General features: G+C 35.1%; 7 pseudogenes; 5 read left to right on the top strand and 2 right to left on the bottom strand.

Annotated features, from left to right (window-relative positions):
* The first annotated feature begins 2212 nt into the window (after positions 1-2212).
* Positions 2213-3214, top strand: LOC125420264 (photosystem II protein D1-like; annotated as a pseudogene).
* Positions 3215-39642: 36428 nt separating this feature from the next.
* Positions 39643-46210, top strand: LOC125421070 (protein Ycf2-like; annotated as a pseudogene).
* A 10749-nt stretch (positions 46211-56959) lies between these two features.
* LOC132804424 (protein TIC 214-like) lies at positions 56960-57779 on the top strand (annotated as a pseudogene).
* A 19190-nt stretch (positions 57780-76969) lies between these two features.
* On the top strand, positions 76970-78059 carry LOC112492255 (protein TIC 214-like; annotated as a pseudogene).
* Positions 78060-81839: 3780 nt separating this feature from the next.
* LOC132804423 (photosystem II CP47 reaction center protein-like) lies at positions 81840-83246 on the bottom strand (annotated as a pseudogene).
* A 22680-nt stretch (positions 83247-105926) lies between these two features.
* LOC107423752 (ribulose bisphosphate carboxylase large chain-like) lies at positions 105927-107148 on the bottom strand (annotated as a pseudogene).
* Positions 107149-109373: 2225 nt separating this feature from the next.
* LOC125423886 (ATP synthase epsilon chain, chloroplastic-like) lies at positions 109374-109774 on the top strand (annotated as a pseudogene).
* Positions 109775-144179: the final 34405 nt, after the last annotated feature.

Here is a 144179-nt window from a genome sequence, read left to right as displayed (position 1 = left end):
ACTATGTATCATTTGATAACCCAATAAAACTCTTATCTTCAGTTCAAATCAAATTTGAAATGGAAGAATTTCAAGGATATTTCAAGCTAGACAGATCTCAGCAACACGATCTCCTATACCCACTTATCTTTTGGGAGTATATTTATGCATTTGCTCGTGATCATGGTTTAAATGGATCGAGTTTTCTGGAAAATGTAGGTTATGACAATAAATCTAGTGTACTAATTGTAAAATGTCTAATTACTTGAATGTATCACCTGAATCATTTGATTATTTCCGCTAATGATTTTGACTAAAATGAATGTTTTGGGTACAACAAGAATTTGTATTCTCAAATAATATCCGAGGGATTTGCAGTCATTGTGGAAATTTGATTTTCCTTACGATTCCTATGAATAGTATCTTCGAGGCTAGAAATCATAAAATATTCTAACTTACGATCAATTCATTCAATATTTCCATTTTTAGAGGACAAATTCCCACATTTAAATTATGTATCAGATGTACGAATACCCTACCCCATTCATCTAGAAATCTTGATTCAAACCCTTCGCTATTGGGTGAAAGATGCCCTTTCTTTGCATTTATTATGGCTTTTTCTTCACGAGTATTATAATTGGAATAGTTTTATTACTCCAAAAAAATCTATTTCTTCTTTTTTTGAAAAGTAATTCAAGATTTTTTTGTTCCTATATAATTCTCATGTTTATGAATGCGAATCCATCTTACTTTTTCTCCGTAGCCGATCTTCTCATTTATGATTAACATCTTCTGGGGTATTTTTGAGCGAATTTATTTCTATGGAAAAATAAAACATCTTGTACAAAAAGTATTTTCTAATGATTTTCCAGCGGTCTTATGGTTCTTCACGGAGCCTTTCAAGCATTATGTTAGATATTAAGGAAAATCGATTTCAGTTTCAAAAGATATGCCTCTTCTAATGAATAAATGGAAATATTTTCTTATCTTTTTATGGCAATGTCATTTTTATGTGTGGGCTCAACCAGGAAGGATCTATATAAACCAATTAGCCAACCATTCTTTTGGCTTTTTAGGCTATCTTTTAAGTGTGCAACTAAATCTTTCAATGGTATGGAGTCAAATGCTAGAAAATTCATTTATAATGGATAATGCTATAAAAAAGCTTGATACATTAGTTCCAATTAGCCCAATGATTGGATCATTTGCTAAAATGAAATTTTGTAATGCATTAGGACATCCTGTTAGTAAGTCGACCTAGGCCGATTTGTCAGATTTTGAGATTATCGATCGATTTGCCCATATATGTAGACATCTGTCTCATTATTTTAGCGGATCCTTAAAAAAAAGAAAAAAGAAAAAGAGTTTGTATCGAATAAAATATATACTTCAACTTTCTTGTCTTAAAACTTGGGCTTGTAAACAAAAAAGTACTGTATGGGTTTTTTTTTTAAGATTAGGTTTGGAATTATTGGAAGAGTTCTTTATGCAGGAAGAACGATTCTTTCTTTGATTTTTCCAAGAACTTATTCGACTTTTTGAAGGTTATATAGAGGCCGAATTTGGTATTTGGATATTGTTTGTATCAATGATCTGGTCAATCATGAATGATTTGCTGTTCGACCATGGAAATGGAAATTATCCTTAAATGCTGAAGAGATAACAAAAATTTTATTTAGTCGTCTATTATGAAATGTTCATGCAGTAAGAGTAAGGGTTGATCAACTGAATATTCAACTTTCTTAGAGGCTTGTCTAGGGAAGGAGCTGGATTTTAGATGTATGCATAGGGAAAGCCATGTGCAATGAAAAATGCAAGCATAGTTTGGGGAGAGAGTTTTACCTATTTTTTTATTTTCTAATTCTATGAAGTAAATTATCTACTCCATTCGACTAGTTCCGGGTTCGAGTCCCGGGCAACCCATTCTAATTATTCTATCGAAATCATATGTATTTAAATTAAATCCAAATTTTAATCCAAAATTTGTAACTTATTTTATTTTTATTTTATTTTTATTCAATTTATTTATTCAGTTTATTCAAAAGAAAAAAAAAAAAGATGAATCTAGATAGATAAAAACCTCAATATATCTATGGATGTTGAATATTGGTTGACATGGGTATATAAGTCATGTTATACTGTTGAATAACAAGCCCTCGATTATCTATTAATAGAAAATTCATGTACTTAGGATTCCATGATGATTAATAATTTAATAAACCAAGATTTTACCATGATTGAAATGTTAGAGAGATACGAAAGCGAAAGCCTATGGGGTCACTTCTATAACTGGATAACCAGCATTGAAAATCATCTTTACATTGGATGGTTTGGTGTTTTGATGATCCCTACCTTATTGACCACAACTTTTGTATTTATTATCGTTTTTATTGCTGCCCCTCCTGTAGATATTGATGGTATTTGTGAACCTGTTTCTGGATCTCTACTTTATGGAAACAATATTATATTTGGTGCCATTATTCCTACTTCTGCAGCGATAGGTTTGCATTTTTACCCGATATAGGAAGCAGCTTCCATTGATGAATGGTTATACAATGGTGGTCCTCATGATCTAATTGTTCTACACTTTTTACTTGGTGTAGCTTATTATATGGGTCGTGAGTGGGAACTTAGTTTCCGTCTAGGTATGTGCCCTTGGATTGCTGTTGCATATTTAGGCTCCTGTTGCAGCTGCTACTGCTGTTTTCTTGATCTATCCATGATTGTATTCCAAGCTGAGCACAACATCCTTATGCACCCATTTCACATGTTAAGCGTAGCTGCTGTATTCGGCGGCTCCCTATTCAGTGCTATGCATAGTTCCTTGGTAACTTCTAGTTTGATTAGGGAAACCACAGAAAATGAATCTGCTAATGAAAGTTACAGATTCGATCTAGAGGAAGAAACCTACAATATCATAGCTGCTCATGGTTATTTAGGATGATTGATCTTCCAATATGCTAGTTTCAACAACTCTTGCTCTTTACACTTCTTCCTAGCTACTTAGCCTGTAGTAGGAATTTGGTTCATTGCTTTACGTATTGGCACTATGGATTTTAACTTAAATGGTTTCAATTTTAACCAATTTGTAGTTAATAGTCAAGGTCATGTAATAAATATCTGGGCTGATATTATCAACCGTGCTAACTTGGGTATGGATGTTATGAATGAACGTAACGCTCATAACTTCTCCCTAGATCTAGCTGCGATTGAAGTTCCGTCTACAAACAGATAAGACTTCGGTATTAGTGTATCCTTAGTTATTGAACATAAAGGAGCAATAATCAATTTCTTGCTCTAGCAAGAAGTTTGGTATTGCTCCTTTAGGAGTTTTTTTACTTAAATTTTTTTCTTTACCGTAGTGCCCGGTTTGTCTTGATTTTCAATTTCTTAACAAGCAGGAAAATGGAACTATTGGATTTTTTTTTTACTTTCCTCAGATACGTGTCCTTTGGACCTTTTGCCCGGCCGCCACTAGTGGAAGCAAGCTAGCCCCCTATGGAGGGTAGACTGGTGTCTTGATCCGGTGTAATGCCCCCCTTTCGTCAAAGGGCATGGTTTCTCACCACCTAATGATGATCAAATCACTTGCATTGCATTACCATAATGAATCACAAGAGTTGTGATTCGAAATGAACCTTTCTCGATGGAGGAAAGGAATACCGATGGGTTTCTATGGAGCATCCAGGAACAAGAACATTCAATCGAACAATGAATTCTTACGTGGTCCAAGGAAATCAAAGGTCTGCTTCCACGATTCAATCTATATCGAATCTTAATACAAGAATAGCTTATATATTCATGATTCAATTCAGGTCCACTTACATTTGATTGATTAATGTAAGGAAAAGAAATAAGGATAGTCATCCATCGCTCTGAGCGGAGCCTGGTTTGGGATCGAGCCCTTCCTAAGGATCATGGGGCATGAGATTCGAATTAGTTCAAATCAAATACAGCTAGGCCCATATGTTTAGCATATGAAATTCTTAAAAAATCATATGCCTAGTGTGGGCTATTTTATAGAATAATCTTTCCTAAGCCCAGAGAATAGTAATTCGCAAAGAATTCTATCCCATTGGGTTTGAAGAGGACTAGTAGATTCGATGGCAATGTGTGAGGGAAACGGCCAAGCTGTATAAGAATACCCCCATCAAAGTACCAAGTTCCACAAGCAAGCTATTATTCTGGGGATCTCCATTTATGAGCGTCAAACCCTAATGAAAGATCTCTCCCTGTTAGCAACAGGTAATAAATTTCAAGCCACAAGAAGGATTCTCCTACTGAATGATAGGAAAGTGAGTTCTTCCAGTTCGCATTCATTAGGGTAGGAGCATCTGGTTGATCGCCCAACAAAATAGTTGTTTAGCGAATGACTCAACCTATGCATTCGGTATTTACACACTTCGAGGTGTAAATCACTTGAAAAGAGATGAAGGAATCTTATCTCACCATGTATCTTAGTGAAAGCACCTCCCCTTATCTTTATCCAGCTTTTCCATCCCCTGGTTCTATATTTTAGAGCTACTTCATACCTCGGACCATATAGAAATATGAGCTCAATTACATCGATCCTCTCCTTATAGTTAAATGTGTAGTTGGAGTCAAAGAAGCATCCAGTTAATGTGAGAGAAAGAAGCTTAACATGTTTTCCCCTTCAAATGTCTATGCTAGGGCTATCTCTACTTATGAGTAAGATACTATGTGATGTGATTCCGCCCGAGCCCGCTCCACCGATAACCCGCTGTGGTGCTGACTCGACACGGATGAAGACTAGGCCAATCACAAGAGCTCAAATTAATAGATTTAAGGACAACCTGGGAGTATTTATACAGGGGGTAATCAATCTCAACAGAGCTTGTCCATACTTGAAGATATAAAGCCTATTCTAAGCATCCAAGTGGTGGAAGCCGATACGGACCCGGGTGACGGTTTTGGTACATTTTTGGAGTCCGGGAAGATGAAATGGTTCCAATGCTTTATGGGTTCAATACATATGCCTAAGAGGTCATGGAATCAAGTTAAAGCAGCCTCAAATGCTGATACGAACCTAGGACGACCTGCTCCTAAACCCGTATTATATTAGCCCGGATCTTAATTAAGTTCAAGTTCTAATGGAATTGACCTCAACCCCTTACCAACCTGTGGTTAGAAACCTTGGTATAATGTAGACGCCACAATAGAGGATGGAAAACCGATTGATAAGTCAAGCTAAAACAACCAATTCTCTAATGGTGTTTTAGGTGTTCTCAAAGAACAAAGAGATAATTAATCTCACAAGTATTTTCTCAATCAAATCAAAGTTATTTTCTAACTGAAAAATAAGCCTTTAAATAGGCTTTGAAAGAAACAAAATAAATCCTAAAACCCTAGGAAAACTCGGCCACACACATAAGGAAACCTAGTTGGCCGCAACTATACTTCCTTTCCTAATCTAAGTTTGATTAATTAATTTCTTTATATTAAATTAGGAATTAATTAATTTACAATAAAATAAAAACCTTCCTAAAGTTATTTGTCCAGAAAATAAATAAATAAAAGCCAAAAAGTAATGGTAGTTTCCTAAAACAAAAAGTAAAAACAAATTAGGAAACTAAAAATGCTAGCATTTTGATCAAGCTGACTTTGATCAATCTTTGACCTCTTTGAGCTTCAAATCAGCTTCTAGATGCTTTTTAGGATGCCAAATAAGCTGAATATGAAGTCCCACATGTTGCCCATGCTTGGAAAATATAAGAAAAGGCTAATACAGTAAAATACAGTAAAGCCAGCAAGCAATACAGCAAATTCGGCCAAATTGTTGATGCTGTCCGTACAAGCCCTTTTTGATTGCATTTGAGGCTGCTTTAACTTGATTCCATGACCTCTTAGGCATATGTATTGAACCCATAAAGCATTGGAACCATTTCATGCTTCCCGGACTCCAAAAATGTTCCAAAATCGTCACCCGGGTCCGTATCGGCTTCCACCACTTGGATGCTTAGAATAGACTTTGTATCTTCAAGTATGGACAAGCTCTGTTGAGATTGATTACCCCCTGTATAAATACTCCCAGGTTGTCCTTAAATCTCTTAGTTTGAGCTATTGTAATTGGCCTAATCTTTATCCGTGTCGAGTCAGCACCGCAGAGGGTTATCGGTTGAGCAGGCTCGGGCGGAATCACATCAAATGCAATCAAAAAGGGCTTGTACGGACAGCATCAACAATTTGGCCGAATTTGCTGTATTGCTTGCTGGCTTTACTGTATTTTACTGTATTAGCCTTTTCTTATTTTTCCAAGCATGGGCAACGTGTGGGACTTCATATTCAGCTTATTTGGCATCCTAAAAATCATCTAGAAGCTGATTTGAAGCTCAAAGAGGTCAAAGATTGATCAAAGTCAACTTGATCAAAAAGGCTAGCATTTTTAGTTTCCTAATTTGTTTTTACTTTTTGTTTTAGGAAACTACCATTAGTTTTTGGCTTTTATTTATTTATTTTCTGGAAAAATAACTTTAGGAAGGTTTTTATTTTATTCTTTCTATTGTAAATTAATTAATTCCTAATTTAATATAAAGGAATTAATTAATCAAACTTAGATTAGGAAAGGAAGTATAGTTTCAGCCAACTAGGTTTCTTTATGTGTGGTGGCTGGTTTTCTTTATGTTCTAGGGTTTTATTTCGTGGCTTTGTAGCCTATTTAAAGGCTTAGTTATCAATAAGAAAACAACTTTGATTTGATTAAGAAAATACTTGTGAGATTAGTTATCTCTTTGTTCTTTGAGAACACCTAAAACACAATTAGAGAATTGGTTGTTTTAGCTTGACTTATCAATAGGTTTTCCATCCCCTATTACGGCGTCTACATTATACCAAGGTTTCTAACCACAGGTTGGTTAGGGGTTGAGGTCCATTCCATTAGAACTTGAACTTAATTAAGGATCCGGGCTAATATAATACGGGTTTAGGAGCAGGTCGTCCTAGGTTCGTATCATTTGGTATCAGAGCTAAATTTTGTTCAGGTTTGATCTATCTTTATTTGTTTTACTTATTTTTGGTATATTCTGCAATTTTAGCATTAGGTTAAGGTTACATCCATCCCCTACACGTTCTGCATCTTAAAAATAAAAAAAAATAAAAAACAAATTGATTCCTAGTTTTACCGTATTTTTTTGTTTCCTAGTTTGTTAGTTGTTTTTCATCATTGTTCTTGTTGATTTTGGTTTTTGTTGATTTTTCTTTGCTGTTTTAGTCCTAAATATTTGCATTCATCTATTAAAAAAAAAAAAAAAGAGTTTACGGCAACATTTAAAAAAAAAAAAAAAACTGCACATTTGTATTTATTTGGAGGTCACGGGTTTGGTGTTTGTTTTGGAGTTGGAATTGCAATTTTGGTAATTATTCTTGCTACTGCAGTTGTTTATGTTCTGTGAGTGTAAAAAAAAAAAAAAAAAAAAAAAAAAAGAAGAGGCAAAGCCGGATAAAAAAAAAAAGAAAAAAAAAATTTCGGCTTGTTGGAGTTTGATTTGTTTGCTGGGAATTTGTTGGAGCTGCTGGTTTTTTTTGTTTATTTATTCAATATTTGAATTGCTGGGAAATTATTTTTGCTGCTGGATATTTGGATTTTGGGTGCTTAAATTATTTGGATTAAAATCAGTTAAAGGATTTGATACAAAACTTGAATTACAAAGAATAACAACCAACAACTATTCTATATTTTTGTTCAATTTGATTCTTGTTCGTATTTGAATTTCTTTTCCTGGAATTTTATTCTTGAACTCATAATCTACTACCATCTGGTGCAGTTTTCAAAAATTCCAACGTTTTCCCATTATTTTGTGTTTTCTTGTCTAGAAAGCCGAAAAATTAGGATTTGTTGGATTCTTTCGGTATTGCCTACTTTTTGCTACTGTTTTGTTGATAAGTTTAATTAAAACATATTAGTGATCTAATTGCTGTTTTGTGGGTGTTTTAATTAGATCTTTGAGATAATTCATTGAGTGGGAAAGGGCAAGAGTGTGTGAGCTTGAAAGAGGGTAAAAGCCGAAACTAGTGTGCAAACACGAGTGTCGAGAACTTGTTTGAGTGAAACACGTGAGGGAGTGAATATTGTGAGGGTTTATTTTATTTTTTGCAGTATTTTACTAACATGGCAGATTCTAGAATAAGAAGAGGAGATCCATCCTTGAGGATCAATGAGGAAGAGTCCGTAGCATTCCATGGCGATGCCCGAGCTACCGGGAGTGGAGACCAAGTGGACATGAGAGCTGTTTTGGAGTCAATACAGCGGGTTAGTGCTCAAGTTGAGCATGTGAATCAAAGAATGGGAAGGCTAGAAGCCTCACAAGGAATGTCGAACACAAGAAATAGGCAAGACTTCCATGGTGGACGAGGCCGAGGACGAGGAGGTCGTGAGAGACCGAGAGAGGAATTTGATGAGGAGCCATTCGGTGGAGACTTTAAGGAAGGTATGGATGAAACTTTTGTTGTCCAAGAGACAGCTGGCCGTGGAAGGTATAGGAGGGAAGGAACAGATGACAATCTTAGCAATATCAAGATCAACATCCCACCATTCATGGGAAAAAGTGACCCCGAAGCATATTTGGAGTGGGAAGAAAAGATGGAGATGATATTTGACCGCGATAATTATTCGGAGGCTAAGAAGGTGAAATTGGCAGCAATGGAGTTTGGCCATTATGCACTCCAATGGTGGACCAATGAGAAAAACACCTGAAGGAGAGTTGGTGATGACTTGATTACTACATGGCGACAAATGAAAGGAGCCATGCGGAAGCGATTCGTACCATCACACTATCATAGGTTGCTGCATCAAAAACTTCAATCTTTATCTCAAGGACATGGATCCGTGGAGGATTATTACAAGGAGATGGAGATGCTTATGATGAGATTGAACTTGAATGAAGATAGGGAAGCAACCATGGCAAGGTTTCTTGGTGGTTTGAATCGTGAAATAGCCAATCAACTAGAATTGCAACAATATGTGGAATTGGAGGAGATGTTGCATGTGGCTATTAAATTAGAGCATCAATTCAAGAGGAGGGGTGTAAGATCATGGTTTGGAGGTGTTTCCAACAGTGGAAGGTCCAATTCAAGTGGCTGGAGGAACAATCCCATCTATGAAAGCAAGCTAAAGCCGAAAGTCAAAGAAGAAAGTTCAAACTGGCCAAGGAAGGAGACTAGAACCAAATCTATCCAAGCACCAAAGAATGAGGTAAAATTAGATCCTAAACCTTCTAGAACTCATGATGTTGTGTGTTTTAAGTGCCAGGGAGGAGGACACATTGCTAGCCAATGCCCGAATAGAAGAATCATGGTGTTAAAGGGCAACGACAAGCTAGAATCGGAAAGTGAAGAAAGTGAGGATGAAGCCAAGCAAGAGGAGGAGGACTTGGAGGATGAACCCGAAACCTTGCAAGCATCCAATGCTGAATTAAACTTGCTTTCTAGGAGAGTACTTGCTGCATACAAAGATGAGGATGAAATTCAAAGAGAGAACATCTTCCACACCCGATGTGAAATTCAAGGTAGGATTTGTAGTATGATTATTGATAGTAGAAGTTGTACAAATGTATTTAGTAACATTATAGTTGATAAATTAGGCTTAATAACTATTAAACATCCAGACCCTTATAGATTACAATGGCTTAATGATAGTGGTGAAATAAAAGTGAATAAATAAGCCAAAGTAAAATTTAATATAGGTAGATACGAGGATGTAATTTTATGTGATATTGTACCCATGATTGCTGGACATATACTATTAGGTAGGCCATGGCAATTTGATAAAGATGCTACTCATTTTGGTCGAGAAAATACTATTGTTTTCAGGTTTAAAGGGAAGAAGGTCAAGCTGGAACCATTATCTCCTAAAGAGGTTTACAAAGACCAATTACAAATGCAACAAAGGAGAGAAGCCGAAAAGCTCAAGGAAAAAGCAAGTATGGCCCCAGCGGCTTCACCACCCTTTCAATTAGGTAAGAATGAGGTTGCTAATCAAGGTAAGGTTTCTAAGACTCATATTGAGTGGAAAGATCAAGGAAACACTAAAAGAGAGGGGAAAGAAAGTGGCAAACCCGAGAGCTTGGAGAAGGAAGGGAAATCCGAAGGTTTGCGCCAATCCGAGGGGGAAAAAGAAAAAGAAATAAAAGAAAGCTCAAGTAGCAACTTTTATTTGAGTTTAGGGGATATTAATAAGGTTATTGAGTGTAAGAAACCTTTTCTGGTCATGATTTATAAGGAAAATTATTTTAATGATCAAAGTAACTTTGAAGAACTTGAATTGCCAAGTTCAATGATTTTTCTTTTGAAGGAATTTGGAGATGTCTTCCCAAATGAAATTCCAAGTGGACTACCATCCAATCAAGAGGGAAAAGGTGAGCTTGCTGTCCAAGGTAAGTCTTCTAATACTCAGGTTGTGTGGAAAAATTTTAATAAAACCAAGAGTGAGAAATTTGGTGTAAAAGCCGAGAGTGAGGAAGGTGAGATGGCCGTGAGTGAGAAAGGAAAAGGAAGACAAGAAAGGAAAAATATAAATTTTTATCTTAGCTTTGGTGATGTTAACAAAGTAATTATGAATAAGAAATCATTGCTGACCATGAATTTTAAGGATACTTATTTAAAGATGTCTTTATTGAGTAGAACTTTATCTGCATTGTTGAGAGCTTTACTTAGTGGCAATTTGAAAATTTGGGAAATATTGTTTGCTAACTTTAAAAAGTGTAATTTTTACCATAATGAGCATGTATTTCAAGATTTTGTTGTAATAGTGTTTGACCCAGGAAAATTGGTTTGGTTTCACTTACGAAAGGAAAGGTTTCCTAAACAAAGAAAGTCAGAGCTCATGCCACCTATGCATGGACCTTTTCAAGTTTTGGAGCCGAATAACAAGAATGCCTACAAGCTTGATTTACCGGGTGAGTATAACATGAGTGCTGCATTTTATGTTGCTGATTTAACTCCTTTTTCTGCAGGTGATGATCTTGATTTGAGGAAAAATCCTTTTCAAGAGGAGGGGAATGATGTGATTCCGCCCGAGCCCGCTCCACCGATAACCCGCTGTGGTGCTGACTCGACACGGATGAAGACTAGGCCAATCACAAGAGCTCAAATTAAGAGATTTAAGGACAACCTGGGAGTATTTATATAGGCGGTAATCAATCTCAATAGAGCTAGTCCATACTTGAAGATATAAAGCCTATTTTAAGCATCCAAGTGGTGGAAGCCGATACGGACCCGGGTGACGGTTTTGGTACATTTTTGGAGTCCGGGAAGATGAAATGGTTCCAATGCTTTATGGGTTCAATACATATGCCTAAGAGGTCATGGAATCAAGTTAAAGCAGCCTCAAATGCAATCAAAAAGGGCTTGTACGGACAGCCTCAACAATTTGGCCGAATTTGCTGTATTTCTTGCTGGCTTTACTGTATTTTACTGTATTAGCCTTTTCTTATTTTTCCAAGCATGGGCAACGTGTGGGACTTCATATTCAGCTTATTTGGCATCCTAAAAATCATCTAGAAGCTGATTTGAAGCTCAAAGAGGTCAAAGATTGATCAAAGTCAACTTGATAAAAAAGGCTAGCATTTTTAATTTCCTAATTTGTTTTTACTTTTTGTTTTAGGAAACTACCATTACTTTTTGGCTTTTATTTATTTATTTTCTGGAAAAATAACTTTAGGAAGGTTTTTATTTTATTCTTTCCATTGTAAATTAATTCATTCCTAATTTAATATAAAGGAATTAATTAATCAAACTTAGATTAGGAAAGGAAGTATAGTTTCAGCCAACTAGGTTTCTTTATGTGTGGTGGCTGGTTTTCTTTATGTTCTAGGGTTTTATTTCTTGGCTTTGTAGCCTATTTAAAGGCTTAGTTATCAATAAGAAAACAACTTTGATTTGATGAAGAAAATACTTGTGAGATTAATTATCTCTTTGTTCTTTGAAAACACCTAAAACACCATTAGAGAATTCGTTGTTTTAGCTTGACTTATCAATAGGTTGTCCATCCCCTATTGTGGCGTCTACATTATACCAAGGTTTTTAACCACAGGTTGGTTAGGGGTTGAGGTCCATTCCATTAGAACTTGAACTTAATTAAAGATCCGGGCTAATATAATACGGGTTTAGGAGCAGGTCGTCCTAGGTTTGTATCACTATGTCCTAACTAAGTTGTAGTCCTATAATGCTCATGAATCCGTTGCCCTTGCTATTGATTTCAATTTGACCTAAGAAGTTATTCTCACTTGTTGCTTTGAACAATACAAGAGAGCAATTGAGCGGACTACCAAGGATTGCTCCGGTATTACTTCAAGCAGTGGGATCTTTTACAAGCACACTACTTTTAGGAGTGAACGGGTGCTACTTTGGAGCTAAAGGCCTGAGCTTGCATTCAAAATGTAGCTAAAAAGCTGGTATTTCCTACCTTTCCTAACCTAACAAAATCTTACAGTTGTTGAGTTTAGTAGCTTAGTTGGCTAGGATCCTTGGGAAAGAGCCATAGGCAACAAGCGAGTTAAGGAGTTGAAGAAGTGAATGGTCAGTTTGTGTCACAATACCCCAGTCTTTGCTTCATTTTAGTAGTCCAAACGAGAGTCTATGTTTTATGATGTCAGCATCATCCCCCAATCCCAAACAAGTCAGTAAAAAGGACTTATAATTGTAGTCAATTCCTTTCATCTAGCCTACTTAATTGAAAGCTGGTCAGGGCGAATCCTTTCTAATACGAACCTAGGACAACCTATGCCTAAACCTGTATTATATTAGCCCAGATCTAATTATGTTCAAGGTCTAATGGTCATCTTAACCCCAAACCAACCTGTGATTAGAAACCTTGGTATAATGAAGATGCTATAATAGGTGATGGATCTCCGATTGATAAGTCAAACTAAAACACTTATTCATTAATGGTGTTTTAGGTGTTCAAAGAGAACAAAGAGAATTCAACCTCACACATAATTTTCTACATAGCATGTATTGATCATTATTGATAAAAACAACCCCTTAAATAAGCTCAAAAGTTACAAAATAAAACCCTAATTAACTAGGTAAAACCGGTTACCAAAGAATAGGAAACCTAGCTTGGCCAAAATTCACCCCTTCCCTAATCTAATTTGAATTAATTAATTCATTTATTTTTGAATTAGGAATTAATTAATTTACAATGAAAATAATAAAATAATAATTTTCCTAAGTTGATTTTTCCAGTAAATAAATAAATAGAAACCAAATAAAAGACTAATTTTCTAAAACAAAAAGTCAAAATCAAATTAGGAAACTAGTTGACTAGTTTGACTACTAAGGTATCTTTGACCAATCTCTAGCTTGTTTGGGCTCCAAATCAGCTTCTGTATACTATTTAAGATGCAAAATATGATTAATAATGATTCCCACACGTTGCCTCTTGATCATAATAAGTCAAAGAAGAAGAAAAGTCAAAGCCAGCGGCTAAACAGCACATTTTTGGCCAAATTGAATTGTTGTCCATACAAGTCCTTTTTAGATGCTTTTAATTCTGCCTTGGCTGGAGTACATGTCCTCTTAATGATATTCATTGAGTTCATGAAGTATTGGAACCATTCCTTGCTGGCCGGAGTCCAAATTTGCATGAAATAGCTACCCGTGTCTATGTTGGTCTCCACTAATTGGATGCTCAAAACGGGTCTTGTATCTTCAGGTATTGTCAAGCGCTTTTAAGAATTAATTACTCCCTGTATAAAAGCATCCAAGTTGTCCTTAAATCTCTTAGTTTAAGTCCTAGTGATTGGCTCGATCTTCATTTGTATCGGGTTAGCATCCCAGTGGGTTGTCGGTTCTGCAGGCACGGGTAGATTCTCATCATTCCCCTCCTCTGGAAGAGGATTTGCCCTCAAATCTAAATTATCACCTGTAGCAAACGGAAATATGCCAGCAAAAATAAATGTAGCACTCAAATTATACTCACCTTGTAAATCAAGTTTGTCAGCATTTTCATTGATCGGTTCCAAGATGTGAAAAAAGTTTATCCTCTAGTGGCATAGGTTTTGACTTTTGTTGTTGTGGGAACCTCTCCTTTCTTAAGTACAACCAAACCCAATCTCCTAGGTCAAACACTATCACCAAAAATCCTAAAAATACCAGCTCATTTCAACAAAAATCACATATTTTAAAGTTTGCGAATAATCCCTCCCAAATTTTCAAATTTCCACTAAGTAAAGCTCTCGACAATGCAGATAAAGTTCTATACAAGAAAAACATCTTTACATAGGCATCTTTATAAATCATAAACAGCAATGATTCATCTTTAAATAAGAATCTTTATAAATCATAAACAGCAATGATGTCATACTCAAAATTGCTTTATTAACATCACCAAAACTAAGATAATTTTTTTTTTATTTTTTTCTCTCTTTCCTTTCTTTTCCTTTTTTCCTCTCAGATTGTCCCTCGCTCTTGGTTTTTTCTAGCTTTCTTGCACTCTCGGGTTTCTGTTCCTCTCTCACTCCACTCTTGGCTTTTTCATGTCTTTTATCGCTATCGCCTTCTCTCTTTCTTTCCCCTCAAGTTTAGGTTTGGAACACTTACCTTGGACAACAAACTCTGACCTACCTTCTTGGATGGATGGTGAAGTCATGGGTGCCATGCTTACTTTCTCCTTGATCTTTTTGGCCTCCCTCTCATGTTGTATTTGTAGTTGATCTCTATACACCTCCTTGGGAGTTAATGGTTCCAGCTTGACTTTTATACTTTTAAAACTAAAAACAATACAATTCTCTCGACCATAATGAATAGCATCTTTATCAAATTGCCATGGCATATCTAATAGAATATGTCCCGCATGCATTGGCATAACATCACACAAAACAACATCCACATATTTATCTATGCTGGATTTTACTTTGGCTTGTCTATTTACTTTCATCTCACTACTATTATTAAGCCATTATAATCTATAAGGTTCGGGATGTTTAACCACAATGTTACTAATTATATTTGTACAACTTCCACTATCACTTATCATACTACAAATCTTACCTTGGATTTCACATCGGGTGTGGAAGATGTTTTCCCTTTGGACTTGATCATCATCCTCGTAAACAGCCAGCACTCTCCTAGAAACCAAATTTAATTCAGCAGTGGATGCATGTAAGGTCTCGGCTTCTGCCTCAAAGTCTTCTTCTCCTTGTTCGGTTTCATCTCCACTTTTCTCACCTTTCGATTCTAACTCACCATTACCCTTTGATACGAACCTAGGACGACCTGCTCCTAAACCCGTATTATATTAGCCCGGATCTTAATTAAGTTCAAGTTCTAATGGAATGGACCTCAACCCCTAACCAACCTGTGGTTAGAAACCTTGGTATAATGTAGACACCACAATAGGGGATGGAAAACCTATTGATAAGTCAAGCTAAACAACCGATTCTCTAATGGTGTTTTAGGTGTTCTCAAAGAACAAAGAGATAATTAATCTCACAAGTATTTTCTTAATCAAATCAAAGTTGTATTCATATTGAAAAATAAGCCTTTAAATAGGCTACAAAGCCACAAAATAAAACCCTAAAAATAAAGAAAACCAGCCACCACACATAAAGAAACCTAGTTGGCCGAAACTATACTTCCTTTCCTAATCTAAGTTTGATTAATTAATTCCTTTATATTAAATTAGGAATTAATTAATTTACAATGGAAAGAATAAAATAAAAACCTTACTAAAGTTATTTGTCCAGAAAATAAATAAATAAAAGCCAACAAGTAATGGTAGTTTCCTAAAACAAAAAGTAAAAACAAATTAGGAAACTAAAAATGCTAGCCTTTTGATCAAGTTGACTTTGATCAATCTTTGACCTCTTTGAGCTTCAAATCAGCTTCTAAATGCTTTTTAGGATTCCAAATAAGCTGAATATGAAGTCCCACACGTTGCCCATGCTTGGAAAAATAAGAAAAGGCTAATACAGTAAAATACAGTAAAGTTAGCAAGCAATACAGCAAATTCGGCCAAATTGTTGATGCTGTCCGTACAAGCCCTTTTTGATTGCATTTGAGGCTGCTTTAACTTGATTCCATGACCTCTTAGGCATATGAGCATTGGAACCATTTCATGCTTCCCGGACTCCAAAATGTACCAAAACCGCCACCCGGGCCCGTTTTGGCTTCTATTGCTTGTATGAGTAAAACAGGCCTTGGTTCTTTAGATATGGCCAACCCCTCTTGACTATGACTTATTCCTTGTATAAATACAGCAAGATTTTCCTTGAACTTCTTGGCTAGGGCTCTAGTGATCGGTCCCACCTTCATCCGTAACGGATCGGCACCCCAGCGGGTTATCGGTTGTATGGGTTCGGGCGGATTCGCATCATAGGAAGTATAGTTTTGGCCAACTAGGTTTCTTTATGTGTGGTGGCTTGTTTTCTTTATTTTTAGGGTTTTATTTCGTGGCTTTGTAGCCTATTTAAAGGCTTATTTTTCAATATGAATACAACTTTGATTTGATTAATAAAATACTTGTGAGATTAATTATCTCTTTGTTCTTAGAGAACACCTAAAACACCATTAGAGAATTGGTTGTTTTAGCTTGACTTATCAATAGGTTTTCCATCCCCTATTGTGGTGTCTACATTATACCAAGGTTTCTAACCACAGGTTGGTTAGGAGTTGAGGTCCATTCCATTAGAACTTGAACTTAATTAAGATTCGGGCTAATATAATACAGGTTTAGGAGCAGGTTGTCCTAGGTTCGTATCATTTGGTATCAGAGCTAAATTTTGTTCAGGTTTGATCTATCTTTATTTTCTTTATTTGTTTTTGTGTTATTTTGAAATTTTAACATTAGGTTAAGGTTGCATCCATCCCCTACACGTTTTGCATCTTAAAAAAAAAATTCCATTCTTAGTTGAATTAGGATTTCCTAGTTTTACCGTATTTTTGTTTCCTACTTTGTTGGTTGTTCTTCATCATTGTTCTTGATAATTTTGGTTTTTGTTGATTTTCCTTTGCTGTTTTAGTCTTAAATATTTGGATTCATATATTAAAAAAAAAAAAAGGAAAAAAAGAAGGGTTTGCAGCAACATATAAAAAAATAAAATAAAAAAAATCGTACAATTTGAATTTTTGATTGGAAGGTCACGGGTTTGGTGTTTGTTTTGGAGTTGGAATTGCAATTTTGGTAATTATTCTTGCTACTGCAGTTGTTTATGTTCTGTGAGTAAAAAAAAAAAAAAAGAAGAGGTAAAGACGAATAAAAAAAGAAAAAGAAAAATATTTCGGTTTGTTGGAGTTTGATTTGTTTGCTGGAAATTTGTTGGAGCTGCTGGTTTTTTTGATTATTTATTTAATAATTGAGTTGCTAGGGAATTAACTTTGCTGCTGGATATTTGGACTTTGGGTGCTTAAATTATTTGGATTAAAATTAGTTAAAGGATTTGATACAAAACTTGAATTACAAGAACAACAACCAACACTATTCCATATTTTTGTTCAATTTGATTCTTGTTCGTATTTGAATTTCTTTTTCTGGAATTTTATTCTTAAACTCATAATCTACTACCATCTGGTGCAGTTTTCAAAAATTCCAACGTTTTCCCATTATTTTGTGTTTTCTTGTCTAGAAAGCCGAAAAAAATTAGGATTTGTTGGATTCTTTCGGTATTGCCTACTTTTTGCTTCTGTTTTGTTGATAAGTTTAATTAAAACATACTAGTGATCTAATTGCTGTTTTGTGGGTGTTTTAATTAGAACTTTGAGATAATTCATTGAGTGGAAAAGGGCAAGAGTGTGTGAGCTTAAAAGAGGGTAAAAGTCGAAACTAGTGTGCAAACACGAGTGACGAGTCCTCATTTGAGTGAAATACCTACAGGAGTGAAATTGTAAGGTCCTATTTTATTTCTATTGCATTATTGTACTAACATGACAGAATCAAGAATGAGGAAAGGAGAGCCACCCTTGAGGATCAATGAGGAAGAGTCCGTAGCATTCCATGGCGATGCCCGAGCTACCGGAAGTGGAGACCAAGTGGACATGAGAGCTGTTTTGGAATCAATACAGCGGGTTAGTGCTCAAGTTGAGCATGTGAATCAAAGAATGGGAAGGCTAGAAGCCTCACAAGGAATGCCAAACACAAGAAATAGGCAAGAATTCCATGGAGGACGAGGAGGTCGCGAGAGACCGAGAGAGGAATTTGATGAGGAGCCATTCCATGGAGACTTTGAGGAAGGTATGGACGAAACTTTTGCTGTCCAAGATAGAGCTGGCCATGGAAGATATAGGAGGGAAGAAACAGATGACAATCTTAGCAATATCAAGATCAACATCCCACCATTCATGGGAAAAAGTGACCTCGAAGCATATTTGGAGTGGGAAGAAAAAATGGAGATGATATTTGACCGACATAATTATTCGGAGGCTAAGAAGGTGAAATTGGCAGCAATGGAGTTTGGCCATTATGCACTCCAATGGTGGACCAACGAGTAAAACAGCCGAAGGAGAGTTGGTGATGACTTGATTACTACATGGCGACAAATGAAAGGAGCCATGCGGAAGCGATTCGTACCATCACACTATCATAGGTTGCTACATCAAAGACTTCAATCTTTATCTCAAGGACATGGATCCATGGAGGATTATTACAAGGAGATGGAGATGCTTATGATGAGATTGAACTTGAAGGAAGATAGGGAAGCAACCATGGCAAGGTTACTTGGTGGTTTGAATCGTGAAATAGCCAATCAACTAGAATTGCAACAATATGTGAAATTGGAGGAGATGTTGCATGTGGCTATTAAATTAGAGCATCAATTCAAGAGGAGGGGTGTAAGATCATGGTTTGGAGGTGTTTCCAACAGTGGAAGGTCCAATTCAAGTGGCTGGAGGAGCAATCCCATCTATCAAAGCAAGCTAAAGCCGAAAGTCAAAGAAGAAAGTTCAAACTGGCCAAGGAAGGAGACTAGAACCAAATCTATCCAAGCAGCAAAGAATGAGATAAAATTAGATCCTAAACCTTCTAGAACTCATGATGTTGTGTGTTTTAAGTGCCAGGGAGGAGGACACATTGATAGCCAATGCCCGAATAGAAGAATCATGGTGTTAAAGGGCAATGACGAGCTAGAATCGGAAAGTGAAGAAAGTGAGGATGAAGCCAAGTAAGAGGAGGAGGACTTGGAGGATGAACCTGAAACCTTGCAAGCATCCAATGCTGAATTAAACTTGCTTTCTAGGAGAGTACTTGCTGCATAAAAAGATGAGGATGAAATTCAAAGAGAGAACATCTTCCACACCCGATGTGAAATTCAAGGTAAGATTTGTAGTATGATTATTGATAGTGAAAGTTGTACAAATGTAATTAGTAACATTGTAGTTGATAAATTAGGCTTAATAACTATTAAACATCCAGAACCTTATAGATTACAATGGCTTAATGATAGTGGTGAGATGAAAGTAAACAAACAAGCCAAAGTAAAATTTAATATAGGTAGATATGAGGATGTAGTTTTATGTGATATTGTACCCATGATTGCTGGACATATACTATTAGGTCGGCCATGGCAATTTGATAAAGATGCTACTCATTTTGGTCGAGAAAATAGTATTGTTTTCAGGTTTAAAGGGAAGAAGGTCAAGCTGGAACCATTATCTCCTAAAGAGGTTTACAAAGACCAATTACAAATGCAACAAAGGAGAGAAGCTGAAAAGCTCAAGGAAAAAGCAAATATGGCACCAACGGTTTCACTATCCTTTCAAGATGGTAAGAATGAGGTTGCTGATCAAGGTAAGGTTTCTAAGACTCATATTGATTGGAAAGATCAAGGAAAAACCGAAAGATAGGGGAAAGAAAGTGGCAAACCCAAGAGCTTGGAGAAGGAAGGGAAATCCGAAGGTTTGCGCCAATCCGAGAGAGAAAAAGAAAACGAAAGAAAAGAAAGGTCAAGCAGCAAATTTTATTTGAGTTTAGGGGATATTAATAAGGTTATTGAGTGTAAGAAACCTTTTCTGGTCATGATTTACAAAGAAAATTATTTTAATGATCAAACTAACTTTGAAGAACTTGAATTGCCAAGTTCAATGATTTCTCTTTTGAAGGAATTTGGAGATGTCTTCCCAAATGAAATTCCAAGTGGACTACCATCCAATCAAGAGGGAAAAGGTGAGCTTGCTGTCCAAGGTAAGTCTTCTAATACTCAGGTTGTGTGGAAAAATTTTATTAAAACCAAGAGTGAGAAATTTGGTGCAAAAGCCGAGAGTGAGGAAGGTGAGATGGCCGTGAGTGGGAAAGGAGAAGGAAGACAAGAAAGGAAAAATATACATTTTTATCTTAGCTTTGATGATGTTAATAAAGTAATTATGAATAAGAAATCATTGCTGACCATGAATTTTAAACATACTTATTTAAAGATGTCTTTATTGCATAGAACTTTATCTGCATTGTTGAGAGCTTTACTTAGTGGCAATTTGAAAATTTGGGAAATATTGTTTGCTAACTTTAAAAAGTGTAATTTTTACCATAATGAGCATGTATCTCTAGATTTTGTTGTAATAGTGTTTGACCCAGGAAAATTGGTTTGGTTGCACTTACAAAAGGAAAGGTTTCCTAAACAAAGAAAGTCAAAGCTCATGCCGCCTATGGATGGACTTTTTCAAGTTTTGGAGCGGATAAACGACAATGCCTACAAACTTGATCTACCGGGTGAGTATAATGTTAGTGCTACCTTAAATGTTGCTGATTTGTCTCCTTTTGCTGCAGGTGATGACTTCGATTTGAGGACAAATCCCTTTCAAGAGGAGGGGAATGATGCGAATCCGCACGAACCCATACAACCGACAACCCACTGGGGTGCCGATCCATTACGGATGAAGGTGGGACCGATCACTAGAGCCCTAGCCAAGAAGTTCAAGGACAATCTTGCTGTCTTTATACAAGGAATAAGTCATAGTCAAGAGGGGTTGGCCATATCTAAAGAACCAAGGCCTGTTTTACTCATACAAGCAATAGAAGCCAAAACGGGCCCGGGTGGCAGTTTTGGTACATTTTGGAGTCCGGGAAGCATGAAATGGTTCCAATGCTTTATGGGTTCAATACATATGCCTAATAGGTCATGGAATCAAGTTAAAGCAGCCTCAAATTCAATCAAAAAGGGCTTGTACGGATAGCATCAACAATTTGGCCGAATTTGCTGTATTGCTTGCTGGCTTTACTGTATTTTACTGTATTAGCCTTTTCTTATTTTTCCAAGCATGGGCAACTTGTGGGACTTCATATTCATCTTATTTGGCATCCTAAAAAGCATCTAGAAGCTGATTTGAAGCTCAAAGAGGTCAAAGATTGATCAAAGTCAACTTGATCAAAAGGCTAGCATTTTTAGTTTCCTAATTTGTTTTTACTTTTTGTTTTAGGAAACTACCATTACTTTTTGGCTTTTATTTATTTATTTTCTGGACAAATAACTTTAGTAAGGTTTTCATTTTATTCTTTCCATTGTAAATTAATTAATTGCTAATTTAATATAAAGGAATTAATTAATCAAACTTATATTAGGAAAGGAAGTATAGTTTCGGCCAACTAGGTTTCTTTATGTGTGGTGGCTGGTTTTCTTTATTTTTAGGGTTTTATTTCGTGGCTTTGTAGCCTATTTAAAGGTTTATTTTTCAATATGAATGCAACTTTGATTTGATTAAGAAAATACTTGTGAGATTAATTATCTCTTTGTTCTTTGAGAACACCTAAAACACCATTAGAGAATTGGTTGTTTTATCTTGACTTATCAATAGGTTTCCCATCCCCTATTGTGGCGTCTACATTATACCAAGGTTTCTAACCATAGGTTGGTTAGGGGTTGAGGTCCGTTCCATTAGAACTTGAACTTAATTAAGATCCGGGCTAATATAATACGGGTTTAGGAGCAGGTCGTCCTAGGTTCGTATCACCCTTTAACATCATGATTCTTCTATTTGGGCAGTGGCTAGCGATGTGTCCTTGTCTTTGGCACTTAAAACAAACAATTTCTCTAGATTTTGAAGGTTTAGGATCAAATTTTCCCTTATTCTTTGGTGCTTGGATAGATTCGGATTTTACATCCTTCCTTGGCCAATTGGAGCTCTCTTCACCTAGCTTCGATTTTTGTCTTACTTCAAAGGTGGGATCGCTTCTCCAAGCACTTGGATTTGATCTTCTGTTGTTGGAAACACCCCCAAACCGTGAGCTTACACCCTTCCTCTTGAATGCTCAAGTTTAATAGCCATGTGCAACATCTCCAATTTCAAAAATTGTTGCAATTCTAGTTGATTGGCTATCTCACGAGAAATTAAGAATTCAAGAATAAGAAGTTAGAAAAAGAAATTCAAACATGAACAAGAATCAATTTGGACAAAATTAAGGAATAGTTGTTGGTTGTTGCCCTTTGTAGTTCAACTTTTTGTATCAAATCCTTTAACTAATTTTAATCCAATATTTGTAGCACCCAAAATTCAAATATCCAGCAGCAAAAATAAATCTCTAGCAACTCTAAATATTGAATAAATAGTCAACAATTTAGCAGTTCAACGAAATTTCCAGCAAACACCAAATTCAACAAACCGATTTCCTTTTTTTTTTTATTTATTCCACATTTCTTCTTCTTCTTTTTTTTTTTTTTTAATACTCAGAGAATGTAAAACAACTCCATTAGCAAAGATCAACACCAAAAATCCACCAAACCCGTGACCTCCAACAACAAAATACAAATTTACAAATTTTTTTTTTCTTCGTAAATCTATATATGTTGTCGCAAACACACTTCTTTTTTTTTTTTTTCTTGAATATATGAATACAAATATTTAAGATCAAAACAGAAAATAAAATCAACAATAAACAAAATTACTAAGAACAATAGTGAAAAACAACCAACAAGCTAGGAAACAAAGAAATACGATGAAACTAGGAAAACCTAATTTAACTAAGAATGAGTTTCTTTTTTCTTTTTTTCTTATATGTATGCAGAATGTGTATGATGATAGAAGCAACCTTAAACTAATGCTAAAATTGTAGATTAACACAAAATAAATAAAGAAAATAAAGATAGATTAAACCTGAAAAAAAATTCAGCCCTGATAACAAATGATATGAACCTAGGACGACCTGCATCTAAACCCGTATTATATTAGTCCGGATCTAATTATTTTCAAGTTCTAATGGTCACCTTAACCTCTAACCAACCTATGATTAGAAACCTTAGTATAATGAAGATGCCACAATAGGTGATGGATCTCCTATTAATAAGTCAAACTAAAACACTCGTTCACTAATGATGTTTTAGGTGTTCAAAGAGAACAAAGAGAATTCAATCTCACAAATAATTTTCTGCATAAATATTGTACTAATTACTATTGATAAAATGAGCGCTTAAATAGCCTAAAAATTACAAAATAAAACCTTAACTAGCTAGATAAAACCAGGCACCAAAGAATAGGAAACCTAGTTTGGCCGACATTCACCCATTTCCTAATCTAATTTGGATTAATTAATTTCTTTATTTTTGAATTAAGAATTAATTAATTTACAATGAAAATAATAAAATAATAACTTTTCTAAGTTTATTTTTCAGGCAAATAAATAAATAGAAACCAAATAAAAGACTAATTTCCTAAAATAAAAAGTCAAAATCAAATTAGGAAACTAGTTGACTAGTCTGACTAAGGTATCTTTGACCAATCTGATACGAACCTAGGACGACCTGCTCCTAAACCCGTATTATATTAGCCCGGATCTAATTATGTTCAAGTTCTAATGGTCACCTTGACCCCTAACCAACCTGTGATTAGAAACCTTGGTATATAATGAAGACGTTACAATAGGTGATGGAAATCCTATTGATAAGTCAAAACTAAAACACTCATTCACTAATGGTGTTTTAGGTGTTCAAAAGAACAAAGAGAATTCAATCTCACAAATACTTTTCTGTATAAAATTCAAGCTTCCTTCTTATTGAAAAATAAGGCTTTAAATAGGCTACAAAGCCACGAAATAAAACCCTAAAAACAAAGGGAAAACTGGCCATACAAAGTAGTTTCCTATGGTGGCCGAAATTCTCACTCATTTCCTAATCTAATTTGGATTAATTAATTCCTTTATTTTGAATTAGGAATTAATTAATCTACAATGAAAATAATAAAATAATAACTTTCCTAAACTTATTGTTCCAGAAAATAAATAAATAAAAACTAAAAAGTAATGGTAATTTCCTAAAACAAAAAGTAGAATCAAATTAGGAAACTATAATACTAGCTTTTTGACTAAGTTGACTTTGACAAATCTTTGACCAATTTGAGCTCCAAATCAGCTTCAATATCCTTTTTAGGATGCCAGAAAAGCTGAATATGAAATCCGACACGTTGCCCATGCTTGGAAGAGGAAGCAAAAGCCAACTCAGCAAAATACAGAAAAGCTACCACAAAATACAGTAAAAAATAGGCCAAATTTGAAGCTGACCGTACAACCCCTTTTTGAATGCCTTTGAAGCTGGCTTGACTTGATTTCATATCCTCTTAGACATATGTATTGAATCCATAAAGAGTTGGAACCATTTCATGCTGCCCGTTGTCCATATTTACACCAAAACTGCTACCCGGGTCCGTATTGGCTTCCACCACTTGGATGCTTAGAATAGGCTTTGTATCTTCAAGTATGGACAAGCTCTGTTGAGATTGATTACCCCCTGTATAAATACTCCCAGGTTGTCCTTAAATCTCTTCATTTGAGCTCTTGTGATTGGCCTAGTCTTCATCCGTGTCGGGTCAGCACCCCAGCGGGTTATCAGTAGAGCTGGCTCGGGCGGAATCACATCACAATCTCCAGAGTTTTGAGGCTCCAAATCAGCTTCCATATTCCATTTAAGATAAATAAATAAAAGCCAAAAAGTAATGGTAGTTTCCTAAAATAAAAAGTAAAAACAAATTAGGAAACTAAAAAATGCTAGCCTTTTGATCAAGTTCACTTTGATCAATCTTTGACCTCTTTGAGCTTCAAATCAGCTTCTAGATTCTTTTTAGGATGCCAAATAAGCTGAATATGAAGTCCCACACGTTGCCCATGCTTGGAAAAATAAGAAAAGGCTAATACTATAAAATATAGTAAAGCCAGCAAGCAATACAGCAAATTCGGCCAAATTGTTGATGCTGTCCGTACAAGCCCTTTTTGATTGCATTTGAGGCTGATTTAACTTGATTCCATGACCTCTTAGGCATATGTATTGAACCCATAAAGCATTGGAACCATTTCATGCTTCCCGGACTCCAAAAATGTACCAAAATCGTCACCCGGGTCCGTATCGGCTTCCACCACTTGGATGCTTAGAATAGGCTTTGTATCTTCAAGTATGGACAAGCTCTGTTGAGATTGATTACCCCCTATATAAATACTCCCAGGTTGTCCTTAAATCTCTTCATTTGAGCTCTTGTGATTGGCCTAGTCTTCATCCGTGTCGGGTCAGCACCCCAGCGGGTTATCAGTAGAGCTGGCTCGGGTGGAATCACATCACAATCTCCAGAGTTTTGAGGCTCCAAATCAGCTTCCATATTCCATTTAAGATGCCAAATATGATTAATAATGATTCCCACACGTTGCCTCGTGATAGGAATAAGTCAAAAAAGAAGAAAAGTCAAAGTCAGTGGCTAAATAACACATTTTTTGCCAAATTGAGATGCTGTCTGTACAAGTCCTTTTTAGATGATTTTGATTCTTACTTGGCTGGATTCCATGTCCTTTTAATGATATTCATTGAGTTCATGAAGTGTTGGAACCATTCCTTGCTGCCCAGAGTCCAAATTTGCACGAAACAGCTACACGGGTACGTATCGATCTCCACCACTTGGATGCTTAAAAGAGTCTTGTATCTTCAGGTATTGTCAAGCCCTTTTGAGAATTAATTACTCCCTGTATCAAAGCATCCAGGTTGTCTTTAAATCTCTTAGTTTGAGTCCTAGTAATAGACTCGATCTTCATCTGTATCGGGTTAGCACCCCAGCGGGTTGTTGGTTATGCGAGCACGGGCAGATTTTCTTCACCTGCAGGCAATGAATGGCAAAAAATAAAAATTTGAAATACATTTTTTTTTATTTTTATTCAATAAGTATTGCATGACTGAATAATTCAAGGAGGGGCACACTGTAGGGAGGGTCCTTTTAAGTAGATGACTCATCGGGCCATCAGAGTGGGACTTCTTTGCCAAAAAGAACTTGAATAACTTGGTTTTTCTGAAGAAGTCATCATTTTGTATCAGGAACGCTATGTCATTTAAAACCCCATCGTATTTTGGATGCTTGAAGGCCTTACTGACCTGAAGTGATCTAGAAAGATTCTTCTTTATCGATGGTGATCGCTCATGGTATCCATAGCGTTGCTTCTTTTTCGGCCAAATGATACGAACCTAGGACGACCTGCTCCTAAACCCGTATTATATTAGCCCGGATCTTAATTAAGTTCAAGCTCTAATGGAATGGACCTCAACCCCTAACCAACCTATGGTTAGAAACCTCGGTATAATGTAGACGCCACAATAGGGGATGGAAAACCTATTGATAAGTCAAGCTAAAAAAACCAATTTTCTAATGGTGTTTTAGGTGTTCTCAAAGAACAAAGAGATAATTAATCTCACAAGTATTTTCTTAATCAAATCAAAGTTGTATTCATATTGAAAAATAAGCCTTTAAATAGGCTACAAAGCCACGAAATAAAACCCTAAAATTAAAGAAAACCAGCCACCACACATAAAGAAACCTAGTTGGCCGAAACTATACTTCCTTTCCTCATCTAAGTTTGATTAATTAATTCCTTCATATTAAATTAGGAATTAGTTAATTTACAATGGAAAGAATAAAATAAAAACCTTACTAAAGTTATTTGTCCAGAAAATAAATAAATAAATGCCAAAAAGTAATGGTAGTTTCCTAAAACAAAAAGTAAAAACAAATTAGGAAACTAAAAAATGCTAGCCTTTTGATCAAGTTCACTTTGATCAATCTTTGACCTCTTTGAGCTTCAAATCAGCTTCTAGATTCTTTTTAGGATGCCAAATAAGCTGAATATGAAGTCCCACACGTTGCCCATGCTTGGAAAAATAAGAAAAGGCTAATACAATAAAATATAGTAAAGCCAGCAAGCAATACAGCAAATTCGGCCAAATTGTTGATGCTGTCCGTACAAGCCCTTTTTGATTGCATTTGAGGCTGCTTTAACTTGATTCCATGACCTCTTAGGCATATGTATTGAACCCATAAAGCATTGGAACCATTTCATGCTTCCCGAACTCCAAAAATGTACCAAAATCGTCACCCGGGTCCGTATCGGCTTCCACCACTTGGATGCTTAGAATAGGCTTTGTATCTTCAAGTATGGACAAGCTCTGTTGAGATTGATTACCCCCTGTATAAATACTCCCAGTTTGTCCTTAAATCTCTTAATTTGAGCTCTTGTGATTGGCCTAGTCTTCATCCGTGTCGAGTCAGCACCACAGCGGGTTATCGGTGGAGCGGGCTCGGGCGGAATCACATCATTCCCCTCCTCTTGAAAAGGATTTGTCCTCAAATCAAGATTATCACCTGCAGAAAAAGGAGTTAAATCAGCAACATTAAATGCAGTACTCATGTTATACTCACCTGGTAAATCAGCCTTGTAGGCATTCTTGTTAGTCGGCTCCAAAACTTGAAAAGGTCCATCCATAGGCGGCATGAGCTTTGACTTTCTTTGATTAGGAAACCTTTCCTTTCATAAGTGCAACCAAACCAATTCTCCTGGGTCAAATACTATTACAACAAAATCTAGACATACATGCTCATTATGGTAAAAATTACACTTTTTAAAGTTAGCAAACAATATTTTCCCAATTTTCAAATTGCCACTAAGTAAAGCTCTCAACAATGCAGATAAAGTCCTATGCAATAAAGACATCTTTAAATAAGTATCTTTAAAATTCATGGTCAGCAATGATTTCTTATTCATAATTACTTTATGAACATCACCAAAGCTAAGATAAAAATTTATATTTTTCCTTTCTTGTCTTCCTTTTCCTTTCTCACTCACGACCATCTCACCTTCCTCACTCTCGGCTTTTGCACCAAATTTCGCACTCTTGGTTTTATTAAAATTTTTCCACACAACCTGAGTATTAGAAGACTTACCTTGGACAACAAGCTCACCTTTTCCCTCTTGATTGGATGGTAGTCCACTTGGAATTTCATTTGGGAAGACATCTCTAAATTCCTTCAAAAGAGAAATCAATGAACTTGGCAATTCAAGTTCTTCAATGTTAGTTTGATCATTAAAATAATTTTCTTTATAAATCATGACCAGTAAAGGTTTCTTACACTCAATAACCTTATTAAAATCCCCTAAACTCAAATAAAAATTGCTATTTAACCTTTCTTTTCTTTCTTTTTCTTTTTTTCCCTTGGATTGGCGCAAACCTTCGGATTTCTCTTCCTTCTCCAAGCTCTCGGGTTTGCCACTTTCGTTCCCCTCTCTTTCGGCTTTTCCTTGATCTTTCCACTCAATATGAGTCTTAGAAACCTTACCTTGATCAACAACCTCATTCTTACCTTCTTGAAAGGATGGTGAAGCCGTTGGTGCCATACTTGCTTTTTCCTTGAGCTTTTCGGCTTCTCTCCTTTATTGCATTTGTAATTGGTCTTTGTAAACCTCTTTAGGAGATAATGGTTCCAACTTGACCTTCTTCCCTTTAAACCTGAAAACAATACTATTTTCTCGACCAAAATGAGTAGCATCTTTATCAAATTGCCATGGTCTACCTAATAGTATATGTCCAGCAATCATGGGTACAATATCACATAAAACTACATCCTCATATCTACCTATATTAAATTTTACTTTGGCTTATTTATTCACTTTTATTTCACCACTATCATTAAGCCATTGTAATCTATAAGGTTCTGGATGTTTAATAGTTATTAAGCCCAATTTATCAACTACAAGATTACTAATTACATTTGTACAATTTCTACTATCAATAATCATACTACAAATCTTACCTTGAATTTCACATCGGGTGTGGAAGATGTTCTCTCTTTGAATTTCATCCTCATCTTTGTATGCAGCAAGTACTCTCCTCGAAAGCAAGTTTAATTCCGCATTGGATGCTTGCAAGGTTTCAGGTTCATCCTCCAAGTCCTCCTCCTCTTGCTTGGCTTCATTCTCACTTTCTTCACTTTCCGATTCTAGCTCGCCATTGTCGTTTAACACTATGATTCTTCTACTTGGGCATTGGCTAGCAATGTGTCCTCCTCCCTAGCACTTAAAACACACCACATCATGAGTTCTAGAAGGTTTAGGATCTAATTTTACCTCATTCTTTAGTGCTTGGACAGATTCGGTTCTAGTCTCCTTCCTTGGCCAATTTGAACTTTCTTCTTTGACTTTCGGCTTTGGCTTGCTTTCATAGATGGGATTGTTCCTCCAGCCACTTGAATTGGACCTTCCACTGTTGGAAACACCTCCAAACCATGATCTTACACCCCTCCTCTTGAATTGATGCTCCAAGCAATACAGCAAATTCGGCCAAATTGTTGATGCTGTCCGTACAAGCCCTTTTTGATTGCATTTGAGGCTGCTTTAACTTGATTCCATGACCTTTTAGGCATATGTATTGAACCCATAAAGCATTGGAACCATTTCATGCTTCCCGGGTTCCAAAAATGTACCAAAATCGTCACCCGGGTCCGTATCGGCTTCCACCACTTGGATGCTTAGAATAGGCTTTGTATCTTCAAGTATGGACAAGCTCTGTTGAGATTGATTACAGCCTGTATAAATACTCCCAGGTTTTCCTTAAATCTCTTAATTTGAACTCTTGTGATTGGCCTAGTCTTCATCTGTGTCGAGTCAGCACCACAGCGGATTATCGGTGGAGCGGGCTCGGGCGGAATCACATCACCAAATCTGAATTTCGTGAAATTTCTAGGAATGTACAGAGCTGAGACTTGTTGTTGTTGAGTGGAAACAAACGATGAAATTTCTAGGAATGTACAGAGCTGAGACTTGTTGTTGTTGAATGGAAACAAACGAGAAAGACATATAGTTTGATTTGATTTGAAAAACTATATGTATAAATATGAAAATAGAAAACTCTTTGAGATCACTCCACTATCTCTAGACAATGGATTTCTTCGACGTGTGTGTATCCTACTCTCATCTCAAAACCCAACCTCATAAAAATAGCTGGCTTTCCTTCCATTTGTTTTATGCCCTTTGATTGAGTCCTTTTAAAAGACCCAACAGAGCGCCTAAGGGGCATCTATAACTACCTCATAGATAGCATCCATAAGACACTGAATTAGCCTAGAAATGGATGCATCTTTTTGCTATCTCTCATGACCTTTTGGTCCCCAGTTTCACTGGAAAATTGGAAGGTCATAAACTGCCCTCTACAGTTGAAAATGTGAAATGGTGCTAAAGCTATTTTTTAGAGAAGGATCACAAGCTCGAGTCCAAAGCTAAACTGCATGTTTATTCATCTGCACCTAAAAGGGCTTCATGAGCAGGAGCTTGTTTTTATGCTTCTCCAAAAAAGCAATTATCTCTCCTCTAGCATCAAAGCCTATTCTCTACCAGCTTTTGAAAGAAGATCGGATTGGTGAACAGAGAATGCTTTCTCCCTTCATCTTTACTTCAACATACCCATACTTTCGTGATGTAGAAATTTTTGTTTTCGATATCCTCTTTTCAATTTTTTTTATTTTACATTTAAATTTAAAGGTTTCAATTCCATTTTTTCTTCTGTTAGTTTGAGAAACGAAAAAAAAAATGATAAATGGTGTAAATTGACCTATTTGTTTGTAATTTGTAATAGGGGCTGATGTAGCCAAGTGGATCAAGGCAGTGGATTGTGAATCCATCATGCGTGGGGTTCAATTCCCATCGTTCTCCCATATATATATATATATATATATATATGTATATATTTAAATGAAAAACAAAAAAATATTAAAAATATTAAAATAGTTAACTATATATACTATATATATTGACTAAATATACTATACATGTTAACTAAATAAAGAAAAATTTTAAAATTTAAGTTGAAGTATCAACTAAACGGGACCAAGTGACTATTATTTCTTTTTCTGATTTTATGTTAAGTGTATTTATTTTTCTTAATAAATGATTCACTACAAAAGTATTTATTTTTTTTTAGTGAATGTGTCACAATTAATTACTCCTTTTTTTTTTTATTTGTAAAGACGAACAAACAAATTCTATTTACTATGGCGATGAAGAATCAAATTATCACTATATTTATTCCTTTCTCTACTTCTTCTTCTAAGTGCAGGATAACCCCAAGGGGTTGCGGGTTTTTTCTACCAATTGGGGCCCTCCCTTCACCACTCCATGGGGATGGTCTACAGGGTTCATAACTACTCCTCTTACTACAGGATGCTTACCTGGCCAACATTTTGGCTGTACCCAAACTTTTCTTGTTCACCCTAACATTCCCCATTTGTCCATCAATTGTTGAGCAGTTTTTGGGTATCAAATAGACCTCCCCAGAAGGTAATTTTAATATGGCCGATTTGATACGAACCTAGGACGACCTGCTCCTAAACCCGTATTATATTAGCCCGGATCTTTAATTAAGTTCAAGTTCTAATGGAATGGACCTCAACCCCTAACCAACCTGTGGTTAGAAACCTTGGTATAATGTAGACGCCACAATAGGGGATGGAAAACCTATTGATAAGTCAAGCTAAAACAACCAATTCTCTAATGTTGTTTTAGGTGTTCTCAAAGAACAAAGAGATAATTAATCTCACAAGTATTTTCTTAATCAAATCAAAGTTGTATTCATATTGAAAAATAAGCCTTTAAATAGGCTTTGAAAGAAACAAAGTAAACCTTAAAAACCCTAGGTAAAACAGGCCACATAATAAAGAGTTCTATGGTGGCCGAAATTCTCACTCCTTTCCTAATCTAATTTGGATTAATTAATTCCTTTATTTTGAATTAGGAATTAATTAATTTACAATGAAAATAATAAAATAATAACTTTCCTAAACTTATTTTTCCAGAAAATAAATAAATAAAAACAAAAAAGTAATGGTAATTTCCTAAAACAAAAATTAGAATCAAATTAGGAAACTATAATACTAGCTTTTTGACTAAGTTGACTTTTACCAATCTTTGACCAAATTAAGCTCCAAATCAGCTTCTAGATGCTTTGTAGGATGCCAAATAAACTGAATATGAAGGCCCACACGTTGCCCATGCTTGGAAAAATAAGAAAAGGCTAATATAGTAAAATACAGTAAAGCCAGCAAGCAATACAGCAAATTCGGCCAAATTGTTGAAGCTGTCCGTACAAGCCCTTTTTGATTGCATTTAAGGCTGCTTCAACATGATTCCATGACCTCTTAGGCATATGTATTGAACCCATAAAGCATTGGAACCATTTCATACTTCCCGGACTCCAAAAATGTACCAAAGCCGTCACCCGGGTCCGTATCGGCTTCCACCACTTGGATGCTTAGAATAGGCTTTGTATCTTCAAGTATGGACAAGATCTGTTGAGATTGATTACCTCCTGTATAAATACTCCCAGTTTATCCTTAAATCTCTTAATTTGAGCTCTTGTGATTGGCCTAGTCTTCATCCGTGTCGAGTCAGCACCCCAGCGGGTTATCGGTTGAGCGGCCTCGGGCGGAATCACATCATTCCCCTCCTCTTGAAAAGGATTTGTCCTCAAATCAAGATCATCACCTGCAGAAAAAGGATTTAAATCAGCAACATTAAATGCAGCACTCATGTTATACTCACCCAGTAAATCAAGCTTGTAGGCATTCTTGTTATTCGGCTCCAAAACTTGAAAAAGTCCATCCATAGGCGACATGAGCTTTGACTTTCTTTGTTTAGGAAACCATTCCTTTTGTAAGTGCAACCAAACCAATTCTCCTGGGTCAAACACTATTACAAAAAAATCTAGAAATACATGCTCATTATGGTAAAAATTACATTTTTTAAAGTTAGCAAACAATATTTCCCAAATTTTCAAATTGCCACTAAGTAAAGCTCTCAACAATGCAGATAAAGTTCTATGCAATAAAGACATCTTTAAATAAGTATCTTTAAAATTCATGGTCAGCAATGATTTCTTATTCATAATTACTTTATTAACATCACCAAAGCTAAGATAAAAATTTATATTCTTCCTTTCTTGTCTTCCTTTTCCTTTCTCACTCAATGCCATCTCACCTTCCTCACTCTCAGCTTTTGCACCAAATTTTTCACTCTTGGTTTTATTAAAATTTTTCCACACACACTGAGTATTAGAAGACTTACCTTGGATAGTAAGCTCACCTTTTCCCTCTTGATTGGATGGTAGTCCACTTGGAACTTCATTTGGGAAGACATCTCCAAATTCCTTTAAAAGAGAAATCATTGAACTTGGCAATTCAAGTTCTTCAAAGTTACTTTGATCATTAAAATAATTTTCTTTGTAAATCATGACCAGCAAAGGTTTCTTATACTCAATAACCTTATTATTATCCCCTAAACTCAAATAAAAGTTGCTACTTGACCTTTCTTTTCTTTCTTTTCCTTTTCCCCCCTTGGATTGGTGCAAACCTTCGAATTTTTCTTCCTTCTCCAAGCTCTCGGGTTTGCCACTCTCTTTCCCCTCTCTTTTGATTTTTGCTTGATCTTTCCACTCAATATGAGTCTTAGAAACCTTAACTTGATCAACAACCTCATTCTTACCTTCTTGAAAGGATGGTGAAGTCGTTGGTGCCATACTTGCTTTTTCCTTGAGCTTTTCGGCTTCTCTCCTTTGTTGCATTTGTAATTGGTCTTTGTAAACTTCTTTAGGAGATAATGGTTCCAGCTTGACCTTCTTTCCTTTAAACCTGAAAACAATACTATTTTCTCGACCAAAATGAGTAGCATCTTTATCAAATTGCCATGGTTTACCTAATAGTATATGTCCAGCAATCATGGGTACAATATCACATAAAACTACATCCTCATATCTACCTATATTAAATTTTATTTTGGCTTGTTTATTTACTTTTATTTCACCACCATCATTAAGCCATTGTAATCTATAAGGTTCTGGATGTTTAAAAGTTATTAAGCCTAATTTATCAACTACAATGTTACTAATTATATTTGTACAACTTCCACTATCAATAATCATACTACAAATCTTACCTTGAATTTCACATCGGGTGTGGAAGATGTTCTCTCTTTGAATTTCATCCTCATCTTTGTATGCAGCAAGTACTCTCCTAGAAAGCAAGTTTAATTCAGCATTGGATGCTTGTAAGGTTTCGGGTTCATCCTCCAAGTCCTTCTTCTCTTGCTTGGCTTCATCCTCACTTTCTTCACTTTCCGATTCTAACTCGTCATTGCCCTTTAACACCATGATTCTTCTATTCGAGCATTGGCTAGCGATGTGTCCTCCTCCCTGACACTTAAAACACACAACATCATGAGTTCTAGAAGGTTTAGGATCTAATTTTACCTCATTCTTTGGTGCTTGGACAGATTCGGTTCTAGTCTCCTTTCTTGGCCAATTTGAACTTTCTTCTTTGACTTTCGGCTTTGGCTTGCTTTCATAGATGGGATTGTTCCTCCAGCCACTTGAATTGGACCTTCCACTGTTGGAAACACCTCCAAACCATGATCTTACACCCCTCCTCTTGAATTGATGCTCTAATTTAATAGCCACATGCAACATCTCCTCCAATTCCACATATTGTTGCAATTCTAGTTGATTGGCTATTTCACGATTCAAACCACCAAGAAACCTTGCCATGGTTGCTTCCGTATCTTCATTCAAGTTCAATCTCATCATAAGCATCTCCATCTCCTTATAATAATCCTCCACGGATCCATGTCCTTGAGATAAAGATTGAAGTCTTTGATGCAGCAACCTATGATAGTGTGATGGTACGAATCGCTTCCGCATGGCTCCTTTCATTTGTCACCATGTAGTAATCAAGTCATCACCAACTCTCCTTCGGATGTTTTGCTCATTGGTCCACCATTGGAGTGCATAATGTCCAAACTCCATTGCTGCCAATTTCACCTTCTTAGCCTCCGAATAATTATGGCGGTCAAATATCATCTCCATCTTTTCTTCCCACTCCAAATAAGCTTCGGGATCACTTTTACCCATAAAAGGTGGGATGTTAACCTTGATATTTCCCAAATCATCATCTGTATCTTCCCTCCTATATCTCTTATGGCCAGCTCTATCTTGGACAGCAAAAGTTTCATCCATACCTTCCTCAAAGTCTCCACCGAATGGCTCCTCATCAAATTCCTCTCTCGGTCTCTCGCGACCTTCTCGTCCTCGGCCTCGTCCTCCATGGAATTCTTGCCTATTTCTTGTGTTCGGCATTGCTTGGGAAACTTCTAGCCTTCCCATCCTTTGATTCACATGCTCAACTTGAGCACTAACCCGCTGGATTGACTCCAAAACAGCTCTCATGTCCACTTGGTCTCCGCTCCCGGTAGCTCGGACATTGCCATGGAATGCTACGGACTCTTCCTCATTGATCCTGAAGGGTGGATCTCCTCTTCTTATTCTAGAATCTGCCATGTTAGTAAAATACTGCAAAAATAAAATAAATCCTCACAATATTCACTCCCTCACGTGTTTCACTCAAACAAGGTCTCGACACTCGTGTTTGCACACTAGTTTCGGCTTTTACCCTCTTTTAAGCTCACACTCTTGCCTTTTTCCACTCAATGAATTATCTCAAAGTTCTAATTAAAACACCCACAAAACAGCAATTAGATCACTAGTATGTTTTAATTAAACTTATCAACAAAACAGTAGCAAAAAGTAGGCAATACCGAAAGAATCCAATAAATCCTAATTTTTCAGCTTTCTAGACAAGAAAACACAAAATAATGGGAAAACGTTGGAATTTTTGAAAACTGCACCAGATGGTAGTAGATTATGAGTTCAAGAATAAAATTCCAGAGAAATAAATTCAAATACGAACAAGAATCAAAGAGAACAAAATTATAGAAAAGTGTTGGTTGTTGTTCTTGTAATTCAAGTTTTGTATCAATTCCTTTATCTAATTTTAATCCAAATAATTTAAGCACCAAAATCCAAATATCCAGTAGCAAAAATAATTCTCCAGCAACTCAAATATTGAATAAATAATAAAAAACCAGCAGCTCCAACAAATTTCCAGCAAACTAATCAAACTCGAACAAACCGAAATATTTTTTTTCTTCTTTTTTTTTTTTTTTTTTTTATTCGGCTTTACCTTCTTTTTTTTTTTTCACTCACAGAACATAAACAACTGCAGTAGCAAGAATAATTACCAAAATTGCAATTCCAACTCCAAAACAAACAACAAACCCATGACCTCCAAATAAACAAAATGTGCAGTTTTTTTTTTTTTTTTTAATGTTGCCGCAAACTTTTTTTTTTCTCTTCTTTTTTTTTTTTTTTTTGAATATATGAATGCAAATATTTAAGACTAAAACAGCAAAGAAAAATCAACAAAAACCAAATTAACAAGAACAATGATAAAAGACAACCAACAAACTAGGAAACAAAAATACGATAAAACTAGGAAATCCTAAATCAACTAGGAATGAATTTTTTTTTTTTTTTTTTAAGATGCTGAACGTGTATAGGATGGATGCAACCTTAACCTAATGCTAAAATTGCAGAATAACACAAAAACAAATAAAGCAAATAATGATAGATCAAACCTGAACAAAATTTAGCTCTGATACCAAATGATACGAACCTAGGACGACCTGCTCCTAAACCCGTATTATATTAGCCCGGATCTTTAATTAAGTTCAAGTTCTAATGGAATGGACCTCAACCCCTAACCAACCTGTGGTTAGAAATCTTGGTATAATGTAGACGCCACAATAGGGGATGGAAAACCTATTGATAAGTCAAGCTAAAACAACCAATTCTCTAATGTTGTTTTAGGTGTTCTCAAAGAACAAAGAGATAATTAATCTCACAAGTATTTTCTTAATCAAATCAAAGTTGTATTCATATTGAAAAATAAGCCTTTAAATAGGCTTTGAAAGAAACAAAGTAAACCCTAAAAACCCTAGGTAAAACAGGCCACACAAGAAAGAGTTCTATGGTGGCCGAAATTCTCACTCCATTCCTAATCTAATTTGGATTAATTAATTCCTTTATTTTGAATTAGGAATTAATTAATTTACAATGAAAATAATAAAATAATAACTTTCCTAAACTTATTTTTCCAGAAAATAAATAAATAAAAACTAAAAAGTAATGGTAATTTCCTAAAACAAAAAGTAGAATCAAATTAGGAAACTATAATACTAGCTTTTTGACTAAGTTGACTTTGACCAATCTTTGACCAAATTAAGCTCCAAATCAGCTTCTATATGCTTTGTAGGATGCCAAATAAACTGAATATGAAGGCCCACACGTTGCCCATGCTTGGAAAAATAAGAAAAGTCTAATACAGTAAAATACAGTAAAGCCAGCAAGCAATACAGCAAATTCGGCCAAATTGTTGAAGCTGTCCGTACAAGCCCTTTTTGATTGCATTTGAGGCTGCTTTAACTTGATTCCATGACCTCTTAGGCATATGTATTGAACCCATAAAGCATTGGAACCATTTCATACTTCCCGGACTCCAAAAATGTACCAAAGCCGTCACCCGGGTCCGTATCGGCTTCCACCACTTGGATGCTTAGAATAGGCTTTGTATCTTCAAGTATGGACAAGATCTGTTGAGATTGATTACCCCCTGTATAAATACTCCCAGGTTGTCTTTAAATCTCTTAATTTGAGCTCTTGTGATTGGCCTAGTCTTCATCCGTGTCGAGTCAGCACCCCAACGGGTTATCGGTTGAGCAGCCTCGGGCGGAATCACATCACGATTTCCCCTCTTTCGCAATCAGTTTCACTATAGCACCTGCTACTCTAGCTAATTGTCCACCCTTTCCAAGTGTGACTTCTATGTTATGTATGGCCATGCCTAAAGGCATATCGATTAAAGTAGATTCTTCTTTTTGATCAATCAAAACCCCTTCCCAAATTGTACAAGCTTCTTCCAAAGCATACGGCTTTTTGGATGTAGATGATGATATCTATACAGATGGATCTTATATATATCATATAATTCTTATATATGTCATATGAAGAAGTACCACATGAGTCGATATATAGGAATAAAAATCTGCCGAATCACTCATGTTATGATCTTCTACATCCTAGGTCTTCCCGTTCCTTCATATGGCTTATGTTTTTCATGTAGCATTCAGACCGAATGACTCTATGAAATTTAAGTCGATACTTCCACATATTACAGGTAATGTAAGAGACATCTCTATTTTCACCCCGGGAATCCTTATAATTGCCATGCTTAGCTTTCAATTCGCCTCTGACCATTAAATGAAATGTGAATAACCCATCCTCCTTCCTTTGAAACAAGGGGTGCTTCTGGTTCTGACGGTGCTTGAAACAATTTTGTCTTCTCCATATTACTATATCTCTATAGTCAATAATTTTATATGAGGAACTACTGAACTCGATCGCTTGCTGCCGTTACTCTTTAGTTTTCTATTGAGGTATATCCTATAGAGGTACTCAAATTGGATCAGCAATCGATTTCTAGGTTTCATCGTAAACCTAATTGGTTACTTCCAATTACGTAAATCAATAGTTCAAACCACACTTAAAGGTAAGGCATTTCCCATTTTTATAGGAACTTCTATACCAGAAACAATGGTATCTCCAATTATAGCCCTCTAGATATAAAATATATATTTTCTCACCATTCGCATAGTGTATGAGACAAATGTATGCATTTCGATTAGGATCGTATTCTAGAGTTATGATTCCACCATATATGTCTTTTTCATTCCATCGAAAATCGATTTTATGGCATAGACGCTTATAATCTTCCCCTCTATGCTCTGTGGTAATGATTCCTCTGGCATTATGACCTTTACCACAATGATGCTGCCTACAGATCAAATTATTTCATGGATTGGATTTCACTTGACTATCTACAGCTCCTTTGCATGTGCTCAGGGTAGAAGTTTTGTATAAATGTATGGCCATGCTATTAAGTATTTTGATTTAAGTTCTTTTCTTTCCAACAGGTGGAATAGAATAACCCGGTTGAAGCGTAATGATCATATGTCTGTAATGCATTGTATGTCCCATAATAGGTCCCATTCTTCTACCCTTTCTTAAGAGTCGATGACTATTCATGTCTATTACCTTGACACCAAAGAAAAGTTCAACCTAATGATTTATTTCTATCCTAGTTAATCCTGATTCGGCGTTAGAAGTATATTGATTTTTCAACAATAATCGAATACTTTTATCTGTAAATACTGCATATTTGATTCCATCCATAAATCTATTTTCTTCCCTATGAGTTCTAGTCTCAATAAGAATGCGAGTTCTTACTGTTCATATGTTATGATATGAATATACCACATCAATTCGTTATGTATGGATGATGAGATTCCATTGATACAGAGCCAATTCCAATAGACTTATTTTATTGGAGTGTCCCATTGGCGTGCATCTAGTAGGAATTGAACCTATGAAGTCGCCAATTATAAGTGGGGCGCTTTAACTATTTAGCCCTGGATGCTTAGCGGGATCCTCATACATGGTGAATAACTAAATTCCAATTCAAATGAAATATTTAGGATAAAGCCATGCAATTTAGAAGGACTCAATGAAAAGACATCAATTCAAATCCGAGATTTTCAAATTAAGAGAGATATTGAGAGAGATAAAGAATTCTCATTATTTCTTAAATTCATGGACCCAATTCAATTCAGTGGGATCTTTCATTCACATTTTTTTTTCCCATCAAGTATGTTTTATAAAACTCTTAGACTCCCGAATTTAGAGTATCCTACTTTCACGCAATTCACATTTACAGGGTTTAACAAGCAATCGATATTTCACGATCAAGGGTGTAGTACTACTTGTAGTAGCGATCCTTATATATCGTATTAACAATCGAAAGATGGTCAAAAGAAAAAAATCTCTATTTAACAGGGCTTCTTCCTATACATATGAATTTCATTGGACCTAGAAATGATACATTGGAATAATCTTTTGGGTTTTCTAATATCAATGGATTGGTTGTTTCACTCCTGTATCTTGCAAAAGGAAAAAAGATCTCTGAGAGTTATTTCCTGGATCCGAAAGAGAGTACTTGGGTTCTCCCAAGAACTAAAAAGTGTATCATGCCTGAGTCTAACTGGGGTTCATAGTAGTGGAGGAAATGCATCGGAAAAAAAAGGGATTCTAGTTGTAAGATATCTAATGAAACCATCGCTGGAATTGAGATCTCATTCAAAGAGAAAGATATGAAATATCTAGAGTTTCTTTTTGTATATTCTATGGATGATCCGATCCATAAGGACCATGATTAGGAATTGTTTGATCATCTTTCTCTGAGGAAGAGGCGAAACATAATCAACTTGAATTCGAGACAGCTATTTGAAATCTTAGTGAAAGACTGGATTTGTTATCTCATGTTTGCTTTCCGTCAAAAATACCAATTAAAGGAGAAGGTTTCTTCAGATAACAAGGCGCTGGGTCAACTATTCAATAAAATGATATTGAGCATGTTTCCCATATCTTCTCGAGAAATAAGAGGCTATTTCTTTGCAAAATTGTGCTGAATTTCATATGTGACAATTCCGCCATGATCTCTTCTTTAGTTGGGGGAAGAATCTGCATGAATCGGGGTTTTTTGAGGAACATATCGAGAGAGAATTTATTTGGTTAGACAATGTGTGGTTGGTAACGAAAGATCGATTTTTTAGCAAGGTGCGGAATGTATAGTCAAATATTCAATATGATTCCACAAGATCCAGTTTTGTTCAAGTAATGGATTCTAGCCAATTGAAAGGATCTTCTAATCAATCCAGAGATCATTTTGATTCCATTAGTAATGAGGATTCAGAATATCACACATTGAACAATCAAAGAGAGATTCAACAACTAAAAGAAAGATCAATTCTTTGGGATCCTTCCTTTCTTCAAACAGAATAAACAAAGATAGAATTAGACCGATTCCTTAAATGCCTTTCTGGATATTCCTCAATGTCTTGGCTATTCATAGAACATTAGAAGCAAATGAATAATCATCTACTTCCGTAAGAAATCGAAGAATTTATTGGGAATCCTACAAGATCTATTTGTTCTTTTTTCTCTGACAGATGGTCAGAACTTCATCTGGTTCGAATCCTACTGAGAGGTCCACTAGAGATTAGAAATTGTTGAAGAAAGAACAAGATGTTTCTTTTGTCCTTTCCAGTTAATCGGAAAATAAAGAAATAGTTAATATATTCAAGATAATTACGTATTTATAAAATACCATCTCAATTCATCCTATTTCCTCAGATCCGGGATGTGATAAGGATGAACTTAATAGTTCCAATAAGATTTCATTCTTGAACAAAAATCCATTTTTTGGTTTATTTCATCTATTCCATGATCAGAATAGGGGGGGATACATGTTACACCATGATTTTGAATATGAAGTTCAAGAAATAGCATATCTCTTCACTTTATCAATAACCGAGCCATATATGATGTATATAAGGGATTTGCCTTTTCTATTGATTCCTACAGATTGGATTAAAAACAATTCTTGAACAAGGTATTCAACTTTAGGGATGAATTAAAAAAGAAATCTTTCTTGGTTCTACCTCCAAGTTTTTATGAAGAAAAAGAATCTTTTTATCGAAGGATCAGAAAAAAATGGCTCTGGACTTCCTGCGGGACTGATTTGGAAGATACAAAATTAAAATTAATGGTATTTGCTAGCAACAACATAATGGAGGCAGTCAATCAATATAGATTGATCCGAAATATGATTCAAATCCAATATAGCACCTATGGGTACATAAAAAATGTATTGAGAAATGTATTGAATCGATTCTTTTTAATGAATAGATCCGATCGCAACTTCGAATATAGAATTCAAAGGGATCAAATAGGAAATGATACTCTGAATCATAGAACTATAATGAAATATACGATCAACCAACATTTATCAAATTTGAAAAAGAGTTAGAAGAAATGGTTCGATCCTCTTATTTTTATTTCTCGAACCGAGAGATCCATGAATCGGGATCCTAATGCATGTAGATACAAATGGTCAAATGGGAGCAAGAATTTAAAGGAATATTTGGAGCGTTTCATTTCTGAGCAGGAGAGCCATTTTCATTTTCAAGTAGTGTTCGATCGATTACGTATTAATCAATATTCGATTGATTGGTTTGAGGTTATCTACAAAAAAGGTTTGTCTAAGTCACTTCCTTTCTTTTTGTCCAAGTTACTTCTTTTTTTGTCCAAGTTTCTTCTTTTTTTGTCTAATTCACTTCATTTTTCTTTGTGAGTTTCTAGAATATCCCCAATCATAGGTCCGAGATCCACATCTATGAATTGAAAGGTCTAATGCAATTATTTGTTAAAATCAATAGGTCTTTAAATCATTCATTTGAAAAAATGGAAACCCTTCTTATTGGATGATCATGATACTTCTCAAAAAGTGAAATTCTTGATCAATGGAGGAACAATATCACCATTTTTGTTCAATAAGATACCAAAGTGGATGATTGACTCATTCCATACTAGAAATAATCGCAGGAAATCTTTTGATAACACGGATTACTATTTTTCAATGATATCCCTCGATCAAGACAATTGTTTGAATCCAGTGAAACCATTTCATAGAAATTCATTGTTATCTTCTTTTTATAAAGCAAATCGACTTTGATTCTTGAATAATCCACATCACTTCTGCTTTTATTGTAACAAAGGATTCCCTTTTTATGTGGAAAAGTCCCGTATCAATAATTATGATTGTACTTATGGACAATTCCTTAATATCTTGTTCACTCGCAACAAAATATTTTCTTTGCACAGCGATAAAAAATAATATGCTTTTTTGGAGAGGATACTATTTCACCAATCGAGTTACAGGTGTCTAACATATTTCCACAAAATGGCGATGAAAAGTATAACTTGTACAAATCTTTCCACTTTCCAATTCGAGCCAATCCATTCGTTCGTAGAGCTATTTACTCGATGCAAACATTTTTGGAACATTTCTAATAGAAGGACAAATAGTCAATTTTGAAAGAACTTATTGTTAACCTCTTCCAGAGATGAATATGTCTGATTCATACCTGAAATTTCAGATAATCAGACCTATTGCGGATACTAAGTAGCAGCCAAAAATTTGTATCCATTTTTCATGATATTATGCGTGGATTAGATATATCAGGGAAAATTCTTTAGAAACAACTGTGCCTTCCATAATGGAATCTGAAAAGTGAGATTTCAAGTAAGTGTTTATATAATATTCTTCTATTCGAATAAATGATTCATCGAAATAATGAGTCACCATTGATATCGACACATCTGAGATCGCCAAATGTTCGGGAGTTCCTCTATTCAATCCTTTTCCTTCTTCTTGTTTCTAGATATCTTGTTTGGAAACATCTTCTTTTTGTTTCTCAAGCCTATAGTGAGTTACAAATAGAGTTTGAAAGGGTCAAATCTTTGATGATTCCATCATACATGATTGAGTTATGAAAACTTCTGGATAGGTATCCTACATCTGAACTGAATTTGTTATGGATAAAGAATCTCTTTCTAGTTGCTTTTAAACAATTAGGAGATTCTCTAGAAGAAATACGGGGTTTTGCTTCTAGCAGCAACATACTATGGGGTGGTGGTCCCACTTATGGGGTCAAATCAATACGTTCTAAGAAGAAATATTTGAATATCAATCTCATCGATATCGTCGATTTCATTAGTATCATACCAAATCCCATCAATCAAATTGGTTTTTTGAGAAATACGAGACATCTAAGTCATACAAGTAAGGAGATCTATTCATTGATAAGAAAAAGAAAAAACATGAATGGTGATTGGATTGATGATAAAATAGAACCCTAGGTCTCAAACAGTGATTCGATTAATGATAAAGAAAGAGAATTCTTGGTTTAGTTCTCCACCTTAACAACAGAAAAAAGGATTGATCAAATTCTATTGAGTCTAACTCATAGTGATCACTTATCAAAGAATAACTCTGGTTATCAAATGATTGAACAACCTGGAGCAATTTACTTACGATACTTAGTTGACATTCGTAAAAAGTATCTAATGAGTTATAAGTTCAATACATCCTGTTTAGCACAAAGAAGGATATTCTTTGCTCATTATCAGACAATCACTTATTCATAAACCTCCTATGGGGCTAATAGTTTTCATTCCCATCTCATGGAAAACCTTTTTCACTCCGCTTAGCTCTATCCCTCTTTAAGGCTATTTTACTGATAGGTTCTATAGGAACTGGACGATCCTGTTTGGTCAAATACCAAGTAACAAACTCCTATGTTCTTTTCATTATAGTATTTCTAACAAATTCCTAGATAAAAAGTGTTTTCTTAATGATGATAGTGACGACATTGATGATAGTAACGACATCGACCGTGACCTTGATATGGAGTTGGAGCTTCCAACTATGATGAATGCGCTAACTATGGATATAATGCCGGAAATAGATCGATTTTATATCACCCTTCAATTCGAATTAGCAAAAGCAATGTCTCCTTGCATAATATGGATTCCAAACATTCATGATCTGGATGTGAATGAGTCAAATTACTTATCCCTCGGTCTATTAGTGAACTATCTCTCCAGGGATTGTGAAAGATGTTCCACTAGAAATATTCTTGTTATTGCTTCGACTCATACTCCCTAAAAAGTGGATCCCGCTCTAATAGGTTTGAATAAATTAAATACATGCATTAAGATACAAAGGTTTCTTATTCCACAACAACAAAAGCACTTCTTCACTCTTTCATATACTAAGGGATTTTACTTGGAAAAGAAAATGTTCCATACTAATGGATTCTGGTCCATAACCATGGGTTCCAATGTACAAGATCTTGTAGCACTTATCAATGAGGCCTTATCGATTAGTATTACATAGAAGAAATTAATCTAGACATGGGATTTGCAATCCCAGGTAAGATCAGTTCAGGATCATGGGATCCTTTTCTGTCAGATAGGAAGGGCTGTTGCACAAAACGTACTTCTAAGTAGTTGCTCCATAGATCCTATATCTATCTATATGAAGAAGAAATCATGTAACAAAAGGGATTCTTATTTGTACAAATGGTACTTTAAACTTGGAAAGAGCATGAAGAAATTAACAATACTTCTTTATCTTTTGAGTTGTTCTGCCATATCGATCGCTCAAGACCTTTGGTCTCTACTTGGACTCGATGAAAAAAATGCGATCACTTGTTATGGACTCGTTGAGAATGATTCTGATCTAGTTCATGGCCTATTAGAAGTAGAAGGTGCTCTGATGGGATCCTCACGGATAGAAAAAGATTGTAGCCAGTTTGATAATGATCGAGTGACATTGCTCCTTCATCCTGAACCAAAGAATCTCTTAGATATGATGCAAAATGGATCTTGTTCTATCATTGATCAAAGATTTATCTATGAGCAATACGAATCGAAATTTGAAGAAAGGGAAGGAGAAGAAGTCATCGACCCGTAACAGATAGAGGAGGATTTATTCAATCACATAGTTTGGGCTCCTAGAATATGGCGCCCTTGGGGCTTTCTATTAGATTGTATCGAAAGGCCCAATGAATTGGGATTTCCCTATTGGGCCCGGTCATTTCGGGGTAAACAGATCATTTAAGAAGAAGAGGATAGGCATCAAGAGAACGATTTAGAGTTCTTGCAGAGTGGAACCATGCAGTACCAGACACGAGATAGATCTTCCAAAGAACAAGGCTTTTTTTGAATAAGCCAATTCATTTGGGACCCTGCAGATCCACTCTTTTTCCTATTCAAAGATTAACCCGTTGTCTTTGTGTTTTCACTTCAGAATTCTTTGTAGATGAAGAGATGTCAAAGGGATTTCTTACTTCCCAAACAGATCTTTCTGCATCTATATATATATGCTAGTTTATCAAGAATATGCAAGAAAAGTACTTTAAATTGTTGATTCATCACCAGAGATGCCTTAGAACCAATAGTTTATTATCTAATGGATTTTTTTGTTCTAATACTCCATTGAGAGTTATCAGTATTTATCAAAGCTGTTCCTATCTAATGAAATGCTATTGGATCAAATTACAAAGACATTGTTGAGAAAAAGATCGCTTTTGCCGGATGAAATGAAAATTGGATTCATGTAACAAGAGAAAGGTTTACCATTCCTTAGCCAGAAAGATATGTGGCCATGAAATAGGGATTAAGCATAACAGAATTGACCGAGTGGTAGAGTAGTAGAAACACCCATTTCTTCCATATTTTGAACCTCAGCTCCATGGAACAATATACTACTACTGAAACATGGAAGAATTGAAATCTTAGATCAAAACATTAGGGATGGATGGTATGAATTGCCTAAATAAGAATTCTTGAACAGCGAACAACTAAAGATATTACTCACTACATCAAAATTTTTCCATTAATGAAATATGTAAATACATTGGAAAATAAAAAATACGCATGTCGAATGAAATGGTTGTTGCTCTCTGCTACAATAATGAATCATTGGTTTAACTGAATAACTAAATAAAATAGATAGACAATTCTCTTCGTCTCAGGTCGATGGATCTTCTCAATTGACTTCTATAAGGATAATACACATTCCAGATGGATAATGCACATTCCAATTAACCGACTAACTCTAATTGTTTTGAAGCAATCGACAAAGCGGTTCGTTCTATTTAGATATTCATGACCAAGAAGTATTGGATTCTTTTTCGGATAGGCCCTGAAAGGAGAAGGAAAGCTGGAATGCCAACAGGTATCTGTTATTGAATTCACCCAAATGGATAGTACCCATTTTGGAAACGTCCAGTGCCAAGGTCACTGAATGGGTAAGTCGCCAATCCCTAAAATGGACTATGTAATTTACTTTATCTGCTGGGTTATGGGGGGGCATTTTATCAGAGGTTTCTATTGTATCAATCTACCATTGTGTGATTCCTATTGAAGCATATACTTGAAGGGTGGGGTGGATGCAAGATGGATGATTTCAAAGCAGACTCCCCATTCATTAGATAGAGAAGATCACCAAGATTTCATGATCCACTGCCGTACTTATTCCAATTCATTGAGCATTCTGAATATTCAATATTATGCCTTGAAGAGGACTCGAACCTAGACGCTCTTTAGCATGAGATTTTGAGTCTCATGTGTCTACCATTTCACCACCAAGGCATCTTGAAAGTGAATCGTATTCCATGAATATGATATCTCTCCAGTGTGATGTATGGAATATATGACAAAGGTAGAGTGTTCGAGTATTTCAATTGATCGATCAGGTCATATAGGCCCGAATCGGACATCCAATTACTTTGATTTGAATTATTCGGATGGTGCCTTATCTTATATTTATATATTATATAAAAAAGATGGACAGTCAAACCTATTTCTCGATTCAATAGAAGCCGAAAAAAGGTGAGGTGAACAGGGTCCTAAATAATGAGAGATATGTAAAATTTAGAATGTTCAAAAAATTTATAGATCCAATATCACATTCAGTAAAGATTTATGATACGTGTATAGGATGTACTCAATGTGTCTGAGTTTTTGAAATTAGCTTACCCTCGTGGGATCATTTGTCCTGGCCATTGTAGTACATAAGTAGAGGCTATCTATGTGATATCGTAACTAGGTGGTGGGTCCGAATAAGCAAAATAAGGTGTATAAACAGAAGTTCTGTTTATAGACCTTATTTTATTTTATTTGCTTATGCCATTTTGGGTGGAACAAATCTACTAATTCTTTGATTCTAGTTAGTAAGAGGGAACTAAGAAATAGATTCTAGAAGCTAAAAAAGGGTATCCTGAGCAATTTCAATAATCGGGTTCACTGATATTCCTGGTATAGTAGATGCTATCACACATATGAATCTCATGGAGAGTTCGATCTTGGCTCAGGATGAACACTGGCAGCATGCTTAACATATACAAGTCAGACGGGAAGTGGTGTTTCCAATGGTGGATGGGTGAATAACGCATAAGAACCTACCTTTGAGAGGGAACAATAGCTGGAAATAGCTGTTAATACCCTGTAGGCTGAGGAGCAAGAGGAGGAATCTACCTGAGGAAGGGCTCGCGTCTGATTAGCTAGTTGGTGAGGCAATAACTTACCAAGGTGATGATCAATAGCTGGTCCAAGAGGATGATCAGCCATAATAGGATTGAGACACGGCCCAGACTCCTATGGGAGGTAGCAGTGGGGAATTTTCTACAATGGGCAAAAGCCTGACGAAGCAATGCCACGTGGAGGTAGGAGGTCTATGGGTCGTGAACTTCTTTTCCCAGAGAAGAAACAATGACGGTATCTAAGGAATAAGCATCAGCTAACTCTGTGCCAGCAGTCATAGTAATACAGAGGATGCAAGCATTATCTAGAATGATTAGGCGTAAAGTGTCTGTATGTGGCTTTTTAAATTCGCCATCAAATCCTAGGGCTCAAACCTGGACAGGCGGTGGAGACTACCAAGCTGGAGTATGGTAGGGGCAAAGGGAATTTGCGGTGGAGCAATGAAATGCATAAAGATTGGAAAGAACACCAATGGAAAAAGCACTTTCCTGGGCCAACACTAACATCGAGAGATGAAAGCTATGGGAGCGAATGGGATTAGATACCCCAGTACTCCTAGCCAAAAACGATGGATACTAGGCACTATTCGCATCGACCCGTGCAGTCCAATAGCTAATGCATCGAGTATCCCACCTGGGGATTACGTTCACAAGAATGAAACTCAAAGGAATTAACTAGGGCCTGCACAAGTGGTGAAGCATGTGGTTTAATTCAATGCAAAGCGAAGAACCTTACCAGGGCTTGACATGTCGCGAATTCTTTTGAAAGATAGAGGTGCCTTTGGGAATGCGGACACAGATGGTGCATGGCTATAGTCAGCTCGTGCCGTAAGGTGTTGGGTTAAGTCCCACAATGAGTGCAACCCACATGTTTAGTTGCCACCGTTAAGTTTGGAACCCTGAGTAGATTGCCGGTGATAAGCCGGAGAAAGGTGAGGATGACGTCAAGTCATCATGCCCCTTATGCCCTCGATGACACAGTGCTACAATGGCCGAGACAAAGGGTTATGATCCTACGAGGGTGAGCTAACTCCAAAAACCCATCCTCAGTTTGGATTGTAGGTGGCAACTCGCCTACATGAAGCGAGAATAGCTAGTAATCGCTGGTTAGCCATACGGCGGTGAATTCATTCTCGACCCTTATACGCATCGCCCATCACACTATGAGAACTGGCCATGCTCTAAGTCCTTACCTTAACTACAAGGAGGGGGATGCCAAAGGCACAGCTAATGATTGGAGTGAAGTCGTAACAAGGTACTCATACTGGAAGGTTCAGCTAGATCACCTCATTTTTAGGGAGAGCTAATGCTTGTTGGGTATTTTGATTTGACACTGCTGCACACCAAAAAATAAGTGAGCTACGTCTGAGTGAAACTTGGAGATGGAAGTCTTCTTTTGTTTCTTGATGGTGAAGTAAGACTAAGCTCATGATCTTATTATGCTAGGTCAGAACAAGTTAATAGGATCCCTTTTTTAGGTCCCTATGTCCCTCTTGTGTGGAGGCATGGAGGCGTAAAAAAGGAAAGAGAAGGATGGGGTTTCTCTCGCTTTTGGCATAGCGGACTCCCCTAGGAAGTCCCGTACGATGGGCTATTAGCTCAGTGAAAGAGTGCACGCCTAATAATTATGTCGTTGTGCCTAGGCTATAAGGGCTCTCAGCCACATGGATAGTTCAATGTGCTCATTAGCGCTTAACCCTGAGATGTGGATCATCCAAGGCATATTAGCATGGCGTACTTCTCATGTTTGAATTGGGGTTTGAAACCAAACTTCTCCTCAGGAGGATAGATGGGATGATTCAGGTGAGATCCAATGCAGATCCAACTTTCTATTCACTTGTGGGATCCGGGCAGTCCGGGATGGACCACCATAGCTCCTTTCTTCTTGAGAATCCATACTTCCCTTATCAGTATATGGATAGCTATCTCTCGAGCACAGGTTTAGGTTCGGCTTCAATGGGAAAATAAAACAGAGCACATAACAACGTATCTTCATAGACCAAGAACTATGAGATCGCCCCTTTCATTTTAGGGTGACGGAGGGATCATAACATTCCAGCCTTTTTTTCATGCTTTTCTCGGAGGTTTGGAGAAAGCTACAATCAATAGGATTTTCCAAATCCTCCCTTCCCGAAGGGAAGAATGATAAATTTTTGTTTTCCTTTCCGTAGGGACTAGGAGATTGGATCTAGCCATAGGAAGAACACTTAGCTGATAAATAATTCACTTGTTCTTCAACCCCCTCAATCACTACAAATGCCTCAGATTAATGTAATGGGATGTGTCTATCTATCTATCTTTTGACTCAAAATGGGAGCAGGTTTGAAAAAGGATCTTAGAATGTCTAGGGTTGGTCTAGGAGGGTCTCTTAATGCTTTCTTTTTTTTTTCTCATTAGAGTTATTTCATAAAGACTTGCCATGATAAAGAAGAGCGGAGGAACAAGCACACTTGGAAAGCTCAGTACAATGAAGAGTTATATGCTGCATTCAGGAAGGAGGAATTGCTCCCGAAAAGGAATCTATTGATTCTCTCCCAATTGGTTGGACCCTAGTGAAATGATTTACTTCACGGGCAATGTCTCTGGTTCAAGTCCAGGATGGCCTAGCTGCACCAAGGAAAAGAATAAAAGAAGCATTTGACTCCTTCATGCACACTCCACTTGGCTCGGGGATATATAGCTCAGTTGGTAGAACTCCGCGTTTGCAATTGGGTCGTTGCGATTATAGGTTTGATGTCTAATTGTCCAGACGGTAATGATAGTATCTTGTACCTGAACCGGTGGCTCACTTTTTCTAAGTAATGGGGAAGAGGACCCAAACATGCCACTGAAAGACTCTACTGAGACAAAGATGGGCTGTCAAGAACGTAAAGGAGCTAGGATGGGCAGTTGGTCAGATCTAGTATGGATCGTACATGGACAGTAGTTGGAGTTGGTGGCTCTCTTAGGGTTCCCTCATCTAGGATCCCTGAGGAAGAGGATCAAGTTGGCCCTTGCGAACAGCTTAATGCACTATCTCCTTTCAACCCTTTAAGCGAAATGCGACAAAAGGAAGGAAAATCCATGGACCGATCCCATCATCTCCACCCTGTAGGAACTACGAGATCACCTTAAGGATGCCTTCAGCATCCAGGGGTCGCAGACCAATCATAGAACCCTGTTCAATAAATGGAATGCAGAAGCTGTTTGCTTTCAGATCGATAGTAAGGGTCGGAGAAGGCCAATCACTCATTCTTAAAACCAGCATTCTTAAGACCAAAGAGTCGGGTGGAAAAGGGGGGAAAGCTCTTTATTCCTGGTTCTCCTATAGCTAGATCCTCCGGAACCACAAGAATCCTTAGTTAGAATGGGATTCCAACTTAGCACCTTTTGAGATTTTAAGAATAGTTGCTATTTGGAGAGCACAGTACGATGAAAGTTGTAAGCTCTGTTTGAGGGGGAGTTATTGTCTATCGTTGTCCTCTATGATAGAATCAGTTGGGGGCCTAAGAGGCGGTGGTTTACCCTATGGCGGATGTCAGCGGTTCGAGTCCGCTTATCTCCAACTCGTGAACCTAGACGATACAAAGCTATATGATAGCACCCAATTTTTTTGATCCGGCAGTTCAATTTGTGATATGATATGGCATTCATGGACATTGATAAGATCATCCCATTTAGCAGCACGTTAGGGGTGGCATAGCCTTAAAGTTAAGGGTGAGGTTCAAACGAGGAAAGGCTTACAGTGGATACCTAGGCACCTAGAGACGAGGAAGGGCATAATAAACGATGAAATGCTTCAGGGAGTTAAAAATAAGTGTAGATCTAGAGATTCCTGAATAGTTCAACCTTTTGAATTGCTGCTGAATCCATGGGCAGGCAAGAGACAACCTAGTGAACTAAAACATCTTAGTAGCCAGAGGAAAAGAAAGCAAAAGCGATTCCCATAGTAGCGGCGAGCGAAATGAAAGCAGCTTAAATCGTGAAAATGGGGTTGTGAGAGAGCAATACAAGGGCCATGCTGGTAGGCGAAGCAATGGAGTACTGCACCCTAGATGGAGAGAATCCAGTAGCCGAAAGTATCACTAGCTTATGCTCTGACCCAAGTAGCATGGGACACATGGAATCCCGTTTGAATCAGCAAGGACCAACTTGCAAGGTTAAATACTCCTGGGTGACAGATAGTGAATTAGTACCGTGAGGGAAGGATGAAAAAAAACCCCCATCGGAGAGTGAAATAGATCATGAAACCGTAAGCTCCCAAGCAGTGGGAGGAGACCAAGGCTTTGACTGCATGCCTATTAAATAATGAGTCGGCGACTTATAAGCAATGGCTTGGTTAAAGGAAGCCACCAGAGCCGTAGTAAAAGCGAGTCTTCATAGGGCAATTGTCAATGCTTATGGACCCGAACCTAGGTGATCTATCCATGACTAGGATGAAGCTTGGGTGAAACTAAGTGGAGGTCCAAACTGACTGATGTTGAAGAATTAACAGATGAGTTGTGGTTAGGGGTGAAATGCCACTCGAACTTAGAGCTAGCTGGCTCTCCCCAAGATACATTCAGGCACAGCAGTTGACTGGACATCTAAGGGTAAAGCACTATTTTGGTGCGGGCCACAAGAGCGGTACCAAATCAAGGCAAACTCTGAATACTAGATATGACCTCAAAATAACAGGGGTCAAGGTTTGCCAGTGAGATAATGGGGGACAAGCTTCATCGTCGAAAGGGAAACAGCTCGAATCACCAGCTAAGGCCACTAAATGATCGCTCGGTGATAAAGGAGGTAAGGGTGTAGAGAGAGCCAGGAGGTTCGTCTAGAAGCACCCACCCTTGAAAGAGTGCATAATAGCTCACTGATCAGGCGCTCTTGCACCGAAGATGAATGGAGCGAAGCGATCTGCCGAAGCTATGGGATGTAAAAATGCATCAATTGAGGAATGTTCCATTTAGAGGGAAGCACCCACGCAAGCAGTGGTAGACGAAGCAGAAGCTAGAATGTCAACTTGAGTAACGCAAACATTGGTGAGAATCCAATGCCCCAAAAACCTAAGGGTTCCTTCGCAAAGTTCATCCACAGAGGGTGAGTCAGGGCCTAAGATCATGCCGAAAGGCACAGTGAATGGACAACAGGTGAATATTCCTGTACTACTGATGCGAATCCACTCAAGACTATTCGCCCGACAACCCGCTGGGGTGCTGACCCAATACAAATGAAGGTGGGACCGATCACTAGGGCCCAAGCCAAGAAGTTCAAGGACAATCTTGCTGTCTTCATACAAGGAATAAGTCATAGTCATGAGGGGTTGGCCATATCTAAAGAACCAAGGCCTGTTTCACTCATACAAGCAATAGAAGCCAAAATAGGGCCGGGTGACGTTTTTGGTGATCATAAGGAGGCCGGATTGTATGAATTGGAACCCCATTCTTATGGGTTCAATTCATATGGAGGATGAGTCATAGAAACCAGCCAAAGCAGCTTCAAAGCCGACCAACAAGGTGGTTTGCGCACAAGGGGAAGAAAAGGCCGAATTTGCTGTATTCCTTGCTGGCTTTACTGTATTTTACTGTATTAGCCTTTTCTCATACTTCCAAGCAAGGGCAACGTGAGGAACTTCACAATAAGCTTATTTGGCATCCCACAAAGAATATTGAAGCTGATTTGGAGTCCAATTGGATCAAAGAAGGGTCATTATCAACATAGCCGAAATTCACCATTTTTAGTTTCCTAATTTGTTCTTACTTTTTGTTTTAGGAAACTACCATTACTTTTAGGTTTTTATTTATATATTTTCTGGACAAATAAGTTTAGGAAAGTTATTAATTTATTATTTCCATTGTAAATTAATTAATTAATTCCTAACTCAAAATAAAGGAATTAATTAATCAAATTTAGTTTAGGAAACTTAGTTTAGGACATATTGGAATTCGGCCAAGTTTCCTAATTCCTATAGGAGTCCGGTTTTGAATTAATTTTTTAGGGTTTTTTTTCTTTGTAATCTTAGCCTATTTAAAGGCTTATCTTTCAATAATAAGATAACTTTGATTGGATTGAGAAAATACTTGTGAGATTAATTATCTCTTTGTTCTTTGAGAACACCTAAAACACCATTAGAGAATTTGTTGTTTTAGCTTGACTTATCAATAGGTTTTCCATCCCCTATTGTGGCGTCTACATTATACCAAGGTTTCTAACCATAGGTTGGTTAGGGGTTGAGGTCCATTCCATTAGAACTTGAACTTAATTAAGATCCGGGCTAATATAATACGGGTTTAGGAGCAGGTCGTCCTAGGTTCGTATCATTTGGTATCAGAGCTAAATTTTGTTCAGGTTTGATCTATCTTTATTTGTTTTATTTTTTTTTTTGTGTTATTCTGCAATTTTAGCATTAGGTTAAGGTTGCATCCATCCCATACACGTTCTGCATCTTTTAAAAAAAAAAAAAAAATTCATTCCTAGTTGAATTAGGTTTCCTAGTTTTATCGTATTTTTGTTTCCTAATTTGTTGGTTGTCTTTTATCATTATTCTTGATAATTTTGGTTTTTGTTGATTTTCCTTTGCTGTTTTAGTCTTAGAAATTTGCATTCATATATTCAAAAAAAAAAAAAAAAGGAGTTTGCGGCAACATTAAAAAAAAAAAAAAATTGCACATTTGTGTTTATTTGGAAGTCACGGGTTTGGTGTTTGTTTTGGAATTGGAATTGCAATTATGGTAATTATTCTTGCTACTGCATTTGTTTATGTTTTGTGAGTGAAAAAAAAAAAAAAGAGGTAAAGCCGAATATAAAAAAAAAAAAAAAAACAGAAAAATATTTCGGTTTGTTGGAGTTTGATTTGTTTGCTGGAAATTTGTTGGAGCTGCTGGTTTTTGATTATTTATTCAATATTTGAGTTGCTGGGAAATTATTTTTGCTGCTGGATGTTTGGATTTTGGGTGCTTAAATTTTTTGGATTAAAATTAGTTAAAGGAATTGATACAAAACTTGAATTACAAGAACAACAACCAACACTTTTCTATATTTTTGTTCTCTTTGATTCTTGTTCGTATTTGAATTTCTTTTTCTGGAATTTTATTCTTGAACTAATAATCTACTACCATCTGGTGCAGTTTTAAAAAATTCCAACGTTTTCCCATTATTTTGTGTTTTCTTGTCTAGAAAGCCGAAAAATTAGGATTTGTTGGATTCTTTCGGTATTGCCTACTTTTTGCTACTGTTTTGTTGATAAGTTTAATTAAAACATATTAGTGATCTAATTGCTGTTTTGTGGGTGTTTTAATTAGAACTTGTTCCTACATGACCTAATCAATTCAATCAGGCACTCTCCCTCTGTTTTCATTGTTTAACTCTTTGACAACATGAAGAAACCAAAAGCTCTGCCATGCCTCTCTAACTATCCAAGGGATGGAAGGACAGAGGCCTTTGGTGTCCCCTCTAGTCCAGAATTGGGCCTTACAATCACTAGCCAATATGCTTTTCTCTTATGCCTTTCATTCATGGTTCAATATTCTAGTGTCCTAGGTGTAGAGGAACCATACCAATCCATCTCGAACTTGGTGGTTTAACTCTACTACGGTGATGATATTGAAGGGGAGGTCCCGCAGAATAATAGCTCGATGCCAGGATGATAAAAAGCTTAACACCTCTCATTCTTATTACTTTATTTTTTCAATATGAAAAAAAAAATTGAAAAATCAAAAGGTCGTCTTATTCAAAACCCCAATTATGAAATCCCTTCTCTCCCACTTCACACCTCGAAATGCACCATTCTTATATAGAGAGAGGTGCTTTCACATCTTCTTAACCTGAAACAAATGGGGAGAGGATAGGTTCCTTTTTTTTACGGTACTCATGGGAACATATCCAGTGGAGACAAGGTGGGGCCTATAGCTCAGAGGATTAGAGCATGTGGCTACAAACCACGGTGTCAGGGGTTCGAATCTCTCCTCGCCCATAACCAGCTAAAAAGTGAAGGACCTTTCCCTTTGGGGGTCGGAAAATCATCATAGAGATTGTAGACCCTAAGCTATGGAATTTGGGCGTTTGTCTTTTGTCAAAATGCCCGGCCCGAAGCCCGAATCAGTATATTTTTTTATTTTATGCCCCATAATTCTTTCTCAACTAGTATGGGGCAGAATAACAGAGAAAGTACAAGTATTAGTAGAATAGCAAAAATGTGTTCCTCGTCATTAATATGTTTGCTCGCGGTAGTTGTCGCCTCCCGGTAGCAAAAATCTTCAATGCACTTGCTAGTACATTTGAGAATTCTTAATTGGATAGTTGTAAATAGCCCTAGACTGTAGAACAAGGGATTATCCTGGACCTACACCGAGGTATTGACGACGATTCTCAAATATAACAGAACAGAATGTGATATGATGAGAAAGAAAGAAATAGAAACAAAGACACAGGGAACGAGTTACCTACTCTTAAAGGTCAAAGTGAACCCTTTCATGTTCAATTCTTTAATTCGAAATGAATCAAATCTACTCAAGTAGGATTCGAACCTATGACCAGTCAATTAACAGTCGACTGCTCTATCACCGAGCTACTGAGGAACAACAAGAGATTAGATCTAATACAGTTCAATTCCTGTTCTTAACCCATGACCAATATGAGCTCGAAGTTTCCTTTGTAACTCCTGGAACTTCTGCGTAGTGGCTCCGTTCCATGCCTCATTTCATAGGGAACCCAAAAGTGGCTCTATTTCATTATATTCCATCCATATCCCAATTCCATTCATTTAATATCCCTTTGGTGTTATTGAGATAAGAGATATCATTTCTAGTCTATCTCTTTCTATTTCTATATATATATATATATATATGGAAAGTTTAAAAATCATCATATAATAATCTAGAAATTGCAATAGAAAAGAAAAAAGGGAGGTTTGTAATGATTTTTAAATCTTTTATACTAGGTAATCTAGTATCCTTATGCAAGAAGACAATCAATTCGGTCGTTGTAGTCAGACACTATTATGGATTTCTGACCACATTCTCCATATGGCCTTCTTGGCTCTTCCTTCTCTGAGCTCGTGTTATGGAAGAAGGAGAAGAAGGAACCGAGAAGAAAGTATCAGCAACAACCGGTTTTATTACGAGACAGCTCATGATGTTCATATCGATCTATTTTGTGCCTCTGCATCCAGCATTGGGTAGACCTTATACAATAACTGTCCTAGCTCTACCATATCTTTTGTTTCATTTCTTATGGAACAATCTTGAACTTTTTTTTTATTACGGATCTACTAATAGAAATTCAATGCGTAATCTTAGCATTCAATGTATATTCTTGAATAATCTCATTTTTCAATTATTCAACCATTTCATTTTACCAAGTTCAATTTTAGTCAGATTAGTCAACATTTATATGTTTCGATGCAACAACAAGATGTTATTTGTAACAAGTAGTTTTGTTGGTTGGTTAATTGGTCATATTTTATTCATGAAATGGGTTGGATTGGTATTCGTCTGGATATAGTGAAATAAGTCTATTAGATCTAATGTACTTATTAGACCCAATAAGTACCTTATGTCAGAATTGAGATTCTATGGCTCGAATCTTTAGTATTCTCTTATTTATTACCTGTGTCTACTATGTAGGTAGAATACCGTCACCCATTGTTACTAAAAAACTGAAAGAAATCTCAAAAACGGAAGAAAGGGGGGAAAGTGAGGAAGAAACAGATGTGGAAATAGAAACAACTTCATAAATGAGGGGGACTAAACATTAACAAAAGAGATCCACCGAAGAAGATCCTTCTCCCTCCCTTTTTTCGGAAGAAAAGGAGGATCTGGACAAAATCGATGAATTGGAAAAGATACGAGTGAATGGAAAGGAAAAAACAAAGGATGAATTTCACTTTAAAGAGACACACTATAAAAATAGACACGTTTATGAAACTTATTATATGGATGTGGATGAAAATAAAAAAAATTCGAAGTTAGAAATATTTATAGAAAAAAAGTTCTACTCTACGTTCGAAAACCTCTTGTTAATATTCTTTTTTACCATAAGTTTAATTTTAATCTATAAATTAAATAATTGATTGAGTTAACTTGGTTAACTTAAGTTGAGTTAAGTTTTTCTTTTTATTTTTTATAAATATAAAAAGAAAATGAAAAGTAAATCAATAAAAGATTAATTCATAAGATATATAGACTAAGAGATGGGAAGAAATTCGACCGCCCCCCACATATTTAGTACCTTCTCCTATGAAAAAACTTGCAATGCCGACACCATTCGTAATTCGATCAATTATTCGTTTATAAAAAAAATTAGTTAGTTGAGCCAATCCTCTTATACCTTTAGTTAAGCATATTGCATAAAAAAATCCATGTAACCACGATTATATGACCAATCATATATCCCATTTAATAGTTTTTCCACAAGAATTTTTCTTTTTTTTGGGAATACTTTTAACAAATGAATTAAGGAAATTCAAATTTTGTAAAGAGGCATAAACCAGCTTATATAAAAAAAGAAACTATAAGGATTCCAAAAAAAGCTATATTGAATGAAAAAATTGCATTTGAAATAAATTCATACAAATCCACAGAAGTATTTGAATTTGGATGTAAAAGGTTTATCACTGGGTTTAACAATTTTGATAATATATCCAAATCCACAGCTTCTTGATTGAATAGATTGAAGAAAGGAATTCCTATGAATCCAATGAACAAAGTATATAGTACTAATACAAGCATAGAAAATAGCATAGTATTGTCCAATTCCTATGGATATGAGAAAGTGTTCTTAGTTCCAAAATGACTAATAGTAATAAAAGGGCGCATCATGCTTCTTAGATTACTAATCAATTCGATATGGCTTTTTAGAAAAAAAGAGAAGCCCTTTCATTATTATTCATTGTTAATAAAGTTAATAAAGTAACATTTTTTTTAATAACTTTTTGCCCTTCTTTACCCCATAGAGACATTGAATAGAATGAGCTAGTTTTTTTCCACTGTAAGTTTGAAGCTGAAGGTTTAAATGTCCTTCAAAAGTAAGTAAATAGATGCGAAACATATAAAATGCAGTTAAGCCAGCTGTGGAACAAGCAATTATTGCAAAAATCAGTAAATATAACCAACTATCACTAAGAATTTCATGTTTGGACCAAAAACACGCAAGGGGTGGAATACCACACAGAGAAAGTGTACCTAATAAAAACGCAGTTTTTGTAATTGGTACATGTTTTCGTAAACCACCATAAGAACCATATTCTGGCTTTTATCTGGAGACTATCCAACAATTGTTTCCAAGGAATGAATAATTGATCTAGAACCTAAAAACAACAATGCTTTCTAATAAGCATGAGTAATCAAATGAAATAAAGCAGCTCAATAAGACCCCATACCTAGAGCCAGTATCATGTAACCCAATTGAGACATTGTAGAATAAGCTAAACCCCTCTTAATATCTTTTTGAGCAAGAGCTAAAGTAGCTCCTAAAAGTAATGTTATTATCCCAATAAAAGCTATTAGATTCATTATGAAAGGCCAAGCCAATACAAGAGGCATTGCGATGCAAAGAGCTTTGCTTGGAGAAATAGAAGGAACATGTATCACATGGGCAAAATTTGATAAAATACCACATGAATATTCTACCATAGTGCGTATTCAAGAATCTGTACATGAAATTTAAATGAATTTGAAAGAAATTTTATTGAGAAGTAATCTTTATGGAACTCGTGATGCATCTATTTATGTCAAAGGTCCCCGATATGTAACTGGTCAAGACATCATCTTACCACCTTTGGTGGAAATCATTGATAATACGCAGCTTATAGCGAACCTAACGGAACTAATTAATTTTTGTAGTGAATTACAACTCGAAAGGCATCGAGGGTATTGTATAAAAATGCCAAATAACTTTCAAGATGAAAGTTATCCTATATATGCTATATTCATTCCTATTCAAAATGCCAATTATAGTATTCATTCTTATGCGAATCGGAATGAAAAACAAGATATACTTTTTGATGTGATTCTGCCCGAGCCCACTCAACCGATAACCCGCTGGGGTGCCAATCCGTTACGGATGAGGGTGGGACCAATCACTAAAGCACAAGCCAAGAAGTTCAAGGATAACCATGCTGTTCTTATGCAAAGGATAAATCATAATTAAGAAGGAATGATCATGACCAAAGAACCAAGACCTGTTTTGTTGATACAAGCGTTGGAGACTGGTACGGACCCGGGTGACGGTTTTGGTACATTTTTGGAGTCCGAGAAGCATGAAATGGTTCCAATGCTTTATGGGTCCAATACATATGCCTAAGAGATCATGGAATCAAGTTAAAGCAGCCTCAAATGCAATCGAAAAGGGCTTCTACGGACAGCATCAACCATTTGGCCGAATTTGCTGTATTGCTTGCTGGCTTTACTGTATTTTATTGTATTAGCCTTTTCTTTTTTTTCCAAGCATGCGTAACTTGTAGGACTTCATATTCAGCTTATTTGGCATCCTAAAAAGCATCTAGAAGCTGATTTGGAGCTCAAAGAGCTCAAAGATTGGTCAAAGTCAACTTGATCAAAAGGCTAGCATTTTTAGTTTCCTAATTTGTTTTTACTTTTTATTTTAGGAAACTACCATTAATTTTTGGGTTTTTATTTATTTATTTTCTGGACAAATAACTTTAGGAAGGTTTTTATTTTATTCTTTCAATTGTAAATTAATTAATTCCTAATTTAATATAAAGGAATTAATTAATCAAACTTAGATTAGGAAAGGAAGTATAGTTTCGACCAACTAGGTTTCTTTATGTGTGGTGGCCGGTTTTCTTTATGTTCTAGGGTTTTTAAGTTGTCTTTTCAAAGCCTATTTAAAGGCTTAGTTATTAATAAGAATTAACTTTGATTTGATTAAGAAAATACTTGTGAGATGAATTATCTCTTTGTTCTTTGAGAACACCTAAAACACCATTAGAGAATTGGTTGTTTTAGCTTGACTTATCAATAGGTTTTCCATCCCCTATTGTGGCGTCTACATTATACCAAGATTTATAACCACAGGTTGTTAGGGGTTGAGGTCAATTCCATTATAACTTGAACTTAATTAAGATCCGGGCTAATATAATACGGGTTTAGCAGCAGGTCGTCCTAGGTTCGTATCATTTGGTATCAGAGCTAAATTTTGTTCAGGTTTGATCTATCTTTTTTTGCTTTATTTATTTTTGTGTTAATCTGCAATTTTAGCATTAGGCTAAGGTTGCTTCTATCATCATACACGTTCTGCATCATTAAAAAAAAAAAAAAAATTTCATTCCTAGTTGAATTAGGATTTCCTAGTTTTATCGTATTTTTGTTTCCTAGTTTGTTGGTTGTTTTTCATCATTGTTCTTGATAATTTTGGTTTTTGTTGATTTTCCTTTGCTGTTTTAGTCTTAAATATTTGAATTCATATATTTACAAAAAAAAAAAAAAAAAAAGAAGGGTTTGCAGCAACATATAAAAAAAAAAAAAAAAAAAACCCACAATTTGAATTTTTGATTGGGAGGTCATGGGTTTGGTGTTTGTTTTGGAGTTGGAATTGCAATTTTGGTAATTACTCTGGGTACTGCAGTTGTTTATGTTCTGTAAGTGAAAAAAAAAAGAAAAAAGAAAGAAGAGGTAAAGCCGAATAAAAAAAAAATAAAAAAAATGTTTCGGTTTGTTGGAGTTTGATTTGTTTGCTGGAAATTTGTTGGAGCTGCTGGTTTTTTGATTATTTATTCAATATTTGAGTTGCTGGGAAATTATTTTTGCTGCTGGATATTTGGATTTTGGGTGCTTAAATTATTTGGATTAAAATTAGTTAAAGGAATTGATACAAAACTTGAATTACAAAGAACAACAACGAACAACTTTTCTATATTTTTGTTCTCTTTGATTCTTGTTCATATTTGAATTTCTTTTTCTAGAATTTTATTCTTGAACTCATAATATATTACCATCTGGTCCAGTTCTTCAAAATTCCAAAGTTTTCTCATTAATTTGCTTATTTTGTCTAGAAAAACCGAAAATAGGTATTTTCATTCCGTTCGGTATTTGTTTATTTTTGCTTACTGTTTGGTTGATAAGTTTAATTAAAACATACTAGTGATCTAATTGCTGTTTTGTGGGTGTTTTAATTAGAACTTTGAAACAATTCATTGAGTGGAAAAAGGCAAGAGTGTGTGAGCTTAAAAGAGGGTAAAAGCCCAAACTAGTGTGCAAACACTAGTGTCGAAACCTTGTTTGAGTGAAACACGTGAGGGAGTGAATATTGTGAGGATTTATTTTATTTTTGGAGTATTTTACTAACATGGCAGATTCTAGAATATGAAGAGGAGATCCACCCTTGAGGATCAATGAGGAAGAGTCCGTAGCATTACATGGCGATGCCCGAGCTACCGGGAGTGGAGACCAAGTGGACATGAGAGCTGTTTTGGAGTCAATACAGCTGGTTAGTGCTCAAGTTGAGCATATGAATCAAAGAATGGGAAGGATAAAAGCCTCACAAGGAATGCCGAATACAAGAAATAGGCAAGAATTCCATGGAGGGCAAGGCCGAGGACTAGGAGGTCGCAAGAGACCGAGAGAGGAATTTGATGAGGAGCCATTTGGTGGAGACTTTGAGGAAGGTATGGACGAAACTTTTGCTGTCCAAGATAGAGCTGGCCATGGAAGATATAGGAGGGAAGATACAGATGATGATTTGGGAAATATCAAGGTTAACATCCCACCTTTTATGGGTAAAAGTGATCCCGAAGCTTATTTGGAGTGGGAAGAAAAAATGGAGATGATTTTTTACTGGCACAACTATTCGGAAGGTAATAAGGTGAAGTTGGCAGCAATGGAGTTTGGACATTATGCACTCCAATGGTGGACGAATGAGCAAAATACCCGAAGGAGAGTTGGTGATGATTTAATCTCGACATGGCGTCAAATGAAAGGAGCCATGAGGAAACGGTTTGTGCCATCCAATTACCATAGGTTGCTGCATCAAAGGCTTCAATCTTTGTCTCAAGGAAGTAGGTGATACAAACCTAGGACGACCTGCTCCTAAACCGGTATTATATTAGCCCGGATCTCAATTAAGTTCAAGTTCTAATGGAATGGACCTCAACCCCTAACCAACCTGTGGTTAGAAACCTTGGTATAATGTAGATGCCACAATAGGGGATGGAAAACCTATTGATAAGTCAAGCTAAAACAACCAATTCTCAAAGAGATAATCAATCTCATAAGTATTTTGTTAATAAAATCAAAGTTGTGTTCTTATTGAAAAATAAGCCTTTTAAATAGGCTTTGAAAGAAACAAAATAAACCCTAAAAACCCTAGGTAAAATCGGCCACACACATAAAGATACCTAGTTGGCCGAAACTATACTTCCTTTCCTAATCTAAGTTTGATTAATTAATTCCTTTATATTAAATTAGGAATTAATTAATTTACAATGGAAAGAATAAAATAAAAATCTTCCTAAAGTTATTTGTCCAGAAAATAAATAAATAAAAACTTAAAAAGAAAGAAAGTCAATCGCAAATTAGGTAACGAGTTGACTTTGACATCTAGGCTGAATTATGTCTTCAACCGAGCTAACTTATGTCTGCCTGATGTCTGAGCTAACTTATGGTCTTTCCGAGCTAACTGATGTCTGTCCGAGCTAACTGATGTCTGTCCGAGCTAATTTATGTTTGTCCGAGACAACTGATGTCTGTCTGAGCTAAGTTACGCCCGATATCTGAAGTTCAAGGTCAGATGTCCGAGACATGGGTGTCCGATATAAAATGTCCGATGTATGGGTGTCCGATGTATCAGCCTCCACCCCACTTGGATACTTAAAACAGATCTTTTATCTTTAGGTATGGACAAGCCCTTTTGGGAATGAATTACTTTCTGGATAAAGGCAGCAAGGTTGTCCTTAAATCTCTTAGCTTGAGCCCTAGTGATCGGTCCAGTCTTCATCCGTATCAGATCAGTACCCCAGTGAGTTGTCGGTTGTGCGAGCTCGGGCGGGTTCGCATCATTCCCCTCCTCTTGAAAAGGATTTGTCCTCAAATCAAACTCATCACCTGCAGCAAAAGGAGATAAATCAGCAACATTAAAGGTGGCACTAACACTATACTCACCCGATAAATCAAGTTTGTAGGCATTGTCATTTATCCTTTCCAAAACTTGAAAAGGTCCATCGCCCCTTGGCATGAGTTTGGATTTCCTTTGTTCAAGAAACCTTTCTTTCCTTAAATGCAGCCACACCCAATCTCCAGGTTCAAACACCATTGATTTTCGGCCTTGATTAGCCACCTTTGCATATTGCTTGGTCTTCCTTTCAATATTTGCTCGTGTCTTCTCATGAATCTGCTTTACAAAATCAGCTTTTTGTTTTCCATCTAGATTAGCACGCTCACTTAAAGGTAAAGGTGTTAAATCTAATGGAGTCAAAGGATTAAAACCATAAACAATTTCAAATGGAGTAAATTTAGTTGCTGAATGTAAAGACCTATTATATGCAAATTCAACATGTGGCAAACATTCTTCCCAAGTTCTTAAATTTCTACTAATTAATGCTCTCAACAATGCAGACAAGGTTCTATTTACTACTTCAGTTTGTCCATCAGTTTGTGGATGACAAGTAGTTGAAAATAAAAGCTTAATACCTAATTTAGCCCACAAAGTTTTCCAAAAATAGCTTAAGAACTTAGCATCCCTATCCGAAACAATAGTTCTTGGCATTCCATGCAATCTCACAATTTCCTTGAAAAATAAATTAGCAATATTGGATGCATCATCAGTTTTGTTACATGCAATAAAATGTGCCATATTAGAAAACCTATCTACTACAACAAATATTGAATCCTTACCTATCCTTGACCTAGGCAACCCAAGAATAAAATCCATAGACAAATCTACCCAAGGATAGGTAGGAATCGGCAAAGGCTTATACAATCCATGCGGCTTCAATGTTGATTTTGTTTTTCGACACTTCAAACATCTTTTACAAATTCTCTCAACATCTCTCCTCATGCTAGGCCAATAAAAATGTTCTTGTAGCAAGGATAAAGTTTTTAAAACACCAAAATGACCCATTAAACCACCCCCATGTCCTTCCCGAACCAATAATTCCCTAATGCTACAATTAGGCACACAAAGTTTGTTTTCCTTAAACAAATATCCCTAAAATATGTAAAATTTATTAAATCCATGTTTCACACAGGTTCTAAAAATTTCTCCAAAGTCACTATCATGCTCATTAAGTTCTTTCAATTGTTCAAATCCAAGCAATCTAGCATCTAAGGTAGAAAAGAGTACATACCTTCGGGATAATGCATCGGCAACCACATTTTCCTTACCTTTTTTGTAGCGGATCACATATGGAAAGGTTTCAATAAATTCAATCCACTTGGCATGCCTTCGGTTGAGCTTTCCTTGACCCTTAATATGCTTCAAAGACTCATGATCCGTATGAATTAGAAACTCCTTTGGCATGAGATAATGCTGCCACGTCTCCAAAGCCCTCACCAAAGCATACATCTCCTTGTCATAAGTCGGGTAGTTTAGGGCAGCTCCATTTAATTTTTCACTAAAGTAGGCTATGGGTCTTCCTTCTTGCATTAAGACAGCTCCAATACCTACACCCGAAGCATCACACTCAATTTCAAAAGTCTTAGAAAAATTTGGCAAAACTAACAAAGGTGCATTACACAATTTTTCTTTCAACAAATTAAAAGATTTTTCTTGTACTTCCCCCCATTTAAAGCCGACATTCTTCTTGACAACTTCATTCAATAGTGCTGCTATGGTACTAAAATCCTTGACAAATCTTATATAAAAGCTTGCCAAGCCATGAAAGCTCCTCATTTGGGTGATAGAAGTAGGAACCGGCCACTCTTGAATTGCTTTCACCTTAGCTTGGTCAACTTTGATTCCTGCAGCACTTACTACAAATCCTAGAAACACAAGCTCATCTTTGCAAAATTCACATTTTTTAATGTTAGTAAACAATCTTTCCTTTCTACGAACTTGCAAAACTTGCCTAAGTTGATCCGCATGGTCATCCAAATTTCGGCTATATATTAGAATGTCATCAAAATAAACAACCATAAATTTACCAATAAATGGACGCATTACATGATTCATAAGCCTCATGAAAGTACTAGGTGCATTGGATAATCCAAAAGGCATAACTAACCATTCATACAGCCCATATTTAGTTTTGAATGCGGTTTTCCATTCATCACCTTCTTTCATCCTAATTTGATGATAACCACTCCTAAGATCAATTTTTGTAAACATGCAAGCACCATGCAACTCATCAAGCATATCATCTAATCTAGGAATGGGATGTCTATATTTGATGGTAATGTTATTTTTAGCCCTACAATCAACACACATTCTCCATGTACCATTTTTTTTGGCATTAACAAAACAGGAACAGCACATGGACTTAAACTCTCACGAATGTATCCTTTATCAAGCAAATCACTTACCTGTTTTTGCAGCTCCTTCGTTTCTTCGGGATTGCCCCTATAATACTATTTTCTTGACCAAAAGGAGTAGCATCTTTATCAAATTGCCATGGTCTACCTAGTAGTATATGTCCAGCAATCATGGGTACAATATCACATAAAACTATATCCTCATATCTACCTATACTAAATTTTACTTTGGCTTGTTTGTTTACTTTAATCTCACCACTATCATTAAGCCATTTTAATCTATATGGTTCAGGATGTTTTATTGTTTTTAAGCCCAATTTATCTACTACAAGGTTACTTATTACATTAGTACAACTCCCACTATCTATAATCATGCTACAAATTTTACCTTGTATTTCACAACAAGTGTGGAAGATGTTCTCACACTGAATTTGTTCTTCATCCTTGTAAACAAAAACTACCATCCTTGAGACCAAATTTAGCTCAACATTTGATGTGTTCAATGGTTCGGCCTCATCATCAAGTCCTTCATCCTTTTGTTCGATTTTAGCCTCACTAGCCTCACTTTCGGATTCCACCTCTCCATTACCCCTAACTACCATTATCCTTCTATTCGGGCATTTGCTGGCTATATGACCTCTTCCTTGGCACTTGAAATAGATCATTTCTCTTGACTTTTGAGGTTTAGGTTCAAATTTTACCTCACCTTTAATGGCTTGGGCAGATTCGGCTTTAAATTCTCTTCTTGGCCGGTTGGTAGCTTATTCACCAAGTTTCGGCTTCAGCTTGCTTTCATAAGTGGAATTGTTTTTCCAGCCATTTGAACTGAATCTCCCACTGCTGGAAACACCTCCAAGCTGTGATCATACTCCCCTCCTCTTGAATTGGTGCTCAAGCTTAATGGCAACACGCAACATCTCCTCCAACTCCAAGTATTATTGCAATTCAAGCTGGTTGGCAATGTCACGGTTCAAACCACCAAGAAATCTCGCCATTGTTGCCTCCCTATCCTCATTCATATTCAGCCTCATCATGAGCATCTCCATCTCTTTGTAATAATCCTCCACGGACCTACTTCCTTGAGACAAAGATTGAAGCCTTTGATGCAGCAACCTATGGTAATGTGATGGCACAAACCCCTTTCTCATGGCTCCTTTCATTTGTCGCCATGTTGTAATCAAGTCATCACCAACTCTCCTCCGGGTGCCTTGCTCATTTGTCCACCATTGGAGTGCATAATGGCCAAACTCCATTGCTGCCAACTTCACCTTCTTACCCTCCGAATAATTATGGCAGTCGAATATCATCTCCATCTTTTCGTCCCACTCCAAATAAGCTTCGGGATCACTTTTACCCATAAAAGGTGGGATGTTAACCTTGATATTTCCCAAATCATCATCTGTATCTTCCCTCCTATATCTTCCATGCCCAGCTCTATCTTGGACAGCAAAAGTTTCATCCATACCTTCCTCAAAGTCTCCACCGAATGGCTCCTCATCAAATTCCTCTCTCGGTCTCTCGCGACCTCCTCGTCCTCAGCCTTGTCCTCCATGGAATTCTTGCCTATTTCTTGTGTACGGCATTCCTTATGAGGCTTCTATCCTTCCCATTCTTTGATTCATATGCTCAACTTGAGCACTAACCCGCTGTATTGACTCCAAAACAGCTTTCATGTCCACTTGGTCTCCACTCCCGGTAGCTCGGGCATCGCCATGGAATGCTACGGACTCTTCCTCATTGATCCTCAAGGGTGGATCTCCTCTTCTTATTCGAGAATCTTCCATGTTAGTAAAATACTGCAAAAATAAAATAAATCCTCACAATATTCACTCCCTCACGTGTTTCACTCAAACAAGGTCTCGACACTCGTGTTTGCACACTAGTTTCGGCTTTTACCCTCTTTTAAGCTCACACACTCTTTCCTTTTTCCACTCAATGAGTTATCTCAAAGTTCTAATTAAAACACCCACAAAACAGCAATTAGATCACTAGTATGTTTTAATTAAACTTATCAACAAAACAGTAAGCAAAAATAAACAAATACCGAACGGAATGAAAATACCTATTTTCTGTTTTTCTAGACAAAATAAAGCAAATTAATGAGAAAAATTTGGAATTTTGAAGAACTGGACCAGATGGTAATATATTATGAGTTCAAGAATAAAATTCTAGAAAAAAAGAAATTCAAATACGAACAAGAATCAAAGAGAACAAAATTATAGAAATGTGTTGGTTATTGTTCTTGTAATTCAAGTTTTGTATCAACTCCTTTAACTAATTTTAATTCAAATAATTTAGCGCTCAAACTCAATTATCCAGCAGCAAAAATAGCTCTCCAGAAACTGCAAATATGGAATAAATAATCAACACAGCAGCAGTTACAAGAAATTTCCAGCAACAAACTTCAACACCAATTTTCAACAAACCAATATATATATATTTTTTATATTCGGCTTTCTTCTTCTTTTTTTTTTTTCCTTTTTTTTTTTCACTCACTGAATATCAAACACAACTGCAGTAGCAAGAATAATTACCAAAATTGCAATTCCAACTACAAAACAAACACCAAACCCGTAATCTCCAAATAAACACAAATGAGCGGTTTTTTTTTTTTTTTAAATGTTGCTGCAAACTCTTTTTTTTTTTTTTTAATAGATGAATGCAGAGATTTAAGACTAAAACAGCAAAGAAAAATCAACAAAAACCAAAATTAACAAGAACAATGATGAAAAACAACCAACAAATTAGGAAACAAAAATACGATAAAACTAGGAAATCCTAATTCAACTAGGAATGAATTTTTTTTATTTTTATTTTTAAGATGCAGAACGTGTATGGGATGGATGCAACCTTAACCTAATGCTAAAATTGTAGAATAACACAAAAACAAATAAAGAAAAATAAGATAGATCAAACCTGAACAAAATTCGGCTCTTATACAAAATGATACGAACCTAGGACGACCTGCTCCTAAACCCGTATTATATTAGCCCGGATCTCAATTAAGTTCAAGTTCTAATGGAATGGACCTCAACCCCTAACCAACCTGTGGTTAGAAACCTTGGTATAATGTAGACACCACAATAGGTGATGGAAAACCTATTGATAAGTCAAGCTAAAACAACCAATTCTCTAATGGTGTTTTAGGTGTTCTTAAAGAACAAAGAGATAATTAATCTCACAAGTATTTTCTTAATCAAATCAAAGTTGTGTACTTATTGAAAAATAAGCCTTTTAAATAGGCTTTGAAAGAATTAAAAATAAACCCTAAAAATCCTAGGTAAAACCGGCCACACACATAAAGAAACCTAGTTGGCCGAAACTATACTTCCTTTCCTAATCTAAGTTTGATTAATTAATTCCTTTATATTAAATTAGGAATTAATTAATTTACATTGAAAAGAATAAAATAAAAACCTTCCTAAAGTTATTTGTCTAGAAAATAAATAAATAAAAACCCAAAAAGAAAGAAAGTCAATCGCAAATTAGGTAACGAGTTGACTTTGACATCTAGGCTAAATTATGTCTTCAACCGAGCTAACTTATGTCTGCATGATGTCCGAGCTAACTTATGGTCTTTCCGAGCTAACTGATGTCTGTCTGAGCTAACTTATGTCTATCTGAGACAACTGATGTCTATCCGAGCTAAGTTACGTCCGATGTCCGAAGTCCGAGATCAGATGTCCGAGACATGGGTGTCCGATATAAAATGTCCGATGTATGGGTGTCCGATGTATCAGCCTCCACCACTTGGATACTTAAAACAGGTCTTTTATCTTCAGGTATGGACAAGCCCTTTTGAGAATGAATTACTTTCTGGATAAAGACAGCAAGGTTGTCCTTAAACCTCTTAGCTTGAGCCCTAATGATCGGTCCAGTCTTCATCCGTATCGGATCAGTACCCCAGTGAGTTGTCGATTGTGCGAGCTCGGGCAGGTTCGCATCAGTAGATCCGTGGAGGATTATTACAAAGAGATGGAGATGCTCATGATGAGGCTGAATATGAATGAGGATAGGGAGGCAACAATGGCGAGATTTCTTGGTGGTTTGAACCGTGACATTGCCAACCAGCTTGAATTACAACAATACTTGGAATTAGAGGAGATGTTGCATGTAGCAATTAAGCTTGAGAACCAATTCAAGAGGAGGGGTGTTAGCACACGGTTTGCAGGAGTTTCTATCAGTGGAAGGACAAGTTCAAGTGGCTAGAAAAACAATTCCACTTATGAAAGCAAGCTGAAGTCGAAACTTGGTGAAGAAACTACCAATCGGCCAAGAAGAGAATTTAAAGCCGAATCTGCCCAAACCACTAAAGGTGAGGTAAAATCTGAACCTAAACCTCAAAAGTCAAGAGAAATTATTTGTTTCAAGTGCCAAGGTAGAGGACACATAGCCAGCCAATGCCCGAATAGAAGGATAATGGTAATTAAGGGTAATGGAGAGGTGGAATCCGAAAGTGAGGCTAGTGAGGCTGAAATCGAACAAGAAGATGAAGGACTTGATGATGAGGCCGAACCATTAAACACATCAAATGTTGAGCTAAATTTGGTCTCAAGGAGGGTACTTGCTGTTTACAAGGATGAAGAACAAATTTAACGCAAGAACATCTTCCACACTCGTTGTGAAATACAAGGTAAAATTTATAGCATGATTGTAGATAGTGGGAGTTGTACTAATGTAATAAGTAACCTTGTAGTTGATAAATTGGGCTTAAAAACAACAAAACATCCTGAACCATATAGATTACAATGGCTTAATGATAGTGGTGAGATGAAAGTAAACAAACAAGCCAAAGTAAAATTTAATATAGGTAGATATGAGGATGTAGTTTTATGTGATATTGTACCCATGATTGCTGGACATATACTATTAGGTAGACCATGGCAATTTGACAAAGATGCTACTCATTTTGGTCGAAAAAATAGTATTGTTTTTAGGTTTAAAGGGAAGAAGGTCAAGCTGGAACCATTATCTCCTAAAGAGGTTTACAAAGACCAATTACAAACGCAACAAAGGAGAGAAGCCGAAAAGCTCAAGGAAAAAGCAAGTATGGCACCAACGGCTTCACCATCCTTTCAAGAAGGTAAGAATGAGGTTGCTGATCAATGTAAGGTTTCTAAGGCTCATATTGAGTGGAAAGATCAAGGAAAAACCGAAAGAGAGGGGAAAGAAAGTGGCAAACCCGAGAGCTTGGAGAAGGAAGAAAAATCTGAAGGTTTGCGCCAATCCAAGGAAAAAAAAGAAAAAGAAAAAAAAAAAGAAAGGTTAAGTAGCAATTTTTATTTGAGTTTAAGGGATATTAATAAGGTTATTGAGTGTAAGAAACCTTTGCTGGTCATGATTTATAAAGGAAATTATTTTAATGATCAAACTAACTTTGAAGAACTTGAATTGCCAAGTTCAATGATTTCTCTTTTGAAGGAATTTGGAGATGTCTTCCCAAATGAAATTCCAAGTGGACTACCATCCATTCAAGAGGAAAAATGTGAGCTTGCTGTCCAAGTTAAGTCTTCTAAAACCCAGTTTGAGTGGAAAAATTATATTAAACCTGAAAGTGAGAAATTTGGTGCAAAAGCCAAGAGTGATGTAAAACCCATTGAATCCGTGAGTGTGAAAGAAAAAGAAAGGAAAAATATAAATTTTTATCTTAGCTTTGGTGATGTTAATAAAGTAATTATGAATAAGCAATCATTGCTGACCATGAATTTTAAAGATATTTATTTAAAGATGTCTTTATTGCATAGAACTTTATCTGCATTGTTGAGAGCTTCACTTAGTGGCAATTTGAAAATTTGGGAAATATTGTTTGCTAACTTTAAAAAGTGTAATTTTTACCATAATGAGCATGTATTTCTAGATTTTGTTGTAATAGTGTTTGACCCAGGAGAATTGGTTTGGTTGCACTTACAAAAGGAAAGGTTTCCTAAACAAAGAAAGTCAAAGCTCATGCCGCCTATGGATGGACTATTTCAAGTTTTGGAGCGGATTCACGAGAATACCTACAAACTTAATTTAATAGGTGAGTATAGTGTTAGTGCTCCATTTAATATTGCTGATTTAACTCCTTTTTCTGCAGGTGATGATCTCGATTTGATGACAAATCCTTTTCAAGAGGAGGGGAATGATATGATTCCGCCCGAGCCCGCTCAACCGATAACCCGCTGGGGTGCCAATCCGTTACGGATGAGGGTGGGACCAATCACTAGAGCACAAGCCAAGAAGTTCAAGGATAACCTTGCTGTGATTATTCAAAGGATAAATCATAATCAAGAAGGAATGATCATGAACAAAGAACCAAGACCTGTTTTGCTGATACAAGCGTTGGAGACTGGTACGGACCCAGGTGATGGTTTTGGTACATTTTTGGAGTCCGCAAAGCATGAAATGGTTCCAATGCTTTATGGGTCCAATACATATGCCTAAGAGGTCATGGAATCAAGTTAAAGCAGCCTCAAATGCAATCAAAAAGGGCTTGTACGGACAGCATCAATAATCTGGCCGAATTTGCTGTATTGCTTGCTGGCTTTACTGTATTTTACTGTATTAGCCTTTTCTTATTTTTCCAAGCATGGGTAACGTGTGGGACTTCATATTCAGCTTATTTGGCATCCTACAAAGCATCTAGAAGCTGATTTGGAGCTCAAAGATCTCAAAGATTGATCAAAGTCAACTTGATCAAAAGGCTAGCATTTTTAGTTTCCTAATTTGTTTTTACTTTTTGTTTTAGGAAACTACCATTACTTTTTGGGTTTTTATTTATTTATTTTCTGGAAAAATAACTTTAGGAAGGTTTTTATTTTATTCTTTCAATTGTAAATTAATTAATTCCTAATTTAATATAAAAGAATTAATTAATCAAACTTAGATTAGGAAAGGAAGTATAGTTTTGGCCAACTAGGTTTCTTTATGTGTGGTGGCCGGTTTTCTTTATTTTCTAGGGTTTTTAAGTTGTATTTTCAAAGCCTATTTAAAGGCTTAGTTATCAATAAGAATTAACTTTTATTTGATTAAGAAAATACTTGTGAGATTAATTATCTCTTTGTTCTTTGAGAACACCTAAAACACCATTAGAGAATTGGTTGTTTTAGCTTGACTTATCAATAGGTTTTCCATCCCCTATTGTGGCGTCTACATTATACCAAGGTTTCTAACCACAGGTTGGTTAGGGGTTGAGGTCAATTCCATTAGAACTTGAACTTAATTAAGATCCGGGCTAATATAATACGGGTTTAGGAGCAGGTCGTCCTAGGTTCGTATCACTTTTTTCTCAAAATATGGACAAATGGAAGTTTAACTCCTAAAGAAGCACTTCATGAGGCTTCTTGGAATTTAATTGATTTATTTATTCCCTTTTTACATGCAGAAGAAGAAAATTTCCATTTAGAAAAAAACCAACACAAAGTTACTTTACCCCTTTTTACTTTTCATGATAGATTGACTAAACCACGAAAAAATCAAAACGAAATAGCATTGAAATCTATTTTTATTGACCAATTAGAATTGCACCCTACGGTCTATAATTGCCTTAAAAGGTCCAATATACATGCATTATTAGACCTTTTGAATAATAGTGAAGAAGACCTTATGAAAATGAAACATTTTTGCATAGAAGATATAAAACATATACTGGATATTCTAGAAATAGAAAAGCATTTCGCATAAATTTTAATGGGTTATTTCTTTTTTTTTCTAAAAAAAAAGAAGATAAAAATGAGTTTTAAATCTTTAGCACATTCCATATACTTAGAATAGATCCAAAATTGAATTGAATGAATAAATGTATCCAGGGAGAATTCACTTTGAAATGACTATTCCATAGATACACACATCGTGTTTTTTTTTTTTTAATTTTACAATTGAATCAATTTAAAAAAGACCTAAAGTTGTGGATTTATCAATAGGTAATGTTGCTCCAATACCCAACCAAAGGGCTATGTGGCCCAAACTTCCATTTCTCCTAAAGTGGTTATTGTGTAATAAGTGCATAATGTGCACTGGAATGTCCATGTATTTTATCATCAACTTGATGAATTGATTTCAAGACATAGGGCTTTCCTATTATAACAGGTTGTTCAAAAGGATCCCCCATTCTTCCATCAAATATTCTACTTTTTCCCAGATACTCGGGTTCAAATACATATGGATTCGCTGTTTGCTTACTGGCTTCATATAATTCAAAAAAGACTAGTTTTCTCAAAGCCTCTTATTCATATCTCTCATCAAAAGGTGCTATTCGATAATGTCTATCTAGCAGACTTCTCGCCAAGCCGAGAGAGCATTCAAATATCTGGCCTACATTCATGCATGAGGGTACTCCTAATGGGTTGAAGACCATATGAACAGGTCTTCCATCTTGCAAATAAGGCATATCTTGTTTAGGTAAAATTTTTGAAATGAGAGCCTTATTTCCATCTCTTCCAGCTACTTTGCCCCCCATTTTAATTTCACACTTTTGTACAATATATACACGAATCATTTGTGGATTATAACTAGAACCCCTTTTTTTCTGGATCCATCTTACATCAATAACTCGACCTCTACCACCGATATGTAACTTTAGATAAGTTTCATTTGAAGTGGATGCCTGAATGCCAAGGATGGCTCATAATAATCTATCTTCCGGAGCATACGATGATTCTTTTGCCATCTGGGGCATTAATTTACCTACTAAAATATCACCTATCTCCACCTAAGACCCTAACATCACAATTCCTTTTTTGTGTAAATTTCGAAGTAAATGGGCTTCTAGATGCGGTATTTCATTAGTGATTCTTTCAAGACCGTGACTTGTTACATGAGTATGAATTTCATATTTTCGTATGTGAAAAGAAGTATAAATATCCTCATATACCAGATGCTCATTAATGAGTACCGCATCCTCAGAATTGTAACCTTCCCATGGCATATAAGCTACTAATACGTTTTTCCCCAAAGCGAGTTCGCCGCTAACGGTAGCAGCACCATCCGCTAAAAATTTTCCCCTTTTTAATACATTTACCTCGTACAACTTGGGTTTTTTTATGCATACAATTATTTTTGTTCGAACATTGATATATCACTAATGGAATGCGTAGAGTATCCCCTTGAACCTTGTTCCTACATGACCCGGTCAATTCGATTAGGCATTCGCCATCTATTTTCATTCTTCAACTCTTTGACAACACAAAAAAATCATTGTTCAACTCTTTGGCAACATGAAAAAACCAAAAGCTCTGCCCTCCCTCTCTATCTATCCAAGGGATGAAAGGGTAGAGGCCTTTGATGTCCCCTCTAGTCAAGAATTGGGGCCTCATAATCACTAGCCAATATGCTTCTCTCTCATGCCTTTCTTCATTCATGGTTCCATATTCTGGTGTCCTAGGTGTAGAGGAACCACACCAATCTATCTCGAACTTGGTGGTTAAACTCTACTGTGGTGACAATACTATAGGAGAGGTCCTGCGAAAAACTAGTTCAATGCCAGGATGATAAAAAGCTTAACACCTTTCATTCTTATTACTTTATTTTTTCAATATGAAAAAAAAAAAATGAAAAGGCCGTCTTATTCAAAACCCCAACTATGAAATCCTTTCTCTCCCAGTTCACACCTCGGAATGCACCATTCTTATATAGAGAGAGGCACTTTCACATCTTTTTAACCCGAAAGGACTAGGGAGAGGAAAGGTTCCTTTTTTTAAGGGTACTCTTGAGAACATATCCAGTGGAGACAGGGTGGGGCCTATAGCTCAGAGGATTAAAGCATGTGGCTATAAACCACGGTGTTGGGGGTTCGAATCCCTCCTCGGCCACAACCGGCCAACAAGACAAAGCCCTTTCCATTTGAGGGTAGGAAAATCATAATCGAGATTATGGACCCCAAGCTATGGAATTTGGGTGTGAGTCTCTTGTCGAAATGGAATGGCCTTACTCTTTCTTTTTTCTTTCTTTTTATTTATCATTAATGGTGGATAAATTAAATATACTATGCCCATATCGTAGAACAAAATGTGATACGATGAGATAGAATGCAATAGAAACAAAGACACAGGGAACGAGTTACCTACTCTTAATGGTCAAAGCAAACCCTTTCCTTCCGAATTCTTTAATTCGGAATGAATCAAATCTCCCTAAATAGGATTCGAAGCTACAACTAGTCAGCTAATAGTCGTCCACTCTGTCATTGAGCTACTGAGGAGCAACAGGAGATTAGATCTCATAGAGTTCAATTCCCGTTCTTAACCCATGACCAATATAAGCTCGAAGTTTCCTTTGTAACTCCTAGAACTTCTTCGTAGTGGCTCCGTTCCATGCCTCATTTCATAGGGAACCCAAAAGTGGTTCTATTTCATTATATTCCATCCATATCCCAATTCCATTCATTTAATATCCCTTTGGTGTCATTGAGATAAGAGATGTCATTTCTAGTCTATCTCTTTCTATTTCTATATATATATGGAAAGTTTAAAAGTCATCATATAATAATCCAGAAATTGCAATAGAAAAGAAAAAAAGGAGGTTTGTGATGATTTTTAAATCTTTTATACTAGGTAATCTAGTATCCTTATGCAAGAAGATAATCAATTCGGTCGTTGTGGTCAGACTTTATTATGGATTTCTGACCACATTCTCCATAGGGCCCTCCTATCCCTTCCTTCTCCAAGCTCGCATTATGGAATAAGGAGAAGAAGGAACCGAGAAGAAAGTATCAGCAACATTCGATTTTATTACGGGACAGCTCATGATGTTCATATCGATCTATTATGTGCCTCCACATACAATAATTGTCCTAGCTCTACCGTATCTTTTGTTTTATTTCTTATGGAACAATCACAAACACTTTTTTGATTATGGATCTACTAACAGAAATTCAATGTGTAATCTTAGAATTCAATATTTATTCCTGAATAATTTCTTTTTTCAATTATTTAACCTTTTCATTTTACCAAGTTCAGTGTTAGTCAGAGTAGTCAACATTTATATGTTTCGATACAACAACGAGATGTTATTTGTAACAAGTATTTTGTTGGTTGGTTAATTGGTCACATTTTATGCATGAAATGGGTTGGATTGGTTTTAGTCTGGATATAGCTGAATAATTCTATTAGATCTAATAAGTACCTTATGTCAGAATTGAGAAATTCTATGTCTCGAATCTTTAGTATCCTCTTATTTATTACCTATGTCTACTATTTAGGCAGAATATCGTCACCCATTATTACTAAGAAACTGAAAGAAACCTCAAAAATGGAAGAAAGGGGGGAAAGTGAGGAAGAACAGATGTAGACATAGAAACAATTTCAGAAACGAAGGGGACTAAATAGGAACAAGAGAGATCCACCGAAGAAGATCCTTCTTCTTCCCTTTTTTCGAAAGAAAAGGAGGATCTGGACCAAATCGATGAAATGGAAGAGATACGAGTGAATGGAAAGGAAAAAACAATGGATGAATTCCACTTTAAAGAGACACGCTATAAAAATAGACCTGTTTATGAAACTTATTATATGGATGTGGATGAAAATCAAGAAAATTCGAAGTTAGAAATATTTACAGAAAAAAAAGATCTACACTGGGTTGAAAAACCTTTTGTTAATATTCTTTTTTACTATAAATGATGGAATAGGCCATTCCAGTATATAGAAAACAATCAATTTGAAAATGCTATAAGAAAAGAAATGTCAAAATATTTTTTTTATATATGTCAAAGTGACGAAAAAGAAAGAATATCTTTTACACACCGCCCAGTTTGTCAACTTTTTTGGAAATGATACAAAGAAAGATGTTTCTGTTTATAGCAGATAAACCCTCTTCTACTGAATTATATAATAATTAGAGTTATAGCAATGAACAAAAGAGAAAAGACCTAAACAAAAAATTTATAAATAGAGTCAAAGCTCTAGACAAAACTTTGGATAGGATATTTTTTGCTTAGGATATATCGAAAAATAGACTAGATTTTGTAATGATAATCCTCAAAACCAATACTTACCTAAAATATATGATCCTTTCTTGAATGGCCCCTATTGGGGATGAATCACAAATTTTTTTTCAACTACAATCCTAAATGAAGCTTCCAAAAAAAATAACATTAACACAGAGGGTTTTTGGATAAATAAGATTCATAGTATCATTCTTATTTTTAATTACCCAAAATTCGAACAGATAAAAAATCCATTTGATAAAAAACCATTGACAACAAAAATTTTATATTTCTTGAACTTAATCAATGAACTTACTGAAAAACCACAATCAAGTTTATATTTTAAAGAGCTTTCTTTACTTCTCAAAGAAGAACAAATAAAAATTGATTCAGAAGATAACAAAAAATATTATAAATTTCTATTTGATGCAGTTATAAGAGACCCTGATGATAAAAAATTAGAAAAAAACCTATCGGAGTAAAAGAAATCAGTAAAAAAAAGTTCCTCAATGGTCGTACAAATTAATTAATGATTTGGAACAATAGGAGGGAGAAAGCGCAAAGGGGGTGGCGACGGAGTATGAGATTCGTTCACGAAAATCCAAATGTGTAGTGATTTTTACTAATAACCTACAAACTATGGATACTAATAATCCTAATGAAATAGAGGAAGTGGCTTTGATACATTATTCACAACAACTGAATTTTCATCGAGACATAAAAAAGGTTCTATGCGCACTCAAAGACATAAAATAGTTATTTGGAAACCCTTTCAAGCAAATGTACATTCACCCCTTTTTTTGGATCGAATCGAAAAAGACATTTTTTTTTTCTTTTGATATCTCTGAGCTGATGAAAACGTTTTTTAAAAATTGGATGTGGAAAAACACAAAATTAACAATTTCTGATTATATAGAAAAAAAAAAACCCAAAAGGCGCTGAGAAAAACAAGGAAAAAGACAAAATAGAAGAAGACAAAAGATGAGAAAAAGCGCGTATAGAAATAGTAAAAGCATGGGATAATATTATATTTGCTAAAATACTAAGAGGTCTTGTGTTAGTAACCCAGTCTATTTTTAGAAAAATTATTCTATTACCCTTCTTGATAATAGTTAAAAATATTATACGTATGCTACTGTTTCAATTTCCTAAATGGTCTGAGGATTTAAAGGATTGGAATAGAGAAATGCATATTAAATGTACTTATAATGGTGTCCAATTATCAGAAACAAAATTTATGAAAAACTGGCTAACAGACGGTACTCAAACTATTTCCTTTTCGTCTGAAACCTTGACACAAATCTAAGCTACAAAAAACTCATAACGATCCAATGAAAAAGAAAGGACAAGAAAATGATTTCTATTTTTTAACAGTTTGGAGAATGGAAACTGAACTATCTTTTGGCTCTCCCTAAAACCACCTTTCAGTTTTTGAACCTGCTTTTAAAGAACTCAACAAAAAAATTAGAAAATGGAAAAAGCAACATTTTCTAGTTTTAAGAATTTTACAAGAAAAAAAAAATTTCTATATTTTTCAAAAGACATAAAAAATCAGTTTAGTAAAACCATTATATTTCTAAAAGAAATAGTAAAAGAACTCAAAAAAATTAGCCCAACTCTATTATTTGGCATGAGAGAAATAGAAATATATCAATTAAGTGAAACTAAAAAAGAAAAAGATTCAATAAGAAATAATCAACTAATTCATGAATCGTTCAGTAAAATTCGACCTATAGATTGCATAAATTATCATTAACAAAAAAAAAAAATACAAAATTTGACTGATAGAACAAATACAATCATAAATCAAATAGAAAAAATAAAAAAAGAAAGCAAAAAAGAATTTATAATACAAAATATAAGTTCTAACAAAAACAAAATGAGTTATGATGATAAAAGATTAGAATCGCCAAAAAATATTGGGCAAGTATTAAAAAGAAGAAATGTTCGACTAATCCGTAAATCACATTATTTTATAAAGTTTTTTTTTCATTGAAAAGATATACATAGATATCTTTTTAGGTATCATTGATATTCAGAATATTAATGCACAATTTTTTCAAGAATCAACAAAAAAAATTCTTAATAAATATATTTACAATGATAAAGATATTTCTAATTCTAATAATGAAACAAATCAAAAAATAATTTATAGAAAAAATAAAAGTCTAATTCACTTTATTTCGACTATACAAAAGTCCCTTTCTACCATTTGTAATAAAAGTGCACAGACTCTTTTTGACTTATCTTCGTGTCACAAGCATATGTATTTTACAAATTATCACAACCCTCAGCCCTTAACTTATATGAGTTAAGATCCGTTTTTCAATATAATGGAACAGCTTTTTTTCGTAAGAATGAAATAAAGAATTATTTTGGTGGAACATAGAAACTATTTCATTGCAAATTAACACATAATTCTCTTCGAAATTCGGGAATGAATCAATGGAAAATTTGGTTAAAACGTCATGATCAATATGATTTATCTCTGATTAAATGGTCTAGCTTAGTACCACAAAAGTGGCAAAATAAAGTCAATCAACACTCTATATCTCAAACTAATCATTTAAAAAATTGCGATTCATATGAAAATGAAAAAAACTGATTAATTCAGTATGAAAAATAAAAGACTTTTAAAGCCGCCTCATTACAAAAGGAAACAGAGAATTTCAAAAAACACTGTAGGTATGATCTTTTAGCATATAAATTGATATCATCTAAATCTATTAATTATGAAGATCAGAAGAACTCATCTATTTATGGATTACCATTACAAGTAAATAATAACCAAAATTTTTTTTACTACTTTACCGTATTCTAAATTCAATGGTTTTAATAAACTCCCTACAGCAGTTCGTCTTGAACCAGATCTATGAATACTCTCAACGGTTTGCATAGCCGTAAATCATATTTTATATTCATTGAGATCTGTTGACTTTGTATACCATTTCGTTGTAAATAAATGATCTTATCATAGACCCATTGTAGTCTTGAAACTATATAATAATGGAAATAGCAACCCTAGTTGCCATCTTTATATTGGGTTTTTGTAAGTTTTATTGGGTATGCCTTATATACTGCTTTTGGGCAACCCTCTCAACAACTAAGGGATCCATTCAAGGAGCACGGAGACTAGTTGAAGTAATGAGCCTCTCAATATTGGGAGGCTCATTACTTTCAATTGAGATTATGAAAAATCATTTCACCTTTTTAGTTGGAACTTTAGGTGGTTCTCGAAAAAAGATAGCTAAAAAAATTATTCCTAAAGTTGAGACTAAGAGGAATGTATAAACCAATGCTTCCATAGATTCGATTGTGGTTTACATACAATTATAGCTTCCATACCTATTTATTTGGGATCATCTCCCATATAAAAAAAGAGCAAAAATCAAAGAAAAGGTACCAATTCAAATGAATATTTGCCTGGTACCCTACTCACAAAACTCAAAATGAAAAATAACAAAACAATATTATATCAGATTACTTGTCTTCTTGTAGTTGGATCTCTAAGTTTTTGGAATGCTCTAAATTCTACTTGACCATCCAAATCGAGGTCAATACCAACATAAACATCTCTGAACAAGGTTCTAGCACCATGCCAAATGTGTCCAAAGAAAAAGAGAAAAGCAAACAAAGCATGTTCAAAAGTAAACCAACCCCTCGGACTGCTACGAAAACACTATCGGGTTTCAAAGTAGCACGATTTAATTCAAAAATTTCACCCAATTGAGCACATCTAGAATATTTTTTTACAGTAACGGGATCGCTATAACTGACTCCATTGAGTTATAGAACTCAACAGTTACACCTACTTGTTTGACATTGTATTTCGATTCTGCCCTTCTAAAAGGAACATCGGCTCTAACAATTTCATCTCCCTCTACCAAAACAATCGAAGATGTTTCAAAAAAAGTAGGTATACGACATACAAAAATTTCACGACCCTTTTTATCTCTAATAATAGGGTGTCCTAACCACCCAACAGCAATTCCATCCCCATTGTCCATTGAGCCCGCTCTAAATAATCCCCCTTTGCTGGATTATTGCTAATGTAATCATAAAAAACTAATTTTCAGGAATTTTAGACCAAGCTTCGGATAAAATTTGATTCTTGTTGAAAGTATCCTTGATCCCATTGATAACGAGTGGGACCAAATAATGCTAGCGGGGTAGTTGCCAAACCATACCACATAGTTCCACGAACTACAAAATCTGCAAAAAAGACTGCAGTGATACTACTAGAATGGACGCTTTCAATATTTCCCATACATAATCCTTTGTATAGATGTTGGGGCAGATGGACACCAAGATGGAATAGACCCGCCAATATGCCTAAGGTCCCTGCTACAATATGATGAGAGGCTATTCCTTCCGGATTAAAAGGATCAAAACCTTCCACACCCCGCGTTGGATTTACAAATTGTACCCTTCTGATTAGTCCATAAGGATTGGATACCCATATTCACAGACCATACAATCCTGTTACATGAAATGCGCCAAAACCAAAGCAAGCCAGCCCTGAAAGAAATAAATGAATTCCAAAGATTTTGGGCAAATTCAAAGAGGGTTTTCCTGTACGTTCATCACAAAATATTTCTAGATCCCAATACACCAAGTGCCAGATTCGTCATAATCCTTCCTACGATTCTCCAACCGCCCCATGTGTTGGTTATTCCTAAATGAGTCATGAAGGGTATAACAAACATCTCTTGTCTCCACATTGGATCTAGAACAGGGTCAGAAGGATCAAAAACTGCTAATTCGTATAGAGCCATCGAACCGGCCCAACCAGCAACCAGAGTTGTATGCGTTATATGGACAGTAAACAAATGATGAGATCATTCAATACAACGGTATGAACATGATACGAGGGCAAACCCATGGAAATACCCCTCTATCAACAAAAAATAGACACTATGTAACTTTATTGCACTCGAAAAAAACTATACTATAGACCTTCCCTTTTGAGTGAATTATCTCGGGGAAACGATTAATATTTGTTCTATTCTTTTAGTAATAATGGAACAATTTTGTTTGTAGGAACAAAAGGAAGTAGATCTATTCTACACCCGATAAGTACCAATACGCAATGGTAACAGGTTGATACCTTTTTATATGAGTGACTGCATTTAATATTTTTTTTTTCATCATTCAAAGGACCCATTTGAAAGAATTTTCCTTTAGTATTTTTGTCTTCCTTTTTTATAAACTTATTAGATCTATGGCTAAAATAGGATAAAGAACAATATTATTAAGACAATAAATACGTTGTTACTCTTTCACATCAAAGTGAACTATAGTAATTAATTTTTATTTCATTTAATGCCTAATGGTGTTCTAAAAGTTGCTTTTCAAAACCCTAGAAAGGAAGATGCATCGTGGATTGACGCAGAGTGCGACTTGTCAGATATATTTGGTCATATGGTATTTCCCCATTCTCTTACCCTATCGAGATATCCTCTCTTTTGCCCAATAAAGGTTGATTGAATCATCAAAAATTTGGGGTGTGAAATACAATGAAGTGCAATTCAATCTATTTTTAGGGGGGTATACAGATTAATATTCTTAATTATAATAATTTATAATTTATGGTTGGCTTGGTTAGACCAAAAAAATGAAATATAATATTAATATACAGGCTCCGTTAATAAAAAAAAAACCAATTGGTAATATATCTATGATTACCACTTATATCATATTCTATTTATAAAGATTTTCCACTTATAATATAATGATAATATATAATAACAATCTCAAATTGTTAATCGATTGAGTAACGTGAAGAATGCATTGAATATTTACTATATGGAGGGAGACATGGAATAAAAAAAAAAAAAAAAAACAAGGAAGTCGTAGCAAAAGGACGTGGTATTGCGGCATTTGTCCTGTATGTGCAAATCCAAATCGAGCAGATCTTTACTTGGAGTAAAGCCTAACCCTAAAAAAAGTTGAAGAAGACCGTTCAGGAGCTAGAAAATTAGATCATGATTGGATTGGATCCCGATGAAACAATACATCAATGCGAAGTTAGTTCAATAAGTTTAGTGAATTTTTTTTATTTATAGCTTTTTAATTTATATATAAATTAAAACAGGCCAAAACTCATCTTTCTTGAAACATGAAAGAAAAAGCCCCTCTTTGTTAAAAGTTAAAAAGAGCCTGCAATGAATATAAAAAAAGAAAGAAAGCTAGAATCTACACATTGATTTTTTTTTTTCGCAATTTGTGTTGAACCGTATGCATCAAAAGGCGCATGTACAGTTCCACAATTTTATCCCAATCAATCGACTTTATTGAGAAAGATTACTCTTTTTAGGCCAACCGGTTGACAACGAGATCCCGAATCAACGTATTGGTCTTATGGTATATCTCAGTATAGAGGACGATACCAAAGATCTATATTTGTTTATAAACTCTCCTGGTAGTGGCTAATACCTGGAGTAGCTATTTATGGCACTATGCAATTTGTACGACCAGATATACAGACAATATGCATGGGATTAGCTGCTTCAATGGCATCTTTTATTCTGGTCGGAGGAGAAGTTACCAAACATCTAGAATTCCCTCATGCTTGGCGACGATGAGTTTTTTATTCGATTTGAGAGAAAAAATGAAGATATTGCCTTCACACTATAGGAAATATGAATATTAAGTAATAATAGCATGGCACTTTGAATTCGATATAAAAAGAAAAATTTTTCAAAATACTTACATTATGTATCGAGAGAGTAGTATGAGATAAAGAAAGGGTATTTCCAATTTTATCTTATCTATCAGGAGATCTATTTCAGCGTCACAAACTTTTTTATTTTTACACCGAAGATAACAATATTTATGTTATAAAAGAATACAGGAAAAAAAATAAAAAAGTAAAAAAAAAATCTTATTTATTTGTATTGAAAAAAAAAAAAAAACTTTGGGATTGCTAAATAACAAACGAAATAATAAAGCAACGGAGCCATCATAGTATTTTTTAACTATTCCAAAAGGAAGAGTGGTTAGTGGATTTACCTATGTGAATTTAACAGACTCCAAAAGATAATAAAATAAGGATATAATAAGGAGTCTATAATATAAGAGTCTATAGACTAATATATATATTTTTAATATATTTAATATATATTAAAAAAATATTTAATACATATTAAATAAAAAAATAAAATATTATAATTCTGTAAAGTATATAATAGACTAGAATATACTAAGTACGTATATAGTATAATTAATGTAAACCAAAAGTGTAAATATGTAAATAAAATAAGTAAATAGATGGGCTTGTTATCTTTCTACATGCAATATATGTATGATAATTCACTTTTTTATTATGTTCATTATTTATTTTCATTATTCTTCATTTTCGTTTTTCCCTTCGCGAAAAAATTTGTTATAATACAATCCGACAAAAGAGATCCTTAGTAAAATCGGGGATTCTTGAGGAATATAGAAAGATGCAAGACCCCCTTGCCCAATTTCATGGACGAAAGAAACAAAATTCGCTCTTTTTATTTTGTTTGATAAAGATTTCCTGACCTGATTAGTAATCAGGGCTGTCGATCAAAAAAAGTAGCCACATGATTCTTTTTCCAATTTAATCTTATGTTACCAAACAAAAATCCATTCTTCGAATTTTGACTTTGCTTCCTATAAACTCAATAACTACTTGGTTACCATAAAACAAGTAATAAATTTTTGAATTTATTAAATTAAATAATTTATTAAATATTAAATGAAGGATAAAATTAAGGATAAGGATATATGGCTCTCCTTAATTTTATTTTTGATTTCACTTTTCGATTCAAAGGAAAGAAAGCATGGAGCTGAAATAACTCACTCATAATGCCTTTTAAAGGATTACGTGGTACGATTGGATCGAATAAGACCTTATGGAATAAATAGTCAGCTACTTGTGCACCCTCGGGTACTGTCTTATTCAATGTTTGTTCAATTGCTCTTTTACCCACAAATGCAACGTAGGCATTTGGTTCGGCAATAATGATATCTCCCAACATACCAAAACTAGCTGTCACCCCACCCGTAGTAGGAGATGAAAGGAATGACACATAGAATAACTTATTATTTGATTGATAATAATATAATGCAGTAGATATTTTATCCATTTGCATCAAGCTCAAACTTCCTTCTTGCATACGTGCTCCTCTGGAAGCACACACTAGAATAAGAGGTAAAAAATTATTGGTAGCATGTTCGATGAAATGTGTGATTTTCTTGCCCACTACCGATCCCATACTGCCCCCATACCACTCCCCACAAATTTAAAATCCATAACCCCGATTGCTACAGGAATACCATTTAGTCTACCTATGCCTATTTGAACAGCATAAGTTAATCCTGTCATTCTTTCATTAAAATCAATACGATCTTCTAACTACCTAGATCAACCGAACTTTTGATTCTATCTAAACTAGTCATCTTCAAATGACGTTCACAATGTTCATAAATATTCATTTGAAATTTAAAAAAATTCTTATAATTTAATCCATAACAATTTTCACATTGCACCCACAAATATTTGTATTTTTTAGTTATCTCTAAATCATTTTTTGTGTCTCATATTTGTATTTGATTTAGAGAAAACGCTAAATCATTTTTTCTTTCTCTTATTTCAGCTAGAGCTTTCTTTAATTTGTTTTCTTTTAAAATTTTATTTAATTTTAATTTGTTTTCTTTTAGTTGAGTTAGAGTTCTCTCTAAATCCTTTTTTCTTTTTCTTATTTTAGTTAGAGCTCTCTTGAACTCTCTTTTTCTTAAAGTTTATGCACTATCATCCGTACTAGTTCGTATATTGGAACTCTCACTTTTACTACTCTTATCGCTTTCTCCACGAATGTAACTATCAGTGGAATTGACACCACTACTTAAAATATAACGATCAGTACTAATTTGAGAACGAAGATAACTGTCAATGCAACTAGTAATGTGATTATTCCAACTACATTTAGTATCATACATGTAACGATAATAGTGAGGATCGTCACTCTTAGATACACTATTCGGATAACTAGAATTTTGATAACTATAAAAAGAACTTTTTGGTGCACTTAGAAAAGAACGATCAATGTCAGTCTCAAAAATTCAATTTTCAATATCAAAATATATGGAGTAATGGTCTCTATTACTATCCTTAAAGAAAAAAGTTTAATTAGATATGAAATTTCAAATGTACCTCCTGACGCCGACTAAATGATCAACATTGATGGAATTTCGTGTAGGTTTATGTTGTTGTACCCTAGAGCACAATCATTCAAGGTGTTAGTCAAGAATGATTGTTGTTGGTTCTTGGTTCTTGATTTTGTTTTTTTTGGGTTTGTTAAGGTTTTGTTTCTGGTTTTAATGGAGGTTTAGGGTTCTTGGGAAGGTTGTTAGCTTTTGGGAAGAAGAAGAAACCAAAATGTAGTAGTTGAGAGAATGAGAGCCAAAAATGTTGTTTTTCAAAATCTGTTTTTTGAATATTTTCTTTCTCAACGTTTTTCATTACAATTTTCATACTTTTAAATACATAAAAAAGACAATAAGGCATGCTGCCATATTGATCAATAAATACAAAAGCATTAAAAGTAACCAACCAAGCCAAACTACCTCAACTAACTCTAATCAATGTGCTGGGCATGCAAGAAACCTTCTTTAATGGGCAGTTCAGCTTGTCTAAGGCATTTGAATTTGAAAACCAGCTCCATTTGACATGAAAATTGGAGGGAAGCCTTTTTGAATATTAAACTATGTTCTAGCCAAAAACCAGATAAAACAAAATCCATTTACCGATTCAAAAGTAATCAAACCCGAGGCAGTTTTGCCCAGTTTTCTGGGCAACAAAACTGCACAAGGGTCAGATTGTTTTGGGCTTAACTCAGCCTTCCCAGCTCCAAATTAGGCCATTCTTTTTGTTGCTGCTTCCCATACATATCTAGTTTATCATATCCAAAATTCAGATCCAAATCCCAAACCTACTTCAAACGGCATCCAAGGAAGTGGACTTATGTTGCTGGAAATACAACTCCAGCAACTAGACAAAAAAGGCCTTAAGCTAGATAATGAGCTTAGGGTATTACAAAAAGGATATTGTTCTTAAATATTACAAGATAAAATAAAATGCATAAACATAAATAATGTTTGGTCTTTGATGTTGCAAAACAAAGAGTGCAAGTGTAACTGAACTACCTTGCACATTGTGGCAAGATCACCACATTTCAACACTCCTCCTTGGTGTTCTTGCTTGAAATATTTAGAAGCTTCCTCAAGATCTCAAATCTTGCTTTTGGAAGTGGCTTGGTGAAGAAATCTGCAAGGTTATCTTCGGTCTTGATATATTCCAAGCTTACTTCTCCATTTTCTTCAAACTCCCTCAAAGAGTGATACTTCACCGGTATGTGTTTTGTCCTTCCATGTTGAACGGGGTTCTTGGCTATTGATATGGCTGAAGTGTTGTCATATTTGATGATGGTTGAACCCTCTTGAGGATAACCAAGGTCCTCCAATAATTTCCTAAGCCAAATGCATTGATTTGCACATGAAGAGCAAGCAATGTACTCGGCTTCGGCGGTGCTTTGAGCAGCTGTTGCTTGCTTCTTTGCATTCCATGAGAATGGTCCACTACCAAGTGACAAAAGATACCCCGAAGTGCTCTTCATATCATCTAAGCATCCAGCCCAATCACTATCCGAGTAGGCCATTAATCTCATTACATCTTGCCTACCATACCAAACTCCAAAGTCTTGTGTTCCTTTTAAGTATCTAAGAATTCTTTTGGCACCTACAACATGGTTTTGGGATGGTGCTTGCATATATCTAGACAAAACACATGCGACATGCATAATATCCGGTCTTGATGAACATACATAGAGCAAACTTCCTATCATGCTTCTATATAGGGTCGGGTTTACCTTTGGTGTGCCATCCTCCTTCTTGTATTTGTCTCCTTGGCTCATTGGTGTTGACATTGGCTTGCATTCATCAAGGTTGAACTTTTTCAAAAGATCTTTGATGTATTTCTCTTGAGATATGAAAATACCCCTAGAGCATTGCATCACTTCCACTCCAAGGAAGTAATTCATTTCACCAAGGCTTGACGTGTCAAACTCCTTTTCAAGTTCATTTTTTAAAACTTCCACATTCTTTTCATTTTCACCCGTGACCAACAAATCATCCACATAGAGTGAGATAACAATCATGCCTTCTTCATTCCTTATGTATAGTGTTGGCTCATTTGGACTCCTCCTAAAGCCTTGGTAGGTCAAGTAACCATCAATCTTGCCATACCAAGCCCTGGGTGCTTGCTTTAACCCGTAAAGTGCCTTGTGTAGATGGTAGACTTTGTCCTCATGTCCTTGAACAATGAAGCCCTCAGGTTGCTTGACATAAACCTCCTCTTGAAGCACACCATTCAAAAAAGCCGACTTTACATCAAGGTGGTACACCTTCCATGACATTGAGGCCGAGATGGATAGGATGAGCCTTATGGTCTCCATTCTTGCAACCGGTGCAAACGTCTCTCCATAATCTACACCCGCTTGTTATGCGTAGCCTTTTGCCACAAGCCTTGCCTTGTGCTTGCATATTGTTCCATCCGGGTTGAACTTGGTCCTAAAGATCCACTTTACACCAATTGGTTTCTTGTTTTTAGGTTTAGAAACCAAAGACCAAGTTTCATTCTTTTCTATCATATCCATTTCGGTTTGCATGGCCTCCATCCACTCTTTCTTTTGCATAGCTTCTTGAGATTGGTAGGATCACTCAAGGCAACATTGCACTTTCATATATTTCGGACAATGGCCTTTCTCCTCCAACACCATCTCCAATCTCCAATTCGGCTCCAATGGTCTCAATACATCCTCCTCATCATCTTCATTTTCTTCATTGTCATTGTCATTGGTTTCTTCTTATTCATCATCCAACCAAGCATTATCTTCATGGACAAGAAGCTCCTCCTTTGTCCAATCCCAAACAGCATCTGATGTGATTCCGCCCGAGCCCGGTCCACCGATAACCCGCTGTGGTGCTGACTCGACACGGATGAAGACTAGGCCAATCACAAAAGCTCAAATTAAGAGATTTAAGGACAACCTGGGAGTATTTATACAGGGGGTAATCAATCTCAGCAGAGCTTGTCCATACTTAAAGATACAAAGCCTATTCTAAGCATCCAAGTGGTGGAAGCCGATACAGACCCGGGTGACGAATTTGGTACATTTTTGGAGTCCGGGAAGCATGAAATGGTTCCAATGCTTCATGGGTTCAATACATATGCCTAAGAGGTCATGGAATCAAGTTAAAGCAGCCTCAAATGCAATCAAAAAGGGTTTGTACGGACAGCATCAACAATTTGGCCGAATTTACTGTATTGCTTGCTGGCTTTACTGTATTTTATTGTATTAGCCTTTTCTTATTTTTCCAAGCATGGGCAACGTGTGGGACTTCATATTCAGCTTATTTGGCATCCTAAAAAGAATCTAGAAGCTGATTTGAAGCTCAAAGAGGTCAAAGATTGATCAAAGTCAACTTGATCAAAAGGCTAGCATTTTTTAGTTTCCTAATTTGTTTTTACTTTTTGTTTTAGGAAACTACCATTACTTTTTGGCTTTTATTTATTTATTTTCTGGACAAATAACTTTAGTAAGGTTTTTATTTTATTCTATCCATTGTAAATTAATTAATTCCTAATTTAATATAAAGGAATTAATTAATAAAACTTAGATTAGGAAAGGAAGTATAGTTTCGGCCAACTAGGTTTCTTTATGTGTGGTGGCTGGTTTTCTTTATTTTGAGGGTTTTATTTCATGGATTTGTAGCCTATTTAAAGGCTTATTTTTCAATATGAATGTAACTTTGATTTGATTGAGAAAATACTTGTGAGATTAATTATCTCTTTGTTCTTTGAGAACACCTAAAACACCATTAGAGAATTAGTTGTTTTAGCTTGACTTATCAATAGGTTTTCCATCCCCTATTGTGGCGTCTACATTATACCAAGGTTTCTAACCATAGGTTGGTTAGGGGTTGAGGTCCATTCCATTAGAACTTGAACTTAATTAAAGATCCGGGCTAATATAATGCGGGTGTAGGAGCAGGTCATCCTAGGTTCGTATCATTTTGTTCAGGTTTGATCTATCTTTATTTGCTTTATTTGTTTTTGTGTTATTCCAAAATTTTAGCATTAGGTTAAGGTTGCATCCATCCCATACATGTTCAGCATCTTAAAAAAAAAAAAAAATTTCATTCCAAGTTGAATTAGGATTTCCTAGTTTTATCGTATTTTTGTTTCCTACTTTGTTGGTTGTTCTTCATCATTGTTCTTGATAATTTTGGTTTTTGTTGATTTTCCTTTGCTGTTTTAGTCTTAAATATTTGCATTCATATATTAAAAAAAGAAAAAAAGAAAAAAAGAAGGGTTTGCAGCAACATATAAAAAAATAAAAAAAATAAAAAAAATCGCACAATTTGAATTTTTGATTGGGAGGTCACGGGTTTGGTGTTTGTTTTGGAGTTGGAATTGCAATTTTGGTAATTATTCTTGCTACTGCAGTTGTTTATGTTCTGTGAGTAAAAAAAATAAAAAAATAAAAAAAAAAGAAGAGGTAAAGACGAATAAAAAAAAAAAAAAGAAAAATATTTCGGTTTGTTGGAGTTTGATTTGTTTGCTGGAAATTTGTTGGAGCTGCTGGTTTTTTGATTATTTATTCAATATTTGAGTTGCTGGGAAATTATTTTTGCTGCTGGATATTTGGATTTTGGGTGCTTAAATTATTTGGATTAAAATCAGTTAAAGGATTTGATACAAAACTTGAATTACAAAGAACAACAACCAACAACTATTCTATATTTTTGTTCAATTTGATTCTTGTTCGTATTTGAATTTCTTTTTCTAGAATTTTATTCTTGAACCCATAATCTATTACCATCTGGTGCAGTTTTCAAAAATTCCAATGTTTTCCCATTATTTTGTGTTTTCTTGTCTAGAAAGCCGAAAAATTAGGATTTGTTGGATTCTTTCGGTATTGCCTACTTTTTACTACTGTTTTGTTGATAGGTTTAATTAAAACATACTAGTGATCTAATTGCTGTTTTGTGGGTGTTTTAATTAGAACTTTGAGATAATTCATTGAGTGGAAAAGGCAAGAGTGTGTGAGCTTAAAAGAGGGTAAAAGCCGAAACAAGTGTGCAAACATGAGTGTCGAGTCCTTATTTGAGTGAAACACGTAAGGGAGTGAAATTGGTAAGGTCCTATTTTATTTTTATTGCATTATTATACTAACATGACAGAATCAAGAATGAGGAGAGGAGATCCACCTTTCAGGATCAATGAGGAGGAGTCCATAGCATTCCATGGCGATGCCCGAGCTACCGGGAGTGGAGACCAAGTGGACATGAGAGTTGTTTTGGAGTCAATACAGAGGGTTAGTGCTCAAGTTGAGCATGTTAATCAAAGGATGGGAAGGCTAGAAGTTTCCCAAGGAATTCCGAACACAAGAAATAGGCAAGAATTCCATGGAGGACGAGGCCGAGGACGAGGAGGTCGCGAGAGACCGAGAGAGGAATTTGATGAGGAGCCATTCGGTGGAGACTTTGAGGAAGGTATAGATGAAACTTTTGCTGTTCAAGATAGAGCTGGCCGTGGAAGATATAGGAGGGAAGAAACAGATGACAATCTTAGCAATATCAAGATCAACATCCCACCATTCATGGGAAAAAGTGACCCCGAAGCATATTTGGAGTGGGAAGAAAATATGGAGATGATATTTGACCGCCATAATTATTCAGAGGCTAAGAAGGTGAAATTGGCAGCAATGGAGTTTGGCCATTATGCACTCCAATGGTGGACCAATGAGCAAAACACCCAAAGGAGAGTTGGTGATGACTTGATTACTACATGGCGACAAATGAAAGGAGCCATGCGGAAGCGATTCGTACCATCACACTATCATAGGTTGCTGCATCAAAGACTTCAATCTTTATCTCAAGGAACGAGGTCCGTGGAGGATTATTACAAAGACATGGAGATGCTCATGATGAGGTTAAACATGAATGAGGATAGAAAAGCAACCATGGCAAGATTTCTTGGTGGTTTGAATCGTGAGATAGCCAACCAACTAGATTTACAACATTACTTGGAGTTGGAGGAGATGTTGCATGTTGCCATTAAGCTTGAGCACCAATTCAAGAGGAGGGGTGTAAGATCATGGTTTGGAGGTGTTTCCAACAGTGGAAGGTCCAATTTAAGTGGCTGGAGGAACAATCCCATCTATGAAAGAAAGCCAAAGTCGAAAGTCAAAGAAGAAAGTTCAAACTGGCCAATGAAGGAGACTAGAATCAAATCTGTCCAAGCACCAAAGAATGAGGTAAAATTAGATCCTAAACCTTCTAGAACTCATGATGTTGTGTGTTTTAAGTGCCAGGGAGGAGGGCACATCGCTAGTCAATGCCCGAATAGAAGAATCATGTTGGTAAAGGGCAATGACGAGCTAGGATCGGAAAGTGAAGAAAGTGAGGATGAAGCCAAGCAAGAGAAGGAGGACTTGGAGGATGAACCCGAAACCTTGCAAGCATCCAATGCTGAATTAAACTTGCTTTCTAGGAGAGTACTTGCTGCATACAAAGATGAGGATGAAATTCAAAGAGAGAACATCTTCCACACCCGATGTGAAATTCAAGGTAAGATTTCTAGTATGATTATTGATAGTGGAAGTTGTACAAATGTAATTAGTAACATTGTAGTTGATTAATTAGGCTTAATAACTATTAAACATCCAGAACCTTATAGATTACAATGGCTTAATGATAGTGGTGAAATAAAAGTGAACAAACAAGCCAAAGTAAAATTTAATATAGGTAGATATGAGGATGTAGCTTTATGTGATATTGTACCCATGATTGCTGGACATATACTATTAGGTAGACCATGTGATACGAACCTAGGACGACCTGTTCCTAAACCCGTATTATATTAGCCCGGATCTTTAATTAAGTTCAAGTTCTAATGGAATGGACCTCAACCCCTAACCAACCTGTGGTTAGAAACCATTGTATAATGTAGTCGCCACAACAGGGGATGGAAAACCTATTGATAAGTCAAGCTAAAACAACCAATTCTCTAATGGTGTTTTAGGTGTTCTCAAAGAACAAAGAGATAATTAATCTCACAAGTATTTTCTTAATCAAATCAAAGTTGTATTATTATTGAAAAATAAGCCTTTAAATAGGCTTGAAAGAAACAAAATAAACCCTAAAAAATTAATTCAAAACCGGACTCCTATAGGAATTAGGAAACTTGACCGAATTCTAATATGTCCTAAACTAAGTTTCCTAAACTAAATTTGATTAATTAATTCCTTTATTTTGAATTAGGAATTAATTAATTTACAATGAAAATAATAAAATAATAACTTTCCTAAACTTAGTTGTCCAGAAAATAAATAAATAAAAACTAAAAAGTAATGGTAGTTTCCTAAAACAAAAAGTAGAATAAAATTAGGAAACTATAATACTAGCTTTTTGACTAAATTGACTTTGACCAATCTTTGACCAAATTGAACTCCAAATCAGCTTCAATATGCTTTGTAGGATGCCGAATAAGCTTATTGTGAAGTTCCTCACGTTGCCCTTGCTTGGAAGTATGAGAAAAGGCTAATAGAGTAAAATACAGTAAAGCCAGCAAGGAATACAGCAAATCCGGCCTTTCCTTCTCCTTGTGCGCAAACCACCTTGTTGGTCGGCTTTGAAGCTGCTTTGGCTGGTTTCTATGACTCATCCTCCATATGAATTGAACCCATAAGGATGGGGTTCCAATTCATACAACCCGGCCTCCTTATTATCACCAAAAACGTCACCCGGCCCTGTTTTGGCTTCTATTGCTTGTATGAGTAAAACAGGCCTTGGTTCTTTAGATATGGCCAACCCCTCTTGACTATGACTTATTCCTTGTATGAAGACAGCAAGATTGTCCTTGAACTTCTTGGCTTGGGCCCTAGTGATCGGTCCCACCTTCATTTGTATTGGGTCAGCACCCCAGCGGGTTGTCGGGCGAACAGTCTCGAGTGAATTCGCATCATTCCCCTCCTCTTGAAAAGGATTTGTCCTCAAATTGAAGTCATCACCTGCAGCAAAAGGAGATAAATCAGCAACATTAAAGGTGGCACTAACACTATACTCACCTGGTAGATCAAGTTTGTAGGCATTGTCGTTCATCCTCTCCAAAACTTGAAAAGGTCCATCACCCCTCGGCATGAGTTTTGATTTCCTTTGTTCGGGAAATCTTTCTTTCCTTAAATGCAGCCACACCCAATCTCCAGGTTCAAACACCATTGATTTTCGGCCTTGATTAGCCACCCTTGCATATTGCTTGGTCCTCCTCTTAATGTTTGCTCGTGTCTTCTCATGAATCTACTTTACAAAATCAGCTTTTTGTTTTCCATCTAGATTAGCACGCTCACTTAAAGGCAAAGGTGTTAAATCTAATGGAGTCAAAGGATTAAAACCATAAACAATTTCAAATGGAGTAAATTTAGTTACTGAATGTAAAGACCTATTATATGCAAATTCAACATGTGGCAAACATTCTTCCCAAGTCCTTAAATTTCTACTAATTAATGCTCTCAACAATGCAGACAAGGTTCTATTGACTACTTCGGTTTGTCCATCAGTTTGTGGATGACAAGTAGCTGAAAATAAAAGCTTAGTACCTAATTTAGCCCACAATGTTTTCCAAAAATAACTTAAGAACTTAGCATCCCTATCTGACACAATAGTTCTTGGCATTCCATACAATCTCACAATTTCCATGAAAAATAAATTAGCAATATTGGATGCATCATCAGTTTTGTTACATGCAATAAAATGTGCCATCTTAGAAAACCTATCTACTACAATAAATATTAAATCCTTACCTGTCCTTGACCTAGGAAACCCAAGAATAAAATCCATAGACAAATCTACCCAAGGATAGGTAGGGATCGACAAAGGCTTATACAATCCATGCGGTTTCAATGTTGATTTTGTTTTTCGGCACTTCAAACATCTTTCACAAATTCTCTCAACATCTCTCCTCATGTTACGCCAATAAAAATGTTCTTGCAGCAAGGATAAAGTTTTTAAAACACCAAAATGGCCCATTAAACCACCCCCATGTCCTTCCCGAACCAATAATTCCCTAATACTACAATTAGGCACACAAAGTTTGTTTTCCTTAAACAAATATCCCTCAAATATGTAAAATTTATTAAATCCATGTTTCAAACAGGTTCTAAAAATTTCTCTAAAGTCACTATCATGCTCATAAAGTTCTTTCAATTGTTCAAATCCAAGCAATCTAGCATCCAAGGTAGAAAAGAGCACATACCTTTGGGATAATGCATCGGCAACCACATTTTCCTTACCTTTTTTGTAGCGGATCACATATGGAAATGTTTCAATAAATTCAATCCACTTAGCATGCCTTCGGTTGAGCTTTCCTTGACCCTTGATATGCTTCAAAGACTCATGATCCGTATGAATCACAAACTCCTTTGACATGAGATAATGCTGCCACGTCTCCAAAGCCCTCACCAATGCATACATCTCCTTGTCATAAGTCGGGTAGTTTAGGGCAGCTCCATTTAATTTTTCACTAAAGTAGGCTATGAGTCTTCCTTCTTGCATTAATACAGCTCCAATACCTACACACGAAGCATCACACTCAATTTCAAAAGTCTTAGAAAAATTTGGCAAAACTAACAAAGGTGCATTACACAATTTTTCTTTCAACAAATTAAAAGATTTTTCTTGTATTTCCCCCTATTTGAATCCAACATTCTTCTTGACAACTTCATTCAATGGTGCTGCTATGGTACTAAAATCCTTGACAAATCTTCTGTAAAAGCTTGCCAAGCCATGAATGCTCCTCACTTGGGTGATAGAAGTAGGAACCGGCCACTCTTGAATTGCTTTCACCTTAGCTTGGTCAACTTTGATTCCTGCAGCACTTACTACAAAACCTAGAAACACAAGCTCTTCTTTGCAAAATTCACATTTTTTAATGTTAGCAAACAATCTTTCCTTTCTAAGAACTTGCAAAACTTGCCTAAGTTGATCCACATGGTCATCCAAATTTCGGCTATATATTAGAATGTCATCAAAATAAACAACCACAAATTTACCAATAAATGGACGCATTACATGATTCATAAGCCTCATGAAAGTACTAGGTGCATTGGATAATCCAAAAGGCATAACTAACCATTCATACAGCCCATATTTAGTTTTGAATGCGGTTTTCCATTCATCACCTTCTTTCATCCTAATTTGGTGATAACCACTCCTAAGATCAATTTTTGTAAACATGCAAGCACCATGCAACTCATCAAGCATATCATCTAATCTAGGAATGGGATGCCTATATTTTATGGTAATGTTATTTATAGCCCTACAATCAACACACATTCTCCAAGAACCATCCTTTTTAGGTACCAACAAAATAGGAACAGCACATCGACTTAAACTCTCACGAATGTATCCTTTATCAAGTAAATCACTTACCTGTTTTTGCAGCTCCTTTGTTTCTTCAGGATTGCTCCTATAAGCTGGTCTATTTGGTATGGCAGCCCCTGGAACAAAGTCAATTTGATGTTCTATCCCTCGAATAGGTGGTAGTCCACTTGGAATCTCATTTGGGAAGACATCTCCAAATTCCTTCAAAAGAGAAATCATTGAACTTGGCAATTCAAGTTCTTCAAAGTTAGTTTGATCATTAAAATAATTTTCTTTGTAAAGCATGACCAGCAAAGGTTTCTTACACTCAATAACCTTATTAATATCCCCTAAACTCAAATAAAAATTGCTACTTAACCTTTCCTTTCTTTCTTTTTCTTTTTTTTCCCTTGGATTGGCGCAAACCTTCGGATTCCTCTTCTTTCTCCAAGCTCGCGGGTTTGCCACTTCCTTTTCCCTCTCTTTCAGTTTTCCCTTGATCTTTCCACTCAATATGAACCTTAGAAACCTTACCTTGGTCAGCAACCTCAATCTTACCTTCTTGAAAGGACGGTGAAGCCGTTGGTGCGATACTTGCTTTTTCCTTGAGCTTTTCGGCTTCTCTCCTTTATTGCATTTGTAATTGGTCTTTGTAAACCTCTTTAGGAGATAATGGTTCCAGCTTGACCTTCTTCCCTTTAAACCTGAAAATAATACTATTTTCTCGACCAAAATGAGTAGCATCTTTATCAAATTGCCATGGTCTACCTAATAGTATATGTCCAGCAATCATGGGTACAATATCACATAAAACTACATCCTCATATCTACCTATATTAAATTTTACTTTGGCTTGTTTGTTTACTTTCATCACACCACTATCATTAAGCCATTGTAATCTATAAGGTTCTGGATGTTTAATTGTTTTCAAGCCTAATTTATCAACTTCAAGATTACTTATCACATTAGTACAACTCCCACTATCTATAATCATGCTACAAATTTTACCTTGTATTTCGCAGCGAGTGTGGAAGATGTTTTCTCTTTGTATCTGCTCTTCATCTTTGTAGACAGCAAGTACTCTCCTTGAAACCAAGCTCAACTCGGCATTAGATGTATCTACAGGTTTGGCTTCATCTTCATTGCAATCCTCCTCTTGCTCGGTTTCAGCCCCACTTTCTTCACTTGCGGATTCCAGCTCACCATCACCCTTTAATACCATGATTCTTCTATTTGGGCATTGGCTGGGTATGTGTCCTCTTCCTTGGCACTTAAAACAAATTATTTCTCTGGATTTTTAAGGTTTAGGATCAGATTTTATCTCACCTCTAAGTGCTTGGACAGATTCAGTCTTGACCTCCCTTCTTGGCCGGTTGGTAGTTTCTTCTCCTAATTTCGGCTTCAACTTGTTTTCATAGGTGGAATTGTTTTTCCAGCCACTTGAACTTGTCCTTCCACTGCTAGAAACTCCTCCAAACCATGTACTAACACCCATCCTCTTGAATTGGTTCTCAAGCTTAATTGCTACATGCAACATCTCATCCAATTCCAAGTATTGTTGTAATTCAAGTTGATTGGCTATTTCACGATTCAAACCACCAAGAAACCTTGCCATGGTTGCTTCCCTATCTTCATTCAAGTTCAATCTCATCATAAGCATCTCCATCTGCTTGTAATAATCCTCCACGGATCCATGTCCTTGAGATAAAGATTGAAGTCTTTGATGCAGCAACCTTTGATAGTGTGATGGTACGAATCGCTTCCGCATGGCTCCTTTCATTTGTCGCCATGTAGTAATCAAGTCATCACCAACTCTCCTTCGGGCGTTTTCCTCATTGGTCCACCATTGGAGTGCATAATGGCCAAACTCAATTGCTGCCAATTTCACCTTCTTAGCCTCTGAATAATTAAGGCGGTCAAATATCATCTCCATCTTTTCTTCCCACTCCAAATATGCTTCGGGGTACTATTGCCAAGATTGTCATCTGTTTCTTCCTTCCTATATCTTCCATGGCCAGCTCTATCTTGGACAGCAAAAGTTTTGTCCATACCTTCCTCAAAGTCTCCACTGAATGGCTCCTCATCAAGTTCCTCTCTCGGTCTCTCGTGACCTCCTCGTCCTCGGCCTCGTCCTCCATGGAATTCTTGCCTATTTCTTGTGTTCGGAATTCCTTGGGAAACTTCTAGCCTTCCCATCCTTTGATTCACATGCTCAACTTGAGCACTAACCCGCTGTATTGACTCCAAAACAGCTCTCATGTCCACTTGGTCTCCGCTCCCAGTAGCTCGGGCATCGCCATGGAATGCTACGGACTCCTCCTCATTGATCCTCAAGGGTGGCTCTCCTCTCCTCATTCTTGATTCTGTCATGTTAGTATAATAATGCAATAGAAATAAAATAGGACCTTACACTTTCACTCCCTTACGTGTTTCACTCAAATGAGGACTCGACACTCATGTTTGCACACTTGTTTCGGCTTTTTACCCTCTTTTAAGCTCACACACTCTTGCCTTTTTTCACTCAATGAATTATCTCAAAGTTCTAATTAAAACACCCAGAAACAGCAATTAGATCACTAGTATGTTTTAATTAAACTTATCAACAAAACAGAAGCAAAAAGTAGGCAATACCAAAAGAATCCAACAAATCCTAATTTTTTTCGGCTTTCTAGACAAGAAAACACAAAATAATGGGAAAACGTTGGAATTTTTGAAAACTGCACCAGATGGTAGTAGATTATGAGTTTAAGAATAAAATTCCAGAAAAAGAAATTCAAATAAGAACAAGAATCAAATTGAACAAAAATATAGAATAGTGTTGGTTGTTGTTCTTGTAATTCAAGTTTTGTATCAATTCCATTATCTAATTTTAATCCAAATAATTTAAGCACCTAAAATCCAAATATCCAGCAGCAAAAATAATTCTCCAGCAACTCAAATATTGAATAAATAATCAAAAAAACAGCAGCTCCAACAGATTTCCAGCAAACAAATCAAACTCCAACAAACCGAAATATTTTTCTCTTTTTTTATTATTATTTTTTTTTATTCGGCTTTACCTCTTCTTTTTTTTTTTTTCACTCACAGAACATAAACAACTGCAGTAGTAAGGATAATTACCAAAATTGCAATTCCAACTCCAAAACAAACACCAAACCCATGACCTCCAAATAAACACAAATGTGCAGTTTTTTTTTTTTTTTTTTTTAAATGTTGCCGCAAACTCTTTTTTTTTTTTTTTTTGAATATATGAATGCAAATATTTAAGACTAAACAGCAAAGAAAAATCAACAAAAACCAAAATCAATAAGAACAATGATAAAAGACAACCAACAAACTAAGAAACAAAAATACGATAAAACTAGGAAATCCTAATTCAACTAGGAATGAATTTTTCTTTTTTTTTTCTTTTTTTTAAGATGCTGAACGTGTATAGGATGGATGCAACCTTAACCTAATGCTAAAATTGCAGAATAACACAAAAACAAATAAAGCAAATAAAGATAGATCAAACCTGAACAAAATTTAGCTCTAATACCAAATGATACAAACCTAGGACGACCTGCTCCTAAACCCGTATTATATTAGCCCGGATCTTTAATTAAGTTCAAGTTCTAATGGAATGGACCTCAACCCCTAACCAACCTGTGGTTAGAAACCTTGGTATAATGTAGACGCCACAACAGGGGATGGAAAACCTATTGATAAGTCAAGCTAAAACAACCAATTCTCTAATGGTGTTTTAGGTGTTCTCAAAGAACAAAGAGATAATTAATCTCACAAGTATTTTCTTAATCAAATCAAAGTTGTATTATTATTGAAAAATAAGCCTTTAAATAGGCTTGAAAGAAACAAAATAAACCCTAAAAAATTAATTCAAAACCGGACTCCTATAGGAATTAGGAAACTTGACCGAATTCTAATATGTCCTAAACTAAGTTTCCTAAACTAAATTTGATTAATTAATTCCTTTATTTTGAATTAGGAATTAATTAATTTACAATGAAAATAATAAAATAATAACTTTCCTAAACTTATTTGTCCAGAAAATAAATAAATAAAAACTAAAAAGTAATGGTAGTTTCCTAAAACAAAAAGTAGAATAAAATTAGGAAACTATAATACTAGCTTTTTGACTAAATTGACTTTGACCAATCTTTGACCAAATTGAGCTCCAAATCAGCTTCAATATGCTTTGTAGGATGCCAAATAAGCTTATTGTGAAGTTCCTCACGTTGCCCTTGCTTGGAAGTATGAGAAAAGGCTAATAGAGTAAAATACAGTAAAGCCAGCAAGGAATACAGCAAATCCGGCCTTTCCTTCTCCTTGTGCGCAAACCACCTTGTTGGTCGGCTTTGAAGCTGCTTTGGCTGGTTTCTATGACTCATCCTCCATATGAATTGAACCCATAAGGATGGGGTTCCAATTCATACAACCCGGCTTCCTTATTATCACCAAAAACGTCACCCGGCCCTGTTTTGGCTTCTATTGCTTGTATGAGTAAAACAGGCCTTGGTTCTTTAGATATGGCCAACCCCTCTTGACTATGACTTATTCCTTGTATTAAGACAGCAAGATTGTCCTTGAAATTCTTGGCTTGGGCCCTAGTGATCGGTCCCACCTTCATTTGTATTGGGTCAGCACCCCAGCGGGTTGTCGGGCGAACAGTCTCGGGTGGATTCGCATCACCATGGCAATTTGATAAAGATGCTACTCATTTTGGTCGAGAAAATAGTATTGTTTTCTGGTTTAAAGGGAAGAAGGTCAAGCTGGAACCATTATCTCCTAAAGAGGTTTACAAAGACCAATTACAAATGCAACAAAGGAGAGAAGCCAAAAAGCTCAAGGAAAAAGCAAGTACGGCACCAACGGCTTCACCATCCTTTCAAGAAGGTAAGAATGAGGTTGCTGATCAAGGTAAGGTTTCTAAGACTCATATTGAGTGGAAAGATCAAGGAAAAACTGAAAGAGAGGGGAAAGAAAGTGGCAAACCCGAGAGCTTGGAGAAGGAAGGGAAATCCGAAGGTTTGCGCCAATCCGAGAGAGAAAAAGAAAAAGAAAGAAAAGAAAGGTCAAGTAGCAACTTTTATTTGAGTTTAGGGGATATTAATAAGGTTATTGAGTGTAAGAATCCTTTGCTGGTCATGATTTGTAAACAAAATTATTTTAATGATCAAACTAACTTTGAAGAACTTGAATTGCCAAGTTCAATGATTTCTCTTTTGAAGGAAATTGGAGATGTCTTCCCCAATGAAATTCCAAGTGGACTACCATCCAATCAAGAGGGAAAAGGTGAGCTTGCTGTCCAAGGTAAGTCTTCTAATACTCAGGTTGTGTGGAAAAATTTTAATAAAACCAAGAGTGAGAAATTTGGTGCAAAATCCGAGAGTGAGGAAGGTGAGATGGCCGTGAGTGAGAAAGGAAAAGGAAGACAAGAAAGGAAAAATATAAATTTTTATCTTAGCTTTGGTGATGTTAATAAAGTAATTATGAATAAGAAATCATTTCTGACCATGAATTTTAAAGATACTTATTTAAAGATGTCTTTCTTGCATATAACTTTATCTGCATTGTTGGGAGCTTTACTTAGTGGCAATTTGAAAATTTGGAAAATATTGTTCGCTAACATTAAAAAGTGTAATTTTTACCATAATGAGCATGTATTTCTAGATTTTGTTGTAATAGTGTTTGACCCAGGAGAATTGGTTTGGTTGCACTTACAAAAGGAAAGGTTTCCTAATCAAAGAAAGTCAAAGCTCATGCCGCCTATGGATGGACCTTTTCAAGTTTTGGAGCCGAATAATAAGAATGCCTACAAGCTTGATTTACTAGGTGAGTATAACATGAGTGCTGCATTTAATGTTGCTGATTTAACTCCTTTTGCTGCAGGTGATGATCTTGATTTGAGGACAAATCCTTTTCAAGAGGAGGGGAATGATGTGATTCCGACCGAGCCCGCTCCACCGATAACCCGCTGTGGTGCTGACTCGACACGGATGAAGACTAGGCCAATCACAAGAGCTCAAATTAAGAGATTTAAGGACAAGCTGGGAGTATTTATACAGGGGGTAATCAATCTCAATAGAGCTTGTCCATACTTAAAGATACAAAGCCTATTCTAAGCATCCAAGTGGTGGAAGCCGATACGGATACGGGTGACGAATTTGGTACATTTTTGGAGTCCGGGAAGCATGGAATGGTTCCAATGCTTTATGGGTTCAATACATATGCCTAATAGGTCATGGAATCAAGTTAAAGCAGCGTCAAATACAATCAAAAAGGGCTTGTACGGACAGCATCAACAATTTGGCCGAATTTGCTGTATTGCCTGCTGGCTTTACTGTATTTTACTGTATTAGCCTTTTCTTATTTTTCCAAGCATGGGCAACGTGTGGAACTTCATATTCAGCTTGTTTGGCATCCTAAAAAGAATCTAGAAGCTGATTTGAAGCTCAAAGAGGTCAAAGATTGATCAAAGTCAACTTGATCAAAAGGCTAGCATTTTTTAGTTTCCTAATTTGTTTTTACTTTTTGTTTTAAGAAACTACCATTACTTTTTGGCTTTTATTTATTTATTTTCTGGACAAATAACTTTAGTAAGGTTTTTATTTTATTCTATCTATTGTAAATTAATTAATTCCTAATTTAATATAAAGGAATTAATTAATAAAACTTAGATTAGGAAAGGAAGTATAATTTCGGCCAACTAGGTTTCTTTATGTGTGGTGGCTGGTTTTCTTTATTTTGAGGGTTTTATTTCATGGCTTTGTAGCCTATTTAAAGGCTTATTTTTCAATATGAATGTAACTTTGATTTGATTGAGAAAATACTTGTGAGATTAATTATCTCTTTGTTCTTTGAGAACACCTAAAACACCATTAGAGAATTGGTTGTTTTAACTTGACTTATCAATAGGTTTTCCATCCCCTATTGTGGCGTCTACGTTATACCAAGGTTTCTAACCACAGGTTGGTTAGGGGTTGAGGTCCATTCCATTAGAACTTAAACTTAATTAAAGATCCGGGCTAATATAATACGGGTGTAGGAGCAGGTCATCCTAGGTTCGTATCAGCATCTTCATCAATCCTCACATCCCTTGTTACCACAAGTTTGTTGGTTTCCAAGTTGAAAACCCTAAAACCTTTGGTAACCTCACTAAAGCCAACCAAGATGCCCACATTTACCCATTTGTCAAGCTTGTCTCTCATGTGTGGATGAACATGGAGAAAACAAACACTTCCTAAGATTTTTATGTTGTCCAAAGATGGTTTTTCTCCATACCATATCTCCTAGGGTGTCTTGGACTCATTAGCTTTGGTGTATGCTCGGTTTTGGATGTAGCTAGCCGTGTATATGGCTTCGGCCCAAAACTTCTTTGGCATGTTCTTCTTATGTATCATGCACCTTGCCATCTCCATCAAGGTCCTATTTTTCCTCTCACAAACACCATTTTGTTGTGGTGTGTATGGTGTTGTGAATTGATGCACCATTCCATTTTCTTTGCAAAAATCCTCCATAGCCAAGCTTGTATACTCTCCACCATTTTCGATTCTCAAGCACTTCATCTTTGCATTGCTTTGGGTTTCCACCATCTTCTTGAATTCCATGAACTTCTCAAACACTTGTGACTTGGTTGTTAGAAAATATACCCAACACATCCTTGAGTAGTCATCGATGAAGGTTAGGAAGTACTTACATCCTCCAATTGATGACAAACGCATCGGTCCACACACATCCGAATGGACTAGCTCAAGTTTCTCCTTAGCTCTCCATGAACTGGCTTTAGGGAATGGAAGCCGTGTGGATTTCCCTAGTTGCCATACATCACAAAGGCTTTTCATCTCCTCAATCTTTGGCATCTCCTCAATTTTTTATTCATATGATTTATAATCGGATCTTTATTTACACTAGTATCTTCATTTTCAATAGGACCATCAAAACTATCCATTGATTTACTTAACCCGCACCTGTACTCTAACCCCCTCCTAAACAACATCGAATCAAACTGACATTTTTCCATAGAGCTTTCTTGCCCCAATTTACATGAAAATATAAGAAATGAATAGTCATTTGATAAAAATCATTTGAATATTCCGATTAGAATTTTGAATCAAATAACACCTTGTAGAGAGACCCAATCTTGCATGAAATAAAAGCCGTAACTTCGATCTTTTTCAATAAAATCATCGCCTAGTAAATCAACAAAGCCTAAAGTGATGTCTCTTTCCCCTTCAAGTTTACCTACTACAGTACCAACGTGAATATGATCTCTACCAGATAGACGTAATGCTTTAGCCAGTACACGAAAGTGCATACCATGATTTTTCCGTCTATTAATAACTGCATGCATTGCACGGTGGATGTGAAGAAGTAGACCATTATCTCAGCAATACTGAGCCAAGCTAGTATTTGTAGTGAATCTTCCTGTTAAGTAATCATGCATTATAATAGGAACTCCCAATTCTCTGGCAAATACAGTCCTTTGAATCATTTCTTTGCATGTACCTGCAATAGCATTCAAGTAATGCCCTTTGATTTCACCAGTTTCAGCCTGTGCTTTATAAATTGCTTTGGTACAAAATATGAAACGGTCTTTCCAATGCATAAATGGTTGGAAATTCAAGTTCTCATCATCTTTAGTAAAATCAAGTCCACTGCAAAGACATTCATTAACTACTCTACAGTAATTCTTAGCAGATAACCCCAATTTAGGTTTAATAGTACATCCCAATAGGGGGTGGCCATAATTGTTCAATTTATCTCTTTCAACCTAAATGCCATGAGGCGGTCCTTGGAAAGTTTTAGTATAAGAAGGAGGGATTCGCAAATCCTCCAAATGTAGAGCGTGTAGGGCCTTGAACCCAAAAACATTACCCACAATGGAAGTAAACATGTTAGTAACAGAACCTTCTTCAAAAAGGTCTAAGGGGTAAGCTACGTAAGCAATATATTGATTTTCTTCTCCAGCAACAGGCTCAAGACTGTAGCATTGACCTTTATAGCGATCAAGACTGGTAAGCCCATCAGTCCATACAGTTGACCATGTACGAGTAGAAGATTCAGTAGCTACCGCAGTCCCTGCTTCCTCATGTAGAACTCAAGGTTAAGGAGTTACTCAAAACGCTGCCAAGATATCAGTATCTTTGGTTTCATAGTCAAGAGTGTAACAAGTCAATTTATAATCTTTAATACCGGCTTTGAATCCAACACTTGCTTTAGTCTCTATTTGTGGTGACGTAAGTCCTTCCTTACAACTCATGAATTAAGAATTCTCGCAATACCAAGGTCTATTCGACATGAATTCGGAGTTAATGAAACTTTTCATAGGAATCTTTCACAAAATTATCAACTAATCAGAATGGTTCGTTATTAGACCGTGGTATTTAATTCGCCAAATACATCATTATTGTATACTCTTTCATATGTATGGCGCAACCCGCTATTTGTTTTTAAAAATTTCTAATCTCTTACCTTTTTTTTAATCGAAATATCTAAGAAATTTGTTCTTGACAGTAATATATGTTGTATATGTAAATCCTAGATGTAAAAATATGTAGAATTCATTCATGAATAGAAAGAAAGGGTATAGGTATAAAAAAGAAAAATAATATTAATATAATAAATAATATAAAATAATATGATAACTAATAGGCTAGGCATAAATTGATATGCTAAAATAGGAAATAGGACATGAAATAAGGGCCGATGAGATAGAAAAAAGGAATCATAAATAGAATAGAGTTCGGGCTCGAATTCCATAGATAATATGGTTCGTATTGTCTATAATAATAGAGGCAAATGAAAGACTTTCTTAAGATTTTTTATTCATATACTTGATATTTTGAAAATGGATTTTGGTTGAACTTGAAAATTCACTCATTGAAATTGAATAAGTAAACAATTGGATTGCATTCGGTTGGACGGCACCAACAAAGTCGAGTGCTAGCGCCCATTTTTGATTTCTGATTGAAATATTCAATTAACTGATTAACTTAACTTACTATTGAACATTTATTTTTTATTTTAATAATTTTTGCAAAAAATTTTGACATCTTTTTATTTTATTATGAGAATCAATCCTACTACTTCTGGTCTTGGGGTTCCCATGCTTGAAAAAAGCAACTTGGGGTGTATTGCTCAAATCATTGGTCCAATATTGGATGTAGCTTTTCCACCGAGCAAGATGCCTAATATTTACAATGCTCTAGTAGTTAAAGGCCAAGATATTGTTGGTCAAAAAATTAATGTGACTTGTGAAGTACAGTAATTATTAAGAAATATTCGAGTTAGAGCGGTAGCTATGAGTGCTATAGACTGTCTAACGAGAGGAATGGAAGTGATTGACCCAGGAGCTCCTCTAAGTGTTCCAGTCGGTGGAGCGACGCTAGGATGAATTTTCAACGTGCTTGGAGAACTCGTTGATAATTTAGGCCCTGTAGATACTCGCACAACATCTCCTATTCATAGATCCGCGCCTGCCTTTATACAGTTAGAAACAGAATTATCAATTTTTGAAACAGGAATTAAAGTAGTACATCTTTTAGCCCCTTATCTCCATGGAGGAAAAATAGGACTATTCGGGGGAGCGGGAGTGGGCAAAACAATACTCATTATGGAATTTATCAACAACATTGCCAAAGGTCATAAGGGCGTATTCGTATTTGGCGGAGTAGGCGAACGTACTCGTGAAGGCAATGATATTTACATAGAAATGAAAGAATCTAGAGTAATTAATGAAACAAATATTTCAGAATCAAAAGTAGCTCAAGTCTATGATCAGATGAATGAACCCCTGGGAGCTCGTATGAGAGTTAGTTTAACTGTCCCAACTATGGCAGAATATTTTTGAGATGTTAATGAACAAGATGTACTTCACTTTATTGACAATATCTTTCATTTTGTCCAAGCGAGATCCGAAGTATTGGCCTTGTTGGGTATAATGCCCTTCGCTGTGGGATATTAACCCACTCTTAGTACCGAAATGGGTTCTTTATAGAAAGAATTACTTCTACCAAAGAGGGGTCTATACTTCTATTCAAGCAGTTTATGTACCCGTGGACAATTTGACCAATCTCGCTCTATCCACAACATTTGCACATTTAGATGCTACTAATGTACTATTAAAAGGATTGGCTGCCAAAGGTATCTATCCAGCAGTAGATCCTTTAGATTCAACGTTAACTATGCTCCAACCTCGGATCGTTGGTGAAGAACATTATGAAACTGCACAAAGAGTTAAACAAACTGTACAACATTACAAAGAACTTTAGGACATTATAGCTATCCTTGGGTTGGATGAATTATCTGAAGAAGATCGCTTAACTGTAGCAAGAGCACGAAAAATTGAACGTTTCCTATCAAGACCCTTTTTCATAGCAGAAGTATTTACCGATTCATCAGGGAAATATGTTGGTCTAGCAGAAACAATTAGAGGATTTAAATTAATCCTTTCTAGTGAATTAGATGGTCTCCCTGAACAAGCTTTTTATTTGGAAGGTAACATCGATGAAGCTACTGCGAAGGCTACGAACTTAGAAATGGAGAGCAAATTGAAGAAATGACCTTAAATCTTTGTGTACTGACCCCGAAACGAATTAATTGGGATTCGGAAGTAAAAGCATTATTTTATCTACTAATAGTGGACAAATCAGCGTATTACCAAACCACGCACTTATTGCCACAGCTATATATATCCGTATTTTGAGAATACGCCTTAATGACCAATGGTTAATGATGGCTTTGATGGGTGGTTTTGCTAGAATCGGCAATAATGAGATCATTGTTTTAGTAAATGATGAGGAGAAGGGTAATGGCATTGATCCACAAGAAGCTCAACAAACTCTTGAAATAGCAGAAGCTAACTTGAGTAAAGTTGAAGGCAAGAAACAACAAATTGAAGCAAATCTCGCTCTCAGACGAGCTAGGACACGAGTAGAGGCTATCAATGTGATATCCTAACTAGGTGGTGGGTCCGAATAAGCAAAATAAGGTGTAAAAACAGAAGTTCTGTTTATACACCTTATTGTGTTTGCTTCTGCTGATTGAAATTGAATAAGAATTGAATATGATCAAGTATAATCAACTTCTAGTGAAACAAAAAAATATTTAATTTAAAATTAAATAGATAAATAGAGTAGGATGAAAAAGATAAAAAATCAATAAAAGAGCATAAGTAGAAAAATGCATTAGAGACTATTCACGCTGGTATCAAATAAGTTCTACCTACTATTGGATTTGAACCAATGACTCCCTCTGTATGAAAGCAATACTCTAACCACTGAGTTAACTAGGTCATTTATCATCATAAAGAGAAACAAGTGTGACCTATCACATCGATAGATTATAAATGGAATATTGTTTATAAGCAATCCCAATCAAATGAATCAAAGAGATATGATGTTGGATCATGTAATATTCATCTTGACAAGAAATTTGATACGAACCTAGGACAACCTAGACCTAAACCCGTATTATATTAGCCCGGATCTAATTATGTTCAAGTTCTAATGGTCACCTTGACCCCTAACCAACTTGTGATTAGAAACCTTGGTATAATGAAGATGCCACAATAGATGATGGATATCCTATTGATAAGTCAAACTAAAACACTCATTCACTAATGGTGTTTTAGGTGTTCAAAAGAACAAAGAGAAATTCTGAATATTAAATCTCACTAATGACCGAATTTTCTCTCTCCTTTCCTAAACTAATTTTGATTAATTAATTCATTTATTTTGAATTAGGAATTAATTAATTTACAATGAGAATAATAAAATAGTAACTTTCTTAAACTTATTTGTCCAGCAAACAAATAAATAAAAACCAAAAGTAAAGGTAATTTCCTAAAACAAGAAGTAGAAATCAAATTAGAAAACTAAGATACTATCTATTTTACTAATTTGACTTTGACCAATATTTGATCATGAAGTCCCACACGTTTCCCTTGCTTGGAGGATAGAGAAAAGGCCAACTCAACAAAATACAGTAAAGCCAGCGGGTAATACAGCAAAACCAGCCAAATTGTCATGTTCTTCACATAGCCCCTTTTTGGATGCCTTTGAAGCTGCCTTGACTTGATTCCATGACCTCATAGACATATGTATTGAATCCATGAAGCATTAAAACCATTTCATGCTGCTTGGACTCCATAAATGCACCAAAACCGCTACCCAAGTCCGTATCAACTTCCACCACTTTTTTGCTCAAAACAGGTCTTGGATCTTCGGGTATGGACAAGCCCTCTTGAGTATGAATTACTCCCTGGATAAAGGCAACAATGTTGTCACTAAAACTCTTAGCTTGAGCCCTAGTGATCGGCCCGGTCTTCATCCGTATCGGGTCAGCACCTCAGCGGGTTGTCGGTTGTACGGGCACGGGCGAATTTGCATCATTCTCCTCCTCTTGAAAAGGATTTGCCCTCAAATCAAAATCATCACCTATAGCAAAAGGAGACAAATTGGCAACATTAAATGTAGCACTAACATTACACTCACCCGGCAAATCAAGTTTGTAAGCATTGTCATTTATTCACTCCAAAACTTGAAAATGTCCATCTTCCTTTGCTCAACAAACCTCTCCTTTCTTAGGTGCAACCAAACCCAATATCCAGTTCAAAGACAACTTATTTTCAGCCTTGATTAGCATTCCTTGCATATTGCTCGGTCCTCCTCACAATTTTTGCCTTAGTCTTTTCATGAATCTGCTTCACAAAATCAGCTTTTTGTTTTCCATCTAGGTTAGCACATTCATTTAAAGGTAAAGGTGTTAAATCTAATGGAGTCGAAGGATTAAGCCCTAAACAATTTTGAAAGGAGTAAATTTATTTACTGAATGCAAAGATCTATTATAAGCAAATTCAACATGTGGCAAACATTCCTCCCAAGTTCTCAAATTTCTACTAATTAATGTTCTCAACAATGTAGACAAAGTTCTATTCACTACTTCGGTTTGTCCATCAGTTTGTGGATGACAAGTAGTTGAAAATAAAAGCTTTGTACCTAACTTAGCCTAAAAAGTTTTCCAAAAATAACTTAAGAACTTATCATCCCTATTCGAAACAATAGTCTTAGGAATTCCATGCAATCTCAGAATTTTTTTGAAAAATAAATTTGCAACATTAGATGCATCATCAGTTTTATTACATATAATAAAATGTGCCATCTAAGAAAATCTATCCACAACAACAAAAATTGAATCCTTACCTATCCTTGACCTAGGCAAACCAAGAATAAAATCCATAAAAAAATCTACCTAAGGATAAAAAGGAATCAGCAAAGGATGATACAACCCATGCGGTTTCAATGTGGACTTGGTCTTTCGGCAATTCAAGCATCTTTCACATATTTTGTCAACATCCCTCTTCATGTTAGGCTAATAAAAATGTTCTTGCAGCAAGGATAAAGTTTTAAAAACACCAAAATGACCCATTAAACCACCTCCACGACCTTCCCGACCTAGTAACTCTCTAATGCTCTAATTAGGCACACAAAGTTTGTTTTCTCTAAATAAATATCCCTTAAATATGTAAAATTTATTAAATCCATGTTTCAAACAGGTTCTAAATATTTCTTCAAAATCATTATCATGCTCATAAAGTTCCTTTAATTGGTCAAAACAAAGCAATCTAGCATCTAAGTTAGAAAAGAGAACATACCTTTGGGATAATGCATCGGCAACCACATTTTCCTTACCTTTCTTGTAGCGGATCACATATGGAAAGGTGATGTGATTCCGCCCGAGCCCGCTCCACCGATAACCTGCTGGGGTGCTGACTCGATACGGATGAAGATACAAGGGGGTAATCAATCTCAATAGAGCTTGTCCATACTTGAAGATACAAAGCCTATTCTAAGCATCCAAGTGGTGGAAGCCGATACGGACCCGGGTGACGGTTTTGGTACATTTTTGGAGTTCGGGAAGCATGAATGGTTCCCATGCTTTATGGGTTCAATACATATGCCTAAGAGGTCATGGAATCAAGTTAAAGCAGCCTCAAATGCAATCAAAAAGGGCTTGTACGGACAGCATAAACAATTTGGCCGAATTTACTGTATTGCTTGCTGGCTTTACTGTATTTTACTGTATTAGCCTTTTCTTATTTTTCCAAGCATGGGCAACGTGTGGGACTTCAAATTCAGCTTATTTGGCATCCTAAAAAGAATCTAGAAGCTGATTTGAAGATCAAAGAGGTCAAAGATTGATCAAAGTCAACTTGATCAAAAAGGCTAGCATTTTTAGTTTCCTAATTTGTTTTTACTTTTTGTTTTAGGAAACTACCATTACTTTTTGGCTTTTATTTATTTATTTTCTGGGAAAATAACTTTAGGAAGGTTTTTATTTTATTCTTTCCATTGTAAATTAATTAATTCCTAATTTAATATAAAGGAATTAATTAATCAAACTTAGATTAGGAAAGGAAGTATAGTTTCGGCCAACTAGGTTTCTTTATGTGTGGTGGCTGGTTTTTCTTTATTTTTAGGGTTTTATTTCGTGGCTTTGTAGCCTATTTAAAGGCTTATTTTTCAATAAGAATACAACTTTGATTTGATAAAGAAAATACTTGTGAGATTAATTATCTCTTTGTTCTTTGAGAACACCGAAAACACCATTAGAGAATTGGTTGTTTTAGCTTGACTTATCAATAGGTTTTCCATCCCCTATTGTGGCGTCTACATTATACCAAGGTTTCTAACCACAGGTTGGTTAGGGGTTGAGGTCCATTCCATTAAAACTTGAACTTAATTGAGATCCGGGCTAATATAATACGGGTTTAGAAGTAGGTCGTCCTAGGTTCGTATCATTTGGTATCAGAGCTAAGTTTTGTTCAGGTTTGATCTATCTTTATTTGCTTTATTTGTTTTTGTGTTATTCTACAATTTTAGCATTAGGTCAAGGTTGCATCCATCCTATACACGTTCAGCATCTTAAAAAAAAAAAAAAAATTCATTCCTAGATGAATTAGGATTTCCTAGTTTTATCGTATTTTTGTTTCCTAGTTTGTTGGTTGTCTTTTATCATTGTTCTTGTTAATTTGGTTTTTGTTGATTTTTCTTTGCTGTTTTAGTCTTAGATATTTGCATTCATATATTCAAAAAAAAAAAGAAAAAAAAAAAAAGAGTTTGCGGCAACATTTAAAAAAAAAAAAAAAAACTGCACATTTTGTTTATTTGGAGGTCACGGGTTTGGTGTTTGTTTTGGAGTTGGAATTGCAATTTTGGTAATTATTTTTGCTACTGCAGTTGTTTATGTTCTGTGAGTGAAAAAAAAAGAAAGAAAGAGGTAAAGCCGAATAAAAAAAAAAAAAAGAAGAAAAAATATTTCGGTTTGTTGGAGTTTGATTTGTTTGCTGGAAATTTGTTGGAGCTGCTGGTTTTTTGTTTATTTATTCAATATTTGAATTGCTGGGAAATTATTTTTGCTGCTAGATATTTGGATTTTGGGTGCTTAAATTATTTGGATTAAAATCAGTTAAAGGATTTGATACAAAACTTGAATTACAAGAACAACAACCAACACTTTTCTATATTTTTGTTCTCTTTGATTCTTGTTCGTATTTGAATTTCTTTTTCTGGAATTTTATTCTTAAACTCATAATCTACTACCAACTGGTGCAGTTTTCAAAAATTCCAACGTTTTCCCATTATTTTGTGTTTTCTTGTCTAGAAAGCCGAAAAAAATTAGGATTTGTTGGATTCTTTCGGTATTGCCTATTTTTTGCTTCTGTTTTGTTGATAAGTTTAATTAAAACATACTAGTGATCTAATTGCTGTTTGTGGGTGTTTTAATTAGAACTTTGAGATAATTCATTAAGTGGAAAAAGGCAAAAGTGTGTGAGCTTAAAAGAGGGTAAAAGCCGAAACTAGTGTGCAAACATGAGTGTCGAGACCTTGTTTGAGTGAAACACATGAGGGAGTGAATATTGTGAGGGTTTATTTTATTTTTTGCAGTATTTTACTAACATGGCAAATTCTAGAATAAGAAGAGGAGATCCACCCTTGAGGATCAATGAGGAAGAGTCCGTAGCATTCCATGGCAATGCCCGAGCTACCGGGAGTGGAGACCAAGTGGACATGAGAGCTGTTTTGGAGTCAATACAGCGGGTTAGTGCTCAAGTTGAGCATGTGAATCAAAGGATGGGAAGGCTAGAAGTTTCCCAAGGAATTCCGAACACAAGAAATAGGCAAGAACTCCATGGAGGACGAGGCCAAGGACGAGGAGGTCATGAGAGACCGAGAGAGGAATTTGATGAGGAGCCATTTGGTGGAGACTTTGAGGAAGGTATGGATGAAACTTTTGCTGTGCAAGATAGAGCTGGCCATGGAAGATATAGGAAGGAAGAAACATATGACAATCTTAGCAATATCATGATCAACATCCCACCATTCATGGGAAAAAGTGACCCCGAAACATATTTGGAGTGGGAAGAAAAGATGGAGATGATATTTGACCGCCATAATTATTCAGAGGCTAAGAAGGTGAAATTGGCAGCAATGGAGTTTGGCCATTATGCACTCCAATGGTGGACCAATGAGCAAAACACCCGAAGGAGAGTTGGTGATGACTTGATTACTACATGGCGACAAATGAAAGGAGCCATGCGGAAGCGATTCGTACCATCACACTATCATAGGTTGCTGCATCAAAGACTTCAATCTTTATCTCAAGGACATGGATCCGTGGAGGATTATTACAAGGAGATGGAGATGCTTATGATGAGATTGAACTTGAATGAAGATAGGGAAGCAACCATGGCAAGGTTTCTTGGTGGTTTGAATCGTGAAATAGCCAATAAACTAGAATTGCAACAATATGTGGAATTGGAGGAGATGTTGCATGTGGCTATTAAAATAGAGCATCAATTTAAGAGGAGGGGTGTAAGATCATGGTTTGGAGGTGTTTCCAACAGTGGAAGGTCCAATTCAAGTGGCTGGAGGAACAATCCCATCTATGAAAGCAAGCCAAAGCCAAAAGTCAAAGAAGAAAGTTCAAACTGGCCAAGGAAGGAGACTAGAACCAAATCTGTCCAAGCACCAAAGAATGAGGTAAAATTAGATCCTAAACCTTCTATAACTCATGATGTTGTGTGTTTTAAGTGTCAGGGAGGAGGACACATCGCTAGCCAATGCTCGAATAGAAGAATCATGGTGTTAAAGGGCAATGACGAGCTAGAATCGGAAAGTGAAGAAAGTGAGGATGAAGCCAAGCAAGAGAAGAAGGACTTGGAGGATGAACCCGAAACCTTACAAGCATCCAATGCTGAATTAAACTTGCTTTCTAGGAGAGTACTTGCTGCATACAAAGATGAGGATGAAATTCAAAGAGAGAACATCTTCCACACCCGATGTGAAATTCAAGGTAAGATTTGTAGTATGATTATTGATAGTAGAAGTTGTACTAATGTAATAAGTAACCTTCTAGTTGATAAATTGGGCTTAAAAACAATAAAACATCCTGAACCATATAGATTACAATGGCTTAATGATAGTGGTGAGATGAAAGTAAACAAACAAGCCAAAGTAAAATTTAGTATAGGTAGATATGAGGATGTAGTCTTATGTGATATTGTAGCCATGATTGCTGGACATATACTATTAGGTAGGCCATGGCAATTTGATAAAGATGCTACTCATTTTGGTCGAGAAAATAGTATTGTTTTTAGGTTTAAAGGGAAGAAGGTCAAGCTGGAACCATTATCTCCTAAAGAGGTTTACAAAGACCAATTACAAATGCAACAAAGGAGAGAAGCCGAAAAGCTCAAGGAAAAAGCAAGTATGGCACCAACGGCTTCACCATTTTTTCAAGAAGGTAAGAATGAGGTTGCTGATCAAGGTAAGATTTCTAAGACTCATATTGAGTGGAAAGATCAAGGAAAAACCGAAAGAGAGGGGAAAGAAAGTGGCAAACCCGAGAGCTTGGAGAAGGAAGGGAAATCCGAAGGTTTGCGCCAATCCAAGGGGGAAAAAGAAAAAGAAAGAAAAGAAAGGTCAAGTAGCAACTTTTATTTGAGTTTAGGGGATATTAATAAGGTTATTGAGTGTAAGAAACCTTTGCTGGTCATGATTTATAAAGAATATTATTTTACTGATCAAACTAACATTGAAGAACTTGAATTGCCAAGCTCAATGATTTCTCTTTTGAAGGAATTTGGAGATGTCTTCCCAAATGAAATTCCAAGTGGACTACCATCCAATCAAGAGGGAAAAGGTGAGCTTGCTATCTAAGGTAAGTCTTCTAATACTCAGGTTGTGTGGAAAAATTTTAATAAAACCAAGAGTGAAAAATTTGGTGCAAAAGCCGAGAGTGAGGAAGGTGAGATGGCCGTGAGTGAGAAAGGAAAAGGGAGACAAGAAAGGAAAAATATAAATTTTGATCTTAGCTTTGGTGATGTTAATAAAGTAATTATGAATAAGAAATCATTGCTGACCATGAATTTTAAAGATACTTATTTAAAGATATCTTTATTGCATAGAACTTTATATGCATTGTTGAGAGCTTTACTTAGTGGTAATTTGAAAATTTGGGAAATATTGTTTGCTAACTTTAAAAAGTGTAATTTTTACCATAATGAGCATGTATTTCTAGATTTTGTTGTAATAGTGTTTGACCCAGGAGAATTGGTTTGGTTGCACTTATGAAAGGAAAGGTTTCCTAATCAAAGAAAGTCAAAGCTCATGCCGCCTATGGATGGACCTTTTCAAGTTTTTGAGCCGAATAACAAGAATGCCTACAAGCTTGATTTATCGGGTGAGTATAACATGAGTGCTGCATTTAATGTTGCTGATTTAACTCCTTTTGCTGCAGGTGATGATCTTGATTTGAGGACAAATCCTTTTCAAGAGGAGGGGAATGATGTGATTCCGCCCGGGCCCGCTCCACCGATAACCTGCTGGGGTGCTGACTCGACACGAATGAAGACTAGGCCAATCACAAGAGCTCAAATTAAGAGATTTAAGGACAAACTGGGAGTATTTATACCGGGGGTAATCAATCTCAACAGAGCTTGTCCATACTTGAAGATACAAAGCCTATTCTAAGCAACCAAGTGGTGGAAGCCGATACGAACCCGGGTGACGGTTTTGGTACATTTTTGGAGTCCGGGAAGCATGAAATGGTTCCAATGCTTTATGGGTTCAATACATATCCCTAAGAGGTCATGGAATCAAGTTAAAGGAGCCTCAAATGCAATCAAAAAGGGCTTGTACGGACAACATCAACAATTTGGCCGAATTTGCTGTATTGCTTGCTGGCTTTACTGTATTTTACTGTATTAGCCTTTTCTTATTTTTCCAAGCATGGGCAACGTGTGGGACTTCAAATTCAGCTTATTTGGCATCCTATAAAGAATCTAGAAGCTGATTTGAAGCTCAAAGAGGTCAAAGATTGATCAAAGTCAACTTGATCAAAAAGGCTAGCATTTTTAGTTTCCTAATTTGTTTTTACTTTTTGTTTTAGGAAACTACCATTACTTTTTGGCTTTTATTTATTTATTTTCTGGGAAAATAACTTTAGGAAGGTTTTTATTTTATTCTTTCCATTGTAAATTAATTAATTCCTAATTTAATATAAAGGAATTAATTAATCAAACTTAGATTAGGAAAGGAAGTATAGTTTCAGCCAACTAGGTTTCTTTATGTGTGGTGGCTGGTTTTTCTTTATTTTTAGGGTTTTATTTCGTGGCTTTGTAGCCTATTTAAAGGCTTGTTTTTCAATAAGAATACAACTTTGATTTGATAAAGAAAATACTTGTGAGATTAATTATCTCTTTGTTCTTTGAGAACACCGAAAACACCATTAGAGAATTGGTTGTTTTAGCTTGACTTATCAATAGGTTTTCCATCCCCTATTGTGGCATCTACATTATACCAAGGTTTCTAACCATAGGTTGGTTAGGGGTTGAGGTCCATTCCATTAGAACTTGAACTTAATTGAGATCCGGGCTAATATAATACCGGTTTAGGAGCAGGTCGTCCGAGGTTCATATCAAAAGGTCTCAATAAATTCAATCCACTTGGCATGCCTTCAGTTGAGCTTCCCTTCACCTTTAATATGCTTCAAAGATTCATGATCCGTATGAATCACAAATTCTTTTGGGATGAGATAGTGCTGCCACGTTTCCAATGCCTTCACCAAAGCATACATTTCCTTGTCATATGTCGGGTAGCTTAGTGCAGCTCCATTTAATTTCTTACTAAAGTAGACTGTGGGCCTTCCTTCTTGCATTAAAACAGCTTCAATACCTACACCTGACCCATCACACTCAATTTCAAAAGTTTTAGAAAAATTTGGCAAAACTAGTAAGGGTGCATTACATAATTTTTCTTTCAACAAATTAAAAGATTTTTCTTGTACTTCCCCCCATTTAAAGCGAACATTTTTCTTTACAACTTCATTCAAAGGTGTTGCGATGGTGCTTAAGTCATTGGCAAATCTTCGATAGAAACTTACCAAACAATGAAAGCTCCTTACTTGCATGATAGATGTTAGTGTCGGCCACTCCTTGATTGCTTGAACTTTAGATTGATCAACTTTGATTCTTGCAACACTTACTACAAATCTGAGAAAAACAAGCTCATTTTACAAAAGTCACACTTTTTCATGTTAGCAAACAACTTTTCTTTCCTAAGAGTATTTAAAACTTGCCTAAGATGTTCTACATGCTCATCTAAGTTTTGGCTATACACTAAAATATCATCAAAGTACACAACTACAAATTTGCCAATAAATGGACACATAATATGATTCATAAGCCTCATGAAAGTACTAGGTGCCTTAGTTAATCCAAAAGGCATGACTAACCATTCATATAGCCCATATTTAGTCTTAAATGCGGTCTTCCGTTCATCACCTTCTTTCATCCTAATTTGATGGTATCTACTCCTCAGATCAATTTTAGTAAACATGCAAGCACCATGCAATTTTAGAGGCATTGGATGTCTTATTTGATGGTGATATTATTTATAGCCCTAAAATCAACACATATTCTCCAAGAGCCATCTTTTTTAGGCACTAATAAAACAGGAACATCATATGGACTCATACTCTCACGAATGTACCCTTTCTCAAGTAACTCATTTATCTGCCTTTATAGCTCTTTTGTTTCTTCAGGATTACTTATATATGCAGGTCTATTTTGTATGGTAGCCTTGGGACAAAGTCAATTTGATGTTCAATCCCTCTAATAGGTGGTAATCCATTTGGAATTTCATGCAGAAAAACATCTCCAAAATCTTGCAAAAGAGACAGAATTGAACTTGGCAATTCAAGTTCTTCAAAGTTAGCTTGATCATTAAAATAATTATGTTTATAAATCATGACCAGAAATGGTTTCTTACTCAAGAAAGCTTTGTTAACATCCCCAAAACTCAAATAAAAATTTTTATTTTTCCTTTCTCTCTCTCAGCCACCACACACCTTTCCTCTCTCTCATGTTTCTCACTATGGCTCTCGAGTTTCTCTATTTTTCTCACTCCACTTTTGGCTTTCTCATTGTTTTTCCACTCAATTTATGTTTTATAATGCTTACCTTGGAAAGCGAGCTCGGAGTTACCTTCTTGGATGGTTGGTGAAGCCGTTGGTGCTATACTAGCTTTGTCCTTGAATTTTTTGGCCTTCCTCCTTTGTTGTATTTGTAATTGGTCTCTATACACTTCCTTGGGAGTCAATGGCTCCAGCTTGACCTTCTTACCTTTAAATCTAAAAACAATACAATTCTCTCGACCATAATGAATAGCATCTTTATCAAATTGTCATGGTCTACCTAATAGAACATGTCCGACATGCATAGGCACAACATCACACAAACAACATCCACATATTTATCTATACTAAATTTTACTTGGCTTGTTTATTCACTTTCATCTCACCACTATCATTAAGCCATTGTAACTTATAAGGTTTGAGATGTTTAATTGTTGCTAAGCCTAATTTATCAACCACAATGTTACTAATTACATTTGTACAACTTCCACTATCAATTATCAAACTACAAATTTTACCTTGGATTTCACATCGGGTGTGGAAGATGTTTTCCCTTTGAACTTGATCCTCATCCTTGTATACAGCAAGTACTCTCCTAGAAACCAATTTTAATTTGGAATTGGGTGCGTGGAGTGTCTCAGCTTCATCTTCAAGTTCCTTCTCTCCTTGTTCGGTCTCACACTCACTTTCTTCACTTTCCGACTCTAGCTCATCATTACACTTTAACACCATAATCCTTTAACACTATGATTCTTCTATTCAGGCATTGGCTAGTGATATGTCCTTGTCCCTAGCACTTAAAAGAAATAATTTCTCTAGATCTTGAAGGTTTAGGATCATATTTTACCTCATTCTTTAGTGCTTGGACAGATTCGGGTCTAGCCTCTCTCTTCAGCCAATTTGAACTTTCTTCTCCAACTTTCAGCTTTGGCTTGTTTTCAAAGGTAGGATTGTTTCTCCAGCCACTTGGATTTGATCTTTCGCTGTTGGAAACACCTCCAAACCATGAGCCTACACCCCTCCTATTGAATTGATGCTCTAATTTAGTAGCTACATGCAACATCTCCTTTAATTCCACATATTGTTGTAATTGTAGTTGATTGGCTATCTCAGGATTCAATCCACCAAGAAACCTTGTCATGCTTGCTTCTCTATCTTCATTCATACTTAACCTCATCATAAGCATCTCCATCTCCTTGTAATAATCCTCCACAGACATACTTCCTTGAAATAAAGACTGAAGCCTTTGATGCAGCAACCTATGATAGTGTGATGGTACAAATCGCTTCCTCATGGCTCCTTTCATTTGTCGCCATATAGTAATCAATTCGTCACCTACTCTCCTTTGGGTGTTTTGCTCAATAGTCCACCATTTGATTGAATAATTTCCAAACTCCATTGCTGCCAATTTAACTTTCTTGGCCTTTGAATAGTTACGACAATTAAAAATCATCTCCATTCGCTCCTCCCATTCCAAATATGCCTCTGGGTCACTCTTTCCCATGAAAGGTGGTATGTTTACCTTGATGTTGCCAAGATCATCATCTACCTCCTCTCTCCTATGCCTACCATGGCCTAGCCTCTCTTGGACAGCAAGTGTTTCATCCATTCCTTCTTCAAAATCATCTCCAAAATTTTCCTCTTCAAACTCCTCTCTAGGTCGTCCACGGCCTCCTCAACCTCGACCTCGACCTCCATGGAACTCTTGCCTCAAATTCAGTCCACCATGAGATGTTTCTATTCTATCCATCCTTTGATTTATGTGGTCAAATTGAGCATTCATCCGCTGTAGTTGCTACAAAACAACCCTCATGTTCGTTTGACCACCACTCCCTATAACTCGGGAATCACCATGGAATCCGACGGATTCTTCTTCATTAATTCTTAGTGATGGATCTCCTCTTCTCAACCTTGAATGCCATGTTCGTATAAATAATGCAAAATAAAATAAATTCTCACCAAAAATCACTCCCTCATGTGTTTCACTCAATCAAGGTCTCGACACTCGTATTTTCACATTAGTTTCGGCTTTCACCCTCTTTTAAGCTCACACACTCTTGTCTTTTTCCATCAAAGAATTATCTCAAAGTTTTAATTAAAACAACCACAAAACAGTAACTAGATCACAACTCATGCAAAATGATTAACCAACCACTTATCTATGTTTACATAATCACAAACTTTAATTATCTGAATACTAAAAAAACATATAAAAATAGGCGACGTTTATAATAGAAAATGCGTCACTTAATATTTGATATGATTAAAAAAAAATTGCAACTCCTTAATTTAAAAAACAAATTAGTTATTATTGCAAAAATAAATTAAGTGGAAATTGCAAACAAAAAAAATGGTAAACATTGCCCCGAAATTATTATTTTTGTTTCAAGTGCAGCATATTTGCTATTAAAATTTGCAAGTCTATTAAAAATAATTTTTTTAAATTAAGGTAATAGGCAACGCATTCACATATAACCGCATCGCCTATACCTCCAATCATAATTTTTTTTTTTGGCTTTTTAATTAGTTCTTTTATTGTTCATCAACAAATAAACACTGAAAATATTTCTTAAAAATGTGAAGAAAAAATACTAAGGTGGTTGTTTAATATTTTTGTTTTTCAAGTCAAGTTTATTTGCTTATACATTTGCAAGTCTCTTTTTTTTTTTAATTTTCTTTTTACAAAAGAAAACAAACGACGCATTACCTTAAAAACGCATCGCCTGTTTCATGTGTTATATATATATATATATTTTGTGATTGTTCATCTTCAAATAAACACTTAAAATATTACCTAAAATGTTAAGAAAAATTAATAAGGTGGTTATATTGCTTAAATATTTTTGCTGCTTATTTGAAGTTGAAAAAAAAAATCATTTTTAAAGGAAAAAAAAAATGAAAATACAATTTAAGAGATTTGCCAGTTTAAACAGAAAAACAACTGTACTTCAAAAAAAATTATTTAAAGAAAAAAGAAAAAAGAACAAGCGATGCGAAAAGAAGATATTGCATCCCCTGTTCTCTTAAAAATAGAGAACAGGCGATGCTAAGTGAAGTAGTTGCGTTGCCTGTTCCTTTCTTTGAAAAATAAAAATAAAAATACAATTTAAGATATTTGCAAGTTTAAACAGAAAATAAAGCGTACATGAAAAACAAAATAATCAAACAACCACCTCAATTATATTGCTTAAATATTTTCACTGCTTATTTGAAGTTGAAAAAAATCCTTTTTAAAAGAAAAAAAAAAAAAACAAAGAATAGGCAACGCTAAAAAAAGTAACTGTGCCACCTATTCATTTAAAAAAAAAATGAAAATACAATTTAAGAGATTTGCAAGTTTAAACAGAAAATAATCTGTACTTGGAAAAAAATTACTTAATAAAACAAGAAAAACGAACAGGCAACACGAAAAGAAGTTGTTGCATCGCTTGTTCCTTTATAAAACAAAGACTAATGACGTTAAACGAAGTAATTGCGCTGCCTGTTGCCTTTTTGAAAAAAAATAAAAATACAATTTAAGAGATTTGTAAGTTTAAATAGAAAATCAACTGTACATGAAAAACAAAATATTTGAACAACCACCTCAGCTATATTGCTTAAATATTTTTACAGATTATTTGAAATTGAAAAGAAATACTATTTAAAGGAAAAAAAATAATAAAACAAAGAACAAGCGATGTTAAAAGAAGTAATTGCATCGCCTATTCCTTTAAAAAAAAAATTGAAAATACAATTTAAGAGATGTGCAAGTTTAAACAAAAATGAACTGTACTTGGAAAAAAATTTATTTAAAGAAAAAAGAAAACAAAAAGGCAACACTAAAAGAAGTTATTGCATTGCCTATTTCCTTAAAAAAAAAAAAAAAAGAACAGGCGACGCTAAGCCAAGTAACTGCATTGCCTGTTCCCTAATTTTAAAAAAATAAAATAAAATAAAATACAGTTTAAGAGATTTGCAAGCTTAAACAAAAAATAAATTGTAATTGGAAAAAAATTATTTAAAGAAAAGAGAAAAAAATAGGTGACACTAAAAGAAGTTATTGCAACGCCTATTCCCTTAAAAACAGAGAATAGATGACAAAAAAAAAAATACAATTTATGAGATTAGCAAGTTTAAACAGACAATAAATTGTACTTGGAAGAAAATTATTTAAAGAAAAAAGAAAAAAGAATATGCGACGCCAAAAAAAGTTACTGCGTCACCTATTCCCATAAAAAACAAAGAACAGGTGACGCTAAATGAAGTAATCGCGTCGCCAGTTCCCTTTTACCAAAATAAAAAATGAAAATATAATTTATGAGGTTTGCAATTTTAAATAGAAAATAAAATGTACTTGGGAAAAACTTATTTTAAAAAAAAAGAAAAAAACATGCGACACTAAACGAAGTTATTGCATCGCCTATTCCCTTAAAAACAAAGAACAGGCGACGCCAGACAAAGTACTTGCGTCGTCTGTTTTCTTTTTTAAAATACAAAAATACAATTTAAGAGACTTGCAAATTTTAGAGGATGCTTAATATACAAATAGGCGACGCTTTTTTAAAAAAGGGTCACCAAATAAAGAAATAGGCGACTCATTTTCCAACAGCGCCGCCTTTTCTTCTTTTTTTTTCAATTTTTTTTATTTACACGTGTAGAAACCCCAAAAAAAATCAGATAAGGATATGCAAAGAATTGAACTCAGAACCTCTTACACTCTAAAGGAATCACCACACCACCAGACCAAATGAAATAAAATCAGATAGGGCCATACTAAGAACTGAACCCAGAACCTCTTAAACTCTCAAGGAATCACCACACCACTAGACCAAATGATTTGGATGTAGTAATACAACAAGAAATAGCAAATCTAGTTCTAGGCGACGCATTTTTTTAAAAAAGAGTTGCCAAATAGAGGAAAAGGTGATGCATTTTTCAACAAAAATGTTGCTTTTTCTTTTTTCTTAATTTTTTTATTTACACGTGTACAAACCCATAAAAAAATAAAATTAGATAGGGTCATGCCAAGAATTGAACCCAACACCTCTTACACTCTCAAGGAATCACTACACTACCAGACCAAATGACTTAGGTGTAATAATACAACAAGAAATAACTAATATAGTTTTAGGCGACCCATTTTTATAAAAAAGAGTCACCAAATAGAGGAAAAGGGGACACATTTTTCAACAAATGCATCGCCTTTTGTTTTCTTTACACATGTACAAATCCATCAAAAAAATAAAATCAGATAAGGCCATGCTAAGAATTAAACCCAAAACCTCTTACACTCTCAAGGAATCACCACACCGCCAGACCAAATGATTTTGATGTAATAATATAACAAAAAATAGCTAATATAGTTTAGGCGATGCATTTTTTTAAAAAAGAGTCGCCAAGTAGAGGAAAAGGCGACCATACCAAATGACTTAGATGTAATAATACAATAAGAAATAGCTAATATAGGTTTAGGCAATACATTGTTTTAAAAAATAGTCACCAAATAGAGGAAAAGGCAACGCATTTGTTTCTTTTTTTAAATTTTTTTTTTTATTGACACGTGTACATACCCATTAAAAATATATATATATCAGACATGGCCATGCCAAGAATTGAACCCAGACCTCTTACACTCTCAAAGCATCACCATACCATGAGACCAAATGACTTAGATGTAATATTGCAGCAAGAAATAGCTAATGTAGTTTTAGGCGACGATTTTTTTTTTAAAAAAGAGTCGCTAAATAGAGGAAAGGGCGATGCATTTTTCAACAAATGCATCACCTTTTCTTCTTCTTTTTTTTCAATTTTTTTTATTTACGCATGTACAAATCCATTAAAAAAATAAAATTAGATAGGTTCATGCCAAGAATTGAACCCAAAACCTCTTACACTCTCAAAGAATCACCACACCACCAGACCAAATCTCTTAGATGTAATAATAAAACAAGAAATAGCTAATACAGTTTTAGGCGATGCATTGTTTTAAAACAGAGTCACCAAGTAGAGGAAAAGGTGATGCATACCAAGTGATTTAGCTGTAATAATACAACAAGAAATAGCTAATATAGTTTTAGGCGGTGCATTGTTTTAAAAAAGTCACCAAATAGAGGAAAAGGCAATGCATTTGTTTCTTTGTTTTAATTTTTTTTTTTTATTGACACGTGTACAAACCCATTAAAAAAAAATATATATATATATATCAAATATGGCCATGCCAAGAATTGAACCCAAAACCTCTTACACTCTCAAGAATCACCACACCATAAGACCAAATGACTTAGATGTAATAATGCAACAAGAAAGAGCTAACGTAGTTTTAGGCGAAGCATTTTTTGAAAAAAAGAGTCGCCAAATAGAGAAAAAAGGGACGTATTTTTCAACAAATGCATTGCCTTTTCTTTTCTTTTTTTTCAATTTTTTCATTTACACATTTACAAACCCATAAAAAAAATAAAATCAAATAGGCCTATGCCAAGAATTGAACCCAGAACCTCTTTCTTTTTCTTTTTCCCCCTTGGATTGGCGCAAACCTTTGGATTTCCCTTCCTTCTCCAAGCTCTCAGGTTTGCCACTTTCTTTCCCCTCTCTTTTGGTTTTTCCTTGATCTTTCCACTCAATATGAGTCTTAGAAACCTTACCTTGATCAGCAACCTCATTCTTACCTTCTTGAAAGGATGGTGAAGCCGTTGGTGCCATACTTGCTTTTTCCTTAAGCTTTTCGGCTTCTCTCCTCTGTTGCATTTGTAATTGGTCTTTGTAAACCTCATTAGGAGATAATGGTTCCAGCTTGACCTTCTTTCCTTTAAACCTGAAAACAATACTATTTTCTCGACCAAAATGAGTAGCACCTTTATCAAATTGCCATGGTCTACCTAATAGTATATGTCCAGCAATCATGGGTACAATATCACATAAAACTACATCCTCATATCTACCTATATTAAATTTTACTTTGGCTTGTTTGTTTACTTTCATCTCACCACTATCATTAAGCCATTGTAATCTATAAGGTTCTGGATGTTTAATTGTTTTCAATCCTAATTTATCAACTACAAGATTACTTATCACATTAGTACAACTCCCACTATCTATAATCATGCTACAAATTTTACCTTGTATTTCGCAGCGAGTGTGGAAGATGTTTTCTCTTTGTATCTGCTCTTCATCTTTGTAGACAGCAAGTACTCTCCTTGAAAGCATGTTTAATTCAGCATTGGATGCTTGCAAGGTTTCGGGTTCATCCTCCAAGTCCTCCTCCTCTTGCTTGGCTTCATCCTCACTTTCTTCACTTTCCGATTCTAGCTCGTCATTGCCCTTTAACACCTTGATTCTTCTATTCGGGCATTGGCTAGCAATGTGTCCTCCTCCCTGGCACTTAAAACACACAACATCATGAGTTCTAGAAGGTTTAGGATCTAATTTTACCTCATTCTTTGGTGCTTGGACAGATTCGGTTCTAGTCTCCTTCCTTGGCCAATTTGAACTTTCTTCTTTGACTTTCGGCTTTGGCTTGCTTTCATAGATGGGATTGTTCCTCCAGCCACTAGAATTGGACCTTCCACTATTGGAAACACCTCCAAACCATGATCTTACACCCCTCCTCTTGAATTGATGCTCTAATTTAATAGCCACATGCAACATCTCCTCCAATTCCACATATTGTTGCAATTCTAGTTGATTGGCTATTTCACGATTCAAACCACCAAGAAACCTTGCCATGGTTGCTTCCCTATCTTCATTCAAGTTCAATCTCATCATAAGCATCTCCATCTCCTTGTAATAATCCTCCACGGATCCATGTCCTTGAGATAAAGATTGAAGTCTTTGATGCAGCAACCTATGATAGTGTGATGGTACGAATCACTTCCGCATGGCTCCTTTCATTTGTCGCCATGTAGTAATCAAGTCATCACCAACTCTCCTTCGGGTGTTTTGCTCATTGGTCCACCATTGGAGTACATAATGGCCAAAATCCATTGCTGCCAATTTCACCTTCTTAGCCTCTGAATAATTATGGCGGTCAAATATCATCTCCATCTTTTCTTCCCACTCCAAATATGCTTCGGGGTCACTTTTTCCCATGAATGGTGGGATGTTGATCTTGATATTGCTAAGATTGTCATCTGTTTTTTCCCTCCTATATCTTCCATGGACAGCTCTATCTTGGACAGCAAAAGTTTCGTCCATACCTTCCTCAAAGTCTCCACCGAATGACTCCTCATCAAATTCCTCTCTTGGTCTCTCGCGACCTCCTCGTCCTCGGCCTCGTCCTCCATGGAATTCTTGCCTATTTCTTGTATTTGGCATTCCTTGTGAGGCTTCTAGTCTTCCCACTCTTTGATTCACATGCTCAACTTGAGCATTAACCCGCTGTATTGATTCCAAGACAGCTCTCATATCCACTTGGTCCCCACTCCCGGTAGCTCGGTCATCGCCATGGAATGCTACGGACTCTTCCTCATTGATCCTCAAGGGTGGATCCCCTCTTCTTATTCTAGAATCTGCCATGTTAGTAAAATACTGCAAAAATAAAATAAATCCTCACAATATTCACTCCCTCACGTGTTTCACTCGAACAAGGTCTTGACACTCGTGTTTGCACACTAGTTTCGGCTTTTACCCTCTTTTAAGCTCTCACACTCTTGCCTTTTTTCACTCAATGAATTATCTCAAAGTTCTAATTAAAACACCCACAAAACAGCAATTAGATCACTAATATGTTTTAACTAAACTTATCAACAAAACAGTAGCAAAAAGTAGGCAATACCGAAAGAATCCAACAAATCCTAATTTTTCGGCTTTCTAGACAAGAAAACACAAAATATTGGGAAAACGTTGGAATTTTTGAAAACTGCACCAGATGGTAGTAGATTATGAGTTCAAGAATAAAATTCCAGAAAAAGAAATTCAAATACGAACAAGAATCAAAGAGAACAAAATTATAGAAAAGTGTTGGTTGTTGTTCTTGTAATTCAAGTTTTGTATCAATTCCTTTATCTAATTTTAATCCAAATAATTTAAGCACCCAAAATCCAAATATCCAGCAGCAAAAATAATTCTCCAGCAACTCAAATATTGAATAAATAATAAAAAACCAGCAGCTCCAACAAATTTTCAGCAAACAAATCAAACTCCAACAAACCGAAATATTTTTTTTTTCTTCTTTTTTTTTTTGTTTTTTTTTTTTTCGGCTTTACCTTCTTTTTTTTTTTTTTTCACTCACAGAACATAAACAACTGCAGTAGCAAAAATAATTACCAAAATTGCAATTCCAACTCCAAAACAAACACCAAACCCGTGACCTCCAAATAAACAAAATGTGCAGTTTTTTTTTTTTTTTTTTAAATGTTGCCGCAAACTTCTTTTTTTTTTTCTTGTTTTTTTTTTTTTTTTGAATATATGAATGCAAATATTTAAGACTAAAACAGCAAAGAAAAATCAAGAAAAACCAAATTAACAAGAACAATGATAAAAGACAACCAACAAACTAGGAAACAAAAATACGATAAAACTAGGAAATCGTAATTCAACTAGGAATGAATTTTTTTTTTTTTTTTTTGTTTTTAAGATGCTAAACGTGTATAGGATGGATGCAACCTTAGCCTAATGCTAAAATTGCAGAGTAACACAAAAACAAATAAAGCAAATAAAGATAGATCAAACCTGAACAAAAGTTAGCTCTGATACCAAATGATACGAACCTAGGACGACCTGCTCCTAAACCCGTATTATATTAGCCCGGATCTTAATTAAGTTCAAGTTCTAATGGAATGGACCTCAACCCCTAACCAACCTGTGGTTAGAAACCTTGGTATAATGTAGATGCCACAATAGGGGATGGAAAACCTATTGATAAGTCAAGCTAAAACAACCAATTCTCTAATGGTGTTTTAGGTGTTCTCAAAGAACAAAGAGATAATTAATCTCACAAGTATTTTCTTAATCAAATAAAAGTTGTATTCTTATTGAAAAATAAGCCTTTAAATAGGCTACAAAGCCACGAAATAAAACCCTAAAAATAAAGAAAAACCAGCCACCACACATAAAGAAACCTAGTTGGCTGAAACTATACTTCCTTTCCTAATCTAAGTTTGATTAATTAATTCCTTTATATTAAATTAGGAATTAATTAATTTACAATGGAAAGAATAAAATAAAAACCTTCCTAAAGTTATTTTTCCAGAAAATAAATAAATAAAAGCCAAAAAGTAATGGTAGTTTCCTAAAACAAAAAGTAGAATCAAATTAGGAAACTATAATACTAGCTTTTTGACTAAGTTGACTTTGACCAATCTTTGACCAAATTGAGCTCCAAATCAGCTTCTAGATGCTTTGTAGGATGCCAAATAAACTGAATATGAAGGCCCACACGTTGCCCATGCTTGGAAAAATAAGAAAAGGCTAATACAGTAAAATACAGTAAAGCCAGCAAGCAATACAGCAAATTCGGCCAAATTGTTGAAGCTGTCCGTACAAGCTCTTTTTGATTGCATTTGAGGCTGCTTTAACTTGATTCCATGACCTCTTAGGCATATGTATTGAACCCATAAAGCATTGGAACCATTTCATGCTTCTCGGACTCCAAAAATGTACCAAAATCGTCACCCAGGTCCGTATCAGCTTCCACCACTTGGATGCTTAGAATAGGCTTTGTATCTTCAAGTATGGACAAGCTCTGTTGAGATTGATTACCCCCTGTATAAATACTTCCAGGTTGTCCTTAAATCTCTTAATTTGAGCTCTTGTGATTGGCCTAGTCTTCATCTGTGTCGAGTCAGCACCCCAGCGGGTTATCGGTTGAGCGGGCTCGGGCGAAATCACATCAATTAGATAGGGCCATGCCAAGAATTGAACCCAAAACCTCTTACACTCTCAAGGAATCACCACACCACCTGACCAAATGACTTAGATGTAATAATATAACAAGAAATAACTAATATAGTTTCAGGCGATGCATTCTTTTAAAAAAGAGTCGCCAAGTAGAGGAAAAGGCGATGCATACCAAATGACTTAGATGTAATAATACAACAAGAAATAGCTAATATAGTTTTAGGCGATGCATTGTTTTAAAAAAGAGCCACCAAATAAGGCAACGTATTTGTTTCTTTTTTAAAAATTTTTTTTTTATTGACACGTGTATAAACTCGTTAAAAAATATATATATATATATATATATCGGATATGGCCATGCCAAGAATTGAACCCAAAGCCTCTTACACTCTTAAAGAATCACCATACCATGAGACCAAATGACTTAGACGTAATAATGCAACAAGAAATAGCTAATGTAGTTTTAGGCAACGCATTTTTTTAAAAAGGAGTCACCAAATAGAGGAAAGGGCGATGCATTTTTCAACAAATGCATCGCCTTTTCTCTTCTTTTTTTTTCAGTTTTTTTATTTACATTTTACAAACCCATAAAAAAAATAAAATCAGATAGGGCCATGCCAAGAATTGAACCCAAAACCTCTTACGCTCTTAAGGAATCATCACACCACCAAACCAAATGACTAGGATGTAAAAATACAATAAGAAATAGCTAATATAGTTTTAGGCGACGCATTTTTTTTTAAAAAGAGCTGCCAAATAAAGAAATAGATGACACATTTTTGGACAAATGCATTGCCTATTCTTCTTTTTTTTTTTAAATTTTTTTATTTACATGTGTACAAACTCATAAAAAAATAAAATTTGGTAAGGCCATCCAGGAATTAAGCCAAGAACCTCTTACACTCTCAAGGAATCACCACACCACCAGACCAAATGGCTTGGATGTAATAACGCAATAAGAAATAGCTAATATAATTTTCGGTGGCTCATTTTTTTAAAAAAGAGTCGCAAAATAGCGGAAAGGGCAGTGCATTTTTCAACAAATGCATCGCCTTTTCTTCTTCTTTTTTTCAATTTTTTTTATTTCCGCGTGTACAAATCCATTAAAAAAATAAAATTAGATAGGGCCATGTCAAGAATTGAACCCAAAACCTCTTACACTCTCAAGGAATCACCACACCACCTGACCAAATGACTTAGATGTAGTAATATAACAAGAAATAGCTAATATAGTTTTAGGCAATGCATTTTTTTAAAAAAGAGTCGCCAAGTAGAGGAAAAGGTGATGCATACCAAATGATTTAGATGTAATAATACAACAAGAAATAGCTAATATGGTTTTGTTTCTTTTTTTAAATTTTTATTTCTATTTTTATTGACGTGTGTATAAACCCATTAAAAATATATATATATATCGAATATGGCCATGCAAAGAATTGAACCCAAAGCCTCTTACACTCTCAAGGAATCACCACACCACCAGACCAAATGGTTTGGATGTAATAATGCAATAAGAAATAGCTAATATAGTTTTAGACGACGCATTGTTTTAACAAAAAGTTGCCAAATAGAGGGAAAGGCAACCCATCATCACCTTTTCTTTTTTTACAAATTTTTTTTTTCTTTACTCGTGTACAAACCCATAAAACAAATAAAATCAGGTAAGGTCATGCCAAGTATTGAACCCAGAACCTCTTACACGCTTAAGGAATTACCACACCACCACACCAAATGATTTGGATGTAATAATGCAACAAGAAATAACTAATATAGTTTTAGGCGATGCATTTTTTTAAAATACAATTTAGTTTAAGAGACTTGAAAATTTTGGAGGACTTTTAATATAAAATAGGTGATGCTTTTTTAGAAAATGGTCGCCAAATATATGAATAGGCGACCCTTTTTTTAACAAATACGTTGCCTTTTCACCAAACCAATTTTTACCTTTTTTTTAATTTGAAAGTTGTTTTTAGTAAATTTTTTTTTTAATTGTGAAAATATGCTTTTGTTTAATTTGTAGATGAGTAATCAAAAAATCCAGTTAAAGATTAAAAAAAAAATGGAATAGGTGATTTTTTTGGATGGGATTGCATCGCCTGTTCCTTCAATTTTTTTATTTTTTATTTTTTAAAAAATGCAATTTAATAAAGTTTCAATTTTTAAAAACAAGTAAGCTATCATTGAACACAAATACATGAAAGGAATGCTCATTTAACATACTTATGTAGATAAATTGATCAATAAATGCTTATTGAATTATAATTCTATATTCGGTACCCTATCTAAAATTAGGTCTTGAGATATTTTGTTTCTCGTCTATACACATATATATGAATAGTTGAGAAGAGCATTGACAAAACTGTAAACTGTTTTTTAGATAAATGAAATTTATGTTCATTGGATTACTACATGAATATATTTGTAGATGAATAATTAAAAAACTATTTAAAGATTATAAAGAAAATAAAAAAAATGGAACGGGCAACGCTTTTCGACCATAATGCATCACTTGATCCCACAATTCAAGAATGGATGACCTTTCTTAAAGAAAATGCATCGCCTATTCTCTCAATTAAAAAAAATAAAAATTTTAGAAGACATGCAAATTTTATAAAGAATAAAGGTGTACTTGAAAAACAGAAAAATAAATAACAATCTTTGATATTTTGCTTCACATTTTGAAGAAATATTTTCAGTGTTTATTTATAGATGACAAATAAAAAAATCAATCAAAGAAAAAGAATGGAATTGAGAGAAAAGGCAACGCTTTTAATTGTAAATGCGTCGACTATTCTTTGAAGTTTAAAAAAAAAACATTTTAATACTTATAACTTTTAAAAGCAAATGAACTGTACTTCAAAAGCAAATTAATAACTATTAAAAAAGGAAAAATAAAAAGTATCTGGCAACTCTTTTCAGTTTTTATGCATCCCTTGTTCCATCAAATTAAGGAACTAAAAAACAAAACCTTAAAACAAGCGATGCTACCTGTTGTAAATGCGTCGCTTATTCCCTTTTTCTTTAAGAAAAAAATGAAATTTACAACATTTTACAATAAACTATACTTGGCAAACAAAATAACTAAACTCCCACTTTGGTAATTTTGTTTCACATATATAAGAAATATTTTCAATATTTATTTTTAAATGAAAAGTAAAAAACAAATTAAAATAAATAAATAAAGACACTGATGGAACAGGTGACACTTTAAGATGTAAATGCATTGCCTGTTCTCTTAATTAAAAAAAAAAAAAAAAGAATCTTCAAAAGGGTCACCTTTTTGCTATTCTCTGAAAATTTTTGGCGCATGTTAAAAATTTTACATGCGCCTTTGAATCAATTTTCTTTTCTAAAACTGCATCAAGTACAGTACATAATAGATATTAGATGTGGAACCAATCTAAGAGAGATTTGAAGAGTGGGATATTTCGGGTTTCATTTTTCATTTGCCTACGTTGCCATTGGAAGCTGGGTTTCTCTGTGTCACCTACGTGGTTAGCTGGGTTTCTACTTTCTTCGTCTCCATTGTTTAGGTGGGTTTCTTTTTTCTTTGTGATTGGCCAAGACATGTAGTGGGTTGGTTTTTTTTTTTTTTTTTTAATTTTAACCGCAAGTTAGGTTCGTTGGATTTTCTTAATCTTGCTTTTGTAGATATTTTGTTTGTGATATTGCTTGACATTGTTTTGCTAAGTTAAACAAGCATTTTATGTTGAAGATCAACTTGATTCGAGACGGTCTGTTGTTTTAACTTCACCACAACATCGTACTTTTGTTGAAGAATATGTTCTTGGAGATACTACAATGGCTCACAATCCATTTGTCATACAGTTGCCAAGTGTCGATGAATTTGATAATGAGGATGAATGTGAGAGTGGCTATGTTCGTAATGACTGTGAGGGGATATGGATAAAAAATATCTTCTAAATCAATTAGTACGTAGATTTATTACTTATGTTTTAAGTAATATTTATGGCATTTATTATTATTCGTCTAATTAATTTTTTGGTCCATTTCATTATGAGTTTTCCACTTTTAATTATGAGAAATGTGTCTCGCCAAATCTTAAGAACAATGGTAATATTCTTTAAATTTTCATTTACTACATTACACAATTTAATAATTAATAATATTTATTTATTTCGCATAAGTGTTAATAACTTTTTAATTTTTCATATGCAGTATGAGGGTATAACATCGTCAACAAGGGTGTAGTATGCATAAAACAAAATTTCAATCAAATGGTATATACGTAAAATATTTAAACCATATATATATTATACTATATACCCAAAACATTTAAAAATGATATAACCACTCATACACAAGTTTAACAAGGTTTGACCAAGTTTGACCAAGTGAACAATATGTGGGTCCAAGTTGATTTTTTTTTAATGGTCAATATTTTTTTGATTTAACTGAGATACCATTACGTAGATCTCATCGATATGAGTTCATAGACTAGCGGCATGCCAAATTTCAAGTAATGGATAAACAATTATGATTCTGAGAAGTTTTAAGCATAAGTTTTATATCAGTATCCAAACCAGTCCCCAAGTTTTTATCTTTAGTGACTTAGGCTCTATATAAGCCTCGGTAAGTGTGCCAAATAGGAAGCAAACCTGAAAATACCCATTTCATCTCCAAAACCTGAGATATTCTTCGCCAGACCCATGGGTTCGAACTGGGTCGTTTCGACCCGTTTACAGTTGAGCCGGGTTACCACCGTTCTGTCCATCTCCTGCCAACCACCACTTACACGCGCCATCCATGTAGAAAGCCCACTTGAAGGCAAGATGAACTGTGAAATTTTATGGAGAGAGGCGGCCGGATGCTCCCAGATCAGGCCGGCGAAGCCCGCGGCGGCCGGCGAGGTGGGTCACCAGATTTTCTTGATTTTTGGCCGTTTCAAGCCAACCCATACACCTTTTCGACTATTTTTGACCCCTCTGAACTCATTCCTATGGTTATTAGGGCCCATTAGGTGGTTTAATTTCGAAAAATTAGGCTTTGGATGAAAATTTCCAATTTTGGGTACCAGATCCTAAGGGTATGCGGTGTAATTGGACTGTTCAGTGTCCAATTTATGTAATTTTATAATATGATCAATTGGTTTTCATTGTTACGTAAAGAGTCCTTGATCAATGCTCATACAAACACCAATGGGCTCTATTTGTAGAGCTTACAAAAGATCAAATATAGTAGTAGGACTAATCAATGTAGAATATGCAAAAGGAATGTCAAAATTCTCTCTCCCATGAGTAGGGATTGATCGCTTGATTCTCACTTCCACATAACGACAGAAGTTATCACTTGATTTCTTGCATCAATATGACCAATATATAGATGTATATTGGATATGGGTAGAATGTATTTTCGTATTCTAAAGTTTAAGAATGGTGTAATTTCAACTTTGAACTTTTGATTTGGGTAATTTAAACTTTCAATTCTCAAAACCATTACAAATTGATTCACTTTATAATGGTGGTGTTAAAATTAATGGTGTTGACATCATGCTATGTCATAATTATTTTTCAGAAATAAAAAATAATTTAAAATTTTGAAAAAATTACATTTGTTATTTTTCCATTTATATTTATGGGTTTTTATTTGAAACATTGTGTCCTTAATTAAATTAAAATACCCACAATCATAATTAAATATTTTTTATCCTAAAATTAGACCAAAATAAAAATTAAAATTAAATTAAATTTTTTGTCTAAAAAAAAAATTTACTAGAGAAAAAATTAAAAATATGTTTTATGCCCAAACAGAAAAAAGAAAAAAAAAGAAAATTAGACCAGCATAAGAAAAGAAAATTAGACCAAATTTTTAAAAATAAATTTTTTTTTTTAAATTAGACTAAAAAAATAAAGTTTTCTCATTTTCCTCTTTTCCATCTTCTTAGTCTAGAATTCTTTATGGTACCCTAAAATAAACATCAAAAAAAGAAAAAAAAAAAGAAAAAAGACCAGAATATGAAAAAAAAAAAAGGGACCAAATTTTTAAAAAAATATATATTTTTTAAAAAAAAAGTTTTTTTTTTTTAAATTAGTCCAAAAAAATAATGTTTTTTCATTTTCCTTTCTTTCATCTTCTTATTCTAAAATTCTTGATAGTATCAACGTGCAATTTACCTTTAAATAAATATGAAATTTAAAATAGGGATGAAAATTCTAGATAAATACAATTTTATTAATATTTAAGGAATTTTTATCAAGATGGAATTTATCTATCAAGCCTATTAGTTATCTAGAAGCTTATGTTGGTGCCTATACAAAAGGGGTCCAAGCTTTATTTTTGACACACCTAAAAATTTCCACAAATATCATCGCTTATTTCTCTCAATTTTAGTTCTTCAAGTTCATAGGTTTAGTTTATTTATTTTTTCTTTTGATCCATTTATTTCATAGTCAAGTTTCTTTTTAGTGTTTCTATTTGTCATTAAGATTTTATTTTTATTAAAGTCATTGTATTCTTTTGAAGCATTATAACCCATTTTAGAATTCTCTTTCGCTGTTTGCTTCTGATATAATTGTAACACCTTGTCTCCATAGGCGGATCTGTCACTCTCTACTGATATTGTTCCCAATTAGCCACCGCACTAAGCGTAAGGTTTTTTATTCAGAGTTTCCAGGAGGTCACCATCCTTGGATTATTCTCGCATAAGAAAGCTTAACTTTGGAGCTCTTTGGAAACCTGAAGCCAACAACTTTGAAAAGTCAGTGTTTTGAGAGTGACTATTATTATATTTGAACATCCTATGTTCCACACTAGATAGCCTACCAATGCCCCGCACCCACCCACACTGATCATCACAATCCACCTCCCTTAGGGCCCAACGTCCTCATTGGTACACTTCCGATTTGGGTATAAGTTTTGATACCATTCGTACTCGTTGGTACACTTTCGATTTAGGTACAGGCTTTGATACCATTTGTAGCACCCCAGCCTCACTGACGGACCTATTACTCTCTGCCAATATTGTTGGCAATTAAGCCATTGCATTTGGTATGAAATTTTTTGTTCAGAGCTTCCCAAGAGGTCACCCATCCTTGAACTACTCTCACCTGAGCATGCTTAACTTTAGAGTTTTTTTGAATCTTGAAGCCAACCGCTTTGAAAAGGTCTCAACATTGTGATAATGGTCATACTTACATTTGAACCATCCCCTGTTCCACACCTAGGTGATGTGGGATTAGATACCAAGTAGCCTACCACTGCCCCATTCCCGATCACATTGATCGTCATACAATTGCCTGATTATTTTATTATTCATTTTATTTTCCTTCAGTTTAGTATTTAATTTGAAGGTGGCATGCCCTGTACTTCACAGAGATTGCTTAATATTATCAATGTCAAGACCCAACCAAGAAACCTTTTAGAGCTCCTAAGTGGCCATATCTATGGAAAGTTCTACTAGAGATTCAATAGAACATGCTGGTAGAATCCCCGCTACAATACAAACATTCCCAAAAATACAACCTTGCTATTTAAAAAACACTTCAATATAAATATACCAACTCCACAACTTCCACAAATACAATTCCACAATTTGGTTTTTATGAAGAATTTTTATAAAATTAATTTTATCCCTTTACACATCGATTTCATATGGAAAATCGTATTTCAGGTTTTGTGAAGTTAGTTTTATAATGGGGAATTCAAATCAAGCATTTGTGTGAGTTTTTCCATGAAAAATAAATTTCAAAGGTTGAATTTTAATTTATTATATACATATATGGATTATTATTATTATTATTATTATTATTATTATTATTATTAATTGGGATGTCTCCTTCACATCTCTTTACAAGTAATCTTTTTCTATTATTATTATTATTACTATTACTGTTATTCATCACTCACTAGGATGTTTATCATCTCACATTTTTCTTGTTTCAAAATCTGTCCTCCTAGGTTTTGGTTGATAGTTGGTAGTTTCTTATCCCTTTTGTAATGCGTCTTGCGTTCCCATGCCTTGCAAAGTATTCTACCCTTTTTTGTCTTCTTCTTTTTTTTTTCCCAATTCTATTGTTCAATATTTCTATTCAGATTAATCTAATTCTTTACTTTTTACAAATGTTCAGATGATAGTATGGACTTAGGGTGTGTGTGTGATGTGATATCTAAAGTGTTGCAAATTGTTGAATTGTATTTGTGGAAGTTGTGGAGTTGGTATATTTATACTGAAGTGTGCTTTAAATAGCAAGGTTATATTTTTTGGAATGTCCATATCGTAGTGGGGATTTTTCCAGCATGTGCCATTGAATCTCTAGTAGAACATTCCCTAGATATGGCCATTAGGGAGTCCTAAAAGGTTTCTTGGTTGGGTCTTGACATTGATAATATTAACCAATCTCTGTGATGTATAGGGCATGCCACCTTCAAATTAAATACTAAACTGGAAGAAAATAAAATGAATAATAAAATAATCAGGCAATTGTGTGACGACCAATGTGATCGAGTATAAGGCACTGGTAGGCTACCTGATATATAATCTCACATGACCTAGGTATGGATCAGGGGATGGTTCAAATGTAAGTATGATTACTATCACAATGTTGAAACCTTTTCAAAGCGGTTGGCTTCAAGATTCAAAAGAACTCTAAAGTTAAGCATGCTCAGGCAAGAGTAGCTCAAGGATGGGTGACCTCTTGGGAAGCTCTAAACAAAAAATATCATACCAAATGCGATGGCTAAATTGCCAACAACATTGGCAAAGAGTGACAAGTCTGTCAGTGAAGACAGGGTGCTACAAATGGTATCAAAGCCTGTGCTCAAATTGAATGTTTAACGTGAGTATGAATGGTATCAAAACTCATACCCAAATCGGAAGTGTATCAATGAGGACATTGGGCCCTAAGGGAGGTGGATTGTGATGATCAGTGTGGGCGGATGCGGGGCATTGGTAGGCTATCTGGTGTGGAATAGAGGATGATTTAAATATAATAATAGTCACTCTCAAAACATAAACATCAACTTTTCAAAGTTGTTGGCTTAAGGGTTCGAAAGAGTTCGGAAGTTAAGCTTGCTTATGCGAGAGTAATCCAAAGATGATGACCTCTTGGAAACTTTGAACCAAAAACCTTATGCCTAGTGTGATGGCTAAGTGGGAACAGCATCAGTAGAGAGTGACAGATTCGCTTATGGAGGCAAGGCGTTACAATTATATCAGAAGCAAACAACAAAAGAGAATTCTAAAATGGGTTATAACGCTTCAAAAGAATAAAATGACTTTAATAAAAATAAAATCTTAATGGAAAAATAGAAACACTAAAAAGAAACTTGTTTATGAAATACATGGATCAAACGAAAAAGTAAATAAAATAAAACTATGAACTTGAATAACTAAAATTGAGAGAAAGAAGCGATGATATTTGTGGAAATTTTTAGGTGTCAAAAATAAAGCTTGGACCCCTTTTGTATAGGCACCAACATAAGCTTCTAGATAACTAATAGGCTTGATCAGATAAATTCGACCTTTATAAAAATTCTCTAAATATTAATAAAATTGTATTTATCTAGAATTTTCATCCCTCTTTTAAATTTCATATTTATTTAAAGGTAAATTGAACTTTGATACTATAAAAAATTTTAGAATAAGAAGATGAAAGAGAGGAAAATGAAAAAGACATTATTTTTTTTTGGTCTAATTTCAAAAACAAAAAACTTTTTTTTAAAAAAAATATTCTTATTTTTTAAAATTTGGCCCTTTTTTTTTTTCATATTCTGTTTTTTTTTTTATGTTTATTTAAGGGTACCATAAAGAATTTTAGAATAAAAAGATGGAAAAGAGGAAAATAAGAAACTTTATTTTTTTAGTCTAATTTAAAAAAAAATTTAATTATTTTTATTTTGTAACATTTGGTGTTTTTTTTTTTTTTCATATTCTGGTTTTTTTTTTAATGTTTATTTAAGGGTACCATAAAGAATTTTAGAATACGAAGATGGAAAAGAGGAAAATGAGAAAGCTTTATTTTTTTAGCCTGATTTAAAAAAAAATCATTTATTTTTATTTTTAAAAATTTGGTATGATTTTCCTTTCTTGCTCTAGTCTAATTTTCTTTTTCTTTTCTTTGTTTGGGCATAAAAAATATTTTTAATTTTTGCTCTGGTAAAATTTTTATTATTAGACCAAAAATTTTAATTTTTATTTTGGTCTAATTTTAGGTTAAAAAATATTTAATTATGATTGTGGGTATTTTCATTTAATTAAAGACACAATTTTTCAAATAAAAAACCATAAATATAAATGGAAAAATAACTAATGTATTTTTGTAATGGTTTTAAAAATTCAGAGTTTAAATTACCTGAATCAAAAGTTTAAAGTTAAAATTACACCACTCTTAAACTTTAGAATATCGAAATGCATTTTACCCATATTCAATATACATCTATATATTGGTCATACTGAGGCAAGAAATCAAGCGATAACTTCTGTGGTTATGTGCAATTGAGAATCAAGGGATCAATCCCTGCTCATGGGAGAGAGAATTTTGACATTTCTTTTGCATATTCTACATTAATTATTCCTATTACTATATTTTATCTTTTGTAAGCTCTACAAATAAAACCTATTGGTGTTTGTATGAGCATTGATCAAAGACTTTAAGTAACAATGAAAATATTTTCATTTCTTATTCTCTTATATTTCGTTTACCTTTTCTAAAAGCTTCTTCAACTTTCTCTCATGAATGGAAAAATACGGAATGGCAAAAAAAACATAAATAGTACGTACATGTATAAATCATTTAATTTATTCAAAAATATGGAGAAAAATTTAGTAGAAGAATATGTGAGTGGAGAGTTTATAAAATTGATATATACGTATAATATTTATTATAAATTAAAAAATACAAGCACTAAATGCACATTAAAATTATTTATTTTAATATAAAATGATAAAAATGTAACCATTAGATAATAATACTTAATATATTAAAAAAATAAAAATAGAAAATACTAAAAAGAATAAAAGATTAAAATAAAAAATCTCTTTTATACATATTTTTTTTATGCTGTTGTAAAAGAGAAAATAAATAATTGAAGATATTTAGTTTTTTGAAAATTCATGCTTTTTTTATTTTCATTTCTGCAATATGTTTAAGACACGTTTTAAATTTTTTCTTAAAAAAATGATTTTTTCTTTTTTTTGTACGTTTGAAATTGATACAAAAAATGGAATTTTTTTTAAATGCTTATTATTTGCAAATTTACTGACTCGGCTATTTCTTAAACTTTTCTTCAAAGAAAAAATAAATCTACTATCTCCTAAGGTTTGGCACTTAAATATAATTTAATCCTTTTAATTTTAGAAATATCATAGCTTTCTGTCAAGTTTTGAAAAGCTTTATCTTTTTCCCCTTATTATGTAATTCATATCCTCGATTTGGATTAGTATTACTCGCATCTTTTACAAAAACATAATTGTAATTTCAAAAATCTAATAACTTAAATTGTAATGATTAGAAACTCCAAAGATCCAAATGAAAGAAATCCTAAATTTGTGATGAATTTCACAATCATTGGCTATATTACATGCAAACGTGACATACATAACAAGAATTAGTTCTCACCAAAAAAAAAAAAAGAAAAAAGAAAAAAAGAATTAGTTCTGGAAATATTTGAAGATAAAAGGATAATATAATTTGATAAATATTTTATTTGTAAAAGCATAGCATATATATGAGAAAATTAACATAAAGTTGCAATATAATAACCTATAATGCATTATTCCATACCATACAGACATACATGTCAATTATGACTGCATCAGCTAGAAGCCATCTCCAATAGGTATGTGAATTATTATCTATATGCGATACAAAGGTTGAAAAATCTTCTAATCTATGTGGCATAAATATTTACTTAATAGTCATTCAACCTAAAAATTATTCTTCAATTGTTTTTATGTAAATCTCAATTAATTGACGATTTGTTTATATATTTTTCTCTTTAGAAAAATAATAATAATTAATAACAATTTATTTATCTATTTTTTCCTTTTGAAAAATATTTTGATGAATCACACTATCTAATAGACTATCTACAATGAATAATATCTTTGAAAATGTCCATTATTTTTTCCACATCAGCTTGATAGAATCCTTAAGCAAAATTATTGGAGAGTTTTTTTTTTTTTTTTTTTAAATCTCTGTCAATAGTTTTAATATGGCAATACAAATATAGCAATTCATAAATTTATTAGACCCAATTTACCTTGCAGATATATACAATCATAAATAATATAATAAAATTAAAGATTGATTTTGTATCTCGAATTTTAATCAAGTGAAATCGAACCCGCATTACTGATGAAAACAAATGAAATAAGCTTTATGCTATATTGATAAAAACTGTATTTTTAGCTTGTTACAAAGGTGACTCTCATAGCATTACTTATACAACATTGTAGGGCATTATAGATACAAGAAGATACAATAAGGATTATTAATGACTGATAACTACAAACAACCTTTCTCAAAGCTTTATCACATGATAATGTTTATCCCTCACCGTTTTTAATAACTTGAAGATACCTTTTATCACTTGGAGTTGTCTTATCTAAAACAAACTCTTGCTAGTATTTGTTATATGATGATATGGATATACATTGATATGGCTTTAAAACATGCACATCTAGCTTATCATCTTCCTCAAACTGGCAAGTGGAAGCTTGTGAACTCCTAGTTTGCCTTGAAAATGAACAAATTGAAAACGACTGAGGGGTTTTGTGAACAGATATGCAACTTGGTGAGTAGATAGTAATTACCATGTGTTTGTATCTCCAGATGCAACTTTCTCCCGAATAAAATGATAGTCTAGTTGGATGTGTTTGGTTCTATTATGAAAGACTAGATCAATGGTAAGATAAAGAGCACTAATGTTGTCACAGTACAATTTGATCGGTTTGGCATAAGAGATTCCTATCTCTTGTAGTAAGTATTTCGCTTCCTTACTAAATGAGCAACAGTAGGTCAAATTTTTTTTTTATGACCAATAGATTATGTTTGCACCAAAATAAATACAAAATCAAGTGGTACTTCGTTGTGTTAAAAGGCAGCCAGCCCAGTCA

This window comes from Ziziphus jujuba, chromosome 7 (assembly GCF_031755915.1).
Source record: "Ziziphus jujuba cultivar Dongzao chromosome 7, ASM3175591v1".
In the NCBI taxonomy this organism is placed as follows: domain Eukaryota; kingdom Viridiplantae; phylum Streptophyta; class Magnoliopsida; order Rosales; family Rhamnaceae; genus Ziziphus; species Ziziphus jujuba.
The sequence above is the reverse complement of the archived record's forward strand: the minus strand, read 5'-3'. Positions and strand labels throughout refer to the sequence as shown.